Source organism: Limanda limanda, chromosome 8 (assembly GCF_963576545.1).
Source record: "Limanda limanda chromosome 8, fLimLim1.1, whole genome shotgun sequence".
Lineage (NCBI taxonomy): Eukaryota > Metazoa > Chordata > Actinopteri > Pleuronectiformes > Pleuronectidae > Limanda > Limanda limanda.
Window position 1 is genome coordinate 19683278 of NC_083643.1, and position 124961 is coordinate 19808238.

The 124961-nt window shown below is 41.6% G+C and overlaps 1 protein-coding gene and 1 long non-coding RNA gene across 2 annotated transcripts; one reads left to right on the forward strand and one right to left on the reverse strand.

The window, feature by feature from the left end:
* Positions 1–37636: 37636 nt before the first annotated feature.
* Positions 37637–89224, forward strand: LOC133009321 (PDZ domain-containing RING finger protein 4-like). The gene is made up of 8 exons (XM_061076796.1): positions 37637–37705; positions 70689–70942; positions 73142–73244; positions 80972–81070; positions 83892–83954; positions 85353–85454; positions 86262–86390; positions 87752–89224. Exons 1-8 carry the CDS (start codon positions 37637–37639, stop codon positions 89222–89224), a joined length of 2292 nt encoding a protein of 763 aa, XP_060932779.1.
* A 3483-nt stretch (positions 89225–92707) lies between these two features.
* LOC133009622 (uncharacterized) lies at positions 92708–93256 on the reverse strand. The gene is made up of 2 exons (XR_009680556.1): positions 92973–93256; positions 92708–92836 (listed from the first exon to the last, which is right to left on the reverse strand). It is a non-coding gene; the product is annotated as an uncharacterized LOC133009622 (long non-coding RNA).
* Between the last annotated feature and the right edge of the window lie 31705 nt (positions 93257–124961).

The window sequence follows — 124961 nt, forward strand, 5'->3', positions numbered from 1 at the left end:
TGTTGTACTGTGACTTCATTTTTTTTTTTAGCAGCACATCAAGTGATTAAGCTTGACAGTGTTGGGTCTGCTCCAGTTGTTCAAACATGATCGCAGGTGAAAGGCCTGGTTGATGAAATTTTTACCAAAATTGGACTGGGTCATAACAAAATAAAGATATTTTAGCTTCTTGCAATGTTGCCATATGTTAGAATCATAGACTGTGTTAAAAGATGGATGATGGTTCTCTACCTCCTCCCACTGTTTTGGAAATTAAATCAAAATATTGCGAGATGCAGCCGTGGTAGCGAGCTCCTGCCGATACACGGGCTTAACCAATCGTGAGTCAGTCTCAGCTGTCAATTAGGATGTTTCAAAGCGTTTTATAGCATCAAATAACTGACCAGAATGGCACCCAGTATAGATCAAGGCCCCAACAGTCCACTTACATTCAATCAAGCTAGGTCACAAGTGAACACACTCATAGATTACAGTTCCCTAAATGTGCCTGCTTTTTAAATTAGGAATTATTCCCTGAGTAAACGGTGGAAATGTTGAAGAATGCCCAAACAAACTAGACAGACACTACAACATGGACAGGGGGGGAAATTATATCCTCCCTGGCCGAGATAATTAAAACCAAACTAACTATTAAAATTAGCACTTGGACAAACATCAGTGTGATATGAATTACCTAAAATGACAGGCAGAATTTATGACTTCTACTTCTTGAGACGCTGGGAATAAAGGAAACATCCCACAATTCAGATGCCAGGTGTTTAAAACGGTTCAGAGACTGTTCATATTCAGACAGATGATGTATTGTACCTTAGTCACACCCACACAGGTGTTTTCATTTCTTGTGCTGAATTATATCTCTTCTGAAGACTGTGGTTATATTTACAGACTGTGTTTAACTGACCTGGTTATTACTCTGCTGCAGCTGCCAGGGTGGAGAGGCTACTCCTTTGTTGTTCTTATTGGTTCATGGAGTTCGGTGACTTCACATAATTCCCTCATGGCTCCGCCCCTGTGAGCAGAAGTCTCACTATAAAAGTAAAAAACACATCTGTGGTTTTCACCACCAGCTGTATAACACACACTCACTGGTTTAGACTGTATGAGCAATAATATGGATGCTTAATTTTAATAATTTGCCATTTTGTGTTGTCAGTCACTGTCGATTGCAGTGTAATTTACAGTAAATGCAGCTTTAATAAAAACTCATCCTGTGTCCCATGGTGGCTCTGTGTCCTAAACAAATGACACATTGAGTTTGGTCCCACTTTGTACCTGTAATATAACACAACATTAATATTACAGTGTGATTGCACTTCTTGAGAGTAATGCCAATAAACCAAGAATCGATTGTTTTTAACATTTGCGATATGACAATTATTCACTCCGAGGTTAACAGAAAAACATAAATAAAATGTTCAAAATAGAGTCATAAAGTGAGGTTGTGGATTGATTACTCAGTATAATATTGTTTGTGTAACAAAAACAATAACAGATACAACCACAGTAGAACCACATTAATCATTATTATAAGTCAAATCCCCTCAGAGGCACTGGCTCTTTGATTTATCTTCTGCTCGATCCACCACATTTTAAACGTAGCTTCCACTTCCACTGGATCCAGTGACCTAGCTGCTTTCCACAGCATCTATGTGAGAAGGAAAACAACAACTGAAACTTTTGAATGTAAAAAACAAAACAAGAGTTGTCAAGTGCAGAGTGTACACGTGTGTTTTACTGTGAGAGCACTTCCACCTCAATATGTTTGTGAGGGCACAGAGAATCTTGATGAACTCGGTTACCAAATCTGAATTTGGACGGGAGATCTCGGATAAGCTTTAGCTCCTGGAGGATCGTTACTGGTGTTGTTTATCAGTGATAAATACAAAGATATTTTCTGTTGTTGAAAGAGAGGGGGCAAAACTAGTGTGTGCCCTGTGTGGTGGGGGGTTCCCCTGCCCACATTGACCCACAGGATCCGATAAGGTCTATCTCGGATGAGGTGATACAGGATGTTGAATATACACCTTGAAGAATTCAACCATGAAGGCAATAAATTGGTTCTTCCTGTTATCGACTGGTTGCAATAAACTAACCAGACACTCCGGAAAATTAGGTATTGGTTCACTTTGATGTGTTGCTGCTGAGTTATCTGCACCTCTAACAACACCTGATCATTGCATAAACTGCTTTTACAAGTACACGGACTGAGTTTTTTTTAATTTGTATATACTTATATTGCATCAAATAAACAGAATTTATTTGTTGGAAAATATATTCCATGTTTTCAGTTGAAATGTCAGAATTCAGTGTGTCAAAAAAATATGTACACACTCAGTTTTCCATCTGAGCATTTTGAGTGCCCCCCACTGAGAGCTCTCCAACTCCAACGCCGCTTCTAAAGGCTCGAGTGGTTAACTGAGAAGAGTGATATTTAAATCTAAGCTGCCTGAGTGTAGTATGGAAATGAGTGCTTGTCATTGACATAAATTCATGAGCAGGCTGACATATCACATGCTCAGTGACATCCAGTAAATCCTGGAGCATGTGAGCATCACCATGATTAGGTGGAGTTAATCAAGTGTGACAATATAACTCCAGTACAGTCTTGTTGACATACATCTATTGGGAACAATGGGGCCTGCTTTTCTTTGTTAGGTATTTAGTCTTTGTTGATTCTGACCATAGACTTCTCCACCAGAAGTAAAGTAATGATGTCTTATCACCTTACAGTGGTGCTCACAGATAATGGACGTTTAAATACAAAAGTATTACATACAGTTTTTGGTCCAACCACCAAGGAAGGTGTTAATAGCTGTTCGTAATTACAGCATTAAAGGTGAAAAAAAAGCCGTCTTATTTCACTATTTGTATTCTAGATTTAATTTTAAATGGAAAAAACACTATGGGTTAAACCCAATAACCCATTTTACCCTTTTACAAAATTATTCTGAATCTTTAAACCTCTGGTAACAGTCGCTCCTTTGACTCTTCCTGGATACGTCTCTACAAGCTTTGCACACCTGGCAGGTCCTCTCGAGCTCCATCAGATTAGAAGTGTCCATCTGTCCACAGATGTTCAGGGGTTTGAGTCTGTTCTTTAGCTGGGACCCTCGAGGACTTGTTATACTTCAGGTCACTGTTGCACTGCATAGTTAAACATTGCATCAGTCTCAGAGCATTTGCACTCTGGAGCAGGTTGTATTCAGGGACCTCTTTGTATTGGGCTGAATTTATCCTTTTCTCCTTTGTAACCAGTCCCAGTGACGCTTAACCTCCCGCCCCCCCATGCTAAACCAGTGGTGAATATCATACCATCTGGATAATACCCCAGATGGGAGCCAGGTGAAGAGTAGTGCCTGGTGTTCAAGTGTTTGGGATTCTGCTCAGTTCTTTGGCTCTCTCCAAACCAGTTGCCGTATGCCTTTTACTCAAAGTAGCTTCATCTCTGCAGAGAACCTGCGAAGCTCTGGATGGGACTGTTGTGCTTCTGGGAACACTGAAGAAGTTGTTTTATGCCATGGTCCTGCTCGAAGCCTTGGCACAATTTTTTAGCTGAAGTCTTCAGAAAGTTCTTTGGACTTGAATCACTGCAGTTTGCCACAAATGAACATGAAATAAAGTTCTAGACACATCTCAAGGATAATTAGAGCCCACAGGATGTACCTGACAACAATGGAGGGCCACAGCAATGGATCAGAGATTTTAATCTACAGACATATTTCCACTTGAGCTATGTGAGGTCAAATCTTCTGCACAATAAAGAGAAAAATGTGGAGAAAAAGTAAAGGGCTATGACTAGTTCCCGAAGCCACACATCTGTTAACTGGAAACATCTTCAGACAATTTTCCTTGAAAGCAGTTACAGTGAAAAGGGACAATAGTAGTTCTGTGAGGGATGAAAAAAGGAAAGATTGAGTCATAAGTTCAAACCCAGTGGACGGTCTCATCTCTGCACACCTGGATATCTACTGTATGAACTGTGCATCGCTGTCATATTGTTTGTTTGGGAAAGTTCCCTAGCAGGTGGTTCAATTTCACTTGTGTCTCTCCTGCAGTGAGACCTGAAATCATGGAAGAATGTGCCACCAATTTCCCCTCCTGCAAGCTCAGTTGCTCATTCCTTTTTTTTTTCTCGATCCTGCATCCTTTGTCTTAAACGATATTTTTATGCCAAGTAGTTTCTCCCACTGTGTCAAAAGCTGTTATCAGACTTTTTATTGTCTTGATCTGTAACCTTTGAACGGCTGATTGGGCAATTTTCCTGCTGTAAGCTTTAAGGAGGGTATATATTTTCACCAAGGAAATGTCCAGCCTGTGTTTTTTATCTGTCCACTTTTGGAGCTGTCCCATTCTTGTTACACTGTTTTGTTTTGTCACCGGCTCCAGTGTTTTACCCTTGGGAGGATGTAGGCTGCTTCTGATACACTGCTCTCTGCTGTTAGTTCACTTGTGATGTTAGCAGTTGCTCTCCTATGGATCACTGCATACTGGTTCACTGTAGATGATAGAAACCTGAGCTGTGTCCCAATTTGCTACTTCCTACAAATTCTAAGTAGGTCATGACTATGTAGAATGTTTAAGATTGACAGCGAGACCCTGTTCAGACCTGCCAATAACATAGGTGCATTATATTGCATCAGATATTGCAAGTCTAAAATGGTGAAACAGAATTAAAAAAACTGTTAAATTAAAAAACTATAGTTTATTCAAACAATATTGAATTGGGATGGAGCCCCAGTGCAACCCCCTGTCCCGCAAATCTGTCCTGCAAATTCTTAAGTGTTTTGTATGTCAACAGTCAGTAGCTGTCCTCTAATTTGGATACATTCATAAGGAAATATGAAGGTTTTAATGCCTCATTTCATCATCAGTGTTCACTTGTCTAAAAATCTGAAGTAAGTGTGTCTACTCTTCATGAAGAGATGGTGCAAACTCTATCATCAGCTTTGAGCAGGACTCAAAAAAGGATTTTCTGTTGTTATTGTGAAAATGAGTCCATCACTGAAGCCTGGCACATTTAGGTTCACTTGTGGAAACCAATTGTCAGTGACGGTGTGCAGCAGACTGAAGAACAAGCATCTTAAGAGGGAAAAGAAAAGAAAAACTCTTCATCCCGGACGTGAAGAGGGAGAAAAAGATTGATCTAAAAAGAGAGTGGTATTTAGAGGATTTAGTTTGAACATTGAATCTTCAGTTTGAGAGGCGGACATCCCTCTAAGGACCCAGAGGCCAGGGTCATGCCTCACAAGATAAGAGGGCCATGTGTAGTTGAAGTTAACCCTGGGGTGAAATGGTCCAGATGGACTGGCCCCCAAATTCCTCTTTACTTTGTGTATCAATTAGGTGGCATTAACACTTGAGTGACCACCCTGAAGACAAGTCAGCTGGAGGTTTTATGGAGCTTCTGTCCTTGTTGATTGAATCCAGACGTCTGCTCACAAAATAAATGGACTTATCTTGTTTGGCTTAATAGTTGGGCTGCACCAAACGATTTCCCTTGTCAAATAATCTGTCATCATTTTTGCTTAATCGTTTAGTCTATAGTATGTCAGAAGATTGATGTCAGAATGTGGACAAGGCCTCTTACATTTCCTAGAGCCCGAGGTGTCCTCTTCAAACTTAGTTGTTTTCCAACACGGTTATTGATAAAGGACTTAACTAGTTGATCGTCAAAATTGTTGTCAATTCTGTCAGATGATCATTTAATCAGATTTTCTGTTCAAAGATCCATAACTGAGCTGATAGTGGCACTGCATCCTCCGTTGGGGCTGCATGTGAGAACTCAAATGTCCGTGCAAATTGCTCCAGACATTTCCGGGAACTTTTCCTGGTAACCCCCTAGAAAAATATTTGCCAAATATCCGAGGGAGCCCCTGTGAGAATACAGCATAGATAAGTGGGTGTATTGACTTTTTAAACATGTGACAGATGAAAAGGAAAATGCAAGAATATAAAATATACCAGGATGAAAAAGTGGTGCCATACACGTAAAACAAAACAGTCAAATATGTCAACAAGATTTGAGAGCTTTCGGTGATGGGTGCCATTGTGTTGATGTGCAAAATACAAATCACTGTGCTTTCCATAGCTGAATTTACTTGTCATGTTCTACCCCCTGCAAATGGACTGAAAATGTTCATGTTGTTAAAGGCATCTCACCCAGACTATCTCCTGCTGCATTCTTATGTGAGAGGTAAACTCAAACTCAGACACAATTTGACGGACAAATCAACATCAAAATGAGCAGTTTTTCTAGAAATGCACATGTCAGCAAACTATAAAATATGTGACAGGTGGTTTTTGACTTGTATTATTATTTTTGGTTGTCCATGGAAGACATGAGACATGGTGGCAACTCTCTAGTTGAAATAATTAATAGATGAGAGGACTGTCTCGCTGGTGAGACTTCACGTTGTGACATAAGTATTGTAAAGACACACGTTTGAAGAAAATGTAATAGAAAACCAAATAATTAGGAGAAATATTGTGAAAATGAGGAATTTAAAAAAGCCTCCCTCATGATGAAGTCCATTATGCTAAACTGGTAAAAGCAACTGAAATAAAAAAACTAAAACAAATAAGATGTTAAAATCACCCAATGTTTGCAATATTTTCTGCAAATTGAAAAAACATGTTCTGAATGTGGTGAAGCACCATCTATTCGCTTGAAATCTGTATGCATTCAGTACCAAAATTCCAAAGTGAGCACCCGAGGGTAACATTAAATTATTGGATTAGCCTAATGAGCGCAGTTTACAAGCTGTTTTCCAGTGTTCTTAATGAGAGGTTCATGTTGTCTTTAGAGAAACAACGTCTCCCTGTGGAAGAGCCAAATGTTTTTGTACGTGAAGGTCATGTCTTCATCATGTGTTTTCTCCACTTGTCTAATTATAACAAGCTGAATTAATGAAAATAAGTCAAGGTATGCATGCTTTATTGATTTTCACATCGCCGCTGATATGATTAGTAGCAATCTTTAACCCCGAGACCTATTGAGTTTGGCGTGAATGGAAAACTCTACTGGGCTTTAAAAGCTGTATACAGTTACTAAATGGTGAGAGTCAGGTCGAATGATCCTCATACTAAGTGGTTCCCTACATCATTATGAGTAAAACAAGGTGATACTTTGTCCCCCATATTTTGAACATTGATATTAATGATTTGTCAAAATAAATAGCAATCCACAAGCCACATCCATACTTGGTGCCTAATTATTTGAATGCACTTTTCGTAGTGAGGTCATATTTAAGAAACCTTACAGTATCTTTCGCATCCGAGGACTAAATGCGACAGATGCTCTGCTACACTGAGCAGTGTAAAATATGGGACCATTTATCATTTTGTATTATACAACCATAAACAGTACTTACCAGTTTGAAGCTAGATCATATAACATAACGAGGAATTATGCCGAATAGATGTAGGTTTCTAAATTAGTGAACATATGAATCTGATGAAAGGTGTATTAAGGTTCTTGCCAAATCAGAGGGAAGAATTCTGTGAGGAATCATCGGTAAAGGTAAAAGTCTGTATTAGTAGATTCCAGACGTGTTTACATGCACCAAACTGGGCTCTAGTGTGGGACATGGAATGGGAATCACTTGAGCCTTGTTGGACAAACGTGTGGATCAGTTATAGAATCGGTTACTGCAGAAAGTGTGGGTTGAATAGAGAAACGTTTATCTTAGATAAACAATCTACTGCAGGGTTTGGTGAGCATTTTTTAAGTAATGAAATAGTGGGCAAGATTCATTCAATTTGAATTGTAAAGCCCCAAATAACAGCTTACATTATCTCAAGGCACTTCACATGTAAACTATATGGTAAACATAGTATAGTATGATAAGGAACAAACTAGAACTGAGTATGTTTGTATTGATGAGCATGAAGATGCTTTTTAATCTCTCTAAAAAGCTAATTTTTCTATGAGCCCGGCTGAGACATGTGTTTATTTTTTTTTCGTGAATGCTGAACAATATGTTACAATAACCAGTTTTTTTTCTATGGGAGGTGCTAAAAGTTGTAAGTTTTGATCATAGCGATGCTCTGTAATCCCACAATGGGATGGGCTGATTGTTTTGGCATGGCGTGTATACATATGGTATGAATGTATCTTATGTGTGTATTTATAATTGGTGCAGATATTGTGTGTTGGTGAACACTGAACATCAGAATTCTGGTACAAAACACCATCACCTACAAATTTTCAGATCCAAAATAGGTCTACTGCATCTTTATTGACCTCACAATTTTTATTTACAGTGGTAATATACTGTGCTGCTCGGCGTGGTATTGATTAGCCAATGTGACAGAATGGCTGCAAAATGGTCGTCAAGAGGACCCATTCACCATGGAGGGTCACCAGGTGGAGGAAAATGACCCAGAATGGCTGCAGCCTGTAATCATTCGTATTAATTCCGTGTGAGCTGTTGCAGAGAAAACACATCTGTCCAGAGTGACTTATCGATTTCATAAGCCTGCCGGCAAAGCCAGCGGTGAAGCCCGGAGGCAACAAGCCACAGGTCGCGTGACCGAGACGAGCCGTCACCTAGAAGAAAAGGACCCGAGCAAAAGCGTGAAACCTTTCAACGATTATCAATCCTCTAATGCTCCAAGGAAATCCAATTTCACATGGCTGTAATTGAAATTTATTTTGTCACCACAACGGCAAGTCGACATCATTTATTGAGCTCTGTCTTTCCCATGCTGAGGGATGTATCTCACACTTCTGCAGAGTTGAACATGGAACTCGTGTTAATAAATGAATGATTGAAATGAGTTTGACGTCATTTCATGAATGATTCAGATTTTAACTGATAAAGAATGTAAAGCTACATCCTTACGTTTCTGTTTTAAAAATCTCTCTGTCCACATTTGCATTTAAGCTTCATATCAGTAATAATCCATGTCCATACTAACAGACCTGGAAACATACAACATGCCACCGCTCACGTACACTGGGTGTGTGTGTGTGCCAGTGTAAACAGAAAGAAGATTGTCAACTCTGCAGTTGGTTGCTTGGTTCGAGAAAGTCTTCTGAACGAGAAAAAACAATGTTGAAAATGAAGAACAGGAATTGTTGCTGACAGAAGTGTTTTCAATATTTTACCTCCGCTGCTGGCAGTGAGTCGTCACAGATGAGAACCAATCAGGGGACGAATGCAGGTGACTGCGTCATTATTTCTCAACCTCTTTTTGCCAACCCAGGAGTTTTCTAACTAAATTTGTCCGGGCAGTGTTTCCAAACTTATTTCTAAAACACATTTCATTCACAGAGGTAGATTGAAGATGCTGTTCAGGGACTCTACAAACAACAGAGACAAAATTAAAAGAAATCAATTTAAAATCCAAAAGCACCATTTAAATTTGTTTTCATAAAATAAAAGCGAGAGGTAATAAACGAGGTAGAGATTAAAAAATGTTAGAAATAAAGAGGATAAAATCTTTATATATATATATAAATTAAAAATAGGTGTACAATAAAATACACATTTTACACATGTAAAATAATAAAATAGACATAGAATAAAATACAATTATGGTAGATTTTGTAAAATAGTTTAGTTCAAAGTACGGTTTTCAGCATGGATTAAAAGAAACTTCTATGGATGGAGCATTTCTACTGTACATGCATGGTAGTGTGAACGCACCAGACTAGAGGATATCTGCAGCCATGATTCATTGAGATTGACTGTTGTATTATGTAACTTTAAGTCCAAACCTCATATTCAGCTTGTTTCAGGTTTTATTATTGTATAGGACTATATTATATATATAAAGTGGTGTATGCAGGTAGTTCCATGTCCAGTCTAATACAGCCCCACCATCACAGTCCATCTTGATAAATCAACATTAACATTTCTGCAGCGGCCTTTAGTCTCTATGGATCCTGGAGTGTGATGTAGAGTCAGCCACAGGATCGCCCTTCATCCCTCTCAACTCCACGCAATGAGCGCACAGCATGAAGAGGTCCATTACCTCCACGCCGGCCCCTCCCCCTCTGCTCGGAAACACGCCAGCAAAAAGGACAACACGGGAAAAGCAGACAAGCGTTGAGGTTCTCTGAAACCCCGGAGTCGCAGGGCTGCGTTGGAATTATCCCGCAGATTAAAAAGTGAGAGAAACACTTTTCTGAGCACACGGTGGTCGAGGGAAAGCGTTCAATCAAATTAGATAGGGGTTATTATATATTCTAATATGGCAATTTCAGTAATTGGATGACTTCGTTAGCAAGCGGAGCATAAGGGAATGGCCTCATGAGTGATTTTTATTTGTGTTTGTGCGTGTGTGTGTCTGTGGGCATGCATTTGTGTGTCTTTACGCTTATTAAAATAGTTTCGATCCTGTTAACATCACAACAGGTTTTACACGTTACTGATTTTGTTTTCACCTCGCTCTTTAATTAGTTGTCCGACAACAAAACACTCTTCTTCTTCTGACTAATTGCAAGCTACTGCTCTGATGTATAAAAAAAGGGAAAGATTGTGGGTACTTGACAGGTAGGACTCACAATGTGCGGCTCCTTGGGGAATAGAGATGTGAAGTTGTTACTGTAATTGCTTGTGCAGCTTGGGGGTCTTCCCCTTTGTCTGCACAGATCTGTGAAAGACAGCGAGGGGCCTCCGCTCTTTGTCTGTGGTGATAACTTAATGGTGAAGACATTGAGCTTTGTTTTACCACTGGTATTTCTACAACTAAAGACACACAACCTAAAGCTTTTATGGATTAAAAAATCATTTATGGTCATGTGGTGGGATTGAGATCATCATGACGTCATATAGTGCAGTAATACATTAACCTTTGCGCCCAATGAGATTAGAGTCTCAATGTGCAGCTCATTTAAATAACCAATCCCTCGTCTTTGTGTGGTGTAAATGACAACATGATGACATCATTATAATAAAGGTGATATCTTTATATTGCTTCTCAAAACAAAATGGCAAAGTGCTTAACAAATTAAAAAACACAAATTAAAAAACACAAGCAATTCAAAAACAGTAATTCTACAATAAAATAATGAAAATGCTAAACGTGTGATGTGAGACATTTAAGTGCAACCTCCCATTACATAATAAAAGTGAGAGTGAGGTAAAATCAGGAAATGTGGCACGATAATAGTATGTTTTTTTTTTCTTTGATTCAAAGAAGCCTGCGGTATTTTTCTATTGGGGAGAATGATTGAATAAATATGAATGGCATGATTACCTCGGTCAAGGAGGTTATGTTTTCACCCCTGTCCATTTGTTTGTCCATTTGTTTGTTTTGGCACCACACTTGGAGGAAGGCTGTGGTATGGGTCAGGGAAGAACCATTTAAAGTTTGGTGGGGTTCTGGATCAGGGGGCAGATCCAAGATTGAGCTTGATGGAATCTACCAAGAAGACTGTCTAGCCTAGGCGGAGGTATGGGCTCTGAGTGCCATTCTAGTTACAATATTAAAGTAACCATTATCTAATTGATAACCCCCCCCCCCCTTTTGATGCTTCTATGTGAGTTAGAGCAATCAAAAATGTCTTGTTTTCTGCAGATTATCAGCTGCTTGAATTTTTACAGATGTTCCTCTTCAAAGTCTGTGCTCTGCGTCTACGTGAGTGGAAACTGATGATGCACACATATGAGTCGTACATCTGTATTTCATTGTGAATGAGATTTGCATCTTCCTGCATGTGTTGGTGTCATGTTGTTTGTATGTGTGTGATTTATGTTTGCGTGCGTGCCCGCGTGTGCGTGTGCAGCGCTGCGGCTGTAACATCTGGCACCAGCGTGATTGGTGTGGTGAGCCCTCAGGCCTTTTCACAGGTGATAGATGATGCCTATCACAACCTGTCAGCAGAGACCCAGCGAGCCAACTAGCCGACCAACCAGCAGCCTGCCCTCCTTTATCTCTGCCGCCAGTTTTTACTGCACAGAGAGATGGAAAGATGGCGGGAGCAAAGAGAGTGACTCATTGCCTTTTATGAATACAAAGATGCGTACAGTGTTGTGTGGTACTTCGCAGCACTAGGACCCTGAAGTGATATTAAAAAATCTGATTATCCTGTGGGATGTCAGAAAATTATCGGAGTTGAATGAATGTTCATAAGTCATGGGAATAATTTGAGATATTCAGAAAGTGAAGAGTTTTCATCAGAGGACAAAGCAGTTTGCTTTCTGATGGTTCAACTTTTTAATCAACGTCACAGTGGATGTGGATGAGGGAGTCTTCCTTCTCCAGATGAGGTGTTTCAGTGGTGTCCAGGAACATGCTGGGTTTGAGCACTGACAGAAAACCTGCCAACCAGCTCCTCTGCTCATTCTGTAGACTGAGACAATTAAAACCCATCTGTTGTCTCCTTTCTTTATCTCTTTCCTCTCCTTTTTCATTTCTTCAGTCTGACGATATCAGAGGTAGGAGTCAGGCTGCCATGTGTCACGATCTCCTTGCTGCACAATAACTAAAGTCGGATTTTTATGTGTTAAGAGTTCACAGCTAACCACAGGTTGGGGCTATGGCTGCTATAAAGATTGATATCACCAGGAGACAAACCATATCTTTATTGGTCACCTGTAGCTAAAAGTTTCTTTGTGAACAGCAAAGATATCATCAAATAAGATTAAAAAAAAAACTCTGTAATATTTTCTTCTCACCTCTGCCAGAGGTTATGTTTTCATTGCAGTTTGTCTGTCTATTAGCAGCAAAAACTACTAAAGCTGTTTTATTGGAGCTTAGAGGACGGGTGGTGTATCGGCCAAGAAAAAACTAATTAGCTCTTGGAGAGAATTCGATTAAGGGAGTGGATTTAGAATTGTTTTTTACTTCCTCTAGAGAATTTTTTGACATTTTCGAGAATTTCTCAAGAAATAATGCAGAGATCCTTATTAACAAATTCAGGCTTGTGTGGGATGCTGCTACGATCTATGAAGGGGTCCAATTTCATGCGCATTTGGATAGTGATTCATATTTATGTGCTTTCATACATGATTATTCAATATGATGATAAAGTGACCAATCAGCCTTGGTGGAGGTATGTCCTTCCAATACCATTTTTTTGAAAATGCTTTCTATGGACACTAACACCTGAAAATGCAGGACGATTCGCAGACAATGGCCATGCAAGAGGCCACAGGACTTGTCACAGATAACTCATGAGCCGCTTTCCGACATGCACTGAACTCTGAGATTCTCCGCAGGAGTCGCTTGTGTGAAAGCAAATGTCTGAGTGAGAGCCTTTGGATTATTTGCGGACTTTCTCTGCCTGTATGAAATGTGCAGAAAGTCGGAAGAATTTTCTGTGTGAACACAGCAGGAGGTAATGCTGATGATGTTTCTAAAACGTGACTTACGCAAAAAGGGAAAAAAACAAAACTCAAAAATCCCGCTGACAAAGGGTGAGCTATGACGTACATGTCAAAAGAGAGTTTGTGGTGATAAGAGCCGGCACTGGTGTCTGTGTGTTGTTGAAAACATCACGTGATCTCTGCAGCAGAGTTAATATCTTTCTGCTTACTCCACCTGAATCATCACCTCTCACCTGAATAATGCAGAGGATTGGTTGCTGTTGTGAAAGCGTCTGTTCAGAGAAGCACCTGCTGCGTTGTGCATGTGTGAAAATCCTGCAGGTTAAGTCCGGACCTAATTGTCTGGACTTTATCCACAGGTCCTGTCTGAAAACAGCTGGATAAAGGCTCACCTCCTGCACATGGAGAAACTTTCATCTCACATTCACTTACATGCCAGGGAAGCATAGGTCCTGTGAGCTGGGGTTTCTGCGTCAACTTAATTTTCCATTTTTGCATGTCCACACTAAACCCTGGCATTTTCAGGAAAAAATCAGGGCCAGCAGCGTTGGCGAAATTCAGGACTAGTATGGATGCCAGGTGTACACGTAGCAGAAGTACGTAGTGTGTATGTAGCCTAAAGCTACACACTCACACATATGCAATAAGATCCAGAGCGCACAGAGAAGTGCATCCACACTGGTTAACGCTCACACATGTTAATGGATTAACCAGGGAGCCCTGGGTGAGCCTTGACAAAGTGCCGGCTCAGGGCTGCAGCGGCTTTCCTGGTGCCTGATAATAATTGATGGATGACTGTGGTGCAGGACACTGACAGCCTGGTTGCCTGGCCTTTACCCTCGGCCAGCTCAACCCTCACATGTGTGAAATAGCCAATTACTCTGACGCCTATTGAAAGTAATAGGTTGATGAGGAAATGGCTACTGTGGGATGTTGGGGAAGCTCATGGCAGGAGGGGAGAATGAGGTGAAGTTCTTCCAGGAGCAGCTGCCGCCTCCCCAGCTGGGCCTGCTGGTTATACCGTGCACGCCGGAGAGCGCCGGGTCAGTGAGGTGTTTTCACTCTTTCTCCCCCCCATCCTCTAACCACGGTATTGCTGTATTGACTTAAGGTTTATGATCCATGATACAGTCGTGTTATACAGGAGCTAATTTACAAAAATAAATTTTCCTTTTAGAGGCTGTTAAATGGAAAGTGGAAACAGCGGAGGCCGTACATTCTCAGAGAAGCATTAAACACCTTCTTTCTTTTTTTTTTTTGCTGGGGCAATGGAAAGTCATATGCTGCGTGGCGAGTTTGCCAGCCCGGGGATATTGACAGAACGATCCGTCTTTATAAAAGACAGTGAACAATTCCAATCTATTTTCCAGGATCACATTATCATAGGCAATATATGTCTGCATCCAAATATATACAGGAGACATGTATATGTGCAGAGAGGAGGGGAAATGGGACGTTCTTCTTCTTCTACAGGAAAGCATCCCAGATAGAAGGGCCAGTAGTCTCTCTTCGTAATTGGACAGGTTATTTTTACACAATGCTCGCGTCTGGTGCTGCTCGCTGACACGTGCGGCCATATCTCTCGCAAATATTCCCTCTAATTCTCTTTCACTGTCTCTCCGTGCCACCTCCATCTCCCGCCCTCGCATGCACTCTGCCCGGCCTCTGTCTCCCCCCTTTTCATCCTCACACTCTTTCATTTACTTTTACACTCTCAACCGTCTTCCCTCCAGTTCACTGTCGTCTATTGTTTTCTCCTCTGCAGCACATCTCGGCGTCCCGCTATTCAAACAAAGCGTAATTGACGGATGTTTCGCAGCGTCTTTCCCTGAAAAGGGACACTGATTGGACACGGCTTGTTCTCCGTGTAACCAAAGCCATTCGCTTTGTGCCTAATTCAATTCCAGATAGACTTCCAGCCCAATCTATTGCTGCTTCAGTGTGAGACAAAAGAAAATTGAATCCGGACACGGATATAATGCAACTTTCTCTTTTTTGTTGACTTGTCGTGCAGTTAATTCATCCAGCGAACCCATGACTGTGAATATCTCAGCATGACACATTTTCTGTTGTTTCTCTTCCTCTCATTATCTCCCAGGTCTTGACAAGGCAGACTCCGATGAGCCTTCAACAAAATAAACTTCTTAACTTCATTTCCCAGGTGCACAAACTCCTGGAGGCCTTTAAAGTGTAATCCAATCATGCCGATATGAGCTCTGTTACCTCCACTTAAGATTTCAAAGACGAACCTCGTCTGCCCTTGGCGTATGTCTGACACGTGGGTGTATCGGGGGCCCTCCCCTGCCTCATGCCAGCCAATGGTGATGGATGACTGGTAATACATCACTAGAGCTGGAGCTCGGTGGGTGGCGGAGCTTATTGTATAGGGCGGTTTCTCAAGTATTGCCCTGTCCATAAGTAAAATGGTTATTTAAAGAAATGAGCTTATCGCTAAGGCTTTGATCTTAAGAGACTGAAACGCTGCACTTTCTTCTTTCTGTGACACGATTATAACAAAAAGCTATTAGATTTTCATCTAGAGCAATAATCAGGTCAGAATTTTCAGTTTGTTAAAAAGTCATGTTTATTGGGTGGTGTGATTCTTTTGCAAAATCATCTCTCATAGAGCTAGTTTAAAAAAACATTGATCGCCTCATTCCAATCGATCTTCATTTAAATGGTTTGATATTGATCCATTAAATACCGACCTTGATCTTTTAACATGCCTTCTACTTTGCCTGTGCTTAAATCCTGTTACACCAAAAACTGCTGCCACTGAAGACACCGCCAAGCCCAAGGGCACATGGATTAAAGTTCTCTGCTGCTAGCATAAATTTCTGGGATTTGCCTTCCAGAGATCATGGTCACGTCATGTATGAGATCAGTGTAGGTGGGATACAAGCATGACAGAGGTGTGACACTGTGAGCCTTGCATGTCACTGTGGTTCAATTTGAAAGTCATTTTCAGACATGGATTTTTTTAACCTATTGAGGGTTTTTTTCTTGACAACGAATGTACTGCCTCGGCACCACATCCTCTGGACTTAAGCAAAAAGTAACTTGCACTTGCTAAACATAAAAGTTCAATGATCTAACTGCTTGAAATTCAACTCTTAATCTAAATATTCATGTGACAATACACCCAGTTCAAGGGTTCCTAAAAAACAATGCAAAGCTTCAGCACTTTCATATCTCAACAAAATGCTCTTGCAGCTGAAATGACCCAAAATGAATCGATACCCAATCCAATCAAAAAAAGAAAGAAATTTGACCTTTTAAATCGGAATGAAATCAATTCAAGAAATCTGGTGATACTCTTTCGTGTCTAGTTACGTGTGTTTGAATTTTAACATGAAGACTTGACCTGATTGGTTGGTTGAACTCCTGGTCGGGTCTGTTGCTGTCATTAGAGGTTGTAAATTGTTATGGGACTATATGTTGTATATACTATATATGCATTTATATGATACTTTTCTATAGTTATCAACCTCTAAATGTGTTTAGTGTATCTATCAGATACCAGAGCCGCCAGCGGGAATTTGGGATTCAATGACTTGCCCAAGGAATGCAGCCTGGAGGAGCTGGGGATCGAGTCATCCACCTTGGGGTCAGTGGACCTCCTGAGCCACAGCTGCCACCATTGTAGCTACTTTCAATTTATCAATATTGGATTCAAATGTTGTACTTTTTATAGATTATGTCAAGAGTTCACATGATAGTTAAATTCTAAATGCAGTGCTATTTTGTGGTACTGATCAAGTCAAGACCAGTATGTGTATCTGATTCTAAACAAACCTGATGCAATGGATCAGCGGAAGTATGATTTCACCGGGTGTACCATGTACTGTATCTTTCGATAGCTCACAGGTTTCCTGGCAGACCTGCACCACATATCTATTGCTGATGTAGTGATTGACATGGGCAATGGGGCCTGGGATTGGAGATGGCTGTGCACAGTGCTCATGTGAGTGAGAGTTGTGTTCCCTTCATTAGACAGGCAGGGGGAATGACCTGTTGACCCCACGCTGACCCCTCCAACACAATTACGAACCACAGGCCTGGCGCCGCTGGTTATTGATGTCCATCACCGACATGAGCAGCTACGGGTTACGGTCGCACTCCCTAATGTGAGCTGCAGAGCATCATACTCACTGAACAGTGGAAACAGGCACATTAAAAAGGAAAACAGGCACATACATCCTCTGTGACACATCGATTCTGATTATGTGTCCAAATGATTTTGTGAAAGGGAGACTCGTTTTGTAAATTAGAATAGTTACAAATGTTGAGCCTGACATTTACTGGAGCTGTTAAGACAATAACGACATCAGTATGTGATCATTAACAATTGATTAAAGATCTATTTGTTTTTCAACAGCAATGTGATAAAAACGTCTTTAAACCTTTAGGACTGAGACACTGCTAGTTTTAATTCTCTAATCGCAAAACACTGATGGGTATCTATTTCTTCACTGAAGTATTCATCTGGGCAGAGCACGACACAGCGCTGCACCATTCCCAGTCTTACAAAGCACTGGTCAGCTATGGAACTGCAGTGAGCCTTGTAATGCCTGACAGTAATGTCTGTCCATGTCAGTTGTAGTGTTGATGTATTCAACATCGTAGTTTCATAACACATTTATATACATACACATGTTTATATTCCTTTATATCGAGCTCGGGAGAAAAATCTTTATCAAGCAGCTCACAGCTTTAGTTAGCTCACAGGTGCTGCCGTCTAGCTTTGATGAACACTAATGCCGTGTTCCACTACACCTGAGAGGAATTTCCGCTCCCAGAGTTGAACGTTGCAGCTGGAACGCCCCCTTATGTCAGAATTTTCCACTCTGAAGGTCGGAGGAACCTCACCACCCCCGAAAAACATTTTGCTAAGTTGAACTTGACGTCTGCATATATAAAGCAGAACAAAAACCTGCAAATATCTGTATTTCTTTCATTGCTTTTGCTTGTAATTGATAATCAGAGTCTTTGTTAATATTAATGTAGATTGACTCACCAATTACTCGAATATATTTACCACATTATTTATTCTACACAACACAATAACCAACCTTTCTTGGTTAATGTGTCAACAAGTTGAACTCAAATAAAAACATTTCTTTCTCTATTGACTGACATTTGCTGTACTCCATATCTGTGAGAAGCTAAAAATAATGTTACAGGTCACATATTAAATCTGGGATCCCGAGTTGCCAGGCAGATGAAATCACCTTCAGCAAATCCTCAAATTAAAAAAGGTAAAACCGATTTTTAAAGGGTTTTTCAGTTTTCTGTTTATGACTAAATTAATCATAGCTAGCACTTGCTCTCTTTTAAATATTTACCAATGGCTGTATGAGCAACAGCAGAGTGTTTCTCTCTTGAAACTGGACACTTCCAACTCTTGAGAACGGCAGCGGAGGATATTGCGCTGCGTGATTGGAACAAACAGCAATGATATGACAGTGCAGCGGATTCTCTAAGACAAGAGAAAAATGTTATTTGTTGGATTACATTCGTATGTCTGTGTGTGTGTGTGTGTGTGTGTGTCTGTGTGTGTGTGTGTGTGTGTTGCAGCACTGTTCGGCTCTACCTTGTTGTTGTGTTTGTGATGTAATATCGCGAGCTTCCAGTGTGGTGTCAGGGAGAGAAAAAAAAGGAAAACCACAACCTGCTGCTTTTGGTTATCTTCTCATTTTTCCCCCAGCAAGCTGGCAATAAGCCAGCATTCAGCCTATTGATTTCCTCCACCTCCACTTGTGAAATGAAACCTGAAATAGTCCCCACCCCCCTTCTCTCCTCTTCCTCTCTCACTTTGCAGGTTGTTCCTCTGGACAAACTTTGCAGCTTGTGATTTATATAAAGCTTAACCCATTAGTCTATTTTTACAACACTTTCTTGTTTTTTATTTTGTTGTATCTTTGGCTCGTTGCTATTGTACCCAGTTAGATTCACGTTGGCAGCACCTCTGCATATTTTATTGCTCTCGATTTCCAAATTGACCCGTGGAATCCCTGTTTTCTACCTCTTGGGGGGTAATGGCGGGGAGGCCCTGGTAACGAGCCTTTGTCCCCCCCGCTCGCTGTTCGAGGGTACGCGGCTCCGGGAAAGTGGCTCATGTGATTAGTAAATTGTGGTTAATTAGATAGATGGAAGGGTCAGCAGCAGTGATAAGGTCATGGGATTCGCTGAATGGTGGTGGGGGGGTTAATAAATGAAGAGTGCTCAGAGTAGTGTGGTGTAGTGGCCTTTAATAGATGGTCATTAAGAGCTATTAGAGATCAGACCAGACAAAGGCAAAAGTGTGCTTAGCTCTCTGCAAAATCCCTCTCAGTCAATCTAATTCCATAACCCTCTGTCTGTCTATAGAATATACATCTTGTAAAGCGTTCATCTTATCGACTAAACACTGTCGTCTGATATCTCACAGCAGTGTTTGGGAACTGGTTCAAGCTGCAGGTCGAAATCGCTGCCACATCATTTTCATAATATCAATATTTTTATTTTACCATATTGGACTTAAACAATTTATGCGTTTCGCAGGTGCTGAGCTGCGGCATTGCAGCAATTCATTAAATCTCTTCCTCTGTAGCAAGTTGTCTTCACAGTAAAAGCATAATGTTTGTTTTGATGCTGCCATTCTTTGTATCATCAGAATTGCAGAGCTTTTATTTTGAAAAGATGCACATTTGGGTCTGAAGATTGTTTCTGAATAGTCAATATGCAATATATGAAAAAAATAAAATCAGTTCAAACTAATACATACATTACACACATGAACAAGAAAGAAGCAAATTCAGTTTCATTTCATGGAAAACATTGACTATAAAATCTTCACTTCAGATAAACCAGGTAGAATGAACACAAACTTCACTCTGCACCATGGACCGTTTGTAAAAAGCTCTACACATAATGTCCAGCACACAGAAGTGACACTATATTGTAAAACTGTTTGAGCAGGACTAAGCACAGGTTGAGAGAACAGGCCGTTGCAAACAGAACGGACGCTGTAGTAGTATAGTAAAGACTGAGAAGCAAACTCTTCAACATCAGTAACAGGAGCCACAGAGGTGGACAACTGGATCTAATAACACCTTGGTGATCTGGTGGAAAAGTTAACGTGAGAGAAGGATGAAGTGGCACCGCTGAGTGTTCACTGCAAGACAAACTGGTCGGAGCATCAGTCTAATCCGTCCAGTCAAGGGTGATTGGTCGGAGGATATCTGGGAGGACAACAGGCTGATGTTAGCGGCTGGAGGAGAATCACAAATCACAAATATGATCCAAAGCGAAGAGATTAGATCCGTATCAAGGAGAGCATGCAGTGGATCTATCTCCACTATCACACATCCGCTTCTTATCTGTCTTTGATTTATTTTCCTCACAACACGCAGCCAGTGGGGGAATGATTTGGCACTTCTTTATCGCCAAACAAAGGGCCGTCGCTGTGAGCGATTACATCTGACAGACTTTATTCGAGACGATTCAAGGAGACTCCCGGCGAGCTGGGCGCAGCGTCCTGCTGTTTGAGGAGTTTGCCCTCTGCCTGGCTTGTAGCAGGTGCACGAGCGTTTTCTACGGCCGACCTACTTGCACTAGGACGGAGCAATTAGTCCGCACAAAATGGCCGACTGTAAATCTTCCGCGGTAAGGGTTTGGCAGGGCCACTCCGAGGTGAGCTCCACAACGAGGAATTAAACACACAGGATTAGCTAACAGCAGTTTTATGATGTGAGGAGCAGAGCAGGGTGAGGATGCTTCTCTCCAGAATCATCGAGGGAGCCGTGCAGCGTGCGGCGGTATGTCACGATCAGGGTCTCTGTGTCATATGTAGGAAATTTACTGTGGCATACAATGACGTTTATTACTGAACACAGGACGAGAAGGGATTTACCGAGCCAAGGCTAGTAGCACAGGTAAACACAACATCAACTGTTAATATGAAAACTGGTCAATTGGGTCAATGGACACAAACAATAATGTAAATATTTAAATTGAAACATTCACAAACGGGATGTAGATGTTTTTTTTATTATATGTTGGCCTAATAAATGACCTTAAAGGGATAGTTCACCGAAAAATACAACGGTCATCTACTCACCACTATGCTGGTGGAGGAGTGGGTGAAGTGTTAGAGTCCAGTTAGTGCCTTTTACCTGGTTATTGTCACAAATTTGATATTAAAGAACCGTTTTTTAAGAACGTTGGAAATATGTAGAGCCAAAGACCTGCAGTAATTATATTTAACAGCTTCGGAACATAAAATCTTCAGCTATAATCTCTGACTGAGCCGACCACAGCCCCTCGAACCCAACATGTCCCTGCCCTGAATTGTAATGTTGGACCTGGTCTAATGGGAAATGTACTTTCTTTCTAATGCCACTAAACAACATACATATTCAATATACAATGATCTAACATTTGTTTGTTGTAAGAATGTATACGTTAGATCAATAGAAAAATCAGATATCAAATAAATTTTACACGGATTAATCCCACTCGCTGAGGCCCCTTGACCCCAGAAAGGAAGAAGATGAATCTTTGTCCAGTCTTTGTTGCGTTTGACCCTCTGACAATGAAACAAACCATTGACTCTTTTTTCAAAGTAAAAGATAATTTAGATCCTCCTGTGCCACTGGGAAAGACCTCAGATGGGGACTATTCAGATGTGAAAAGGCAACGTCCAACTGTTTTGTATGTGTGTGTGATGTGTTATTTATTCATTATTTAGTGCACCATGACATCCGCCTCTCACAGGAAACACTGATTCATTTGATCAATTAATCACAAAGCGTGTAATTAATTATACATTTTAAGCACTTGACAGCCCTAGCTTTTGACAGCACTATTTAACCAGGTAATGAGGCTGAATTTGATATTGTTATTTAAGGACGAGAGTGACTTACTTCACAAGTACAACCTCTGAAAATTCAGTTTCAGTTCTGCTCTTCATATATCACCATCTCAAAAAGGCTCAGTTCTGTGGGACCTGCTGAAGCTCTCACCTGAGTAATGTGGCAGCAACAAAGCTCCAGTCCTGACTCGCTCGAGTGCAGCAGATTTATCCTGGATCATTTTTAGTGGTGGTGAGAATATTTAAACAGGATGCATTGCCTGTGGCCCCATGAAGCTTTTTCTTTTGTAAAAGTTAAACTACTTCCATTGACAAATAAATGGGACCTGTGCAACTTGTAGCAGAACTGTTCAGAGGAGGTCACTAAAAATTGTCGGTCTTTTTGATGTATTCTTACATTCAGTGACACCATATTTGTTGGTCTCTTGACATATGACCCCCTGTGTGTCCTATTCTCTTTCCTTTCACTTTCTGCAGGAAGGTGTCTGCGACTCCTTCTCACTCTTTGTTTCATCTGTGGCAGCGGAGCACACACAACATGAGCCAGCAGAGAACTCCTTACTTAACTGTATGTTGACCGAGGCGACTCACGTGAAAAGATTAACGGTAAACACAACTGCAAAAGCCACAATGTGTAAAAATGCTTTTCTTCACAGTAGCTTTTGCATTCATTCTTTCCGTTAATGCACTTGTGTGACACGTCTCGGCCAATGTAGTCTAGGCCCTTTAACGTTTTAATTTGAGCAAACATATTAAAGATGCACAGACTCGACAGTTTTATGCTACAAATCAAAAAAACGACACAATACATCTAGTCTTACTCTGTACAGCTTAATTTGAATAAATAATTTGCCCTTTGTAAGACATACATTTAATAATCAATATGCTGCCTATAAACAATATGTAGGTATACTGTGTTTCCACTGGAGCACCTAAAGGAAGTGGGGACAGAATGTGTGATGTTTCCTGACAGAAGAATTAGGGCTGTCCCAGCACATCCGCCAGATGGTGGTGATCTTTGAGAACCTGAGAGTTTGCAATGGGCTTATTAAGGACGGAGAGCTCACGCTGACAAATAGTTTTTCCTCTCTCCTTATAACCGTTGGCTGATTTGCGAATATTGTTACCCTTTGGTTTAATCTTCCCTGTGCTGTGAGCTGGAAACTATTCCCAGAGGGCTTCTTGGAGGGAATTGTTAATTTATCTCCTGTGTATTAACGGTGTCAGTTGCAGGAGAGCGCGCCCCGGCCCCTCTCTTCACCGAAGTAACAAGGGGGAAAAACGTTGACCTGCGTTGACCCAAAACCTTGAGATTGTCCCCCATTAAATGACGAGTGAGGCTCTCAGGGCATGTTTGAGTTTTTTATGATTAACCCTCCCACGGTCCCTGGCCCTGACACACATTTATCCAGTGATGCACTCAGATATATCCCCATGTATGTGACTGTAGGCCCACGCTGTGTGGGGTCACCCTTGTAAGTTGGATGCAGCTATATCTATTGAAGCTGATTTCTTGAGGGCTTCCCGCTGGACAAAAACACACATGTTGGAGACTGTGATGCTTCAGACAGATGTGTCGGGGGGGGGGGGGGGGGGGGTGAGGATGCCCTGTAGCTATGTGAGGCCCATCAGGCATAACAATAAAATGAATCAATAAAACACCATGTCTGAGATGTATAATTTCATTAGATGGGAGCTACAGAGAAATATGAGCATTATGTGATCACACCATAGTGTTTCAGTCGGCAGTGAAGATTCAGAACTCGGACCTTATTGCTTGTTGACCGTGTTCTGTCCTGAGCGATGCTTTCGAGTCTGTAAAATAGCAAATGTAAAAGCATAAATCTTTTCCGAGGATTTTTATTTCATTATTTGATATGAAATGCCTTGTGGTGGCCCAAAGATGGAAGGTCCAGCTTTGTCATTCAGCAGAGTTGGACATTGAAAATCCCTCTGAAGGGCCGTTTGCTGGTGTGTTTGTGCCTCCAGCAGAAAGCGCCCAGTTTTCAGATTAATCTCCCCCGAAGATTCTTTGTCATGAGCTTTATCAAACAGCCGGGGGTTACCATGGTGACACGGGCAGGTACTGAAAGCCCCATCGTGGAGAAATGCCCGTGGAACCCCAACACTTCATCATGAGACATTCAATAATTTGGTGTTGATTATAACTGGAAAATCAATGGCCGTCCTTTGGGGATGTAAAGCGCTGCAGAGACAGACAGCGACTCAGCTGTGTTTGCTTATTTGTTTCTGCAAATCAACAGGGACAGTTCATGTTCGTGCTGTATGATGACATCCAGGATCAGGTGCAGTCGACACACAATGACGAAGCCCCAAAATCTTAACTGACACAATCTCATGTAAAGTGAATTCCATGGTGTAAACATGTGTGAATTAACTGGGTCAGGTCTCAGTTCGATACGAGATGTTGTGATTGTGAATCTTTCAAACCGTGTGACATATTTATGTCATCTGGTATCCTTTGATCAAATCCTTTGCTGTAGATTTACACACATTACTCCATGTTCTGTCAGGCATAACAGAGGAGGAAACTAACTCGTTCTTTTCCCCACTTCTCTTTTAGACATCATAGAAACATGCAACTAGAATGGTGCTCTGCGAGTCCATAATTCCCCTAAGGCCCAACCACATTTAATTCAGCTCAGTCCAGATTTATTCATTTTTTCATTTGTAACAAACTGGACACACTCATGGTTATCCATCCCTGTTAAACATCACAGATTTTGTTTATAAAGATCCATGAATTATTCTGTCCAATTGATCCACCAACTTAATCAAACCCGCCTCACAAGTAAGGGTTCTTCCCTGGCCCTTACTGAACCTTTTCCACCAAGTTTCATTAAAATGTGTTCTGTAGTTTTTGTCTTATCCTGCTAATAGACAAACAAACAAATAGCAGTAATAACATAACCTCCTTGGCAGAAAAATGCTCATTATTACTGTAGATTTGACTACCTAACAGTATTTGAAAAGAAAATGTATTCCCTGGGAAATCGATTGAATGGAAAAAAAAAGTCCTACCTTGGTATTTTAAATAAAAAGTGAAAGAATTCTTGAATCTGCCCCTTTGTATGGATCCGTCTCATTGGGTTATTTATGGACCCATGTCCCATCCATTCACTGGTCTTTGCATAATCTTGCTTACAAATAAAAAAATTACATTTTTGGTGAGGGTAAAAATGCATCATTGTCCTCCAACAGATGAACCAATGATTTCAAATCACTGAAGAATAGAATAATAATGTAACCAGCTGAAAGGGAGTGACTTAAAGTATTGTTTGAGCTCTTATCTCTTGTTTTTCTCTTCAGTTGATATTCTCACCTTCAGCTTAAGCTCATATTTTGATCTTTTGGCTCCAGACTCAGATTATCCGTGAATTTTGTATAGAAAGAGCTTTGATATAACCACACATGTAATTACAGGTGGTTTTATATCTTGCAGAATTGATGATAACATAGAAAACTATTGTGTTAAATAACGCTGCATTCGTTGCCAACACTGAAACAATTCCAGTCGGACACTATCTGATCCATTCTGCTAAATTGGAGTGCCAACAGAGCAGCGTGCGGCACACAGCATGTTAAATCACACACCTCTCCCTCCTTACCTTCGGGCCACCGTCCGCTCTTGTTTTCTTATCACAAGGGCAGAAAATAAGATTCCTTCCCCCTGGGTATCATCATAATTCCAGACTAATCTGTGTGCTGAAAATCAAGCAGCTCTGTTATTACCACCGGTTCTTATGGCGGAGCACATTCCAGTTTAGGGGAAGTTTTTTAAGCTGATCCTCAGGCCAACCGAAGACTTCCTCTTGTCCGACAAAGCAAAGAATATAGTCAAAGGCGGGAAAAAAGACATATAGGAAATGGAAGTGTGTTTGTGCAGCCACGAGGCAAGCTGAGGCGCTTGGAGGAGCACGAGCAACAAGCCCATCACAGCACAAATTATAGAGAACATGAAGGTGCCAGTGAAGGGCTGCTGCTGCTGCTGCTGCTGCATCATCGATGTGGAGCAAACACAAATTACTCTGGTGCTGCCAAAGACTGAATAGTCTCACATATATTTTTATTCCCCAACTTTCCTCAATCTTATTATTTTTGCCTTGCCTTGAAGCAATAGAGAAAATGACATAATGTGATTTGAGAAAAAATTCCATACCAAGGTTACATTATACAAGACCAGCGCAGATTGTTCCATTACTCTGAAACCACAGATTGATTTGAAACAGTTCAGCGGAAAATGTTTATCAATTTCCTGTATTAAATCTTTTCCATCAGCATGCAGCCTTTATAATTTGATCTCGCTGCCACATAGCTCAGAAAATACAGATTTATGTTTTTCCACTTAGTCACCGTGAAAATGGGTCTGAAATCAAACTGTGACAAACACAAGAGGCAAACATGTGGGAGTCGTCATTCACCTGCAGAGATAAGTTCATATTTTATAGTTATCGATGGTTATAGTAATGCAGATATTGTGGCTCATTACATACTTTTGCTGTAGATATTCAACTTTCTTAACAAGTCACTTTAATCTTTGTTTAGACTGTTGGCTGTTTGTTGCTCCACAGTAAAATTGTCAGTTGCCATTTTGTGACGATGACATTTGAATGCAGAACGTTTTTTAAATTTTATTACATTTGTTGATGTGATTGATTACTCGTGACATCTTTTGCACTTCTTTCCCTCCTGGGAGATGGATCTTTTGGATTTTTTGCAATTGCTTTTCTCATCCTAATCAAGGGATAAGGACAGAGGATGTTGCACATTGTACAAATTGTTAATCCCTGTGAGGCAGATTGTTATTTCTGAATATTCGCTAGACAAATTCAATTGGATTTTATCAGTGATCGTGCAATCGAGCCACAGTAGCGAGGCCTTGTCGCTACAGGCGAGTCAGTCTGAGCTGTTTCACCCCCTTTTTTTATATGATAAAACATATGATTATTAATTAGCATGTGATTTAAGCCTAACCAACTGAATGAACTAAAATCATCTTTGAAAATAATGTGTTGGATGCACGCTTTGACTTTTTGGTTTGGTCCATGTCCCACCACTAACATGGAGGAGGCTGGATTTAAGAACCACACTGCAGCCAGTCACCAGGGACACTTTGACCTCACTTTTGGTAGCTGACCATCTTTATGTACAGTCCATGGTCAATATGAGCAGCCACTTTCACATCACAAATATTGATGATTCTCAATAACAGTGATTAGTGCATCACTTTGGTTGGTCGCATGGTGACAATGCTCCATCTTCTGAGCAGGATGTGGTTTCTGTGACTTTGTCTCAACGCGACAAGAACTCAAACGCTGATATTGTGTGTCTGAAATGAGATGACCTCTGTGGTGACACTGCTGCAAACGGCCTTGGTTCGGACACAATGAGGAAATCGCAAGCTCTATCGTTATGCTAGAATCAGCATAGGGCTTGAATAGACGGAGCAGAACAGGAGTCTAACCCGTTTGCCCTCTGAGCTGATTGTCTCTATAGATCCACTTCTTCTCTTCAGTAGCAGAAAACTCTCACCAACAATCAAAAGTGTATTGACCGTGTATTGATGAGTACTCAGCCAGCAGTGGGCAGAGTCTTAAATCAATGACATGCCTGTTGTACATGCTCGCTGCTTGTTGTCACTGAGGTTTGCCACCTTGGGCTTCCGTGACAAATTGATGAACCCTCATTATTTGATGCTTCACATGCAAGTTTAACTATTAATGCATAAAATACGTTGATTGGTTTCTTTCAATTGGACCTTTTATTGAAATGTTTGCACCAAGAAGAGCTAATGAAAAGGCTGGTTGTGTATCACTGGACTAGTTGTCTAGTATCAGGGCCTGTAAAGGAAAAAATTATAGAATGATAGAATTAAGTTGTAATATCACGTGAAAAAGTCATAAATGTACGAGGAAAAAATTGTGAATTTACTAGAATCAAGTGAATGTCTAAAAAGCATGGGTTCTCCTTGCTCTTTATTTCCCAAAATATATATGTTTTCTTAAATGATTATATCCTGATCCTTTTTCTTATTAAATTACAACATAAATCTCATATTATATCTTTTTCTTGTTAAATAATGACTTTATTCTTGTTTTTTGAATTACAACATTATTCTCGATCATTTCAGATTTGAGTTCTTCAATATGGCCCTGTACTCCATTGTACTTGCTCACTGAAAATAGCAAAATATTTTTTTCTGGACACTAAGATGTAAAACACCTGAACCTAGAAGCACAAGATTACATTTCCTATCTCTGTAATAGTGCAGAGACAAAACTCTGAATTTATCCCCATATACAGTTTTTCCATCAGTTCAACACCTTGTTTCTCCTCAGGTTCGGTGTTATCTCAACATCAGGAGACCTTGTAGCCCTGCTTCACACACACACACACACACACCCAGTGGAGATTTATTCAGTACAACGAGGCATCTCTCTGGTCTTGTTACTATTTGTCAGATAATGTAATAAAAGGTGGAGCTCAGTACACAGAGGGGTTGTTCCTAGCCACAAATATCATTAAACACCCCAGGCAACGTGAGCAGGCGGACCTGTGGACCTCGTACTTCACATGCATACTTCACAGCGAAGCTTTATTTATGCTTGAGTGCCTCACGCATCGGAAACGATTACTATTCATCACGGGCTGGCAGAGGGAAACTTTAACAGCCATCATGGATGAATATACACCACCCGACATTTTCATCTCCGTCACCCCCCACCACCCAGAACGGCAGGGAGACCCCGGTGCAGCATTAGTGCGGGATGTCCTGAGGGCAGGCTGCTGCACGGGTGGTGCTGGGGGGGTCACTGTGTCATGTGGTAGTGAGTGTTTTCATGGCGGCAGTTAGTGCAGAGGAGGCCACACACTCTGCAGCCTGGGGTTGAGTGCACATCAGAGCAGACGGGAGCATCCAGCAGAGGGGGGGGGGTCTTGTCTTTCACCCGGCGCTCCCCTCGTCTCCTCCTCTCCTGCAGCTTAAAGTGTCAAACCCAGTGTTTTCTCAGTGAAAAGGTCACTAGTCTTACATGTGTTAAACTGATGTAGTGTTATTTCATTTTTTTTACTCATTTGTGGAAACCACCGCAGTTGAGAGACATTTCTGACATGCTGAAGAACCTGGGGGGTTGTGTACGGCTGAGATGTGTTGGTAAAGGTTATTTCAATTACATGTGAATGATATGGAAAACATCTCGGGCGCCAGTTGACTATTGATGGATCTACTGGAGATTTAAAATGGATTCATCGGGCATTAAACTGGCAGGAAGTGTCCAATGAACATAAGTTAATGTCTCATCAGGGGGCTATGAGGTGTGTGGGCAATATGTCATACAGTCTATACTATATTACTAATATTTACAAGCCACATGACTAGTTTCAGTAGTGGTTGATTTGTAATTAATTGAAAAATATTGACCTTGACTTACTTAATTTATCGGCTTAGATAAATTGAATCAAGTGAAGTCACTGTTATTGTACATAATAGATCCATATAGATGCATTTTTCCCTTGTGATTGTTGCATTATGAGATTGCTCACAGAGCTTCACCCTTAACAAATCCAAATTTAGATTTTTCTTTTTGGGCTTGTGATTGTTTGAAGTAGATTAAAGACGGATCAGATCGTCAGTTATTTTGCTAATCCTGAAAAGCCATAGACCTTAACAGTGACCGCCTACTGTTAGAACTGCTTTGGTTCTGGATGTGAATTCCCTTAATTTTCTCAGGTGACCTGTTAGAAATGTATTTCTTAAAGTCTTTTTGAGTGAATGAACCACGCAGCTCATAAACCACTGTGAATGGTCCATTTTTGTCTACTTTCCGGGCTTCTTCTCGACTTTAACCTTTTTGTTAATACTGTGTTGCAATATGGCGTTCCTGACTGCAGGCATGGGAAATCAAAATCACGATCCAACAATCAGAGACATTGCTATTACACCTGAGGATTGTGGATAGCGTACTAAATCTCCTTGACATCACAGATAAAGAGCAGTTGATGTCACATGGACTTGTGGCTTCCATTGGAACACATAATGTCGTTTCGCAGTCTTGCAGCTTGTGGAAAGATAATAAAAATCTCTATTGAGAAAATGAAAGGGATGTTTTTAATCTCGAGCCGAAACTGTTGAGCTCTGATTCTTGATAAAAAGGAGCATCACAATTTTCTTGCCTAGAACGGAGATTAAGATTTACCGAGGTTATCAGTGGAACTTGTTTCTAGATATTTTTCTTGCATTCCTCCTTAACACAAACTTCTCTGCGCTTTTCTCTCACTCATTTGACGATTTCTCTCACTTGCTGTATTTCGCTATTGCTTTTCTGCCGCTCTCCATCATGTGGGGAAACGCCAATTGTCATTGAAGCGGCGTTGTGGGGCCTTTAGATTATTTTTGGAAAAAGAGGGAGCACTTGTTTTGATGCAATTGATGTCCCAAATTAAAATGCAACAGAATCGTATGTGAGAAATGAGATTGCATATATGTATGAATCGAGTTCGAGACTTTAATGTGATTAATCGTGCAGCAGTACTTTATCACATTGGTGTAAAAATCATGTAAATGGGATGTTATCACAAAAAAGTCATGCCTTTTGATTTGTGGCATTGCAATAGCACCACAGACATTAAAGGAATAGTAATCATGGTAGGGCAGATTTTGATCATCACACGTTTTATTGTGTCATCTTGTTGCTCCACCCCTAATTTCAAACATGCATATTTTACCAAGACTAAAAAATCCCTTGTGTGGTACTGTAGATGCAGGCAGCAATTGCAGCAGCACCACTCAGACTGTAGTGTTTCACTTTGATCCCACAGACACTTTCATTCTAGTCTCCTGCTCTTTTCCCCCACACAGTTAACTGAATGCTTGGCACATGTCACTACCTCAGCAATTTCCTAGTCAGGTATAGAGAAGAGTAGTCGGAGCTGCCTCTCTGATGTGCACTTTGTTTCATCTTCATGCAGACAGCGGGTGCATCAGGGTTAACCAGGTTTCATGTAGGACGTCTGTGCAGTGTGGGGTTCATGTCTAGTGCTGTTTTTTTGTAGAGAGGCAGTGAAAGCTCCTGGAGTTGTGTGATGTCTCGGTGAAGAGGATCATTAGCAACAGAATGAAAATGAAAATTCACTCATTATCTTCTCACTATGCCGATGGAGAGGTGAGTTCAGTGTTGGAGTTTCAGGGGTAAACACTGTGCAGCCAAATCCATTTGAAGTAACTGATAACAACAGAAAAAAATCTAAAGATGCCTCAATACTGCTTGAGTAGTGTCATCCAAGTGTCCATAAGCACTGACACTCAAATTCGACTCGAAACTAGGTCATTTACACCAAGTTTTTAAGATGTTATCTTCATCCTGGAGCCGTGGTCACATTCGCACGCACACACTGCCCAAGCTCTCGCCTCTATGCTCTCGCCCCAGGAGAACTTGTGATGGCTGCAGTTACTGCAACAAATCTTGTGTCGCGATACTCAGGAGTTCTGTTTAAAACCGACCCCTTGAGTGTTTTAAACACTTCACCCACCCCTCAATCGATATAGTGGTGAGTAGATAATGAGTGAATTTTCATTTTTGGGTGAACTATCCCTTTAGGCAAAATGGAAGTACACACTTTATTGTTTCTTTCAAAGCTTTGTCAAAATTGACCTTTAAATATTTAATATGTAACAATTCTTCATTCAAATGTCTAAAAAGAATTATGTTTTGTTGACTTTTTCTACGTTATATAAAAAGAGAGTCAGATATTTTTTTCCTTCCACATTTAGTATTGGTCACTCGTAATAGATCACGATTATTACATCACTCGCTGCGCAAACCAAGTGACGCAAGAAGATGCATGATTTAATACTGCTTCATGACATCATTCACCATCAAAACCAGGTCTTTTGATGTTGTTTTGATGGAGACACAGCACATATTATTTATTATACTTACAAGAAAGAGCAAAATATGAAGTTTATTTATTCTCACTTAAAAAACACATTTGATAGGAGTGCACAGAACACTATTCATGAGCACAATTATTTGGTGCACAAAACATAAATCCGTAAATTGAGAGATTTCCTACTCCGCACGTACAACTGCGGTTACACAAGCAATGGGTCTGAGACGAGCTCAAACTCCCCTTCAATACAAGCTTTCAATGGCTCAACACCAACAGAGAGAGGCTAGGGACTGGAGTGTTCACAGTGATCAATCGAAGGAGGTGGAGCATCAGCCACTGTCCCCGCCTCCAGAATCTCAAAATTCAACTAGACAAGCAAGCGACTGTTAGGCGTTTTTAAGAAGTTGCCAGAGTGTGGGGAAGGGCCAGTTGTACACGTGGGATAAGTATGTATGGATTTGTAAAGACAGATACTGTTCTGTTCACTCATATCACGTGTGAATTTTGAGAGGTTTAGTGGTTGGTGTAGTTTAATCTCCAGTTTACTAATATCTCATCACAGATGTTGGTGACATATATACATAGCGGTCAAATTATTAACTTGTTTAAAATAAAAGCTGCTGACATATGTGGTCAGATATGAGTTTTAACATTTCGACTACTGTGTCGATTGCTTGAAAAGAGAATTTGCATATGGTATCATGTAGAGCAGTCCACAGCGTGCTACTTCTGTTGGTCATGTTCCCACATGAATTAAAGATTCAAGCCTATTTAATAATTTATCGTCATTGAGAGAGATGTTTTGCTTGGCTTCCCACAGTCTGGCCACGCTCGTTCTCCTGCACCCACCTGTGCGTTGGCGTGGGCACAACGCAGCAGCTCCCATCAAACCTGTCATCAGAGGAGCGGGCTGCGGCGATGATTCATTCATAAAAGGGCCTCATTTAATTACTCCCGAATCAGGTCACACAGATACCCAGGAGCTGCAGCTGCTTTACAGCGGCAGTGGGCCGTCAGATTTGCGAGCCACAAGCGGCACATCGCAAACCGCTCTGCGATTTCCCACGGCTCTGCGTTCACGTGAACAGGATTTCAATCGTCACAAGTTTCCAGTGCTCGCACCAAAGGGATTTCTGCCCCCCCTGGTGTGTGGGAGTTGCCCTAATAAACCTGTTTATGCAGCAAACACTGTGGGGACACTTCATATACCTGACAGACGTGGCCATGGACAAGTTATCACAGCAACTCGCCTCTTATTACATCTCAAGCACTTTTTAGACGCTCATCTTGTTGTGAAGGTCACATGAGCGGTTGGAACACAGCCATGTCAGACCTGAGCTTTGTGTCTATTCGATTTCACCCTATAGTGGTGAAGTGTGAGATATCAGCTTTTCAGATCATGGGCCGCGAAGAACGTCTTGAAAAGTTACTGCCTCAATGGAAAAGAAAAATACACACTATGTTTGACCTACTTTTTAAAGGCAGTGGAATATCTACTGGATCCAATGTTTGTGCTCTGGGGACCAATGGTTGAAGAAGTAGTTTCCAATGTGTTTTCTACTGACTTTAGACTGTTTGTTGAAGATGGCTGATGTGTCTCAACTTCCTCACACTAACGGGAAATTAAGCCGAAATATAAAAGCGCTGATGACGGCATTTGGAGACACAGTCTGCACAGTAGCCATCGGGATGGAGCCGCATTATCGAGGTCCCGACTGAAACGCATGCTAAACCATTCAGCTTAGTTTGAGCTGTCAATCAATGTCGTTTCACCCCATTTTTAAACCATCCAATTACAAATGAAACCCGAATTCACCAGGAAAATTTACATTTGGACGAAACCATGTTTGTCAAACATGGATTCGACGTGTACTTTGACTTTTTAGTTTTTTTCACTTACATGGAGGAAGCAGGTTTATTACATAAGCAGTACGCACCAGTGGGATGATCAAGACAATTTGGCTTCACTTTGTTCAGATTGTTCATCTTTATACATATTCAGTGGTACACTGGTAATGTTTTTTTTTATCTCTATTGAAGAGCAAGGGCAATTTCCTTTTTCAACCCTAAACCTGGCATTCTATTGATTGTTGAATTTTGACAGACTTGAAATCCAAGCACTAGAGAACGAGCGCAGGGTTTGTGTGAGAGCATCACAAAATCTGAACATGAAATCAGGAAGTCCGGCTCTCAAACTGAAAAACCCCGCTCTTCAAGAAAATAGGGGAACAATCATACACTGGCAGCGCAATGATCAGTTGTGCAGTTGTTACAACAGTAACATGAACATGTACTGTTCCTATATGTGACAAGACAGACAGAAACAGAGTCTGTGGCTGTGTGCGTGTCAGGCAAACAGGTCTGACAGCTCCGAGGTTTACAACCGGCTCGTACACCGGCATTACACACTCGGCTGCAGGTTATACCTCCAGTTTTAGGGTGAGCTCAAATATCAGCTTGTCAGAAATGAAATTGAAGAAACCTCAAAATACACCCATCATGCTGAGGACAAATCGCTTCTCCGTGCCACCTGATGTGAGGCCCATTAAGTGAGAGAATGACCACGGCCGAGAGCTCGTTTCTACCCGAGCAGGCAAAGGACAGAGCGAGTGATGAACGAGCGCCGGACAGTGGGAGAGGACAGCGGGGAAGTTGAAAAAGGACAAGAGGAGTGGAGAGAATCAGTGGTCGTCAATATGAAATACAGACTTAATACACTAGTAGCTAGTTTCATTTTCCTTCTGAACGTTGAACAAGTTTTTTTATATTGTTAACATTGATCATAACTTCCATGAGAACGGTCTCGGAGGGACAGGCAAAGAGACGAATGGTTTATCCAGCGAAGCTTCACCTTGTCAGAAAGTAAATGGTTTTACTAACTGTAACTATAATGTGCCAGTCTCGCCCTCGGGTCGCATCGGGGAAATGCGGGCTCAGGTATATTCATGCTGTCACAATGTAAAACCGATGGCCATAAAGCACCATGGGAGAGCTTGTATCAGTCCTAATGCACTTCTCACCGAGCATCCTTCACTCTGCATGTCCCAGGGAGAGGTGCTGCTTGACCGCAGGCAGAGGCTACTGTATCAGTCTCGCATCACCGATGATGAGAAAGACCATTTGGGTGACCGATGAGCATCTTAACCTTTAGGGGTCAGCGGCTGTAACACCAGAGAGCGATTGTCCTCCAGACCTGAACCCGGAGCGGGCTTCTTTAAAGGTGCTTTGATATCAAACACCGTCAGCAGATTTACAATTGAATATTTGTCTTTGCATGTAGGGAGGACGTTGTATTTGACCCTCCATGTTTTACATTTCACGTCTGTGCTGACTACAAACAACTAGACAGGCGAGCGTTCCTTGTGTACAAGCACTTCACAGCTTTCAGTCCTTGATATACCCTTCCAGAGGACTGCCTGACTCACATTTCTTTTTTCCACAGTCCATTTTATACGGCGAGCAAGCATAGCACCCCTGTTCATCAAATGCAATATCATATCCCCGCTCCCCAGTCTCCCAACAGGACCCTTTCATGTCAAATTGACTCTTTAGTGAACAGCACTTCATGGATTTGATATTGCCTGGCAACTGCAGAAAAAGAGCCCACTCCTCGTGGCTTCTTCAGGATGAGGAGCAGATAGCTGGGAGGACAGCGGCGGGGCGGTGGAGACGAAGAGGAAGGGTGGAGGACGTATTAACCGTAATAACGCTGTATGATTTAGGTTTGTGTCTGGCTCGCCTCCAGGCACTGAGCAAAATTAAAGCCCAGAAAATCGGATTAGGGAGTCCCCGGGGGTGGGATGCCCAGTAGCCATCTGATGAGCGCTCATCTACTTTTAGCCGTATCCTCCACAGCGAGCCCCGCTGTTGGTTTGGGGGCCAATTTATTAACAATTATTGCTCGTTAGTGTTGCTTCCTGCTCCTGAAAGGGGGCTCAGTGGCTGAGACAATAGCTAAGGTCTATTGTCTTGTAATTATCACACTTTGAGGGAAGGCTGCGGTGGATATATTGTCTCTGAAGTCTTTGCCTATTTCCAGTGTGTCCCAGTCCCAGCTCTTGAGGCCAGAGATGATGTCATCGTATTAATTATTTTGTCCAACCTGGGCTTTAAGACCACAGATGCGAGGTTGATCTTCACATAAAGCCCAGAAAAGCACAAAATCTGAAAAAGATTTGACTTAAACCTCTGATTATAAGTTATTTTTCTTTTAACCACCTAAAATAAAACATGTTTCCCTCTGCGCTGCACAAAAATGCTTATTGATGCATCTTTCCTTTCTGTGTTAGATTATGGAGACTTTGTATACATGCATTCTTTGGCTGAAACCCTGACACAGTTATTCTCTCAGCTCACAGATTCAATACTTCTGGAAACTACAGAACTTGTGAGTTATATACCAATGTTGGATGGCCCAGCCTCTCTCTGTTTACAAACACTTTTTTTTAATTTATCTATAAGGCCCTTATTGATCTTTTACCCCCTCACATCACCTCGCTTCTGACTTTTAATGTGGGCAAATTCTGTTTTTCTCATCATACACCTGCAACATGGAATAACATACAGAACAATCTTAAGCTCAACCCTTTTCTTAACCTTAAGGCAATTCAAGTTTATACATATCTCGAAATAATATTGATATTGTATATTTCGTCATAACAATGTTTTATATTTGTATACAATTATATAGAATATTTAAAAAAAAAATCTAATTCAGGAAGCAGCAAACCAGAAAATGTAAAGAATCTTTGTTATCAATATTGTAAGGTATCACATTTATGTGTATCAGCCATTGTCTTAATTGACCTGTGATTACCAACCTATTGTCTTTATGTCCTACGTAATCGTATTCACAGCTCATCTCTCCTTAGCCGATGGGATTTATTTCCATCAGAAATTAAATGAATTGCATCAGATGCTGGAAGGTCGCCCATCAGCCTTAGAAGAACCTCCTCCGGCCGCAGTGAGCCGTCTCCGCCTCGTCCTCCCTGTCCGAGCTCCTCGGCAGGAGCCGCTCACACAAGGAGCTTATTGTGTCACTGTCTCACTTTTAATGAACCAGCTCTCCCGCGCTCTCTATCGCACTCCTCCCTCTCACCCTGTCCCCTCCCCTACGTCCACCTCCCCCTCATGAATATGGCAGCGCTCCCTCTCATTATTCATGAGCTGGTATCGGTGTAGTCATGTGGCCCCGGGGCTGCTGAAGAGAAAAAGGGGGGAGTGTCTCAGTGAGCGAGAGAGTCACAACTCCGGCGTGCGAGTGTGTGCATGTGTGTGAGTCTGTGAGATAGCGGCAGCGGGGAGAGGAGAGACGAGACACACACACGCACACAGGCCGAGGCGTCCGCTGCTACTTGTGCCACCGCTGCATCCCCATCATCCTCATCCGAACCTTCATCAGTGAGACTCAGCTGGAGCTCTGCCTTCATCTGAGCCGACTGACTGAATGTGTGAATGGGATGCCTGAGAGAGATGCTCTGCTAAGGGGGTGACTGATGAGAACCGGCGCTCCGGAGTGGAGGGTGACCCCCTGTGTCCGTACACGCCACTGCTCGGGGGAAAGAACTGGACGCCTGGCGTTGCCACGACTACTATAATGGGCTGCAATCTGTGCACTTTACAGAAACGAGAGGAACACTACAAGCTGCTGTATGAGATTGCACAGGTGAGGCACGGCCAACTCTGGCATCGATTGTGCATGTTTGTGTGTGATCCATCATGTGTGTTATGCAGAGAGGATGCTGCTGTTTGTTTTGGGGGAAAGAGGAGAGAGGAGCCTTGTTGGGGGCGTTTTAGGGAGCGGATGGAAGAAGGGATGAATGAGGGATGGATACACAGGGTGAAAGTGAGGCAGCGTATTGGAGAAAGAGGGTTGTTACCCATGAGCAGATGTGTTTTGAGTAACGAGCAGTTGCGTAGAGAGCAGCTGGAGCGTGTGTGGCTCATTCATCCTGCTGAGGGAGCAAGTTTTTCATTTAGAATACAAGCACCTGAGAACATGCAGCAAATTGTACGTGGTAAATCTGTACGAACTTCTGAGGCCTCTACGTGACGGAGTTTAGAATGTGTTGTTGAACGTAATTGGTGTTTCATTCAAAGTTTTCTTTGGGTACTTCTGGAGAGAGTTCAGTGATGTGGCAGCAGAACACGTTGGTCTTAAAGGTATCGATCTCAGCGAGTAAACACACTAAACGTTTCTGCAACGGCTTCGGATCAATAATCTAATTATATTTGTATAGCCCATATTCACTATTTTGCATCACAAGGTTCAGGATTCATTCACGCTGATGCAGCTGCAGTAGTATCTTGCATTTTTGTAAGAAACCCATTCTCTGCGATTTATTCGGGCTATTTAGTGAGTTAACAGAGAGCTAAGCAGAAGACAATAGGTGTCATATACTGAGGGGAAGCAGATCAGATACGATTTCACCTACCCACCTCCAGCCCCTCTTCCTGTGACAGAACTGTGAACCTCGATGTGTCTCTTCGTAAGCGGAGTCGTGCTCGTTTCCCCCCTTCCCACTCGCGCCTGTCTTCACGCCGCCATGATCACAGCCTCATTATCCGTTTTAAACAACCATCCTGAGCATTAATTAGACGTGGGATGTCTCCCTTTACCCTTGTGAGGTGACGGCATGAGGAAGAAGCGGAGGGGGGGAGGTAAACTAGAGCACCGGTTTAACCACTGATGCTCTCAGCTCATCACGTGCAACTTTTGAGACTCTCTCTCAAACTCTGCTGACGGACAGCGCCAGTCAGATTTTGGATAGGAGGTGTCGCTGCAAGCTTCCAGATCAGCAGAGAACAAGGCTGAATTCTCTAATGGTCGGTTTAATGCCAGGAAACGGACAGGATCGTCAAGAGACCACGAAGGGTCTGCCACCGCAGCAGGGTCTGTCTCAGAAGAACCATAAAAAATAAAGTGCTGTGTTGGTGCCTGTCTTTTCTGTTTTTTTTACCTCTCTCAGCACTAGTTTTATTTTTTATTTTTTTAAGATTCGCATCGACTATTTTTTCTTTGTTTAGCGAAAAGGAGGATCAGTATATCTTCCAAGTGGGTCGGTCTCCAGGGCGCACTTTGCTGTTGACAGGAGCTCTCCGACACGTCCGTCCACCCACTTACACAGTGAGCTGGTTCAGGCAGGAGCTGCAGCATCAGCACCAACGTTCTGATCACCGCTGTGGGAGGGAAGGCGGGAAGGATGAAGAGCGTGGAGGATAAAGACCGGGATGGGAATAGAGAGGATGCCGTTAAAGATGCATTTGGCGGAAAGGAGCTATAGGGAGGGGAGGAGGGTAAAGGGGAAATTAAGGGAATGAGGAAATAAGTGAAAAAATCGTTAATACAGGGAGAGGAACAAAGAGGACGGGAAGAGGATTAAGAGGAATTGATATTGTTGGGTTTAACAGGATCCTTCATCAATTAAAACAACACAACATTAGTCCTGCACGCGCACATTCCTGTACGCACATGTTCGCTGAGCACACAGAACACAGAAGAGAAGCAACAGCGCAGCAGATATATAAAAAAAGCAACACGGCTGGTAGAAATAAAAAGGAGAGGTGGCGTTTTCCTGGCAGCTACAGAAGTGTGTCACTGTGTCTTTGTGGTCAGGAGACGTGTGTTGTGACAGCAGCACCACTCAACACCAACCAATCCCTCTCCTTTTACATGCACGCTTTCATCTGTCTAACGTGCTCAGCTTCTCCTGGCTCTGCTCTTTTTTCTGTCTTTTATACAGATATATATACACACACACACACACACGCATTCTCTACTCTGAGGCTGCATCCATTTTCAAACTAAAACGAACTGTGTCCACACAAGCGTTCTGGCTCAGTATCATTTTGAATCCCCGTCTATACTATCACTTCTGAAACACATATAACGTGACGCTTGCATACACACTGTAGCACGTGCGGATGTACAGTACACAGGAAGGCATGTTTGTCCTGCTGGACATGATTGTTGTGGATTGCTTAAATAATAGCACGTTTCCTGCACAACAGATGTTAGCAAAGACAAGAATTTATTGATTGATTATACATGTTGAAGGGGGTCCTGTGATTGGAGCCTGACAAATCAGCGAAGGCTATGACCTGCCTTTTATACAAAATTCGAACATTCATTTGAACGTGAGGGGAAAAGTTTGTATCGGATCTATAATGACCCGTTTGAACTCTAAATATACAGTCGAGAAGAGCATCAGACCGTCTGAAGTAGTTTGTCTTATGATCCAGCGGAGGGCGCTCACTGTCAGCTTGACCTATTACCTAACCTATGAGTAAAGTAAGCAAGAAATGTTATATTGCTCTTCTACGAAAATAAAGGTTGCTAGTAATCAAAGGCGTTCTCAACAGACAATCCTATCACCAGAGCTGCTGAGAAATATTTTAGGTTCTAATTCCGTGGACAGCAACAGCTCATTGTCATTTTACCATGCAATCTGTTAGCTCACCTGTTGGCAGCAGCAGAGGAGGCACAACTGAAGTGTTCAACCTTGTCTGACTGGGCGCCCATAGGTGGGGGTGTTGAATATATTCAAACAAATTGTGTGTCCAGAAACAATTTTGGCACTCTCCCCCGTCTGCCTGACCCCAGTAGCTGTGTGAGATTTATGACTGTCTCTCTCTCTCTCTGTCTCTCTCTCTGTCGCTCTACCTTCTCTCTGTTCTCACAGCTTCTGGTGTTCTGCATGGAAATGTGCTCTCACCTTTCTCAGCTGGGCTGCAAAGCTATCTCACAAGGCTGAGCTTGCTTTAGTTATTGAATCAGCTTTATTTGCTTTTCCTTAAGCCTATTTCTTTTTCTCACTTTCCAGCCTCCTACTTTCTCTGGTGGTTACATTGCCATTGGTATTTGTTTGTTTGGTATTTGTATTATTAGCAGGAATACACAAAAACTACCGGATGGATAACCACGAAACTTAGGACCTACGATATGGGTCAGGGAAGAACCCATGAAATGTTTGTGTGGATCCAGGATCTTTTCTTTCACTTTTTGAACATTCCAAGACAGGTTGTTTTTCAAAGCTTTCATGGATCTTGAGGTAAAAAATTCAGCCATGTGAGTGGGTTTGATCCGGTTGAGGTCTAAATAAAGATCTCGCTGCAGTGGTTTCATGAGGGGACTATTGGGGCTTTGCGGGGTTATGCACTCCGAGTTTATCCTTCCATCTGTTTCTCTTCCTCCTTTTTGATTCCTCTGATCGCTCATCTCCTTTGACTTCATTTGTTTCAACCTTTGCTCCAGGCTGCTCTCTGCTGAATCCCATCCATGTTAACCTTCCAATGATTCCCCTCTGTGCGGAGGAGAAGAAGTAGGAAACCTTTTTTTTCTCATGGTTGGTTAATAAAGATGAAGCCTCGTTGACCTGAGATTTAACAGCTCCTCCACTGCGCTCATTCAGACTCGTTGCTTCCTCCACCAGGCGGCAGAGGCCATTCTTGCAGACAATAACATACTGTATCTGATTTGCTCTGTGATCTGGCAGGGCCTTGAAATTCCCATTGTGTCTGTGAGCACCCCCCCTTTTCCTCGGGAGTGTCACACATTGTCCGTGCACCACTGAAACCCAGTGATGTGTGGCTTTTGGGGGCTAATTAGCAGGATGGCAGATGTTGATGAGAGGAACAACGCACCGGAGCTTAGTTATGTGGTGTAGGATGAGGTTTTTTCTATGTGTGCGTGTCTGTTGATGCATTAATTAAATGTGTTTAGACAAAAACTTTCTTTGCAAATTGCGATCACAACAAAAAGACCCAAAGAGACTGCGATGGGTGTCAAAACTCAACGGTTAGCGATGATGCTAAGTCGGCGCTGGGCTACAGTAGCAGTCAGCTTCTGTTTATGTCGTTGGCTAATGCATTTCATTCTCCACGGTGCAGCACAAAACTCCATATTTCTTTATCCTGTTTTGTAATTTTCCAATAAGCCAGGGTTTCTTTTCTGTTGCTACATTACGTTTGGAAAGTAGCACAACCAGTTTTTGAAGTTTGTATTAGACAGGAGCAGAGTCACTCTCCGCTGAATTTGAGAAATAAATGGAAAGCAGCAATTCCCGGCTCAATGAGGCACAGCAGTCCCTGATAACTTGCTGATGCATATGAATGAGAATGAAGCACCCACAGTGTGTACACACACACATACACGTCCACAGGAAACAAAAACACAGTGGAAATTCCAACTATGAAACCAGAAAGCTGTGTTCATGAATTCCAGAGAGCGCTCATGAGGTCGACGGTAATGGAATCGGAGGGTTTTAGCCGCGTCGTGTTGAGCGATGTCACCAGGTTGACTGGACAGGAGGGACAGAAGTGAAATGAAGCAGATCTGGAATTCATTTGTTCACAGGGTGGAAGGTGGTTCCCAGGGGTTCGACCCTGCTGTTGTGGGCCGTATAGTCTTTTCTTTGTAGCAGCACCAGATGTGAAACCTGTGGACCGGAGATGGTCTAAGGAGGACAAGGCCGACTTGCTCCCGCGGCTGCGACACCACTGGCCATGTGTGTAATGGATATGCATTCAATAAAAGGTTGAGCAGCTATCACAGGCTCCAGGCGTTCAGAGACATGTTGGCAGGCTTGTCTGGGCTTCATGGATCACACACAGAAAGACTACATTTGTGTGAAAAAGGGCATTATGTCTGAATGTAGTTTGTAGTGATACAAAGTGAGAACATTTTTATTTTAGTCAAACAGTGCTTTGAACATTTTCTGCACATTTGGACATTCTTGGTTGAACTTCCGTTGGAGAACTTCTCAAAGCCTGAGTGGTCAAGAAACTTTTGTTTCTTTTTGTTCTTTTGTTCTGGCAATTCACCTCAAGATGATTTAAAAAAAGTGACTACTCGACTGGCATTTGTTTATATGTCAGAATAAAATGTGTGTAACTGAAAATCTCTACAAAACTGACATCAGAGTTCATCAAGGAACCATTCTGTGGCCGGTTCTATTGTCTGTAAACATCTTTTGGGAAAATTCTGTACAGAACATTTGAGCTCTCATCGTACCAGGTTTTTTTCAACATTCTTATCAAAAGAATTCAAAATAATTACATATCACAATGTCTGTAGAAAGTTTGAAAAAAAAATGCTATCAATTAAATTAGTTATTTTGTCTATTGCGTGTTTTTGTTATGCAAATGAATTACACTCAATATATTCCAAAATACCAACCCCTACTATGTTGAGTGGGTGAAGTATTTAAGAGGACCATGATTATTAATCCTATATATTCTATATAACCTAATGTAAATATGTGATTGTTTAACTGTCATGGTTATCATAAATACCAGTATATCACATATTACACCACCTCTACTGCATAATCAATGTTTTTATTCCCATTTTAAGTGGGAACTTCTTCTCTGTAGAGTCAACCAAAAATGTTGCAGGCCCATGTGAAAAGGAAATTTACATGGGAAGAAACATAAATACAAATGCTCCCACTCATCAGTTTGCATGTGGCTGTGATGTCTTTGACGGTACATTAAGGCTGTTGAACCTTGCTATCAGCCTCCCTCCCCACCCCGTACCTCACCACTGAGGCAGAGACAGTCGGCTGCAAATGTTCTCATCCATCTTCTTGTCCCATTATGTTTTTTTTTTTTTTTTTGAAGGATGTCCCTCAGCCATTAAAATTGATAGGAGTGAAGACAGAGGGGGAGGAGAGGGAGAGACATGCTGCTTGATTGATCTTGTGTCCACCTAGGAAATATTAGCCTGATGAATAATCTAGATTTTTTTTGTTGAATTATTTTCTACAGACAGAGAAAGTCCAGATTAGATGCATACATTGACAAATTCTCTTTCTGCCTTGGCAGTGTGGTATAAAGAACCATATTTCTCAGCCTCACTCCAGTGGCCAGCTCAAGCTCTTTGAGTGTCGCTGCTTCCTGCTAACATTGGGATCTAAATATGCTGAGATGATCTTTTTCCACTGCCTGTTCACTAATAAGCAGTTTACACACCTCCTTCTTTACTCTATAGCTCCCCTCTCTTGGCATCCCAAGCTATTTCCATATTTGTGTGTTGCACAACTGTGTCACGCTGACTGTATAATTGGAGATTTCATTATCTAATTTTGTGTGAATCACACATTTGATCGCTTCACTGCTCCTAGATTGAAATGGTTTGTTTTTAAATACAATGAAAATGTAAGATGAGGGGAAATCCAGAAGGAAGTTCGATAAAAAATGGATTTTCGTCAAGATCACTCGTTTTAAATTGGAGACGTGTGGTGCTGCCGCTGCACTGCTCTGATACAGATGATGCCACGTTTGCCACAAGACATGAAGTCAATGGGTTTTTATCAGTCAGCCCACTTAATCTCAGCTATGAAGGAGCAGAGGGGATTTAAGAGGGAGCTGATGAATTGACCTTTCCCTTTTCATCTGTGTCTTATCTCACTAAGAACCCAGCTGACCTTTTCAGCCAACGCATCAACTCCAGACCTCCGCCTCTAGTCACATCTTTTCAACCCGACAGGAGCATTGCTCTTCAAAATTTGGTTCATCTCACCTATGAGCGAAGAAGGAGCTGGACACAAATAAAACCAGGAGATACCATTTTCCCTGAGGAAACAAATCTGTTTATCAGAGAATTTCTCCACATCTCCCTCCTGTGTGTTCAGTGTAGTTTGGAGTTTTTCTGCTCCGAGACAAATGTTGTGCCCAATTATAAAAGCATGAAAAGTCCCAGATGTTGTCATACTCACGCACCTATCCTTTCATCTTCTTTTAAAAAAAAGATTGACACTGTGTATACCTCTCAAGGCCCGACAGTCCCCTTATGAAACCACATTTTAACTCACTAGATCTGGTTTTTTATTTACCAAATCTCACACACTCATGAATTCCAATTCCCTTCATCAAGATCCAAGAATTATTCTCTGAGAAATTAATGAAAATGATGAAAAATGTAGAACCTCACACTGACAAAAAGAGTGAAAATCTGAATCTGCACCAAAATGTAAAGGGATCTTCCCCGACCCATAGGACAAAGAAGGCATATTTCACACCTAATTTCAGGGTAATCCATCTGGTGGTTTTTGAGCATTACAGCTAACAGACGAAAACACAACCTTCTTGCTGGAGGTAAAAAAATTCCCATCACCTCATTAACTCATGGGGATAATCTCAGTCTGGGTAAGTCTGAATTTGGCGAATGAGGATGACATCAGCGTGGTGTCATCCATGAGTAATATTGAGCCTTGTCTTAGTGCGTGTTTTACTTTCACATGCTCGTCATGATCAAAAGCCGTCAACTTCAATCAGACCGCTGCAGGGACGAAGGAAGTGAACTACATGCCTGAGTATCTCCATGCTAATCCCCAGTGAACCAGAGCATCTATTTAATGAATGAAACCCTGTGTAAGATGACTCAGTTGGCGTATGTGTATGTCTGTGTGTGTGTGTATAAATATCTGGCTCCATGTTACTGTGTGGGACTTGGGTTATACCAAAGTATTTTCCGTCCTGGTCTTTTTGTTCATCACTGTCTATTTGCCAGTAAACAAAGGACAAAGGAGGCATATTTTACTGCCCCCCTCATTATTAGCCATGACTTGTTTTCCCCAGTGTGACTCACAACATGACATTATGCATTTTAAAGCAGCCCTATTTTATCCCTTTATACACATACACACAATTCTGCTCTGTGCTTACATGACTGTCCATGGAAATATGACTGTGTGTGTACAGAATTTGTGTAGCTGTCTAAATGGGTTGGTGTCAGTGCTTAATTGCTTAAATATGTTGTGCATATGTGTGAATGTGTGATGGGATACTTTGGACTGTTTTTGCTTTCCAATTCTGTGTGTGTGTGTGTGTGTGTGTGTGTTTTTGTGTGTTTGTGCGTGTGTGTGGAGTGCAAACAGTCCTGACAGCTTGTGGGTTTCTCTACAAACACTGGTTAAAAACAAAGAACTGTGGGATAGACACAGAGGGCTGTGCAGCTGCATCCCGGGTGCCTCTTAGCTGATTATCTTTGTTTAAGCTGACAGAAGGGCCCTCATTAATTTATTGCCATTCATGAGAACGCGTCTTCCCTTCTCTTCCCAATTAGTGGGCGATTGTAATTCAGAGAAGGAAGAGGATTTCAGCTCAGAAAAATATTCTATAAATGTAACAGACATAGCAGCTATGAAAAGTTATGCACCTCTGATATTCAAAGGCCTTGAGAGAAAAATGTTCCCACCAAGCTTGTATTGAATAATGTGATCTCACGTAAACCCTCAACTTTCTACCCAAGCTCAAACTGTCGATTGGGAGATTTCTTTTTTTTGTTGTTGATCTTAGTAATTGAAGAAGTGAGGGCTCCAATGGGGGGAAACAATTAGAATTTTTCAAACCATGAAATAAAATCCGACTATCCGTTTATCCCAAAAGCATTTCCTTTTCCTTTTCTTTTCTTTTTCCTTTCTCATCTACTGACAAGCTCATATTAGATCAATTCCCTTCTTCTTAACATTCAGCAGCTTACATTTGTTTTTTCTAGAGAACTCAATAAGGGAGGGGCCAGTGTCAATCAAATCTTAACAAACCACACCCACACGGTCCACATACAGCAAAGTGTTGAGCTCTGGAAATGTATTATTTTCTGTGGAACTGTTGAAAACGTTCTCAATCTCACAATGTTAAAGAAAGGGATATCCTATATCCCCCCTTTTGTCTGGATATGTGCCAACATTTATTGGGTTATTCCTTATCCCATGTGACATCATTACTACAAATCTCATGGAAGTCTGTTTAGTAGTTTTTGCGAAATCCAGAATACAAACAAACAAAGAAAAAGACATGGAGGTGGAGGTTAATCATATCCTAGAACTCGCTGGCTTCAGCACACCAACTGGAAAGTTAAACAAAAAAAATTCACTCTTAAAAATGGTATATAATGTCTCTATTCATGAATCTGAGATCAGCATCATTGAGTGTTTCAGTGCAGCTGGTGAAATGAAAGAGAACCTGACAAAAAAGCCCTGACTTTCCCTTATCTGTACCCTCCAATGTGTTCAGCGTCCAGTCTCCTCTCATCCGTGAGATATGGGCTCCGACATCCACGCTGACATTTGGAGAAATAGGAAGGTGTCAGGGCCGGAGCTGCCTGTGTGATATATTCTCGATAAGAAACCGGTGACAAAGCCTCGAGGTCCTGCGGCGGACCCTTTCAGTGACAGCCCCCCTTTCACTGTTTGTCTGTCCTTTACCCCTCCACCCTCCTTTTCTTACCTCACTCTCACTTTAATACTCCAACCTTTGCACGATCCTGCAAGTCCTCGAGGTGATGATCGTCTGTGACAGGCGTGTGATAGAGAGAGAGAGAGGGAGACTGATGCTGGCATGGGTCAGGAGATCAGTGTGTAGGGGGTGGAGGAGAGGGAGAGGGGGGGTATCAGGGTGACACAGAGCCCCCCGGGTGAGGCAGCCATGGTGCGTGTCACTCCACAGGTCAGCCGGCACCCCCTGCTGCTCCAGTGATAAGCCCCGGCCTGACAGCCGTTTGATGGGGGGGCCGACACGCTCACACCTCCCTGCTCCTCCGCGGCTCGCACGCCCGGACCCTGGGGAGAGAAAGCGATAAGATGCTCCGTGAGTGTTGCCGCTGCAGTTACATTAGCGATCTAACAGTCACTCCTGAGGGCACGAATCCAAAACTTGGTCGCGTTAGGAAGCCTATTATTAGCCCTAAGCTTTTCCCTAATGAAGATTGTGTTTCCGTTTTCAGGTTACAATGTGGCGATGTGTTCAAGTCCAGCGTGGCGAGCGGCACTTCGGCTCTGTTGTTGCTGCCACTGTCACACTGACACAGTTTCAAAGGCCCCGGCTTTTAATGAGCTGTTTTTGCAATGAGAGCATCACAAAGGCTTTTAAAAAACCTGCAGCCTCTCTCACATGAAATCAATGCCTCATCAATGTGGCGCGACACCTCACTGTTTATGTCATTTAATTGGATTGCAGACTCTATTTGAATGTACAGTCTCATTGGAATTTGAGGTAAGCAGGTCAGCGGGTTGATTCATTTAATGGTGGAGCTTGTTAAATGTTAACGCTCCGTAGGAGAAACCCTGCAAGTTCTATTTTCATTTTTAGAACACAGACCATTGTTGTGAAGCAGCAGCTAGCAGAAGTTCACAGTAGGAAGTGGATGCATTCTTTTCTTTGTGAGGTTGGAGCGGTGGCCGCGCTCCTTCTCCCCCGCAGCACTGGAGTCAACCCAGCGCCTCCTACACAACCCAGATCCTCTCCCAGCCAGGCCTCCTTCCTCACAGCCTCAACACTCGCAGGCACACTGACACACTGGGGGGGGGGCCACCTGCCTCATTCACATACAGGCTCAGCTTGAAAATGTGTTGCTTTGGACTCATTATGAGGCATCGTAATTTAATAAAGGCTGAAAATGCACTGGTGCAAACCAAATTCACAGTTTGGGCTGAAGTCATAAAGAGTTGCCGACTGAGAAGGGAAGCTTTTACCTCCCATTAATTATTCAAGATGGGTTTGCCTCATTTCAAATAAACTGACCCCTATATCTGTTTTTTATCACTGGATTCAAACTCACCAGGGCCACTTCAGTTGATGCGTAAGTTTATACTCATCACATTAACTTAGGTATCACCATCACCATGCTGCTGCTTTGAAGCCTTAAATTTAGTAATTTGGTTAGCATCTTTTTGATCCAAAAGTAGCCATATTTGGAGGAGTGAGGGGTGAAGCCTAACTGAGAGCTTGAGGATACACACCCACCTAAACCTGTGGCCTGCACCCATTGGCCGTAATAGTCACACTGTATGCCCCAACGCATACTGTGCTATATCGCCTATGGGACTCTAAATGTGACCATAATTTAATAAATGAACATCATGCTGTGTTGAATAAAACTTGCGATGGAGATCATCAAGGTGATATGGAAATGTTAACTTGTGCCATAGGAGCAGTTTTTCATGAAACATACTTCTTTCTTCAGTGTTACCTTCCCCTGATCACTTGAGAGAATAAAGGTTTCAGGCACTTCTGCATTGGCTTCGCTTTCTGGACTCAGAATGGCTGCAAGTTAGTGAAGTGCAAGACAAAGGCTTCACATCAGACACATTCAAAGTCTTAAACAAATTTGGTCTTTTTCATTTCCTACATTTGATTTTCACATAGACACAAAATTATAAAAACATTGGATTCATGAATTAATGAATAAACTAATAAGTTTTAATCTTGGATTGCCTACTGAATACAAAATATAGATAAAGCATTTTGTAACATGCGCAAAACATTCTTTATGACTCTTAATTTGCTAAAATGTATCTGGAGATAAACTTTGAGTGCCTTAGTGCAGGTTCAGACTCCGCCTTTGTCAGTCTGCCTGTCCTGTGGTTGCAACTTGTCTGTGAGATACACACGGATCAAGAAAGACAAGACAAAGACTGCATAATGTCAGGGGCGCGCTGAGTGGTAGTCTATTAGTGTCACTGGCACGTCACTTACTCCAAGTGTCATCGGTCCGTGTCAGTTTCTCTCCGTCGCTCGTCAAATGTGAGGTGGGAGCGGCTGCTGTCATGACACAGACACACAGAGGAGCGCTCTGAATTGTTAAAGTTGCAGCCAAACACACTCATCAGTTAAATTACACTTTTATTTCCCCGTGAACAAGGTTCGTGATTCATGTAAGTTATATCCACTGCATTTGGTCACATTGAAAGGTCTGATATTGACTCAGGAGGAAAGTGAATTTGATTTAAAAACAGCGCTTTCCTCAGAGGCGTACCTCGGAACTGAAGCAGCCTGAGGGAATAGCTGAGGACTAATCAATACACAAATGTCTGTTTTTATACACCAAGTGCATTTTAGTTTGTGAATTAATCAATAGCCGAGCATGTTTTAAGAGAGAGAGGGAGAAAGGGGGTGGGACGAGGATGGGATACCTCCTTCACCTGAGGGCTGCGATTCGTCGGGGAACTGACAGAATGCTGTGTTTAGAAAAAGGACAAGGAGCAAGGAGAGAGCTCCCACTTGACACTTCTGTGTGTTTATGTGTTTGTGTAGTCTCGAGAGGCGAGCCACAGTGCGTGTCTCTCCACTAGATTTCCCAGCTCCGGGGAGACAGTTGTATTTCAGGAAACACGGCGTCTGGAAATATCCCAGTTGCTTGGGGAAAATCTATCACACTTGTTTGTTTGCTTTTGGGAATGAATTTGGTAGTTTTCCTCTCTGCCTTTGTCTGACAGGTCTGCAGCTCAGTGGCGGCCCCGGGTAAATCGAACATATTCTTCCACGTCTTCTTATGCCTGCAAAGGTCTGCAGGTGGTTGTGTTCACTGAAATGATAAGCCTACCTCAACAGAAATATATATTAACTAAAAGGAGGCTATATCATTGAGTAATATAATGTAGGAGCAAACTAAGTGGAAGCCCAATATAACCCATTGGTTTGTGAGCTGCCGTTTTGAAGCCTCAAGTTTGGCATTCTCACCATTTTCAGTTTGGCTGCTTATCTGCTGCTATAATGATACGTATGGCATTTGCTATCAGAGTGTTGATACCTGACCTGGTCTGGCTGGGTAGAGATAAAATGTTTTAAATGACATTTGGGCTCGGTTCGGGTTCGGTCATGTGGGCGGGGTTGCTTTCCACTACTCTACTACTGCTGTAATTTGGGAAAACAATGGGCTTAGTTCGGACAGAATATACTAAATGCGTTTCGGATTAGGGTTCAATTAGTTTTCTCTCAGGGTTGGTCAGGTTTGGACAGCTAAATTGCGATCCGAAAAATTACCCCAGTGCAAACCACATTTTATCGTCAATTTTACTCTAAAGGATTTAGTTAATAAAGGAACATAATGCTGTATCGAAGAAGACTTGAAACTATAGTAATTGAGACAATAAACTAAAGTCATCTTCTCATAGATTTCTATAGAAATGTCCCTCTTCTTGCAACAAGTCGCCATCTTCCGCATTGGCGTCACATTCCTGACACATTCACATTCATTGTTTATACACAGTCAACGTATAAAGCTAAAATGTATGCTTGGAATGCAGTTTACTTTGGTTATAAATAGTATGACTGGCATTCATGTTCAGCCTCTTTATGGAACAATGTTTGGATGAATTGTGAAAACCAACCATCTGTGAGATTATAACACATGGATCTTCCTCGGCAGCACTTACAGCACAGTAAGTCACAGTTTAGGTGACTTAAAATAAGAAATAAGCTGAGAGAAGAGTTCTAGCATCTCTGAAGAGACAAATCCTGACTGTAGCGCGAGTGTGTGAAATTGCCAAAGCAGCATATCTGATATCTCTATGATCTGCAGGATGCACAGGTTGGTTCATTCACAGTTCCCCGTGCTAAATATATTCTACTCATAAGTGCTAAATGTCCATTAGCCGAGGACCATAAATTGCGCTGTGCTGTTTTCCATTAGTGAACTGCATTTTAACGGATTCTGGAGAATTAAATTCCATCCACAAAACCTGCTGCTCTGTTCCTTTCATAAAATGGAGCAGTAAAGTCAAGTATAGGTCCATAACTTGTGAAATAGGTTTGATAAGAGGTTAGATGCCCATGTCTAGGTGAAATATAAAGCAAGAGCCATTAAATATTATTTTATGAGATTGTATTACTTTAATCCATATGCAGAAAGGAATGTGAAAGTGGAAACTAAAGGTCAGGAAACTGCACGTTACTCTTTGTATTAAAAAAAAAAGATACAGATAAACTGCTGAACTGACGCATGGTAACCTTAGAGCCTAAACGATTTATCGATTGATCAATATAATCTGACAATATAAGCCCCTCAAAGACCCATTGGTATCTGGGTTTATTTTGGCAGAAATACGCTGATATGAACACTTATTTTACAGGATATAAACGGAAGATATATTTACATTGTATGTGAAAAAATATTTATCATTAGTTCTTTACTCTGATTATACCCTTTTTTCTTTTAATTTATAGTTATTTATGAGTAGGTTTATGGATAAACTGGAAAAAAATATATGTTTCAATTATATTTCTTTGCCATAAGCATTTCATATAACATCTAAGGAGTCAGACAGTTGAAATCCATATCTGTCAGCCTCTAATCTCAGCCATAATTGAAGTATCGCAGCAGCAGCTTTAGATATTTTATAGACCATTTTGTGTTGCTTGTAGAACATGGAGTTGCTCGTAAAGATGCAAAACTGTTAACACTGTCTTTGTGGACATCTTTTATGCATGCTGACACTTTCCACTGATTTACTGTCTCACCTAAATTAGAGCGAGCCATTAATTAATGTAAACAGTTCAACCTGTTTTCCTGCAACTGTCAGCTGATCCTGAACTGTGACTGAAGCACTTCCACAAACCAGTGGGATGGAGGTGGGGTAGTTTGTATTGTAGTTTTTGTTGTCTAGAATAATAGGATATTCAAATGAACTCTATTTCTGCGCCCACTGAGCTTTTATCCTTTGGCAGAAAATGAAATGCGTGATACAGATTGGAAGAGGAAACCCAGAGTGCCAGATGTGAGCAGGCTTAAACAGGTTGCCCTACTGCTGCTTAGGACCAATTAGCATTTGTCATGACCAACTTTCACCCTGCCACAGGTTTGTATGTTTTGAACACAGATTTCCCTTCCCTCGCAATATGGTTCATATTTTATTAGCTTCACTAATTGTCTCTGCTTCCAGGCCTCCTCCGCCTGTTTCCAACTCATAGAATTGTTATCAGAGAATCACAGTTGAACAGACGCTTTGCTACCAAGCAGTTGCGCTCGTCTAATTATAAAACACTAGGTAAATGTTGAGCAGATGCCCTCCACCAACAGCCCCCCCTCCTCTGCCTTCCAATAGAGAGAGCCATTTGGTTTCATTCTAGTGTTACATTGGCTCCACATGGAGCAGGGATCCTTGCCAAGCGGCTGCCGTGGTATACGCTTGCCAACACCACACACCGTCCGGCAGACGAGGAACAAAAAAAACCTGTCCACTTCAGTGTGTTGTGCCGCACCCCCGCTGCTGTGGCTCACTTCTTAGGCTTCCTCTGCTCGAGGTGTCTAGTTCTGGAGCTTGTGTCTGCAGCAGGGAGTGTGATGGGGTCAGAGGATGCAGCTCTGCCTTCTTATGACTAATAGCTTCAGCGTCCTTGCGCCTTGCACTTGGCAGGACTGTGCCACAATTAGGCATCTGTCAGTGGCGGGAGAGAAATAAGGAAAATGTACAATAGGGAAGAGGAAGAGGGGGAGATGGAGAAAATGAGACTGTTACAAGTTATTGCAGTAAACAATTACCTTAATGTTGCATACCTTCGAGGAGCAAAACTGTTGGTGCTCAAAAAGAGCTTCCAGCTTATTAAATGAAGCTCAGCGCAAGTTCAGTGAGGAAGACTTAAGCTGCACACGGTCAGCTGATCTACGGAGCACCTAACCTGCAAAGTGATCAGCTGATCGTGGGCGTTTCTAAATGCCCAATCAAGTCTGGCGCGGGCTTTTCAGCCAATCATTCAGCACCTGGCAAACTTTAAAAATCCCTTCAGTTCTCTTCCGCAGTCAGGCGTCCTTCAGCGACGCGCATAACGCAAGCAGTTGCTCATCTAGCTCAATTACATTTCAACGTCGGATCCCGACAATGATTATTTACCAAGAGGTTCGGACCCAGCATTCAAATATTCGTTTAAATCTACGGATCGTCGGTGCAGGAGCTTCCGCCGAGCGAACCTGACGAGTCTACGGGGGGCCGACTTCCTCATCGCTCAGCTTCAACATCGCGGCATCACGCGGCTCCAGGCCTGCCTCCTTCTCGGCTCCGTGACCCAGCGGTTCAAGTAAACCGTCCATTGATTCAGCCGGATCGCAGCTTGGAGCACGATCCAGCGGGTCCCCAGCGGGTCCCCCGCCGGTCCCCCGCCGCACCTGTTCGCGGTCTCAAAAGTTCAACAAGCGACCTCTTCTAAAGCCCCCTCCCGAAGATAAGTATACATCGTCCTTTTAAACACTCCTGCAACCACTTTAGCTTTAGATAATATCATTCGGACCACTCTGCAGTCCCCGGTCCTCAGTGCGCAGAACATCGACACTCTTCTAAAACCCTCGCACGCCGCAGCACCGGAGCACTCAGCAGCGCGTCCCGCGTCCAGAGTCGTAGATCAGCTGTTCCTCGTGCTTCAGCACATTAAACCACAACACAATCTGTTCGTCGGGAGAGTCAACAACCCGACGCATCGGCGTATTCAGCGATCTAATCTGAGACACGGGAGTATTTTTCAGAATCATAAAAACGCGCCGTGTTAAGCATGCAATACACACCTGAACTGGCTAATTAGACTGACGTGGCCGACAAAGCAAATAAATGAGTAAGCTCGCAGGTCAAGGTGCTCTGCTTCCTAAGTAGATATAACTGCTGTTTAATGGGTAAACGCATGAATCCATGCTGCTCAGCTCATTTGTATGGTGGTATACTGAGCACAAAATGTTGAGTCTTTTCATGACGGTAATGCGACTCAAACTCTGGAGCGAATTCAATAACATTAAGTTCTTCATGTTCTGATCAGGTCCTGATAACTAGTGATGAGTGCTCATTAGTTCAAATGAGAGCAGAGTGGAGGAGGACACTTATACCTGCTAGCTACAAACCAACTACACATTTGCTGTGTCCCTGGTATTTCACTTAAATGGTCTGCTACAATGATTTTAAAAAACAAATAGATATATAGATAATATATATATTATTATAAACAAATGAAATCACATTCTTCATATGTAAATAGTTCAACTCATCGTTTCACATAAAAAAATAAATAAAATAAATAAAATATGAACGCGTTTACGTACGCATTAAAATACAAACTATCTTCAGTGGCGAGATAATAGGCACGTCGTGATCTGACCAAGGTGCCAGTGCAACAGGTGACTTAATTTAAACTGCCAGAAGCGTGTTCCTGAGAGGTCCTGCGGTTTCATCCGTGGATAATCCCCCCCTGATAGTTCCCCGGAGTCAGGTGCATCACTCTCCAACTAAACGCTTCATCACTCGACGTCCCGCAGCCCGAATTTAAATAAATAAAATCGTACAGCATATTTGTGACATCACAAAATCCTCCCTTGCTGCTAATACGTCACAAAGCAGCAGCTGCTTTCCTCAGCACTTCGCGATGCACATCATCCCTAATGAAGCCATTTAATTAAAAAAAAAAAAAAAAAAATCCATCTATGGGACTCGAAATCTCACGCAAAGGTGCCAATCCAACCTGCGTCTGGCCCCATTTTCACGATTGCAGCGACGTCACTTCTTTATATAAATAGATATATAAATAATTAAATAAATATTAAAAAAAATATATATATATATATTAAAAAAAATAAAAATAAAAAAATATAAAAAAAAAAAAATAAATATATTTATATATATATATATATATACACATATTTAAAGCAGTGCATCCTTCTGATTATATGCAGTTATTCACAAATGCACTCCATTCGCGAGTTTTTGGGGGATTTTTACGAACAATGGCTGCAAGCCCCGGCCTTCTCCATTTGTCCCGTTTTCCTCATTGCTGAAACCTCCCCTCTAAAACAAAACATGGGTCTTCACCAGCATAAACACGTTTAATTAAAGCAAACGCTGCCTGCACTCCATTCAGCGCATGCATTCATGATAGGAACTGCTACTTCTCCCACCTAACAAGGTATTTCCCTCGGTTCACTACAACAATTGGGAAGATTATCTTTCTGCCTTCATTTCCGATATCTATCCTCTCACATACACACTCCTCTTCGAATCAAAAGTTTGAAAAACCCGATGTCAGTAAATCCTGCATATAACTGGTGGTGGTTCCGTATTAGCTGCTCACTCTTGAGTCATGCTAGTTACACAGTTAAGTTCTTATTAAACACACACCTGGGCACTTGCTCTTCACATACACGGTCTTTGCACTACATCCGGTCGGAAGGACCCCATACGTGCGAGCGGCGTATGTGCACCCTGTATTTTACTTTCGGTCCAGCGCAAGCAAGAAAAGGACCTTATTTTCATTTTGTCATTTGACTTAATTTCTGTTACGGTGGTCGTGCCGATTTGCATTTCTGTTGATATTTTATTTAATTTGGTCTTGGACCTTAATTTCATTTTGGTCAAACGACCTTTTATTTAAGTTTGGTCCTTGCTGACCGTTTATTAAGTTCTACATCTTGCACTCACCATGGCTTTAACTCGGTCCAGCGGACCCTCATTTAAGTTTGCCATGCAATTTAATTTCTGTTGACGGTGTGCCGAGCCGTTTTAATTTCTGTTGACGGTGTGCCGAGCCGTTTTAATTTCTGTTACGGTGGTCGTGCCGATTTGCATTTCTGTTGATATTTTATTTCATTTGGTCTTGGACCTTAATTTCATTTTGGTCAAACGACCTTTTATTTAAGTTTGGTCCTTGCTGACCGTTTATTAAGTTCCACATTTAGACCCTGCACTCACCACGACATTCACTTCCGGTCCAGCGGACCTTTCTTTTCGTAACAAGCAACCTAAATTCCGGTTTCAGTAACTCTACTGAGATATAATTCTGTTAGCATTTTATAATCTAGCCGTGGACCTAACCCTTTGTCTGATAACCTTTAGTTATGTTCTACATTTTAGATCCCATAATATACCTGTGCACATGATCTTTTACGTTGGTCTCCAGACCTTCATCTCATATAATTATCACTCGGGTTGCAGGTGCACTCTACGAGTCATCTCTATATTTCTATTAGATAAATGTTATGATTGTCTGTTTACCAAAGCATGTATTACTTCCCAGAATACTACAACACGAGGTAAGACTCATCATTATCTCACTCCCCTGATCTACCTTCTTCGTCTTATTCTTTTGGGGGTGTTCCTGTTCGATGTCCTGCTCCGCCCCCTTCTAACCCTGACATCTCACAGGGGTCTAAATGCCACAGACCGTAAACATTCATATCTTGTGTGTTTACAAAATAAATATTGTAAAGTAAAAACCAAGTCTCTCCTCATTGAAATGAAGCTCAGCGCAAGTTCAGTGAGGAAGACTTAAGCTGCACACGGTCAGCTGATCTACGGAGCACCTAACCTGCAAAGTGATCAGCTGATCGTGGGCGTTTCTAAATGCCCAATCAAGTCTGGCGCGGGCTTTTCAGCCAATCATTCAGCACCTGGCAAACTTTAAAAATCCCTTCTGTTCTCTTCCGCAGTCAGGCGTCCTTCAGCGACGCGCATAACCCCTCCTCCACCCCAATCTCCTCCAGTCCCCAGTAGGATATTCATCGACCTCAACCGACTACATGCCTAATCTCACATCATGCTGGCAGAGATCATAGACCTTGATGACGGATCCCAAGACTGTCATCGGATCGTGATTACGGCGGCACCCGATCACGGTGGGAGCTGATCGCGGACTAAAAAGGCAACAACCTGCCGACAATATACCTAGTACTCGTGGCATCCATTGCACTTCTGTCCGTCCTGGAAGAGGGATCCCTCGCATGCGGTTCTTCCTGAGGTTTCTACGTTTTTCCTTTAAGAAGGTTTTGTAGTTTTTCCTTACTCTTGTGAGGGTTAAGGGCAGAGGATGTCACAATTGGCGAAGTCCAATAGGACAATTCTCACGGACATGGGCCATCCAAAACTATCGCTTGACTGATGAACCACCACCAGTGTCTAGACCCCGGGGGGGTGTTCCTGTTCGATGTCCTGCTCCGCCCCCTTCTAACCCTGACATCTCACAGGGGTCTAAATGCCACAGACCGTAAACATTCATATCTTGTGTGTTTACAAAATAAATATTGTAAAGTAAAAAACCAAGTCTCTCCTCATTGAAATGGCTTTGTTGTAGTAGTTTCTGTCTGCGTCACATGCAGTGGACCAACATTTTGTTTGACCAAAAGAAGTGGTCTTGGTCCAGATCAAACTGAACAATGATCCGGTTCATTTGCAGTGTGATTGGATGGATCAGACTTTCATACCACTGGAAGTTGAGACAGATTTAAACAATAGAAGAAGAAAAAGAAGCGGGTGACTTGCTCAGGCCAGTAGGATTTCAGGCAGTCTTTGTCTACATCAATATAAGGTTTGAAGGAGGACGACGTTAATTTGGCGCGTTTGAACTTGTGTCAATAACTGTGCGTGTAGTTGGTACATAGGTAGACCCAGTCCATGTAAGTGATTAGGACAGGACATATGTTAAACAAAATTCTTCAGCATGCTCCCTTAATTGCTCAGCTAACTGGATCAAATGTAAAAAACGTAACAAAGATAGAACCTCAGATTGGAACATGGTCTCTAGACTTTCACTTGTGCAAACAATATTACAATATTATAATAATATAAGTAATTTAGATCTGATTGTATCTGTAAATTGTCCATAATATGTTTGTTTATTTTGCAATTTATAAGTTTACTGGATGAGTTATCATAAATAGCAGCATATGTACGTGGATCTTGGAAAATGTATAAAGTTCAAATTAGGGCCATAATATAATGCCAGAAAACGTCTCACTAGAGTGTGCAGAGACCACCAGAGCAATGGAAATAAAACCAGAACCCATGAAGATGGCTGTTCCCCTCCTCCAGTATCATTCTCCTGGCTTCATTACCCCTCACACCGCACACTCTGTGCTGGGGAGGCCAAGCAGCTGTCATTTCTGTTTGGCAGGAGCGTCTCTCCTCGCCACCGCAGCCACAAGTGACCTGTTCCTGTCTCCGAGCCAGGAAAGATGACAGCCCCTCTGCAGCCTGTGTGGTCCAGGTGTGGGCTCTGGGTATAAGCTTCATTGGGATCCAAACCCATGCCCGGGATTGCACTTGCTAGCTGATTAAGTTTTAATCTTGTTGTACAGATACTACTGCAGTTCTTTCTACCTTTGTGTGTGTGTGTACCTCCGTGGAACATCAGTTGACACAGTTGGACTATAGATCTGTTGTGGAATGAACCGGTGTTAAGGGGCAGATTGCTGCAGCACTCCCCTCGCATTCTCAGGAATGAGAATAAATGAGCGGACTCCGGCATGAACAATCCTTTATTACACCCATTAGCCAAAGGAGCACAGGCCTTATGAAGCGGGTGACACCAAACACACACACATGGCCTACTTATGGTTTCCATGGCAGTGCGAAGACCCCCCCCCCCTTTCCCAACCACCACCATCACCACCATCTCGTTCGCATACCATTACCACATTACCAGCCTCCTGTCTATTTGCACAATCAGTGGATACAGTGCAGTCATCTGCGAACTCAAAATTTTTCTGAAGTGCCAGCTAATAAGTGCGTCTCTGGAGCTCGTCCACCACCTCAATATGTTCATCAACACAATTTTTTTCTTCCCTCATTTGGAGAAACTTCTATCGATTGCAGAGTCATTAATCAGGAACTTTGCCTGTAAATTGTTGCTCTCTGCAAACAACAGCAGCGCCAGGTGTTCTTAATCAAGATGGGTTTGTTTCCTTTTTTTTTTTTGTGTGCATACATTAAAATTGCCAGGTGGACTACTTTTTCATTAATGTATTCTCCATCAAGAGCAAAGCAATGTTACAGCTCATTTGCGCTGCAGAGCTTCAGGTCATTTAAACATGTTTTGACAGGTGTTTCATTCCATTCCGAAAACACCGGCTGACGTTGTTGTAATTTCTATGAGAGGCTACTTAATCCCTGCTGATGGACAGAAACGCAGGTGAGCCGGACAACCTTCATTTTGTATGAGGCATTCTGCTGCGTCATTAAAAACTTCTCCTGTGGTGCTCTAGTGCTATTTAATAGATCATAGATCTCACTTAGCCGTTGCTTATCGCTTGAAAGTAACTTTTCTCATCGTGTTTTATATTACTGTTCACTACTGGGAGTTAGAATGTGATGCTTGTGTCTGAGGAACTGGACAGAAAGAAATGTGGACCGGGTACAACTGAGTTTGACCAAAATAAGGCACAAAAGCCAGCACATCACATCTTGAAATCTGTGAATAAACAACCTTGGCACCATGATGAAGTAAGGCGATGTAGCTCTCAAAAAAGCATTTGGCTTTTGGGAATTTAAGTGACAGTAGCTAACCAGCCCACCAGCCAGGAGTCCAAACCTGCAAAATATGTATCATGATGTGCATGCATCTACTCTCACAGATTTTTACTCCTCAGCACACATCTGTCAGTGTTGGCAGCCACACTGCTGCTTCCTCACCGGCACTGGTGGCTCCTAAAACTGTCAAACCCACACACATGGCCCTAAAGAAGTCCCTGCTCTTCAAAACAACTATGATGAAAACTTGCCTTTAACTTACAGTTACCTACAAGTTATTTAACACTCTTACACTCTGACCCTACCACAGAAGATTCAATTCTTATTGGCTTATAGAGCTGTGCGTCATCTTGTTATGGGGAAATGGCAGCAGTAAACAACGTCATATTTCCAAAGCTTTTATTTGACTCTGTGTGATCAAGTTTAAATTGAATGAGAATCAAATTAAGAAATGGATGAAATATATCATCACAAATGCAAACGGGTCAAAGCCCACATTTGAAAATACCCATAAACTTACTGCCACATGTGATGCAATTTTGATCTCATATGAACCAAAAGAACTGAAGGGTCGGTCTTGTTTCTGTGAAGGATTAACTGGGTCAGTTTGAGTCATGAGAGTTTCATATCCTGTATCTCTGGTTGACGTGAACAGTAGCTCCTGTCTTTTCTGTTTCCCCCGTTCCAGCTGTTTAATCAGGACACAGAGGGAAGCTTTGAATTCCTTTTGTCTATTGATGTGGCAAGGAGTGCGAGTCGAGTGGCTTGACAGAAAACCACAGACATTGACTTTTCCAACCTCTTGCTGGCACTTGTTTCGCGGTGCCATGCACAAAGCAGCAGGTAGCCGTGGAGTGGATTGATTACTCTTGTGATCACTCTTCTGAGATAATGTCCCTCCTTTTAATCATGCATTGTGCCTCTGCTCTTTACAAGGATAAGATTGTCATCAGCAACTTCATCACTGTCTCATTGTAAATGCCGTCCTAATTGGACAGCTCTGCTTTCATTGGAAGTTTGACTCTTATTTACTGCTTTGTCCTTCAGCTTCGACGACTTTTCCAAGGTGTTTGTTTATGCCTTTGTGCACAGCCATAGCGCAGGAGCCTTTTGTTTTTGGGTTGTTCATCCATCATCCTGTTGTTTTGAACACATTATCTCAAGAATGCATTGAGGGAATTTCTTCAAATTTAGTACAAATGTTCTGTTGGACTCAAGGATGAACTGAATCGATTTTTGTGGTCAAATGTCAAAGATCAAGTTCACTCTGATCTAACAAAACACATTCAGGCCTTTTGAACGCAACATCTCAAGGACATATTTAGGGACTTTCTTCAAATAAAATTTTGACCAGTTGTCATTTGGACTCAAAGATAAACGGGTTAGATTTGAGTTGTCCAAGGTCCGGTGAGCTCATGAGTCTAGAAGAACACTCTATGTGGAAGCTGAACTGGTTAGCCAAGGCATACAACTGCAGTGTGGTAATTCAAGTTGTGTCTGTTTGCTGATTTCTGTAACATGTGCTGTATTCTCTGTCACAAAGAAATGTTTAATTTGTGGTCTTCACCTCTAAGAGGCACAATTACAGATTTTTACTGCTGGAGTTTGGATTGTTGTTTTCCTGGGGAACATAATTACGGTACTTCTGAAGTTGCTCTTTGTAAAAATCAAAGATTTGGCAGTGTTTGCAGTATGTTAGCTTGATCCCTGTGGTGTTGTGCTTTGCTGAGTGCTCTGAAGTCAATAACCTTGCATTTACTCATTGGGCTCACCAGAGAGGCCTTATAATCCTGTAAATCCATGGACCTGACATTTCATCTAAAAACACCAGCCATTTACCTGCCACACATCCACCCAGCTTTGTTTTCTCTCCACCTTTTTGCTTGCGTTTGAATTAGGCTTGAAGATTTGAGCAGAGGTTCGGTTCAAAGAAAGCTTTAATGAGAGTTCAGCCCTCGCAGCCTCATGCTATCATCAGTAATCCTGTTCTTTTGTTCACTTTGACATCGGCAGAATTGACAGACCCTGCTCGCTGAGGCAGTCTTGATTTTACCAGCCTTCTCTCTTGTCAAGTCCTTTGTTGGGGTTTGTGATGGGACACCAAATACTCTATTTGCCTCGGAGGAAAGTGTTACAACCATCAGCCTCATGCACAAAACACACACACACACACAATGTGCAATTGTACCTCCAGGAGCTACCGTGTTGAAGAATTTGAAATGCCTTCTAGCTATTTGTTTTATCTTTCTCCTCTTTTCCAATTTCCCTGTCTTCTTTTGTGTTCCTTTTCTACCTTCCCCGAGACCCCACGTGAACTGGCAGCCAGTTAATGGCTAACAGGCAGATCAGTGGCCAGCCGCGGGGGTCCTGACTGACCTTTCAAACCCTCCCAGTTTATTATTTGCCCTGTCAAAGCTCCACATGCCACCATCTGACCTCCACCCTCACTCTCACACCCAGCGACCGTGCAACAGCCTGGCAGACACAGCCAGTCGGAGAGGGGAGGGAAGGGGAAGTCGGACGAGACGCCTTTGTTGTGATCACGAGTCTGTCTGGCATTATGTAAATAGTGCTTATCCCGTGCTAATTGCCTCTGCTGCCAGAAATGGCGTTTATAATGTGAAGGAAACAATTTACCAAGTTCAAATCTCACTGAATAAGACTGGGCCTGGTTTTCAATGGCATCACGAGTGGAATCTGCTACTGTGCCATCCCACCTGCATTCTACATTGCATCGCATCCAATCATAGCTGTATGCACACACTGTTGGCCGGTGTAATAAAGGATTATAATGTATATGTTGGGTGCTTCCACCTTGATTACCTTTTTGGAAATATACATATGAGTGTTAGAAAAGACGATCAATACCAGTGTTTGTGTGTTTGTTTAAGCTTTACAAAAATGTTGTACACATTTTGTGATGGCCGTCTATTCCATATCTGGGCTAGGAGGAGAATGGCTGTAGCTTCATATTTAAATAGCAGAGACTAGAGTGGTTTCATTTTTCTCAAACCAAATTACCCCATTTCCCAAAACGGCTTGTTTACAACCTGTCTAATTATCCACATGGTTATATTTTTTGGTCCATCACACTTTGCTGGACTCATGTTGCCGCATCACCAGATGTTAACTATTGCTTTGGTGTGGACAATTATCATTACTGATAGAAATTATAATCAAATCTCAGACCAGAGTCGTCATAAACTGGATTGATCCTTTGACGATTTCATTGGCTCCATTTCTTGTCGACGGTAGAAAGGGACCGAAGAACGTTTGTTGTGCTTTTGAATGGTTTTGTTTGTATTTTGTGTATTTTTAAAGGAACCACCTTGTGCTTTTCCAGTTTTTCTCTCTAGCGTGTTATAGGTTCTTTTGGGGTATGTAAAGCTGGATAAAGTTAAAAAAGCCGTTGCGAAGGCAGTTCCTCTCCCCCACCGAAAACACTCTGAAGCTGGTGAAACACCTCGTCTGTACTCCAGTCGATACTTTCGCATCATTGTGCTGTCATGCGACATCACAATTCCCCACATTTGCATGATCAGGGCCTAGCAGCTAGCCTGGCACGTCACCTAACAGAGCTGCATTAAGCAAGAGCAAAGGCTGACATTTTCTACACACGCTGGAAGCAATTGACCAATCACAAGAGAGCGGGCCAGCTGGCCAATCAGAGAGGACTGAGCTTTATCTGGAGGGGGACCTTAAAGAGACAGGAGCTGAAAAGGATAGTTTGAGGAACACTGTGTACACTTTTCAAGTAATAACCCAGATTAAAATGATGAACCTGAATATGAGGATAATATGTCTCCTTAAATGTGGAAAAAATCTCTAATCTTTGCTGTTCTTGCTTTCGTGCTGAGCCTCAGTGCATGAAGAGTGTTCCATGGCAGTACCCACTTGATTTTATTCAGTCAGCATATGGATGGCACCATTACTCCTTACAACCCTCTTTTCACACCAGTCAGGCCATTTTGCTGATCTGCAAAGCACAAAGAATTATCCAGCTCCACCCCCCCCCCCCCCCAGCTCCCTCTGGTCCCCCCAAACCAATTACTAGTTATCACAGAGGAGGAGGCTGTTCATCCATTAGTTCTTCATCCACCCAAGAGACGCTTTCACTCTAATTCAATTTCTCTCTCCGTTTTACATTAAAACTCACTCCAAGATGGCAAGATCTTAAAGTTAAGCACAGAGATTAACTGTGCATTTCTAAATCTCTTTAACAAATATACTTGGCTTGTACCATTAACCTTGAACAAGCTGATTAATTTAGCACCCAGCCTCCTTCACCAGTCCCAGAATCCACCGCAGAATTTCATAATCCAGCCCAACTAGGAGATGGCAATTATCTCACAATACTACCTTACTTACCGCCCAGCACAGCAGACAAGCACAAGTGCAAAGAAGGAAGTGAGAGACATGGTGCTGGTAGTAGATGGTGACGCCACAAGTTCCATTCATCAACTTCACCTACTTCACCTCCATCACCACATCTGCTCCTCAACACATTTGACATTGAATGTTCACGAAAGATCTTTTCTGTTTTTGTCCTTTTTTGTAATAGGTGTCCTTGCACTGAGAGATTACGGCAAGAAATTGGATAATAAACGTATGTAACTAGACAGACAATGAATTCCAGGGCGCTTTAAAAGAGGTGATACACTTTGAACGAGTTGCGCAATAAAGGGAGTGCTCCACCCAAGATTGGTGCTCAGAGAAGAAAATTGGCAGAATTCATCAAATGTTCTACTACAGGCATAAAAACTCCACAGCAGAGTGCGGGGCCTTAAATGTGAAAAATAGCCCAGGGCCTTGTGCTGTGTGTTTTATGTGGTTGGAGGGGTTAAAGGAGGCGTGCCATTGGTTCACGTATAGATGTTGAGGGCATTGTAAGATTTCCCCAGTGGCATTCTCTCTCTCTCTCGCTCTCTCTCTCTCTCTCTCTCCCTCTCCCTCTCTCTCGCTCCCAGTTCCCTGCCACCGGAGTGGTGCCTGAGTTGCTCAGACAGTAGCGCTGACTGTCTGCCAGTGATTTATGCAATCATAAGGGCTGTACTTTAGCGGACCTTGGCCCATATTTTATTCTGACACTTATTATTGAAATGAGACATTTGGGTGTTAAAGTGAACTGAAGCCGTTTTTCTCACCGAGACGACGAGGTAGCAGCAACGTTCACATCCTTCCTGCTTTGGGAATCACCTCAGGAAGTATTTAATTCCATTTCCACTTGTATATAGTTCTTTTTTTTTTATTCATGAAAAGTCATATCGAGGTTCACATTCCGAGAGGCAGAATTGCATCATTTCGATGTACAGTAGTAGCTGCAGCGTAGAAGATCCAGCACTCAGTCAGCAGTGAGCAGCACCTGCCTCACTGTCCTCAGCTCTATTGTTACAGTTTGGAAAAATCAATAAAGAGTCGACTAAGTGAAGAAAGATTTATTTTTGACATTTGGGGTCCTGGAAGTCTTGTTCATTCTCTGCATAGATGATGGTAAGAGAGTAGTAGGCCATGTATTTCTGATTTCTGAAGGGCATACATACATTTTAAGTACAAAAGATGAGGTAGAAAGAAACCAGCCACAACTTTCATGTGTTGCTCTGGTGACCTAACAATTCAGAGCGTGGGCCGTGATAAAAGGGGCCAATTCAAGTCATCACTCCACTCTCTGGCATATAAAACCATAAAATGCCACCGTGAACCTACGACTTCAGAGAAGCATTTTTATATGAAACATGCAACCAGGGATGTAAAGTTGCTCTGCAGCTACCTCATCGAAAAAACCTGTGGAGGAAGAACAGTTCAACATTCTGGGAAATTTTCTTATTTGCTTTCAGTTACATGATAATATGTGCACAGCTCTCATGTACGAAATGTTACATTTTAATCACCAGCCAGTCGCTGATTAGAAAGTAGAACCTTATGTATGTATACTGTTAACAGAGACTTTCTTCTGTAATCTTTGTTGCTACAATTGTCTCATGGACCAGAATCAAACTTCAGCATGTACAGATGGATTTGAAAAGTTGCTATTTCCAATCTGTTGAGTTGTTACCTAGTTAGTTTGAGTTAATTGTTGTAAAGTTTCTACAGTTTGCTCTCAGAGCCTCCACTCTGCTAAGAGGCAGTGCTCAAAAGTGCTGCGTGTTCTGCCCCTTGGGAGGTTTCCAAGTGTTTAGTCAATCAATAAGTATTTTAAAAAGATACAGTTTCCTGTTTTAGTCAAAGGTTCAACAGAGAGGCTGCTATCGGACAGGTTGATCTACATACTGACGTTTCTAAACTGTGATACATGCAGACCTGCTGTTGTGGAGTCTGAGCATAACACATCCCTTCGCACTCAACACCCAAGGTTAGACGCACTGGTTAAACAAGAGCGTGTGATTGCTCTTTCTACCTTTTGCTGGAAAGCCTTATCTGCTTGTCTGTGCAGCTGAAGTAGAAATAACGACCTTGCTTCATTCATTTTGCCACATTTCCAGTTAAACCGCGATAGGAGGGAAGACAAACATTTTCTCCTGGTGTGCCGCGTAAACTCCATAAAATTGAATGCAAAAACATTTCATTAAGATTCAAAGGGCTACATGCAAGTCATAAAGCAATGTGTGCGGTTAATTCGAAAGCATAAAAAAGCTAATGGACTATTAGAGTGTACTGCCCGAGGCTGCCTTTTCTCCTCACAGAGGAGGTACATCAATCACTTATATCAGTAATCCCCTGCAAGCTGCCGGCGGTGTCTTTGTCTCCTGCCACAGACGTGGTCCCACAGCAGAAGCAGCATCGCATGTGGCTGAAGTTGACGTCTTAACAGATAAACTGGCCCCGCTTTACTACCACTGTCACTATATCCTGCCCTCGGTCTTCTGAGATATTGATGGGAGGCAGCAGTCAATGAGAGAAAAAAGCAGTGACAGAGGAGACGCCTGGGGAGTCCGGCTAAGCTGCCGCGTGTTTGTTCTCTCCTCCTCTTCCTCATATACCTGCAGGAACAATGATAAGATGGGACACGGAAAAGAGAATGTTCGCGGCTGAGCTTTGCTGCAGGGTTGTATTTTTTAAAAACAGCCCCTTTTGGTGAAGTTTGTTTTCCTGAAAGCGGCTCTGAACAGCTTAAAGTGACGTGAGATATTTACCAAAGTTGAGACTTAAAGCACTCGGCTGCGTCACAAGTACACAATTTTCAAATATCTTTGTCAATATGGGACCCTGCCACGGAGAGTGTGAGGGAAAAAGAGAAAGACTTTTCATCCTTTAGTTACACTCGACTAAGCTGGTTTGCTGCATTTGTTGAGAGAAAGCTTGTGGTTGTCTCGGGGGGCTTTGAATGAAAACAAATTTCTCTTCCGGGCTACAGCTGCAGCATATCCATGAGCAAACAGCCAGCAGATGTGTCTTGGTCCAGCTCCTCCATCCCTGCACCCGTTTCTACCAACTCTTCCTGATCATCTTCATGCACAATTGTCCAACACATGATCTCTTGTGAATAATCCCTATTGGTTTGCTTCAGACCAATGAGAGAATTCCTGTCTGCGGAGCTGCATATGTTGGATTCAACAAACTCTACAGCTGCTAAATTATTTGTTGCAGATATTGTTCGCAGGCAGGTGCTCGTGAATGAATATGTATTTGTGCGATTGAAGAGAATAGTTTATGCGTGTATAATTACATTACAATATGTGTGAAAGAAACTTTAAGAGGCTACAGCTTGGAGGAAGTCACTACAACCAGAAATAATGTTAAATTTTGCAAAAACTAAAACTTAAAGTTTTACTCTTTAATGTCACTTTTAGCCTTGTGGTGTATCCTATCTCACTTTTCAGAGACTTAAGCTCTAGCAGGACATTTCGAGGACTGTGCTGATGGAAGATCTTCAGTGAAAATATCTGCGATTATCTCAGAAGCTGCAGCCAGTCTCATAGAAGCCTGTCCCATCTGTCAGATGTGACTGTGGATCCACACGACCGACTGAATACGTGTGTTAAGCCGGAGAGACATCAGCCAAAGAGGACACAAAGAGGATGGAAAAATCCCTCATGCAGGAGTTAAGGCTACTTAATATTCCCCTGTTGATTGGGAATTAATTGTTCCATCTGGCTCTCATGAAAAACCAGTGATGAGAATAGAAGAACAACACTCCTTTCTCTCTTCCTTTTTTACTCTCCCCTGGTATATACTGCGAGGGGGTAGAGCTACCTGCGAGTCCATCCTTCCCTCCATCCCTGCATTCACCGGTCTGCAATAATTATGTGTCATGAAACTTCACAGTTGTGTTAATCATGTAGTGAAGTCGTAAGCCCTTTTGATATTTTGGGTTCACCAGGGGGGTATTTCCTCTCCTTGTGACTCATTTCATTGTTTCACTGTGGTCATGGAGTATGACTACAGCAAACAGCGAGGCTAGGAAGAGAAAGAGGAGGGGGAGCCGGGGCTGGGCAGGCTGTACCATAGGGAGAGCTGGGAAATTTGATCATTTTTCTCTGGGACTGTCATACGCCATAGGCAGCCTCATTTGTCTGGTCCAACTCCTTTGTTTCCACTCGGCTGCCTGTTCCAGGATTAGGCTGCGGAGCGGGAGAAAGGCAGCGAAACAAGACCAGAGAGAGACAGAGACAGCAAAAAGAACTATAGAAGCTAATTATTAAAGTGCTCCATGTTTCTTTAATACACTACTTACAGTCTAATGTACATGCAGGAGTATTAAATGTGCTGAGTGGCCAAATAAAGCGGTTTCAGAGGGAAGCAGGGATGAGGGGAACTGCATTGGTGGGTTTTATTCTCTCCTCCAAATTGCCCTGCGGTTCCTCAGGAGCTGTGTTGACCCAGTTTATCTCCCGCTCAGGTGATTAATGCAACATCGCTGCAAACAAAGGTCACGTCAGGAGGCAGGGGAGCAGGTCGGAGCACAACAAGAGCTAAGGGAGCTTGATATTGCTACTGTTATGGTAGTGAAAATAAGTTGTTTGTAGTTTTGTAGGGCATCACTCAGTCTCCAGAGGCATGTGCAGGGAAACACACACACACTAACACACACACACCCACAGGAAGGAACCAGGAATGAGAAAAACACACAACACTGTTATTGGGTTAAATAGCCATTATACCATTATAAATATCTTTTATATGTGTTCTGGTAGCAGGTAATGACGTTAGCTGTGTGGGGGACCTTAAATTGGAAGAATAAATTCGAGGAACTCCAGTGAGTGTAAAGTTAGAGAAATGTTCAGAGCTTCCAGATGTATAAGAGGTGATTATAAGAAGTGTGTAGGTTCAGTTTGGAGTCTGCTCTCCGCTTGTGGCTTTGCTTTTTTGCTGCCGTCATAGTTTTTAAATCCAAAATGCAACCTGACATCTCCCTTTAGTCTTGGCGCTGTCTTTATTAGCGCCGCCCCCCCCACCATGTTGTGGTCAGAGAGACACGCAACAGTAATGGCATCAAAGCTTAACTCGTCTATAGGGAAAGCCCATAGACTGTAAAAAGCATACATTAAAAGATCAATCAAAGGGATTTTCTTTGAATCGATATCAGATTTGCCTTTCGCAAAGATGGAGAATGAGTGGAGGAATATCTGGGGTTAAAAATATAATCTTTCTCTGAAGGATTCCCTGTTGGCCTCTGTGCCTTTAATGTTCATTTAGAGGCGGCGCACATACACAGGCAGCATAACTTGAAAGTGTCGACTGCTGAAGAATTTAGGTTATATACGGTACTATAGGCGATGTGTTTGGTTTGTATGTTTCATTCTAAAGAGAGGCTGTGATTCACTGTGTCCGCCCTGCTCCTATTTCTCCACAGCTGACACTTGTGAATATGAATGCTCTCTTTTACTCGTCTAGCTATCATTAAAACTCATTTCATTTTGCAGTGCGTGCAAAACGCTGCACTCCAAAACCACATTTAAATGCAATTACAAGTGTGATTATTCTATGTCGAACCTTTTTTTCCCCTTTTTTTTTCAGTTATCTAAATTATAATCTGTACTTTCAGCGTTTGTAGCACTGCCCATTCGGAGGTATCCCACCTCCGTGGGGTGTCCTTTACAGAAATTAATGCGGCTTAATGAAGCAATTATTTCCTTTATAAGCCAGCTGTGCAAATTGTTTTCAATCTGCCTGAAAACCCCGCTCATTCTCTGAAGATGAGGTTAAAGATAGAGCGAGAGAACAGAGGTCATCTGGGCTTTGAACTAACAGACTGATAATGTTGCATCATACTGCAATTTTGTGCGTATGACTTCTAATATTGTATCCATAAAGATTTCTTTTTGATCATCTGTCCAGAAGACATGGCAGAGCCGTGTGGAGCAGTGTGGGGAAATGGCCCTGAGGGCGCAATGATGTCTTCATATGTTATGAGAGGATTTTCTGAGGGCTGATGCAGGAGATGCAGTGAACATTTTTAACAAGTTTAACCTACAGTATATGTAGGGAGACTCAATCAGTTATATTAGACATTTTATGTATATATATATATAACATAAACATAACTAATGTCCTGTTATGTCAGTCAGCCAGACAACTGTGGTTCTTTGCTTCTGCCCATTCTAGTTTATCTAAACCAGTAAGATTGTCTGTCCCCATAGCAACTCTGCCTATTGCAAACAGGCATCACATATAGGTTTTTGATAAAAATGCTCACACAATATGTTTCCTTGTCTTCCTCAGGTGAATGGAAAGGAGCTGTCCAAGTCCAATCATGAGGAGACCTTGGAGGCCTTCTGTGGTGCCAAGGATCCCGTCGTGGTGCAGGTCATCAGGCGGACGCCCAGCGGCCGGCCCCACGGCCCCCTTCAGGAAATCCATGTGGTGGATGTGTGCACTCAGACCGACATCACCTTTGAACACATCATGGCGCTGGCAAAGCTGCGGCCTTCGACCCCTCCTGTGCCTGACGTCTGTCCCTTCCTGCTCTCTGACAGGTGAGTACAGGAGGAAATGTATGATTTTACTAAAGTGAATATCAATACAGATTACATGTGTATTTAACATCTTTGTAAATCAGCACTCCTAAATACGATTGTGACTTCTACTTTCTTGGGTCAAAAATATGAGACAAAAAAGTCATTTTCAAAAAAAGTCATTTTTACTTAAAGATTAAACTACTACCAAAAAATGTTGATCAGTGCCACAAAGAGTTTGTAGTTGTGACCTTGTTTTGACTTTGACTGTTAATTAGAAGGAAGGAAAATAAGTGAGAGGTGGCATCGAGCTATGAAGCAGAAATATCAGTGTTTACAGAATTAGCATTATGCAGAATGCCTGTAAAATATAAATGAAGTTTCTAATCCGTTGCATAGTTGATTCTCACAAATGTAGATTAGTTGGTTTCTCAATGACCTTCACAACTTTATATAGAGAACAAATTATATATTCTGTTTACACTGTGTATATTATTTATTTTCTATTTATATTTTTGTAATTCCCTGTGTTTATGTTGCATCTTTCTTATTTATTACTTTTAAAGATGTCTGTTTTTCTTTGCTGCTGCAACACAGCAAATATCCCCATGGTGGGACTAATGAAAGATTATAGTTGAGTATCAATACAGAATGTATGTGTAAAATGTGCTCAGTATTTCAATGTTTGGCATAAAGTATTCATTTTAAATGTATCCTTAAGTAGATGAATGGAAAGTAAGAAGCTGATAGTATTCTTACATGATTCATGTTCACCCAAAACCGTCACAGCCTCAAGTGACTGTGAAAAATGAAGAAGGGCTAAAAGTATTTTGAGAATCAACTGGAGGTTTTCCTGAGAAATAACAAAAGAAAAACAGGTTCATTATCTCCTCTTCTTTCATTTTCATTAATATTCTTTTCATCTCAAAGGAGAAGTACTCTGAGAACAAAAATAGTTTAGCACAAAGCAAGATCTGGGTTTCAGCTCTTGGGACTGAAACAATGAAATAATAGCGTTATAGCACAGAGCCGGGGTGTCAGGACTATCTCTGTGAACCAAGTGTGTTCAGTACAGTAGTTAATTAATTCCAACAATGGTAAACATCCTGAGTTTCCGTTGTCATCTGTCACTGGAGACTTGCTCACACGTTCTGAGACGGAGTTTCAGTCAGCTCTTCCATCTGCGTTGCTCATTATTACAAACATCATCAAACTTGTGTGTTATTGTCGAGGTTACAAGCAAGGTATAAAACACTGTAACATGACTCTATCAAAATCATTGCCATGTGTATATATCTCACAGTATCACCATACTATTCCCCACAGGGCCTTCTCGCCATAATTGGAGCTACTTGGCGTATCCATTTTGGCTCATGGAAGGTGATTAAAGCAAATGGGCTAATAAAAAACCAGGCAACACTGTGCAACGTGTGCTTGTGGGATACTTACAGCCTGAGGCCGAACCCAAGTGTAATCAATGTGTCCCATAAAACTCACAATTTCTTCTCTTCATCTGAGATCAGGTGCACAGTTCAATACACATCGGATTTTATAGATACAGCAAATGTTTGTCACTCTGACGTCTGAGGCTCGACGGTAAAAACTGTAATTGTGTTCTTTGCACTCCGAGCCAAATGTTGTTATATGTGTAATATTGAGGGATCCGAGTATAAATCATTCAGACGTTTCCCAGCCCGGTTGTGTGAGTGGTCGGTTGAGGCGAGACAGTTTTACAGGGCTGGGCAAAGAGTCAGACGGCATTTGAACGCATCACTCAACATGTTAAACACACAGCGTCTTTTTAGAAGTTTGTCTCCACGGCGATTATCATGTGTGGCACTGAGGGTGCTCGTCTTGTTAGAACCCCACAATGCGGCTTTGTTCAGTGAGTGAGGGAAGCATAATAGAATGACACTGTACAACGTGGGGGGTTTTGTCTGTCAAGAGCAGGAAGCAAATTATGTGGATATGCTGTTATTAACCCAGGGGCTGTACTTTTATCACACGCACGTCTGTGGCGGTGAAAGCTCTCGACAAATCGTTTATTCTTCAGATTCCATCGAAGACAAAGGCGAGGGAATCCTGTCACTTCCAAGTATTGACATGTTTAAAGGAAAAAATGAGGGGTAGGATCTTGCTAACGCCCACCTCTCCACCTCTTTCTCTTTCTCTTTCTCCCACCCTGTCTGTCTCTCCCTCTCTTTCTGTCTCCACTGACAGCTGTCACTCTCTCCATACAATGGAGCAGGATTTCTATGAAGGGACAGACTACCTCTCCCCTATTCCAGCTGATGGAGAGAGGACAGAGGAGTTTGAATACGAGGTAAGAATCGCCCACGACGTCGCTGCTGACTTCAGCCTGTTAGATTTTTGGCATGGCTGATATTGTTATATTGTAGCTCCTTGCAGATAAATATTAAGATAGATAGATGCTCAGAAGTTCCGAAGATAGACGGAGCAATTAGGTTGAATCGGCTTTCATTCTGGGAGGGAAATTAATATCACCCTAATATTTGTTCATGAAACATGTGGCTATAGCCAGATAACTTAGCTTAGTCTCACTCTGTCATCTACACACAAATATAAACATACAAACACTGGAATAGCACTCGGAAGAGTTCAAACCCCCAAGGACCAACAAGTTTTAACCACATATATATTAGCTAGATCCAGATTTTTATTTGAACTGCACCAAATTGCACACACTCATAAATCTCAGTGCCCTAAATATGCCTGGTATTGTCCTATTTACAGAGATCCACATTTTCACTTTGGAAATCTATGAAAATGTGAATAAAACGTTAAAAAAATGCATAAAAGAAACGTAAAATTCCTGGATCCGCCCCTTTGTATGGATCAGTGCCAAAGTTTAATGGGCTCTGTCTTAGGTCTTGACCCATCCTCCCACTAAGTTTCATGGACTCCGTTTTATCGAAGACCTTCTGCCAAACAAAGAAACCAAATATGAAAACGTAACCCTGTTAGTTTCATCATGAGTTGTGTGCTTTTGGCCAAGCACAGTGTCTTCTGGGTGTCTTGATGTCACTGTGAAATTGTAGAAAGTAGAAAACCTTCAAATATTTGTTTCAGCGTTGACCGTAAAATTGCTGAATCGGTGCAATCACTGCAAACACACAGCAAAAGCATTAATACAGAGTTACACACATGTACAAACACGACACACCTTCCTCACCCCTGCAACCAACGGACACACATTCTGTCAACACTCGATATTTTGTGATGCTTATCAATCGGTGGAAGGGTGCAAACACTAATTGACTCGACAGACAGATCCCAGGGGCCCGGTGGTAACAGATGATCAGCCAAGCTGCAGACAGCTTGAAAAATCCCTTCCTTGGTAATGACGACACACCTCCATGTGTTTTCGCTTTTATTTCCCTGCAAATTAAAAAAAGAGGGAGCAGAAAAGCTCCAGACAGCGACAGTGTTACCTGAAATTTGTTAATTGTTTCCGCAACTCCGGAAGAAAACGCCAGCGAGCAGGTCGACTCTGAGCTCAATCGAAGCCAATTAAGCGAGGTGTGTTTGTTTGGCAGGTTCTGGTAAAGTAAAAAAAAACATGGAAACACATTTCTTTGCTGCTGCATCTTTACTCGGCTGTAAGTAACAAGCAGCTGCAGGTGATCCGATGCAGATTTCCATGCAGATGCACGGGTTCCTCCACAGTGTTGTGAGGAGGTAAACAAGAGTCTGTCGCCCCTCCCTGCGTCGCTCCAATATTCTTTATTTCGGAGTCACTGAGGTGGCAGCACGAGCCCTCAGAGTGGCCTGATGTATGATGATTGCTCCCCCCTCCCTCCCCCTATTTGTTTCATTTGAATTTGTTCTGAATGCTTCCACCCACTGAGCTCGAGCTGTTTCTCCACATCTGAAGAGATTTGTGCACCCACTTGGATCGCAGAGGCCCTGGTGTCAAATCGTAATAAATATAATGTATGAAATCCTCTGTTTATGCCTCATTGCTATTAACAAATCCTATTATACTGTGTATGCTTTGTAGCTCGCGCCATTTTTTCTATTTCATGCTCTGGGGGTTAGATACCCACTAATGCAGCCCTACTTACTGTATGTCAGCTGAAAAATGCCACAAGGGGGCGGGGGGGTAGGCAAAATCTGAAAAGCTTTCAGGGTCGACCCAATCCCTAACCCCCCGCTGACAGAGACGAAGCTAGAGTGGAGGAAAGACATTTCTTAAAATTACCTTTGTTGGATGAAAATGCACAGTGGGAGTGAGCAGTTTGCTTTGACATCACAGAGAAACCATCTAAATCTCATTTCTAATACCCCCGGGGTATTGATGTTTCTGTTAGAGTAATCAACAGCCCTGGAGCACAGTGGCTGATGAGGTGGAGGATGCCAAATGCTACTGAAATACACATCCATAGTTTTATACTTGTAGGCTGTGTGGATTAATAAAAGAAGTGTGATAGTTAGATTTTCACATTGCTGGACGTTGTACTTGCACAAAGTAGCCACAGGGATCACTGTTGTCTCCATCCAGCCCAGCCAATCATCAGCTGGTCCGGACCAAAGACTGTAATCAATGGACATCAACAGACACAGCATGTAAAGTACATGCATCACTGAACCTACATCACTGACAATCTCTATATTTAAATGCACATTTTGGTCAACTTAGTCATTTATTTAACAATGGATCAAATGATGATGTTTGTATAATCTAAGAGAATTATCACCCAATTTAGCATATTTTTGCCAATTGTTTTGGTAGGTGTGGGCTTTGACACCAAAAACAGCCCAGTGTCAATGCATCAAGAGGCTGCACTGGTGCGGTTGTGTTACTTCAGGTACAGAGGAGACATGAAATACATCTGAAGAAGGCTGGTTGAGGAGGAGGTCATGCAAGATTGTTTAATTAACTATAATTACTAAATTTTTCATTTTAACGATTGCAAGGTAAAACGTACAAATGTGACGTATGCATTATGGTGCAGTAGTAATTGACTGTGTGGGCTTGCACATAGTTATTCCTTTTTCTGGAGGATGTTTGTTTTCTCCCACAGAATTAGCTCAATCTGTGGCAGTAGCTGCTTGCATGTGAGGGAGCGCGAAAGTTCGTTCTCATGTGCAACAGAGACCAAATGAGAACTCCATGAACCTCTCAGGAACATTCACACCTATAGCCGAAGCTACGATGATGGCAGCCTGTGAAGATGGTAAAAACTTTGTGGCTGTTTTGACAGATTTTTCTGGTGTTGAAGAGATAGAATACTTAGGCAGGACAAATTACACCATGATGGCTGAAACAGTCTAGTTACTAAAGCCATTTTCTGACATGACCTGTGGATAAAGTCCGGAGAATTGGGTCCAGACTTTATCCGCACCTTTTTTTTTTCACACATGCACAACGCAGCGGGAGGTTCTACCCACAGACGCGTTCACAACACCAACAAATCCTCCGCAATATTCAGGTGAGAGGTAGAGCAGCCGGGTGCAGCTGACGGAGGCACGAAGTAGTGTTTAATATTCTGCTACGAAGATGACGTTGTTTTCTTGACAACACACAGACACCAGTGTCGGCTCTAATTGCCACAAACTCTCTTGACATCTTTGCCCGTGTCTTCTGCAGACTTTACACTTTACACTAGGCAGATAATCTGGAGGCTCTCACTCTGACATTTGCATTCACACATGCGCCTCCTCTGGAGCAAGAGTTCAGTGCATGTCTGAAAGCAGCTTCATTATCAAACCGATGTTTGTATTGCATTGTGGAAAAAGTTGAGCTAGGTCTTTTAATTTATTCTTTGCTGAACTGAATGCAGTGTCTGATTCAACACTGTTATTAACTCTGTTTCCAACTAGACTCCTGTGAAAGTCAGTCACATTCTCAATTTAATGCTCTCTCCACACAAGACACAGTCTACACGTTAAACCAGCCTTGACTGACACTGTTCAAGGGTAGGGTTGAGAAATGTGACTTCAGTGTGATTCTTCCTATAGTAACCTTTCAATCTGCACTGCGCATGTACTCAATATGTACTGGCAGGGTTTTGGAGCCAGAAATCATGGCTTGATCACATACTGAAGCCAAAATCACTCCTCTAACAGGACAACATTATAAAAACTAAAGTACAATAGCATCAGTGCATCTGTTGTAAGTTTCTGGACCTAGGACAGCAACAGTTTGCCAGTTATCTTCACTTTCATGCCAAAATTAGCTTGTTCTACATATTTCAATTTCGTCAGTTAAAGTAAAATGGACATTGACATCCACTACTCACTGAATAGGTGTGTTTTTTGGTTGTGGGACATTACAATTACCAAAACTTGTTTAAGGGGTTGGGAGTGAGCATTGTGTTTTCTCACCCAATCTGTTCAGTTCAGTTGAAATTGACTCACTTGTAGTATGCTTCATGTGGGTCAGTATGAAATCTATCAATCAAGCCATGGTGCAGACCCCGAGCATTTCAGAGCAGAGAATACTGTTTAGTTATTGCATGGTTTTGAAACCAAATATTTATATTTTATTATATTTGATGATTTGTTTAATATTAAAATTTGACTGGGTGATCGAAAACACATTTTTTTCTGGTATAACAATCTCACAATTTATGACAGCTTTACATTAACTAACTAAACAAACCCTAAATGCTGTACAGGAGATTATAATGTTTCTATCATTTTTTATGTTTGAAAACAGGTCATCCCTCATAGATAGAATTCCACACACAAGAAAACAATCCGTTTCCTTGGATCCCTTGCTGCAGCATGTTCCTAATCATTCCTTTGATTAGTTTCATTGAGTTCTGACGACACAAAGGAAAAAGTACTCCAAGCTCAGAGACTCGTCCGACTCCTCCATCCAAGCATTTGTGACTGCTTTTTCTATTACTGGTAATCAAAGGCGCCATTATTACGACAGCACCCAGTGTGCTTTGATGGTAGGCGCCAATCTTCTCCCTAATCACGCCATCGCAGTCATTAATTTACTGTCAGCTCTCGTCCCTGTGCCACGCTGCAATCTCCTGCCTGAGAGGCAGAGAGCTCGCCAGGAAGATGGAGGGAAAAAAAATCAAAAGGAAAGAGGGGAGACGGAGAGTGGTGAATGTGTGTTCGATAGATAAGGAGATAGTCCTCTTTCACGGAGGCTTCCGAGCATGAGTAGGTGTTCTTTCTACACAGTATTATCGTAAAACAAGAAGAAGAATAAAAATCTAGCAATGGCAAAGGGTTACATGTTTGTGCTGCACACACACACACACACATGCAGGTTTGATGTTTCATCCCACATGCCATGATTGTAGATAACTATTTTCTCCGATCATAAGTCTGCCGCACATTTATTAGTTATAATTAACTTGATTCACAGAGCTAGAAAAGGATGATGTAGTCTCTACTCACACCTCTGCTTTGCCTCAGTCTTTGCAATTAATCTGTGTGGTTTATTTTTAGACTCACGTTTCCAAGACATTGCTCGAGATTTCAGTATTTCCCACAGATATCCCTCACATCATATTAGCATGCAAGATGTGCCCTGTCTCTGTAGCTCCCATTACCTCCATGACTGCTCCGTTGCATCAGGAGATGTGCCACTAATAATATTGCTACCAACAATAATGGAGAAGCTCATTAGTAACAATTTTTAATATAGCTAATGACTGATTTTTTGCAGCTTACTTTGTTCAGGTAGTCGGCACCAGAGCCTCCTCCGTCTTTCGCTTTGTATCTCAGCCGGGGATTTGAAGCTGTCATCGCTTCTAAGGCAGTCAATTAAAGATCTGAGCTCCTTGTCAGGTGGAAGCGGTTGAGGAAGATAAAACGACAAAGCTGAGACGATGTCGTTTTTTCCTCCGCTCTCTTTTTTTGTCGGTGCTAATGTGTGTGCCCTGCTGAGTACACTTGTTTGTATAAGCAGAGGGTTTTTTGCAGGGACTCGGGAATTGTTCTTTTGAGTATGACTGTGTATGGGGGGGGGTGTAACCTGGCAGCAGGTCCAAACAAACGTCAATCTGTCAATATGTGAGAAAGGCAGAGGTATAGAGGAAATGACTGACAGGGGAGAAGGGGGAAATGAGAATTGAGCCATAAGGTCTGTTTATATGTGTACGCGGGGAAGTGGAGTGGGTCATAAATAGGATGAAAGGGGAAACCGGGGCACCAGGTGGCAGGCGTATTGGCCCTTTTCCCTTCTTCCCCTCATCTCATCCCCCCTTTTTGTCCGCTTCCCAAAGCCCTGCCACATCTGACACGTGTAACCAGCCAACCCACACTTGTCACAGAGGATATTAATCTCTCTGTTTCCGCGTGAGACCCCTCTGAGCCCCACCAGAGCCCTTGCTACCGCCTCATTTCTCTCTGCCCCCCCTCCCCTCCCTCTACCAAGTCACTCCTGCTGCTGAGAGTTGGTGCGTTTCTGCTCTAATGAAGACCTTGGGAGGAGAGGCCATTTCACACTTGATTCCCTCCAACACCCTTGATATGTTTCAGCATTTGGAGATGGAGCACAGCTCTTTGCAGTTTGGTGTTTGGCTGCGCCTGTGCTGTGGGGAAACTGAGAGCGTGAAGTTGTTTATGTGAAAATGTGGAAATGAGAAGTTGTGTTTGGTTGATCTTGATATAATTTAAAGGGGGAATGTGGTACTCAACAAAAGTTCTGGGTGGGTTTAATCCAATCTGACTTCTTGTGCATTGGTAAGTGTGAAAATTCAGACACCAGGGTACTAAGCTATGTTCCAAGAGGCTCATGGGAAATTTTGCAACCATGGAATTGTAAGTCAACAGTTTGTTGAGCTTTCCCCACGGGAAGATGAGGAATACGTTAGCAGCAAATATGAATATCTGGTAGCATTAGCATAATTATAGTGTATTTATAGTCAAACAGTCTATAACTTGGCAACAGCTTGAAAAACACTTGAGGTCCTCTGACATTCATCAAAGCCAAACGGAGAACGGAGAACGTCTTTCATCATCAAACACTTTGAGACTCAAAAACCTCAGACGAGAGTTGGCAATTTTCAAAAAACAAGTTGAGTTTTTGTGAGAAAAACTTTGTTATTTGATCTTCAGTGAAGCAGATCCTTAGTGTTGGCGCAGCCATTGTAGCCAGTTTAGTTTCATGTAAGAATAAAGAATTTATTCTGTATCTTAGATCTGTTTTTTCTTTTTTAGTTGTAGAGTTTTTGAGTCAAGGTGAACAGAGGCAGAAATATTTTATAACTGTTACGTCATCTATTGTGAACAAAACAATACCCCAAGGTCAATTTACTTTAGTGGTATAGGATCCGTGCCACAGGTTTCAATCACATCACATCATTTGATCTTCATTTTGTCCTGGAGTTCGACAAAAGATTTCACCTTTTAGCACTCGAAGGATTTTGCTTCCTTTTTTTGCTTAGAGTGTTAAAAAGTCAAATTTGACCATCTGCAATTTAAGGACAATTGGTCAAAGTACATCTAGAGAGAGAGTCTGTGTGATGTGATCAGATTCCAGAGCAGTTACTAAATGGAAACTGTAGTGTGAGGTTTTTAGAGTGTGCCTCTATATCCTTAACGTCTAACTTGCCCTTGCTCCAGGGATGACGATGTCTTGCTGTTGGTTGGTCGGCCGACCACTTTGCTCCGCATTGAAATATGTCAAATACGACTGAATGGATTACTGACATTCATGGTCCCCAGAGGATGAAATCCAATAGCTTTGTTGATCCCCTGACTTTTCCTTAAGTGCTGCCATCGGGTTGACATTTGTTGTTTGTGAAATTTCTCGACAACAATTAAATGGACTGCCATGAACAATCACACACACACACACACACACACACACACAGAGACACACACACACACACTCAGGGACATTCAGTGCAGATTTTCAAGGCCCCTTCAAACCACATAAAACTTTGAAGTCCTCATCAGCCTTGGCTTCTCTTTGTTTAGCACTAATCAGCAAATGTTAGCATGCTATCATGCTAAAATAAGATGTTGAACATGATAAACTTCATACCTGCTAAACATCAGAATGTTAGCATGTCACTCAAAGCAGCTGTGTTTCTCTTGTTTTTATGTTGTATCAAGGAAGTGGAATTGTATCGACTCAACAGCCAAGAGAAGTTGGGATTGACTCTGTGCTACAGGACGGACGAAGAGGAAGATGTCGCTATCTATGTCAGTGAGGTGAGTTAATATCTTGCCCTTAAAGATGGAGGACTTAAATGACTTTCCATTCACACAAGACTGTGAGCGTTCCATCTGTTAACTTAGTTTGCGATGATTAAGTGCTTCATTTTCATATTTAAGTTTTTCACTCGAGAAACACTGAATCTTTTATCTTCTCCCCGTCTGCCTTGCTCCGGGAGATACTGTAAAAATGCGTCATCCCTGCTGTTAGAAACATTTAAGTATTAATCCTCTAGATGAAAAAGGTATATGCATATTCTACATATTCTTTCGATTTCATTGCTTTGAAGTCTCACATTTGCATATTACACAGTTGTAGAAACAGACAATTATCACTGCTCGATAAGACTGGCCCAGTAAAATGGGAAAGCTGTATTTTTTTAGACTAAATTAGTTCTGACATTTAATATTCATATTCCAATTCATGATTTAATTCAGTGTTTGTGAGCAAAGCAAGATTCTCTGCCGGGTATATAATAATTTTTAAATTGAACTATTTTATTAAACATAAATGACATTATTGAACAGTTTGGCAGTGTGCTGACTGCATGATTACAATTTCAGTTGCCAACATGAAATTACTGCCAAGACTGAAACAAATTAGGAACAAAAAATACTCACAGGTCTCGTGTAAATGGTAAATGGACTGTATTTAAATTGCACATCTCCAGTCTTATTGACACATTCATTCATACAGCTCTCCAGCGTTTTTCCTATCACAAAACATTCATACACTGTCAGCTAAGCCGTCGGGGGCAATTTAGGGTTCAGTGTCTTGCCCAAGGACACTTCGGAATGCAAGAGGAGCCGAGAATCAAACCACAGACCTTCTTGTTCCCCCCCCGAGACACAGGAGTTGTCCTTTCATTAGAGCAGACATTAACGAGCAGGCTGTGTGATACATGTTAGCAAATAGACTCTTGCCCTCTGATTTTCTCCCACTTGTTGGCAGCATAAAAAAAGAGACTGTTCTCCGTTCTGCTTAACTTTCTCCCCGATTCGTTTGAAGTCGCCTCTGACCCTGCAAGGTGTTCGCTTTGAGAGCCGAGTGGAATATAAATCACTGAGGTCCGTGGCTGCTGGCAGCAACATCCAGTGTTCACACTGCAAAGAAAGAAGTTGTGCTAAGAGGAGCGTGCTGCATTTAGATGAGTTGACTAAATGTCACAGTGCACAGGACGGTGTTTGAGGTGGTGGAATGTGCTTTGATCTTGCATAAATAGTGAGAGCACATCATTTCAAAGTAAAAAAAGATGCAAGGTCATTTTAAAACAGACATAATTAATCCAGTTTTGCAGCTCCCATTGAACAGTCATATTCGTTTCAGTTGTCTTGCACAGAACAGTGGTCACCAACAGCAGAAAAAATACATTTCCTTCATCCAACGCACCATCCATTTCCTACGCCTATTCATTTCTATTCAGAGGCTTGAATCTATCCCATCGTGCATAGGGCAGGGTCCATCCTTCACGTCTACAGCAGACTCAAGACAGGCATTATGATTCAAATGGGCAGTTTTCAGAGATTACACTCTACCTGCCGACTCTTTGTCAGCAGCCACGACTGCATGGCTGGATTTGTGAGTCTGCATGTGTTTGCCATCATGGAAAAATAGGGTTCTGCCTTAGTGGATTTCTGTGGCAGGAGCTGCCTCCGTGGTCTTGAGTATTTTAGCAGATCTCTGACGGATTTTGTCACCATGATGGCTGAACCATCCAGACCCCTCAGGTCATGAGGGACAAGTCTGCTCTCTGTCCCCAGAGTCAACACGAAACATGAAGCAGCAGTGTTCACATATCTGAAACAAGTTCCCAGAGAACAGCAGGTCTGCTGCAACTATTAGTTTTATTTATTAAATCAAATACTTAATCATTTCTCACACTGTTCCCTTCACTCTTTAGTTTCTTTTTCAATAATTTCTTTTTTACTCTTCTAATTTCTTTTTAAATGCACAATTTGTAAATGTCTTATGTGGCTTATACAATTTGTCATTATGCCTTTAATATTTTAATTTATGAAATATGCTTTACAAATAAACTTGCCTTGCCGTCTCCCAAGAATTCAAACACAGTGAGAGGAGCATACTCCTCAGAGAAAGGTCGTAGGCTCACTCAAGTGTTCTTGCTCTATGGGAAACTAGCCACAGCCACAGATCTTTGTATTTCAGTTTTCAGTTGTAGCTTCTTCAGGGTGTAGGTGCTCTCCTCAGAAAGCTTACCTACAGTTTCCCCTCCACTCCAACACCCAGTTCTGTGTGGTGACCTCCCCCAGTGTAATGAGTGGTCCTCTGTGTAGGAGTGGACCATCATGAAGATGGAGTGCCACAGCACCTCACCATCTCCAGAGATGCTACCTGATAGGAGAGAGTGAAACGAATGGCCCCAGACGCCGATTGATTGGCCGATGAAAGAGTGTTCTGCCCCCTTGTCCACTAACATTAGTTGTAGGAGGAGCAGGTGCATCATGTATTGGGGTTGAGTGATAGGCTGTAGTTGCTATATGCAGAGGCCCGTGCTCTGTCATCCTGTCAGCATATGGCAACTGAGGTGCATGCAATTGAGGGGTTAAATGATGAAGGTGATAACTGAGTTTGTTCCTCTGGGCTGAAAGGCCTTTGGAAACTGACCAGGCAACAACAGGAAAGCCATTGGGAACTATGGCAGCAAACCTAGTGTGTTGCTCACATTGTTAATAAAAGTCTAGACACTCTAGCTGGGTGTTGTCTTTAGAATGAGTTAAAAACAATTTTCAGCCACTCCTTGAGTCTCTTGAATAAAAGTGTTTGAGGGTCATTATTCAGTTTCCTCTACTTTTACAGATCTGTCCAAACAGCATCGCTGCAAGAGACGGACGCATCCGAGAGGGGGATCGCATTTTGCAGGTACTGTAGGCCCCCCCCACACACATTTTGTCACACACACAACCGCTGTCTTCCTGCACAAGAGTCCATTCATTATTAATGGCAGTTCATTAAAGGGGGAACTCGCCCCCGCTGTGAATGTTAGAAGGGGAGAAGTGCCACCCCCCCCCCCCCTGGCTGTTTTAGTTACCGACTCAGCATCGACACGGGTTTCTAAGAGTTCTGGTTCAGGAGGGCGCTGTGCTGCCGCTCGGCTCAGCCTCCTGTGGGATGGCTGAGAGGCTGTGACTGTTAATAGCCTCAAGCTAGGGCTTCAGGCCTGAGATCTGCAGGAGGAGTTCAGCACCTGACAATAAGCTGCAGGTCTTAGGGCTGTGGGCTGGATAACACTGCCTCTGTCGTTTAGGTGGATGATTATTGTTTTTGTCGAGGTTGCACTCTTGCTTTACTTCTGTCGCTTTAATCACTTGAAGGCAGTGAAACATGCTTAAAACTCGAAGGGCAGTCAGTGGAGCGCATACCTCCGCAAAGACCCAACAATCCACCATCATTGTCTAATTCTTATGGAAGAAAAAGAAAGTGGTCAGATCAACTAAATTATTTATTTGCCCTCAAAAAATATCCTAAACTTATGCCTGTTTACACATTCAGCAAAAAGAGCGACCTGAGTTTGGTCATCACCAACTCCTGAGGGAAATCTCTGGTTCTTACGCCTTCTAGATGTTCACTGCTTTTTTTCTCAAAACATTAAGATGCCACAAATTGGGGATGTTTGCAGGACCCAGATGATGAATGGGTGCTAGAGGATGAAATTGAATTCAGTCTCATTTTCTACAATAGAGTATTATGAGAGAGGAAACAGGAATAAAGTCAAGTAATCTCTGCAAAAAACACTGCAATTAGGAGATGGAGGGGGCAGACGCATAAGCACAGCTGGTGTAATTGTGTACCAGTGTCCACCATGTGTTGTGTGACTGATTTAGGCCAGGAGAGGGGGTGTATATTTGTGAGGCAGACCACTACTCTGGTACTATTATCCGCCAGTGACAGGGCCATTAGTCTGCCTGCAAAAAGATGGACGCCCCCTGTCAGAGGCCAGTTAATTGTACGGCTAGATGTGTGTACGCTGCCGGATACACCAGCTCCGTTGGTCCACAGCCACTGTCCCATTCATAACACCAGCTGAGTCCTGCTTCATATTCCAGAGTGTTTACACCTTCCCCGGCACTGCCACTTTTATTGTCGTAGTTGTTTTTTTCTGAAGGGCTTTTGTATTTGAGTAGATAAAGCTGGCATCCGTGCACTTGTGTTTATATGCCTGTGTTCAGATGTTTGCATCTGTGTACACAATACATGTTTGCTTGCTTGTGTTTGATTTGATAATGAGTGTGTTAATCATGTTTTGTATGTCATCTTCAGATTAATGGCCAGGATGTACAAGACCGAGAGGAAGCAATGGCTGCACTCTCCAATGACGAGTGTCGGAACATCGTGCTGCTGGTTGCCAGACCTGAGATGCAGGTCAGGATTACCCACAACCTTGCATGAATCCACTGTTAGGCTCACATGAGGAAAGGAAACACACAATTGGCAAAATACAGCCCTGAACTTTTGTCGTTCACGGGATAATCACTCAGGGCAAACCTTAGTACTCAGGGGTAGACGACTCTCTCCCCTCCCCACAACCACTCCCAAATGGAGGCCACCACGGAGACACCTCATGTTTTATTTTTATGTAGCGCCAATGTAATTGACTTCCAACACTAAGCCGTAAAAGCTAATGGCATGCTAATGTGGAGTGAGTTCAGGCCCAAGGCCGATGGCAAATAAGTGGAAGGACTCTGCCGCAGTGCAGATGAGCCAGGAGCAATCGTGGACTCTTTATAATTAAATGTGTCTAAGTACTAAATCTGAAGTTTTCAGTTATGGATCCCATTTGATTCGCATCAAACAGACAAACAGATGATGGGTGGTGTGCAGCAAATGGGTCAAAGGTGGCAGTCCCATGTCCATTAAATTGCATTGGCTTGATTTCAAGATACGAATACATGTTTTAAAGATGAGGGGAGTTGTTTTCGTTGTTTGAGAAATAGGAAAGAGCTTAACGATGCTGGAGGTTTCTTATTTCAAAACCATGCTGTGTGTTTTTGCAGAAAATCCCATTAGGGCACCCATTTGGAACACCCAACTATTTATTTTGAGAGTGTGTGGCCACAAGCTTTAGGACTTGACAAATAACACTCACCTCCCTCTCTCTCTCTCTCTCTCTCTCTCTCGCTCTATCTCTCTCTCTCTTTCCATATGCTTTCCCTCTTGGTTCACTCTTAGCTGGAGGAGGCCTGGCTGGATGATGAGCACAGCGAGTTCCTGGAGCAGCTGAAGATGGAAATGTTGGAGGAGCAGCAGCGAGAGGAGATGGAATTAGCTGCCTTACAGGAGGAGCAGGAGAATGAACAGGTCAGACAAGAACAACAACACACACACTTTGTGCAATTACAAATCAATGACATGATTTGTTATCTGGCTTTAAGAAACTTTGGGAAATTGTTCCTTTTTGTTTGCTTTTAATAAGACAAAACCCACTAAAACAAGTGAGAGCAATAGCAATAGGTCTAAGTTATCTTCCCACTTATTGACAGACCGTAGTACTCAAATTATAACGAACACCATACCATCACACTGACCATTAATTGCTTCAACAGTATTACGTCATTAATCACAGTCAATATTAACCTTTTCCTAGAAATTACTAAAGATCTAGCCGATGGCAGCGATGGAATCAAACTCTTCATTGACTTTTCTCACAAAGCTGAGTGAAAACCATGGCGTTGCCCCTTTGAAATACAAATACTAAATACTGATTATGAATATTTATGGTAGGAGACCGTTGAACCATTTAAATTCCAAACATAAGTAGCAATAATTTAAAATTCTGTTTTGTTGGATGGATAGCATACTGCAAAAATCCATATAAATTGGACTTCAAACGGCACAGCACAGAGGAAACAATCCCTGAAGTAACCAAACTGTCGAAGAGAGTTACGCACAACAGCAAACAGAATGCAATCCTTCAGGCAAATGCAGATAGGAGTTGCATTCACTGAACTCTGAAATATTTGTGTATTTTTTTATGTTGAATTTTTGTTCTCGTTCTATGAAGAAATTAAGAATGTAAACTACTCTACTACAAGGCCATGGTCACAACCCAGTATACGGCTGCAGTTGCAATCTCCCCAGTGTCAGCTGGTTTCAGCCTTCTATCCGTTTGCACATGAGCTCAATTGTACATAAGGTGAACCGGAGAGCATCAGGGTTAGTCATTTTATCGTCCAGTAGAGGCATTTGTATTCACACATACACACATTGAGGTTATTGTCTTGAAAAGTTCAGGGTAGCAGTGCATATGTGAAAGCAGCTTTTTGTCTCTCACACAGCGCACATCCTCCTTCTGGGTAACACACTGCTGCTCAGCCTCTATGCCGTTCACTGACATTTGACATGGAGAGAGTGTGCCATTTTCTCACAGGGCAGAACTGCCAAGTGTCTATTATGGAAAGTAGCTAAGGTGCACTTTTTTTAGAAAAGTTTTTGACAGTTACGAAAAATCTGTGAATCTCGCGATAAGATGCCAACACTGTAAACACCCCCTGTTTTTGACAATTCATTTGAAGAGCCAATCGGGAAACCCGGAATACTCGGCTGGTTGAAAGTGACACAAAATTATCCTCATGTGGATGTTTATAACATAACTTACATTTTTTTGTGTCACATATTTGCATATCTGAGTATTTCAGGTTGCTTTTGTTTGTTCCTTTCAGCAAGCAGAAGATGATAAGCCCACCTGCTCAACACTTCCTCATCACAAGAGCAGCGTACTGAGTATAAAGGACAGAATGGAAAGCTCGGAGCATAATGTCCTGGCTCAGATCCAGAGACGTCTGTCCCAGTGCCTGAGAGACAACCGGGACACACACTGTACCATCGGCTCCACCCGGCTAGAGGACAAAGACGACGAGGACGATGAAGAGATGGAGGGCGAACGATTCCAACAGCTGTTGGAGCTTAAGTGTCAGATCCGTAACAGCGGTGAGTACGACCTGTTCTACAGCCGCCGCAGCACCATCGAGTGCAGCGTGGGGGAGCCGGGCGGCGTCCAGCACGAGCTGCGGCTGCTCAACGAGGAGCTGCGCAGCATCGAACTTGAATGTCAGACCATCATGCAGGCCCACAAGCTTCGTCAGGGACAGCTGTCTCCCTCAACGGGCCACTCTGCACCCTCCATCAAAAACCAAAGCCTCCACCACGGCGAGCCCACAAAGGGTAAGCTGACAGACATTCATGGGAGGCTGGAGAAATCAGACAAGGACAGCTCCAGTGCCTATAACACAGCGGAGAGCTCACGCAGTACCCCTCTGGCAATGGACCGCTCCCCGGAGCATTCGCTCCAGAGGATGGTGAGTCTCACCAACCAGAGGAACCTCTGCAGCAGCCTGGCCTCTGCCCACTCTCTGAGCTCCAGCCCCATCCCTGTGTGCCGTGCTCCTGTCCAAGGCATAAGCAGCAGCCCGGACCACAGCAATCCATCTGAGTCGGAGCATACTCCTCAGGCTGAGGAGGAGGGCAAAGGGACACTAAAGACAAATGCTTGCCAGATTCCTTACTTCTCTCCATCCCACAGTTCCCAGCAGAGGCAGACCAACATCCCGGCTCATGCCCGTCACTACCAGAGCTACATGCAGCTGATCCAGCAGCGCTCAGCCGTGGAATATGCTCAGAGCCAGCTCAGCCTGCTCAGTGTGTGCAAAGAGCCTCAGCGGCCCATTAATGAGCCCAAGATGGAGTGGAAGGTCAAGATCCGCAGTGATGGAACCCGCTACATAACTAAGAGGCCGGTGAGAGACAAGATCCTGAGGGAGCGAGCCCTGAAGATTAAAGAGGAGCGTAGCGGCGGGATGACTACAGATGACGATGCAATGAGTGAAATGAAGATGGGGAGGTACTGGAGTAAAGAGGAAAGGAAGCAGCACCTGGTCAGGGCAAAAGAACAGAGAAAGAGACGAGAGTTCATGCAGCGTAGTCGACTGGAAAGCTTGAAGGAAAATCCTCAGAGCAGCAGCGAGGGTCGCAAGGAAGTCAGCATCATCGAGCTCAGCCACAAGAAGATGATGAAGAAACGCAACAAGAAGATCCTTGACAACTGGATGACCATCCAGGAGCTGATGACTCATGGTACTAAGGCCCCTGAGGGAGCCAAGGTGCACAATGCCTTCCTATCAGTCACTACTGTATAAAAAACACACACATTCTACCCCATGCGGTATAATATACTTGCCTCGTTCAATGTGGCGTTTTTATGGAGGACAATAGGAATATTTTTCACACTTTGTAACCCAAAAAAGCATTTTGTAAAGAATTTATCAGTGGTGTCATGGCATTTTCTTCATGTTTTTTCCACTATTGTTTTTCACATCACTCTGCGTGAAGGAAAAAAAAACATTTTTCTATGAAATTATGACTATATAATTATTTTATTACTTCACACTACGCATTTATCTTTTCAAACTTTTCAATTCTATTTTCATATTTATGTTGTAACCATATACCTGATAGTTGTGTGAACATCTTCTTTGTGTGTTACGTTCACATGCCAATTGCAAAACGCAGGGAATTAGTGAGTACGATCTTCCTTTCCTTTAAAACCGAAATCACAAAGTCAAGAGTTAGTTGAAATTACATTTCAAGCTATCAGTGCATTGAAGCAGCTCAGAACTCCAACCTGTCAAGACAGTCAACCACACAGGTATAACAAAATATGATGGCTTAAATGGTTTCAGTTACGCTGAGTTTAACTATGCCAGTTTGTTTAATCTGTAAAACCTACTGAATTTGCTAGACAGTTTAATTTTGAATACAGTTTCATTGGTCAAGAATTTAAGCCAATAAGCTAATAAAATACCATTATGAAATGTTTATGTATTTGAACAACTACATTTTACCCCATTGTTACTGTTATTAAATACAAAATGATGTAATAACAAATGCATTCCAGTCCCACCATCAATCTTCAGAGCTTCTCCTCTGTAACACTGGACTCACACGTATGCATTGTGTTAATGCTTGGCACAGGGAATGCCAATTGCTTGGTGCTGCTGCAATTTTCATGACGACAATAAATCACAGTTTCATAGTTGGGATACACAACCAACCATTTTCACTAGCGATGCAGTCAGTGTAATGCTGAAGAGAAGTGCACAGGAAATAAAATCCACAACCAGATGAAGACACACCAGGTTCACCAGCTGCCTCTGCCTCCTCTGTCACATTAATGTGAGTTGATTGGCTGATTCCTCACAAGCAACACATGATGACAAACTTATTCAACGTGAATGAGTTGTTCCAACGCATGCGTGCTACCCCCAGGGTTACTCTGCAGGGATATGAGAGGGGAAAATCCCCTTAAAACGTATGAAGTGTTTCACCTCACACTGCCATATCTAGAGGTTGTAGCTTGCAGAACACAAGGTTTTGGTCAACAGAAAACTTTTTTATTATGAGCATCAACAATTTTATAAAGGCATCTTTTAAAAGTTGGATACCCTACTACAGGAAACTTTTAATGTGTTCAACTTCTGTATCTTAAGCCACTTCCAACAAAGATACAAACAAGGAGACAAAACTTAGAAAGCTGCAAGACTGAGTTCAATTAAAATGTTTACTTTTGTCATTGTCAGTTTATTTCGACTCAAATATCAAAATTGTTCATATGTCCTGACTCATCGCCAGCACTTCATATTTGTTTGTCTGGTTTGCAGCTTTGGGTAAAAAAACATTTTGTATTCACTTTTATCCTGGTTTGAGTTTTTCTACGTGTTCAAAAACTGATGGACCTGCTCATATCTTTTACATGCCAGTATTTTTACATAATATTGACTCCATAGCCTTAACAGCAGAAACCGAATGATACGCTGGTGTGGCAGCCTGATTTCACACTCATTCAATAAACCTTCTCTTTATACCATTGTGCGACAGAGAGATATTACTCAGCCTTATTCATACATTGTATAATTTGAGTTTTTCGTAACTGAAATATTTTGTAGTGGTTTCTGAACTATGTTTGCTGTCACGGACTGGTGTTGGGAGGATTGCCACTGAGCAGGACTCAGAACACAGCTATTGGATAATGGACAAAGTAAAATGGTGAAAATTATGGGTTACCATTTATCAGCAGACATTATAGTTCAGTTACATGTACAGTATACTATTTCCAAATGCCTCATTTTTCACTGAAATATTGTAAATTTGAATTTAAACCAACCCCTGTATTGTTTTGAGTAAATGTCCGATGGTCTCATTACAAGTAATGCGTAGTTGGCACATTTGTAGCCAGGTAAAATGTGTGATAATGGTGAACTTTGCAAAAGAAATGATAATAAATTATTGGTTTTTGGTATAACATGGCACTGAATCATGTTTTCTTTACTATTCAGAGACTTGAAGGTACATGAAGTGTGAAGTAAGATTAATATCTGCAATACAGACCAACCTTTAATATAAAACCAACATGATGCCAAACTCAGCAAGCTCCAGCACGCTTCGTAGTTGTTTAACACATTTATTCTTATATTTCACTTTTCAGTGAAGTAGTGTGAACTGTGTGAAAGTGAGCTACAATCTGTGCTGTTCCTCCGATCTTTGAGGATGGTGCTGGGAGACAATGGATAAAGAAGCACTGGTCAGGAGATCACGAAAGAAAAAAATCCCAAGACTACTGAAAATCACTGTGTGGATAAGCCCAGTTTTGTGAAGTGAAGCAGAATTACTTGTTCACTGAACACATGCTCACCTCAGATATCTTACTTTTTTCTTCCCTTTGTGAATGTGTTCAAATATTAAACACAGGGAGATTTTAATTAAAATCAACTTCCACATGGATGACTTTGTGTTCATTAAAATGTTCCAACCCCTTCATCATCTCTATGGCCTTGTCATATGCAAAGGAATAGCTACTGGGATACTCTGTATTATCTTAAGTTGTCAGTGTGCTATAGCTGAAATTGGAGTGTTACGGATACAGCACTGCCTGAAGACTGTTCTGTACTTTCCACAAGAACTCAAAACTTGTTCATTATAAGGAAGTAGTAAAATGTAGAAGGAACCAAGTCATGCTGATAATAGAAATTGTTCTTGTTATGCATAGTATAGGCATTATGTCTTAGAATTCCAGTGGAGTGCGGTGACTTATACACGTGTGAGAGCAGAGCTGTCGATCCTCTGCACAACCACCAACACCTGAAACCCCCCCTAAGTGCAAGATTCAGCTGTTAACTACACCATGGGTAGTGTAAATTCCATATGACACATCAGGGCACTGTAATTTACCATATACACAGTTACCAACCCTAACCACAAACAGAAAAACATTGATATGTTATATCATATCTAAAAATGATATGATTGGCTGGTGTACATGTCTGTCACTTATCAATATGCCTGCCAATGTATGACCACGGTCTTCAGCCTGAGAGACAAGACGAGACAAGACAAGACGTTTTTCAAAAGTTTTAATCTGGATCAAACTGATCCAGATTTGGAAATCTCTTTTTCTGCTATCCAGGATCACGTAATCCATTTTATTTTTATGCTGGTTTTTCAAAGCAATGTGGGATTGGATTACTCTGATCCGGATTCAAACTTTTCAGGATTACCAAATCTGGATTACCTGTGGTCTAAATGGGACTATCACAATGTAGCTATGTAAAGAACAACAGGTAGAATAGTGTGGGGTCACTCCAATATGCTTTATTTGAACAGAAAATAGGACTGAACGGAACAGCAAACAAACAATATAAACATCTCCCTCCATTGTCCATTTCTTGGAAACAGGCAGTCCACTCATCTGAGACCTACAACAAATAAATAAATACATACTTTACTCACAAATACATTATGGATGTTTCGAACAGGTTTCAAACAAAGATTTATTGAATTGAACTGGATAAAAAAAGGCTTAAATGTCCAAGACTTAACAAAATAAATTACTTCTTAGTTCTTGTTTTGAGTAGTTCTTCTTATGAGTTCTCCTTCTTCTTCATCATCATCAACTGCTTCGTCGGGCAAGAATAAGCTGTTCCTCTGCTAGATGGATCTGTACTTCTGCCCTTTCAGTCTCTTTTTGCAGAAGTACCTTATAGGCGTCATCTTTCTTTGGGTGCTTTGAGCCTCTCTCTGGGGGTCCTGTGGGAACTAGGCCTTCTGGCTCCACCTGTGATTGACCTTCTCCCTCGATTACAGGGCTGAGATTAAGAATAAATGTTTCTGAAGAAGGCTCACTTTCTGCTGTCATCACAGGCTCACCATCCTCTGCAACATCTTGGATCCCATGCAGAGCTTCCGACTTTTCACCTCCAATAATATCAAGGACTATGTCTGTGTATTCAACCCTCTTATATGGGTTGTTGCCTGTTTGGCTGTTCTTGGCTTCAGCGTGGTCTTTTGTTGCCCTACATAGCCTACCTACTTTATGTACTTCCTGTTGAACAATTCAAGCGAAATTGATGAATAAATATAAATACTGTAAAATGCATGATATAAATGTTGTATTATTTAACTAACCAATTTTAGTTACCTAGTTTTATTACTGATATCCACCATGAATCCACCCTCCTGCTGGGATCAGTTTAATCCTGATTTTTGGGATCACAATGATCCCAATCCTACCAAAAAGTTTTGAAAAACCCAAACTCAAGGTTTGATCCGGATCAACAACAAGATTAGATTACGTGATCCAATCCAATTTCTGAATCCTTTTTTTCTTTTGAAATACCCATTTTCAAGATTTGATCCAATCCGATAGCCGTAATCCGATCAGATTACTTTTGAAAAACCGGCCCCTGAAGCTAACGAGCGAATCACAAACAACTTTCAGTCATTGCACCGTCATGTGTTTTGGGGGCGGGGCTTTGACGAGAGGACCAATAGGAGGGGTCAGGATGTATCAGTTGCGTTTTTAGAAACTGTAGCTGGCTCTTTTAGCTTTCCGGGATACCAACCCTAGCTTTCAACCCTAACCCTAACCCTCCAGTTCTACTGTAAGGAACCTTGACCAGAATTCTATTGACTCATATATTAAACAAGCTGTAGGAAAGGTGAGTCCTGAACAAGCCCTGAGTTATGTTACTTTAAGCTAAAGCTTCCATCAGTTTATTTTGGTGACATTGCGCGATGATCCGAGGTTATTAACAGTTCACATCCCTCTGAGATTAGAAGGAAGAGGGGTACTATATGGTGGCACCATCACTGCACTGATGCTGCACTGAGCACTTCACTCTTTCTCAATATACCACATATACCAACACACAAATGCATATACGCACACACACTATATATCACTTTACTGAATGTGATTACCTTTGTGTTTTCTCTCCCACATAGCTTTTCGTGTCTGTCCTTATTCTGAAAATACCCCTGACTCCACAGATCCAGATATGAAACTACTACTCAACTATTATTATTGTTATCATAATTATTATTATAATTATGACAATAAAAGGGATATCCCTTACTCTGAAAGGTGCCTCGAGATAATGTGTGTTGTGATTTGGTGCTATACAGATACAATTTTATTTTTAAAGTCTTTCCTTTTATTTTCATGGTTTTCTTTTGCTTATTCTTATAATTTGTTTGTCCTACTTCCAATCACTTGATGTGTGCAAACCCCATCCAAATCCTTTCAAAATAAAAGAAGCCATCGTTTTGGTCCGTGTTATCACTATGAAACCACTTCATAATCCCATACTCTACCAATTAACTTTTTTTCAGAGCCACAGTATTGCATTCAGTTCGATACAGCATTTCCTTTTCAGATCGTGGCACTTAAGTATCTCAGTTTATACAACGACCAAACATAAGGATCAAAGCTGGTGTTGAAGCTCGACTCCTGTCGTCCTCCAAGACCATTTGCTCTCCCCTCATTTGTTATTTCTCTGAGTTCATATGGACAGAGACCATTAAAATGCCAATGTAAAGCCACCGAGGAAGAAGCTGGGAGCGTTGTACCAACCAGTGCCAGAACTAGCCTGAGTGCTTTCTAGCTAATTAAGTTCATCCCCGACTTCCAGAAAAGACCCAGTCAGGTGTAATTAAAATTGAGCCTGTGACAGCCATGGCATTTGTCAGAGCTTCCCAGCAGTTCAAATACCGGTACTGACAGAAATGTCAAACAGATAGCAGTGGCTCATCTGCTCTCCAGAGCTACTCTCTCTCTCTCTCTCACACACACACACACACACACACACACACACACACACACACACACACACACACACACACACACACACACACACAGACAAGCATCGTCTCTGTTATGCTTGCGGATAACCTTTAGGATTCCCTGAACAGAAAAAACTACAAATTCTCTCTCATTATTCATCCCACGAGGCCCATATTTATCGACATACAGATCCACTTGACACATGATGGTGCAATCTACTCCACAGTGCCCCCCCTCCCTCCTAATTTCAGAGGCAAGTGAACTGTTAATTGCCTCGGATCATCTCTCAATGTCACTTTAGAAACTGATGGAAGCTTTGATGTTTGATATCATAACTGATATGTTGTCGTAATTGGTTCTATACCAGATGCGCTGGTGTGAAGTCTACACACAAACTGCTACTGCTGAGCAAGCTTCTGTAAGGCCAGATGCAACACATGTGTGCATCTCCACTTCAGACCAGGGGCAATGTCTGCACGCATCACCATTTAGAGACAGATGAGACACACACGTTATAAATTATGTCGCTTTTAAGACAAATCACCGATACTATGTTTGTTGAGTCACTTAGGAAGATAAAAGGCCTTTGTTTTATTTTTTCAGCCGTCTTAGTCCGCAAAACAGTTTTAAAGATGCGTTTCAAGCAATGGCTGAAGACCTGAGTGAGGGAGACCACATTAAAGAAAGACGGGACTTGGACGACCCGCTTGCCAAGACTTAGAGTGAGAGTTTGAGGAGGCGGAGGGGGAGGCAGAGGATTTTGGCGAGTAAGAGCCGGCAGTATCACTTCGAGGCAGAGGTGAAGAAAAAAGGAACCAACAGAGCTGAAAATGTGTGTACGCTGTTTCCAGCCCCATCCAGCTTCCAGAGTTCCAATGATTTACAATAAAACCTGTTGCTTGAAACATTGTTTAATTTCATGTTTCTTTTAGTTCAGGGGCTGAGAAGAATATGTTTTTGGGAACATCAAGTTTTCAGAAAACTCAGGTTTTTAGAACGCTCTCAGGGCGCTTTACATCTTCATGGGTTAATCAAGCAGAAGACAATAGCGGGTCCGCTGATAGGGGATAATGGTGCATGAAATCACTTAACACCTCCCCTGAAATTCTTTACATACTCAATGGGGTATTTTAAATCCAGACTTCATAAATGTTGTTTAATAAGTCATAATGCTAGTTTAACTGTGAAAGTTTTTCAAATCCTATCAATCCATACTATAACAAGCTAAACCAGTCGCTTAGGTCCCCCGGCACCTACCCACCCACCAGCCGACAAAAACCCATTTCACCACCCGTAGCTTAGTAATGTGTTGACTGGTAGCTCTAGTGTAGTGTGAATGACCTTATACTTACCAATAATTACACCCATTGACCATGGGTGTATGAATGAGAGAGAGAGAGAGACTACTCCCCATCAACTGAAGTTCTTTACGTTAACTACAGCCTTTTTTTAACGGGAAACAGGAAGTGTTGCAACATTTATGTTTGTGATGTCTGTTTTACAGATAAACATTGAAACTGTGGTGGACTATCATTAGAACAGTGTATTCTGCTGTGAACTAACTGTCGGCCCGATTTCTCCATCTCAGCTTCCTGTTGCCTCGCTCCTCGGTTTTGATCCTTCTTTGACGATGACATATCAAATCTACTAACAGGTCACTATCTCTCTGAAAGCATGCAACGCCATTCTGTGTATCTATGCAAGACTGAACCATATTAATTAGATTAACTAACTAATAATAATAATAATAGTAATAGTGTTCTCTGATGGTGCTTACCTTGCACCCTGTTATCCGTACTGCCAAGCTGCTATGCTGCAAAGAACAATGTTTAAAAGCCAAACTGCTGCTCTGTTAGTCTTAAGGAGACCTTTTAACTTAAATGTAAATCACGGTAAAACACCCAGCAGTGATATTTTGCTCAGATAATCTTTGCATATACTATGAACTTTGGAGCCTGACGCTGGACGGCAGAGCAGCTGAAAGCAGCAGTGAATGCTGATCACCTCAGACGACAGCACGTTGCCTCATAATGAAGCAAGAGAGAACATACAGTGATGTCGTGTCTGTGGCAGTGCAGAAAAACTCTAATGCTAGCTTCACGGTCGAAACAACTGCTTGTTCAGTTCTGATTAAATATACACATGTTTGTTTGTTTCACGTTCAGATCATTTCCAGCACCGCAGCACATGTACAAAACCTGATTCATAGCCAAGTGTTGACATCCCACAGTGAACATAACACAAAAGTTGCACAAGTAAATAGTTTTGAGGATGAGATGAAAAGTCTAATCTTCTGCTGTCTCACTATTTGCTTAATGTCTCGTCTTCAGACTCTCTGCTGGATGTGTGTGTGCAATCATTACTGGCAGAGATCTGTTATTTCTTCCATGGACCATTTGGACATGTTTATTTATTTCACACCCCTTGTTTTATGTGTCATTTGTTGTTTTGTTTTCACCCCAAACAAATGCATTAGGGGGCCTATTAGGCAAAAACCTGGGAATATTTCAGAGCATAATTAGCGGGCTGATTGCAATTCATTATTCACAAAATGGGCGAACCAAACTGCTGCACATACCGCTATGGTCTCAAACATGCAGTTGGATTGCACTTAAACTGTATGTATAATATTTCCTAAAACATACTGTAGTACTGCTAGAAGTAAACAACAGTACTACTCGTACATTATTCATAGACCCATATTGCAAACGGATGATCTTGAATATGGCTTACACAATATCTCTCTGCAACATTTAGCTCAAATCATTCATCAAATTATACAACTGGTTTACTTCTTGTTTTTGCAAACAACCAAACAAAACTGTAGCCAGGCTTCAGCATCATTTTACTATACGTTATCTGTTCAGCCACTGAAATCATCAAGGCTTTAATGTGGGATTAATTGAAGGTCCACGGGTACTAGACAAAATTGATACTTGATTACTTAGAGGCTATCTAGTAATTAGTAAATTAATTTTTAAATACCATGCCCGAATGATACGTCCCCAAAGTGGGGAACTGAGTGTCTCTCACACTGCTCCTTTCACCAGTCTCCAAAGTGGGAATTGATTGACATGTGCGCTCAACCATGCAAACTCTATGTTGTATACAAATAACATTTCCCTGCCGCACATTCATCGTCTCTATGAATTCCATTAACATTCAGTAAAGTTTCTGTTTACCGTATTCATGTCCTGTGGGTCAGCGGCTGTGTCCAATAGAAATGACTTGTACAATTGTGTCTGTGATTACCTCGCTGAGCTTTATTTATTAATAAATAATGTCTGGTAGCAGGGTCATAGGGTTTGTTTCACATTATAAACATACGCCACCGTGTTTCTCATAGAATTAGATCCAGTCTGTGTCAGTAGCTCAGTGGGGGGGTGGGGGGGTTGACCGAGGTCTGTCTGACTGCTGAGAAGTGCCCGTCGCGGAAAGGCCACCAGCTACAGCTGAAATCAAAAGGTATGCCCCTCTAAGAAGATGGTAAAAACTTGATGGTTGTTTTCAGCTTTTCGGTTACAGTGTGATATTCGTCCTCTCATGAAGGAATTTCATCACTGGACTTGTCTTCACATTGATTTAATTGGCTCCCAGTGTGCTTCCTAATTAAATGCTAGCATGTAGCGTATGAAGTGAACTCATATCTCTGCACTTCTGCCATATGTAGTGGTCGATACACTGCGGAATCGAGTGGCATGCGATTTTGCTTGTCCCATTGCATTGTGGGTAACGGGACACCTGCACTGTGAGTAATGAGAATCCTGCCAGGAGGCCAACAGCTGGTCAGAGCTCAGCTCTTTACAACTTCCAGGCTTCGCCACAGGCGAGTTAAGCTGGGAATGATCCACAGAGCATCTGCAGCGAGCCAGAGAGTAACGACCTCACCAGGCTGTGCCTCTTACAGCTCACTGAGAAGTAAAGTAAATAAGTTCACTTACTTAAGATGCATTGACTAACTTTGCAAATATATAATTTATCAAACATCAGGGAAAGGAAACTCAAATATTAATAATACCTCAATCGTGTAACATAGCATGATGTCAGTAAACTGCTTCTGGCCCACACAGATTTTTATTAACACAGCTAGTGGGCGATGATTTTTTACACAAAAGACGAGGGTTAATCTCACTGTCACATTTACAAGGAGTGTTATGCTCAGCTCCTCTAAATCTCCCACCCAGTGCAGCTTGGTTTTAATGCTTCTGTAATTATGAATATATTTGGTTTTTAGGAAAGGCCATTATTGTCCAACGTGACTTGCTACCTTCACAAATCTGTAAGTCATAGCTTCACTGATTCTCTAATGTGTCAGTGGTAATTGCTGCTTCACATCTGGTGCCTGTTTTGGATGAACTTGGAAAAAAGCGCACATTAAAGTTGAATAGTGCCTCTCATTTAGCAACTAAAATCACTTCTGTGACTCACAACATCCTCTCTGTTTTAGTCATTAATGCACAAACCACTCTACTCTATTATGATGTGCATGCACTATTTTATCGTTTCAATGTCAAATCCTTTTAGGTATCACTGACATCACAAGAGAAAGGTCCTATCGGTGATAACGTGCGTTGCCTTAGACACGAGTTGAACAAGATGTGGACACGAAGTTGGTGAACATCAGAAGGATTAAGTGAAGTTAAAGGGGAGGGCGATGCAGTTTACTGCACGGCAGAATCTTTCTGACCTCGAGTTTGGAGTGCATCATTATACTTTATTACAGTGGGTTACAGAACTCTGTGCAGGCTTTATGATTCATGGCCACTTATTTCATTCTACTTTGCAGACCTTTTTGACAGTGCTGAGTTTAATAATGAAAAAAATACTGTGATGGAGAAGAGTGGATGAAGCCAATGAGGGTAACTGCTTCTTTTTTCAAACGTGTCAAAAACCAAAGATAGAAGAGACTTCATTGATAAACGCCTTGCATTGGCACTCGCACGCACACACACACACACACACACACACACACACCACATATATACACACATACACCGAGAGAAAGGGCCTTCAGAATGCCATATCACAGCATGCTGCTACTACATCCCTGTCCTCTCTCTTGGCTCCTTCCATCGCCCCTGTTACATTTTGGGAAAGGTCATAATTTGAGGTAATGTGGAGCAACACATGCATCACAGATCAGTCTGCAGCGAGTAGTTTTGATATCAACCCCTACAATCACACTAACAGTGGGATAGGATTCCAAAAGTGGAGCAGTAGAATACTTAGTGAAGGCAGCACACACACACACACACACACACACACACACACGCACGCACACACCACAAAATGTACCAGTGCTCCCAACAGCAAATAGACTATACATCACTGTCATCTTCACATTTTTTTTAAATCCCATCTGCATTGGAACACGAGCAGTAAAGGTTTTGTCTCTGGTGGATTACTGATTCTTTACCTGGTACCTATAGAAGGTATGGACCCAAAAAGTTAGATGAGCTAGACTTTGCAGATAATAGTTTTTCTGTTGGTTAAACAAGGTTATAGTCATTTGTGTAATATCTCGACAATGTTTCCATTGGATTTTGAGTTGTTCTGTTCATGAACAATTTACCTATTTTCTTTCCCAGATGGCATACGGATGTGGGCCACTTCAAGCAATGATGTGACAATTCTGGCCTTCTTGTAGCTCAGAGCCTGAAGTGGTCATCTTGTAAAAGAGCAAAAGTGGCCCAAATATCCCAAAACAAACCTTGGCCTTTATTGGCAAACATGCGATGCTCTGGGCAAGGTGTAGCCTGGATGTGAACCAAAAGTGGCCCATGTGGTGAATGGTGATTATGGCCTAAATAGCACAAAACAAATTGGAGCTCCCTTAAGCACATACAGTATGGTAGACTTTCAGTATTGCAATGATTTACATTTGGCCCAGATCTGGCAAACAGGAGTGGAAGAGCCAACCTTCCACACGGCATGTGGGCCGGATGACAGAGTGTGACAGTGCGACAGTGTAGGCCAAATCTGGGCCAAAGCAATTTTGCTATGTGGGTTTAATACAATATGTAAATTTAGTAAAGGCGTTGGCTGGTGTATTCTGCTGCATGGTTCTGTTTTCATTGAGAGAATAATTACCTGGGAAACACTTGAGCTCCAAACTCCTCAGGTGTGGCCCGTGCTCTTTAGGCACCTGGGGATATGAGCACGGAGAGAACAAAGACTCTCATGAAGTAAGTATAGTTATGAAAGTGCGCTGCTGTGCTGCAGTGTCATCAATTAAATTTGCTTGTGGAGGGCAGAATTTGTCATGTTATAGGGAGCGTGGTGTACACAGCGATCACAGAGTAGGGTGTTTTAATTATCTGAAGTGCATGTGATTTTGTTTAGGCCAGCACTTTAAGGAAACTGGGCCCATTTGTTATTTGCCAATATGAAAAGATAAGGGAGGCAGTGATCAGGCATCTTTAGATAACATGGTTTGGTGTGTAACTGTGACTAATAACCTAATTTCCTCATGAAATCTGAACGCAGGCACAGATAAAAGTCAGTTGTTCTTCCTACAATGGAGAAGTCTGATATTTATATTGAGTCATTTCATTACCACTCCATTATTCAGTCTGACACTGTGTTTTGTTCTCTGCTGCTTCCTATGAGATGGTGATTTAATCTTACAAGAATCAATATTCTCAATAAACTTCCATTCTGTATTAGCCAGCATATGGTTGGTAAATGGACCAATTGATAATTTATGTTGTTCCAAAGGCAGTTTGCTTATTAACTAATAAATCACAGCACATTGATGCTCAAAGAAAAGGCTGTTTTCATTTAACTTAAAACTGCAACAGGCAGGACAAACTGATGACTTCTGGCAGGAGGTCAAACAAAAAAGCTAGCCAACTTTTGAATCCTGCTTCCATCAGACTATCTTCTCTAATGGGATTTCTCGAAATAACAAGCCATCTAACTAAATATTGTGATGTGGGAAACAGTAGAGCTCGACCAATATGGATTTTAGAAGGCCAATCCCAACACTGAATACTAACATATACATCATCCAAACTGTTTCCAACAATGTTTAAACCCAGAGAGAGAAATCTCAGATTTTATTCGAGGTAAGTGGATTTTATTTTGGTTGCCTTATATTGGGTCATATCCTTTTTACCCGTAGCTTACTCCGTCTCTGCTATTCTGGAGCAAACCATATGAGACAGGAAAAACACAACAACACAATGACCCAAGTAGATTATGGGGAAAGAAATGGAAAAACAACTACCATGATCTCATTCCTAGTGGGCGACTTTACATATTTCATTTAAATAAAAAATGCCAATGATTCCTAAGGTGTTACGACGAGGAAATGTAATTGAGGCTTGATATTTTACAGTTTGAATTTATTATGTATGAGTAAAAAGAAAAAGCTAACACAAATACAACCAAATATATAGAACGTAAAATAAATCTTTAATGTGAGATTTAAACATGAATGCACATCGTTTCTTCATTCACTCTCAAAGATCAACGTTTTCATACTGGTGCGTATCGGCAAACATAAACACACAAAACGATATGTCAGTGATATCAGTCAATATCATTAACCGAGCTATAAAGAGTTGTTGAAAGAAGAGCATCAGTATTATGAAGCAGCCAAGCTGTCTTCAAAATATTGTAGCTGCTATTACTCCATGATTTGATAAAGAACATTGTTTGTATTGAATATAAAGTGATTTAAAACATATTGACAGGCTCTGATAGGAGTTCTTACCTTTGTTTGTTTTCTCTTTTCAAACCAATGAATCCCCAGGGTTTTCATATTATTAACACAAAGGGGAATCTACTGTAGTGGATTCTAAAATTTGAGCACTTCAACCAATATAAACCCTTTTTATTAGTCCATGTTTTTTTCTGGCTGCATTAACATGGACGTAACATGCAGCTACTCAGACTAAAGACCAGCAGTTGTACCGCTGCAGGCTTTATGGCACAGACGGCCATTGTTTGCTGTTCAACATGATATCATTTGATCAAATATTGTAGTGTGCATATGAATTCTAGCCTCTTTCTCTACTGCACAGTCCTGTGTCTCTTCCTCACACATGCTCACCTCACATTATTATACAAAGGTCTTGCAGGCATATTAGATTCCATTCAACGGTGGAGGCTGAATAGCTCGGCTAATATTTCTTTTGATGATCAGACACACACAGGGGCCTGATAGCCATTCATGTGTGGTCATATTGTTGGACTAATGCACTGCATTAATTCTCCCAGGGAGCAGAATATTTCATCCTGTTCAGGTCCCCGCTTTGGCCGTTTTAGATGAGAGTCAGAAAACAATGCAAACAAAAGATTTTCAGCATATGATGGTATTGGGGAAGGTTTTGATCAGATAACATATTTGAGTTAATATATGCAATAAGACTGTTGAACCCCAGAATCTCTGCCGTGCACGTTGTTAGAAAACATGTACCTTAACAGGAAGAGATGCACAAGGCAGTTGAAACATGTTTTTAAACCAAAAGAGAGAACACTTTATTGCAAAAATTGGGAACAGCACTCCATTCTGCAACATAACATCATTAACATTGTTTCCAGCAGAGAGAGACTTTTACACAGTTCAACAGTCCGTCCTCTCCATCCCGCTGTCCTTTCCCCTGCAACTATCCCTCAGACACATTCTACCAGCATCAATGACAGTGTTGTTAAAGTCCTCTTCCCAACTCCAACATCCTAATTCATGCAAATATTAAAATAAATTTCTTCAGTTCTTCCGGACAATAGCTCCAAGCTCTGTAGCTAAGATTCACATCCAGCACATACAAAATTGCAAACAGATCTTTACTGTTTGGTTATTAAAAGTTCCTCAACACCTTCAGTTTTTTGTTGTGTAGCAATAATATGAATGCTCTCTGTAATTAAATAATAACAAATAGCATGCAGTAGTATTACTTTAATAACTGAAATACTTAGAATATATATCACTTGTCACAGTCTGCAGGCCTTTTGTTCCTAACAATTGTAACCTTTTCCCCAACAGTCTTCTTCCTTTGTATCTACAGTTAGTGCTTCTTGTGTTATATATTTAACTTCTATCCCCTATGTGTGGCTGAAGTCTAAATTGTGAAAAAATATACACTACAAACTCAATATAGATAGAGCCGTGTTGGGGAAATCCTTCAGGGTGTGGGGAAAGCATTGCAGTGATAAAAAATAAGGCCTGTGAAGATTCTACAGAGTCATCAGATACACTGTGCATTAGTAAACAACTTGATGTGTCTTCTATGAGACTGATGGACGTGGTTACAGCACATGCTCCTGTCATATATTGCGAGTATTGTAAACTGGTTTACCCCAAATTTGAAATTTCTGTATGTACACTGTAGTTTTTATGTATTTGTTAATTTGTATATACTCTGTATCAAACAAATGAAGAGAATCTTAACTTGAACTCAGCTGGTGTTGATAACAGAGGAGATGCTGTTGGGGAAAAACTACCCAAGACAAAAGCTGTGAAAGAACAGACATCCTGTTAGTTCTTAAGAGAATCTTGTTTGGTGCAGTAATACTTAACACTCTGTGCCATGCCACATCTACAGCCTGCTGCATTGCTGTATGCATTATTAGGTTCATAGTGTGGTGAGATGAAATGCATTTGACAAATAAAATGCAATGAATTCAATCTCCCGCCGTAACAACGCAAATACAGTGGATGATGAACAATGCTTGCCAGGCTGGATGACCTCCAGCTACACTGCAATGGAGCCTGACATAACCGTGTATCACCGCCAGTCATCAGTTATTTACATTTGGCCTCACGCTCAAATGCCAGAGATGCTATGCGACCGTAATGGCTTACAATTCACCAGACCCTATCATAGCGAATTGCCAGATCTGCAAAGGAGGCAATTATTTTACTGTGGAGACGCGTTTAGCTGGTGCAGTATTTCAAATGTCTTCTAAAGTGGGGAAAACAAACATGTTACCCTGTTCTGCTGTGACACCGCTCGGGCTTAACTTAAATAAAGCCTCCTCTTTGGAAGAGGGGAGATAAAACAGTTGAATGAAATGTCAATCGACAGCGATTTCCCCACCTTTTTATGGGAGTGGAATATGCAGTGTGTGTCTGTCAGAAATCAAAATCAACACTCAAAGCTAAAACTTGCAAATTAAAATCACTTGTCATCCATATCTGTTTGACTCTTTCCCCCTGTCAGTCTCCATCAAGATTCCTCATCACAACATTGTTCCAAGACTATCAACGCTGCATGCTGTCTGTGTTCAAATTAGTTTGCTTTAGCCAGTTTTAAATGATAAGAATAATATTTTAAAAGAAAGCAACTGACCATTTTTCTGATTTAGCACATCAGATATTGCGACATATTCATTATTTTTTGCTTCTGTGACTGAGAATACTGATTGTCTAAAAGCTGTTTTGTTTAGCTTTTTTAATCGAGCAGTCACCTCTGACTGATGCCCTGCCCTGGCACTGTCTCTGCAGGTCGACACATATTGTTTAAGTGTTGGTGACACAAGATCATTATTTGATTTATACATCAGGCCCCTATCTGCAAAACAAAGGAAACTGTAGGGTCTACTTTTGAATAATGACGGCTAAAGAATTTTCCCAGACTGATTGTAAACAGTGTATAATGGTTTTAGCTTTGTCACATCTGACCGAGTGCAGCTTGTAGCACAGTGAGATAAGTGCAAAAAGAGCTCCCTGAGTTTATAAAGCATTTAACAGCGGCTAGGAGCAGTTGGTATCTAATATTACTCAATTCTAATTGACTAGCTCTTAAAAACTAGAATCATCAGTTATTCAGGTTCTCAAGATTCTTTTTCACCTTTGTCGGGTTGTTAAAAGATGTCAGGTTTATGGTTTTAGGATAATGATGAGTTAACGAGTCTGCAGTGACTTTTGAATAGCCAGCTCTCTTGTTGAGCATTGGGTATAAATACCTGTGTATGTAAGGTATCAGCTGCGGACCTCTGAGCAATTAAAGGGCAAATAATCCATGTATAACTTGATTAGTCCAAGAATGGATCCTGGTGGAACTCCATGAGAACAGGCAGCAAAAGAGGAAAAAGTCTCATTAATTCCTTTTAAATTTCATTTAAAAGGAAAAACCCTTTAAAACCTTGACCCACAGTGGCCCTTCACTGTCTTTTCATATGTTGCTGCCTTGCCTTGTTTGATTACTTTGGTGACTGGTGTCCTATTTCATTCACAAAACATGAGCTTGAAGAAGTGAGACTTACAAAAACACCACAGCATTATGTGTCCTTCACAAATGATATAACTCACTCTACTGGCCCTTTACAGTAAAATCTCTCTAATACGATGACAGAACTGATAGCCACAACATACGTTTGATATAGAAAAACTGCGATTTTGTTAATAGAAAGTTAACCACGTAGCGAGTACCATGATATTTCCTTGCAGTCTTTGATGAAAGGCCATAAAATATTAATTTCACAACAGCTGTTTGGAGCTCTCTGTTATTTGACATGGCATGTCAGCCTTCTAATAATTTTCCTGGGTTTTGTCTCATTTGTGTGTCCCCATCGAGGTGCCGGTAATCTCCTTCATTATTAATCTCCCGGAGCAGAAATGTCATGCCGGCAGCCTCAGTGCACACCCATCATTTAATTCTTGTTTACTAGTCTTCCTCTTTCGCCCCAGTGAAGCCGCCCGGCACCGCCGCAGCTGCAGCAGGCTTTCCCCTAACGAATAGTCTTTTCATTCTGTCAGGAGACACAGAATTTGCATTGAGATCTATAGTGTTCTCCGTGCCACACACCCTTCTTATCATTCCTCTAATGGATCACAAAAGCCATTGTGCCTTGCATCCCTGTGTGTAAGCGTGTGTGTGGGCTAGTGTGTGGCAACTGCCTGTGTGAAGATACCTTCAGAGCCCCAAGAGGGAATTCTCTAAGCTGATTCTACCCTCTTGTTGCGTGTCCTACTTCCTGCTCCCCCATCTCTTTTCCAGATCCCCAGACTCTGGCAGCTTTAATGTGGTATCACAGGATTGTGTACCTGGCTGGGACCGGCAGTTGGAGTGAATACAGAGGGATTTTGACAGTTCGATTTTGGCTGAGAAAAACTGGAGCAGAAGGTGACTGATGGAGATATACAGTTTAAACAAGCACTGAAATACTGTAAGAGCTGCTCAATTTGAGCCTCAATTTGTAATTGATTGTGATTTCCACTTATTTTGTCAGGTACTTATTACCAGATATCAGTCACTTCTACTGTCTACAGTCATATTTAGAGCTGCACTCATCAACAAACAGTAGCTCGGTGTTTATGTCTAACATCAAAGGTCTAGAAAGTTGATAAAAGCAGAGAGAATTCACCCTGAAGGACCCATCAGCAAATTTAGTATCAAAAACAAGGAGGAGGCGAGGATTATGACCTATACTAAAGCCAGCAAACAGGCGGCTATCAAAATGCTTTGGCTTCACTTTTGTTGAGCACTTTTGTCACTGCCAGTTAGAGAATTATTCATTGTATAGCATGTTTGTCCTAAAATCAGGGTAAATCCGCTCACATTGACCACAGTCACTCACACATATTTGTCACAAGACACTATTCCCTGAAGTTAACCATCAACATCCAATAATGTGCTAGCTATTGCTGTATGTTTTGCTTGAATTGCCCTTTGAATGAAAGTCAACACAGGTGGTGGTGATATGAACCCAGATTTAGGATTAAGACAGGAAGGCAGCCTGAAGGTCCTGTGGGGGCTGATATCTGAGGTTGAGCGTGTCCATGTGAGTACATATGTGTACCACAGAGGCTTTGGCAAATCAGCAGGCCGGTATATGGGCACTCACCAGCTGTTCTTTCTTATATGCCAACTCCTCCTTTGTTTGCTGACGGGCTCATTGGCAGCTGCATGTGGGACGGGGAAATGTACCTGTCAGAATTATACATGGGGCCTCAGAAGCTCCACAAGCAACCTCACGACAGATGGAGAATGCTGGAAAATGTGGCCTGTGTGTATCTAATCTCGTACTTTGAAATGTATTCTGCACACACAGCATTGGCACATGCCAAGTGGATTCGGGTAATGAAGTCTGCACAATGGTTCAAAAGTATTGTTGGGCACTGAAATCCTGCACAGTCCCAAATTAGCAGGTACCCACCGCACAGAATTACAACACAGATTTCAGTGCCTCATTGCCCTGCTGACAGGAATCATAAATTGTCAATACACTTGCCTATTTAAAGGTTCAGAGTGTAGAATTTAGTGACCTCTAGTGGGGCAGTTGCATGTTGCAAAAGAATACCCCTCACCTGACTCTCCCCTTCCAAAATCAAAAGGTGTTTAGTTTTGGCCTTAAATATTATTTAACCTGTATTTTACGTATACTTTAAACAGTTAATTAAAGAAAAATGTATTGGTTCCGGCACCATTGAGGGACGATACCTTTTAAGAAGTATTTTTAGGATATAGCTCCGGTATCAGAAAAAAACAAACAACATCCAACATTGTCCAAATGAATCATCAACCTGAGGCTGATCTTCTTTTCTGCTGCCTTCATTACTGATATTGATGACATTGTTTTGTTTCAGAAGCATGTCAGCAGTACTGGAGATGTTCAACCAAAAACAACTTTACTGTCTAGGTGTGAGCCTAAAGGTCGATGTCACTCTTTCCCCAATGAGTTTACTCTTCTCATCACCGAAATATATAAAACAAAATCAGAATTATTTTTTTTTACATGAAAATGATATGATGAGAAAACAGCATGCCTCGAGGGACTGTGAGAAGATTTGAAAAGCAGGCTTCATTTCCTGTATAACAAACACATTCAATGAAGCTGGCATCTTCTAGCTCATCATTTAACCGCAACTGGTTGTAAGTTAGTCATTACATTAGAGTTGCACATTAACTCACCCAAACAAACAATCTCCTGTCATGTTTTACGCCTCAACATTTCACTTGAGAATATTAAATTCTTCTTCTGCCTATACTGCCTCATGCTGTTGCTCCTTTCCCTCACAGCTCCACGCTGCTGTTATTGTTTATGCTGCGTACACCTACTCTCATATACATCTGTTCCTGGCTGTGTTCATTACTCTCCCTCTGCCACCAGCCTCCAGTCTGCTCCTGTCTGCTTTCTTATTAATCATAGTATCGCAGCATCTCTTCTGCAGTATGTATATTCTATATCTCAGTGACGTGTGACTGGAGGATTCGGGTGTGGAAATCTCCAGGGGGAGGGCAGTCACTGAATCTTTGAACACTGCTGGGATTTATATTGGGAGCAATGCAGAGAACAGAATCTGTACCATGAAAAATCAACTGGATTAGCATTCACTCGTTGTGATTTTATTCTGACCGCTGTGGTCCTGACTGACAGTTTCCTGTAATTTGGTTCAGCATTGTGAAATCTGTCAAGTATGAAGATCAGACCTGAATTTGGAATCAAGTTAAATTGGCGTTTCATTCTAATTTGTTGAATATGGTTTAATACATACCCACAATTTGATGAAGTCAATTTTTTGAAGCATGTGTCACGATTAATACGACACTTTCAAAAATAATTAGTCAATAGTTGAATTTCCTGCATTACATTAACTAATTCTGTTTATAATTATCCTGCTATTTTGTTAAATTAATGCATAATTAATCAGGCTGTGGGAAAGGTATAATGAAAGGAGATTCGTTAATCAAGCTTTGCTTCAGGTAAAAAGCTCAGGGGAGGAGTTATTAGAGTGTCGCCTGCTGACAAGGATTGTGATGTGAAGAGCTGCTGTGAGTACAAAACAGAACACAAGGATAATCAGCGCTTGCTTCAATATGCAGATTTGAGCGATGTTACAGACTTTAAAGAGCTCTCCAACATCACATCTCAGAGAGATGAGGTTTAACAATTTCCTCTTGTATTTCAGCATTTTATGTTCACATGAGTGTAACTGGCAAGTTTTATATGTGTATGTGAACAGTGACACGGTATGTTTGATGCGCAGTTAACATAAATGTTTCTCAAACTGTCATGACGAGTTATACCTTGAGGCTGTATTTAAAGATATACGACATGATAGCTCCCAAAAGTGAAGCCTATGTGTCTCGATCGCCCCCTGGCTGCAGTATGGGTCATAAACCCTGCCTCCTCCATGTTAGGGAATGGGACATGGGCCAAGCAAAAATGTCACAGTAAACATCAAATACATTTTTGTAATATATGATTTCTGTCATTTTAGTTTCTCATCACACTGATATATGATTGTGATTCACAACTGCAACTAACTTGCAATTGCTCAAGAGTGTGTATTGACGGGACCTTGGTACCATGGCTCAATTGCCTGATCGCCATCAGCAGACTCTGGCTCCAAATGATGTCACAAGATGGCAGCGTTCGTAGTTGTGATATTTTGGCTTCATTTCTGGATAGTGGGAGGAAGCAGAAACTTTGTAATTTGTAACCTGTATTTAGAACTATAGCAAATACTCTTATCTTACGACTTATATATGACAAATATGTAAACAGTTGAGTGGTGTATGGTTTTGACTACAGATAAAATGAAATGAGTTTCCAGTTATCCATCCCTGTATCACTAAGGCATGTTTTTATAAAATAACATAATATTTACTCTATTTTACATCATTTCTCAAGACTTGCATGCATGTGTAATTAAATCCTATTTTGCAGCTCTTCCACGTGGACCTCACAGCTCAGCGTTTATACAAAGTTGGACTTCTTTAGATTTTAACAGATAAATATGCTTTTCATCGAGAATTAACAATGTACTTTTCACAGTTACCATTACTTCACACGTCGTTATTCAAACTCTGAGAATCACACAGAGTCACTACTGTGTGGGAAGGTGTTATTACACCACCATTATCCCATTAGCAAGTCTCTGAACTGTGGATGAAAGAGAAATTTTAAAGGCCCTCAGGAATTGATCTGCCACTATTTTAACTGAGCGCAAGACAGCCCAAAGATATCATTTGCACGAGGGATGAGCAGGGGAATGAGGAAACACTGCAAATAATGAATTTACTGAAATTGTCTGGAATAATGAGCCTTTTGATGGGGGGGGGGGTTGCTATCATTTGTTGTCAGCCCGAGCCCTCAGACACATGCACTGTTTACTATTCACAGATATCATCATTTCATTCAACCTGTCTATTCATATTCAGAAGACCCGGGAGGCAAAAAGAGCACGGAACATGTGTATAAAGCAGAATATGCAGGAGTGACATTCTCTGAAAAAAAAGCAAATATTTTCCATTGCATTGTCTGTCAAATGACTGTGATATCAGGATGTAATGAGAGAGATAGGCAGTGCAATAAAGCTCGGACAATAAAAAAGTCACATCTGACATCCAGGAAGGTGTGCTTGAGTAAATATGGTAATACGAAGGCTTTGATCATCTGAGATCATCTCGCATAACGAAAGAACTCACATTGCTTTGATATTGGTGTGTATTGGACGAGCCAGACAGCAGATAAAATAAGCAGCGCACAGCTTCGGCCTATGAAACGAGTGGTGAGCCTTCCAAAGGTGGAGCTGAGGATTCCACTGTGAGCCTCGCAGATGGTCGGCTCCTCTCCATCCCAGTGAAGCCACAAGAAATATGAGCTGCTAACGAGAATGAATGGCTCGAGCCACTGGACTTGAATGCCAGAGCTGCTTTCATCAATTGATTTAATAAAGGAGTAGCACCTCTAGGTGCGTCAGAATGGACCCATGATGTAGAATTAATGAAAGCGTTTTGATCTCATCTGCGGCATCATATCGTCTGAGGCAGTTCATGTAGAAGAAGAAAAGCTCAACATGAAATAAAGAGTTGGTGAGTCAAAGTTTCAAAATGCTTCAAATTTCACCATTGTGTCATTAAAGCTTCCTGCTTGTAAAAACATAGAAATTATGGAAACAATGTTAAACCTATTCAGTAGAGGTAATGCGATTTGAATACACTTTCTGCTAATATCTCCCCATGGTCTGCGAACTGTGTGCGCTGAAAAGAAAAGTGGTTCAAATACATTGCCCTGGATTTGTATTTGGGAAACAAGAAAGCTGGACTGCGTAAACTACCCAACACTATTCCAGCCAATCAGCAACAAGGGTATTCTTGGTCGTGCATAGGACAGGCCAGGGTGAAGGGGCAGTGTTAGAGCTAAAGAGGTCTCTGAACCGGACACAGTGATATCCATGGCAACGGTCATTAACAGTATAATCTAATGGTACGCTAATCCTCTTTTTTAGGAGTGATTTAAATAAATATAAAATGTGCAAACATCATCTGTTACATCTCAAACGAGACAATGGCTTCATTCCTCTGTCCTTTACTGTCGAGGGATGATGGCGGACGACTTGAAAAAATGCCGCTATTGTTTTGAAACCTTAAAACTGCTGTTAGCCACTGTAAAGGCTGTCTGCTACTTCTGCTATCTCCCAGGACGTTTTCCCCACAATCACTTTCACAGTAGTGCTACTAATGCTAATTGTTGAAGCACCACAGACTAAAGCTAACCCACCGAAGTTAACAAAATAACTTCAGGGAGAAGACCCGTGTGAATGTCGGTGGAGAGACCACTGATTGTTGAGAGGGATGAAAGGGAATAAGGAGGTTTTCTGTGTTTCTGCTTCTACAGGTGGCTAATATAATTTGTTTCTCTTATTTGTTCAGTGTTGTGTCGTCCTATCAGCTTATGTTTGTCTGTTATCTATAATCTATTATCCCATTGGCAAAATATTTTAATCATTTCAGGTCTTGGATCTGCTGAACTTTAGCTCTTGTGGAGGATTTGCCGGCAGAGAGATCTTACTTGGGCTGAAACAAATGGGTTGGATTGTCTCATTCCTTCCATTCACGTGGTTTAGTACGGAAGCACAATCTAAATGCAAATTGCTGGCTGATTTTGTTGTAGCTCTGTCCTCAGGCACTATGAGGTGAATTTAATAGGTTAAAGGCTGTTTTATTGCTGTGGAGTAATTGGAGTCCTACCTGTTGTTCCGATGTGTCAGCCAAGTCAGAGACAGACTATTAAAATGATCATGGATCCCTTCTGCCATGATGCACTAAACACCAGGTGGACTAAATAACCTGTTCTGTGTTTCGCACAATGCTTGCTGATTGAATTCTTAGCCCTTAAGTCTTTTCTGGCTCAATGTGAGAGGATATTTTTATCAACCATTTTAACGTCATTAAAGGCATTCACTATGAACAGTCTTGTCACAGGATGCTGTTTAATGGTGGCATAGTCCATGTTTGGATATATTACCTATTCTGTTAGGATATACAGGATAATTGTAGCAAGACTGGATTTCAAATTAAGGCAAATAATACGACTACTACTACTAACGACACACAGGCGCTCACTACGTTAAATACCGACACAATCTTCAAACTGTCAACAAACAACGGCTTGTTTGGGATAAAGCATGGGAATAATGGCGACTTCACATCATTATTTCTACATTCAATGAAAAAATGCAGAAAAGGTCAGTATTTTTAAATGAAGACACCTTGTGATGGTGAATGAAATGTGTAAAATACCATAAATTTTAATAGTTTCTCATTACAGCACAGCACCTGGAGCAAGCAGAGGGATAAAAAACTAATTAGTTTGTGATTGGCCAACGAGCCACATGCACACAGAGAGGGCAGGTGTTGTGCAGAGTTGTGTTTGCCTACTGAGGACTAAATGCCCGTCATGGGAAGGAGCACAGCTAAAGAAGAAACTACCAGTGTTACTCTGAGTTCTGCCAAGGACAGTTAAAACTTTATAGATTTTTTGATGGGCCACGACCCACCAATGTTGCTCCTGATGGCCGGCCCCATCTATGACGAAGAGACAGAGTGAGGGGAGGAGGGGCTGAGCAAATCGATGAGCTGCACACAGGTCTGCAATGAAGCAGTGGCCCAAAACACAACGTTAGAAATCTTTTATGTTCTTAAGAGGAGTGTAAACTTTTTTAGGTTTCATAATAAAACACTGGCAGGCCAATACATTATAGGTAATAACTGAGAAGCACTGCTTTGGGTTTTAACAGGAAATGCAGAGGTAGAAATGACTAACTGGGTTAAATTACTAAAACTTAACATCTGAAATTAGCATCTAGATCATCATTAGAGCTTCTGTCCATAAATGGTGGACAACACAGGTTTTCCAAACACTGTTTACTTCTCTGAGCCACATTACATCAAACCATCAGGGAAGTTTTTCTCTGAGAGAGTCCTGCGTAAAATCTGCAATGAGTTTAAGTCCAAAATAATAGAATCGTTGAGCAGAGTTGAAGAAGTTGCTCTTACCTGCAACATTTGTGCTCATGAGCTACAGAGTCTTGCATCACCTAAGAGCTCATCACATTGCAGATGACTGGTCCGTCTCCCGAGGTGAGAAAGAGAGAATAAGATATCCGCAGCCTTACATATCCAATGCAGAGGAGTTCACATCCAGGCCTTCAGGCCAGTGAAGGAGGCTACATGTGATGAGGCAATTCACACTCTATCATATGGGATCCTCTATCTGTCAGAAAACTCAAACTAGCTGAAGAACTGGAGGCCACACTTAATCTATCTTCAGTGTCTGATCCAAGATTTAAATTAGGGAGCTTCATAACAACTAATTTCCCTGTCAATTAAACGGAGTACTAGGAGGAGAGCAACAGCATAAAATATTACATTAGACATATTTTAATAAATCAAAAACCTTTTTGGGTTCATTATAACACAACATGTGGTGGGACAAATTAGACATCTACTGTGATGGGTCGCCACAGTCAAGATAATGAATGGTAAACACTGGGCTGAGTGATGGCAGCCGAGTGGCTAATGCTAGCACTGCCTTCTCTCATGCATATAAACTGTGCGGAAATGATCATGCACTGCTCCAGTCTTTGGTGGCCTGGAAACACAAGAATGAATCTATGATTTAAAAAAAAATTTTTTGAGTTGATTTCACTACCTACGTAGATCAAAGAGTCAACTCTCTCTGCAAGTGTTTCCCTTTTCTTCTCTTTAGTTAAAACTAAATATGGAAGCGCTCACTCCCACGCTGCTGCTCGTATCAGAAACAAAATGCCAGAAGATCTTTGAGTAGAAACACTGCTGAGCACCTTTAAGCCTGAACTCAAAATTGCTTTTTACAGGCGAATTTCACTAATAATTATTATAATTGTTATTTCATTTCAAGTTTGTTTTCTCTCATTTTATTCTGTGCACTTTGATTTTCTTCATTCTGCCTGCATGCTTTTTCTTACAGGCTTTTTGCCTTTGGTATGAAATGTGCTATATAAAGCAACGTGCCCTCCTTTGCATTGCCTTGGGGAGTTGCCAGGGACAGGATCCATTGGGTAAGTGTTACACCTGGGTAATAGAAACAGGCGACTTACTGCTGAGATGAGCTGCTGTGTGAGGAGGTTGTAGTGAAGCTCATCAATTCAAAGAAGTAACTATATAAAGGGAACACCCCGAACCAGTTTGTATCACTGGATATTCATGTTTCACCATCTGTCCATCTATCTTCTGCTAAAGTGATTCGTCTAAAATCAGTTCCCTGAGCACATCTGCTGTTGGTTAAAGTACTGGAGTCAATCAAGTTAATTACCTTTCTAATCAATATGAGGCTTTAACCTTCTGTGACCTCTTTGTTGTTGTGAATCTGTTTAAGGTAAACTGTGGGGAATATAAACTTATCTAAGCAAGAGGGTAATTACTGTTCACAATATGGACAAAATTGATTTCCTCTTACACTGAAGTGTTTCTCTAATTAATCTACAGCACAGGCAAAAGGCTAAATGTTCAACCATACTCAAGGAAAGTGTATTAAACATTTTCATTTGTCTCCACAGAAACCGCAGCAAAACATAAACATAACTCAGGCATTTTCCTAATTAATCTAAATCATGTAAGTTTATCAACACTGGAAGTGTCTTGACTGAAATGTGTGTTTTCTTGTCTTCTGAGTTTTCCAATTTTCTGATATGACAAAAATTAATATTGATTCCAGTTAATCTCAACAGATTGAACGACATTGTTTGAGCTACTGAGTGGCTCAGGTATTCAAATATAAGCATCTACAGCATCTCAGATCAGGCTTAGTTTAGAAAGTTTGGTGAAACAGCTTCTGAATAAATCTTCTTCCCCACATTCACTTGGAATATGTATTCTGACTTCATGTGCAAATAATGAGAGGAGAATTATGATGGTGGAGAGGAGACGTGTTTATATATCCAGTTTGAAGAGGTTTTTCATGAAATGACCAGCTGAAGACTGTGCCCAAAGCAAATCATAGCAGACTGAATGTATAAAGACGCAATTTTGGATTAGATGGTAGCTTTTAGAGTCCAGAAATGGATATTAATAGTGTTTGAATAAAACAAATTCATTGAATAGACTTTGCTATAACCACAGACAGTAGATATAAATGAAAGACATGTCTCTACAGCGTCCGAATATCACAGCATCATGAAGTGGAGGGTCTGAGGTCGTAAGTCAGTCTCAGCTGTAAATCGACATATAAACTATAGCTCAGATGGGAAAGAGGAGGGAGTTGTTCTTCTTCTACTACTGCCTCAAGATGTGATGTTTGGCATAAGAGAATTTGAGTCTAGTCCTTTTCTGGTCTGAAACAGAATGTGAAACATAAATGATTACAAAATGAAGTTTACAAATGCAATGCTTTAATGTTAATTTGTTCCTCATGAAGAGTTTACAAAATCTAACAAATGTCTTACTATTGTTTACTGTGATCATTAAGCTAGCAGTGATACCATATCAGAAATTATTATTGATCAGATTGAATCCTGGTAATAAAAGCATAATTCATTCAGAAGCTTCTTTTGTCTCCCTTAACTCCGTCGGCTGTTGTATTGATCGTCACTTTTGTCTGGTAAATGTTGCAGAGACAAGTTTTGTACACACAGAGGTGTCACTTCTAATATTATCCTCAAGCTCAGTTTGCTGTATCCTTTTTCAGGAGGGTCATTTGCTCTCAGCGGCATTGTTTTATGCACATTCTCCCCAGATATTGCAACATCCATTAAAAGGTTCAGTTTTTAATATGTCAGTTTTGCCTCCTGTGTAGATTCTTTTTAATTCATTCCTCACGCTTCTATCCCCATTGGAGCATGACTGAGAGAGATCATCGCTGAGAGTACAAAAGGTTTTCTGGCTTGGAGGTATTTGTATAGAGATAACTGTTTCCCCATCTCTATGTTGACTGTTTGTAGCTCTCGCTGAATACATTTACAAGGGGGAAAAGCATTTTCAAGTTTAGGGCTTGACTTTGCTTACTGCTTTATTTACTCAACAGTAGTCAAGTGGGTTTGATTCAAAAGTATAAATCTCATACAGTATCAAAGATGGGCAAAATGACGGCTCCGTAAAAGTGAAGCCAAAGAGTCTTGATTGCCACCAGGTGGTCAGTTGCAGTAAAGGACATAAACCGTGTGAGACGTCCTAACTTTGTGCTCCATTTTCATCACCACCACCAGTGTCTACGGCTCCAGGGGTTAGTCTCCTTCGTGTCCACATACGTAATTCAGAGGACTGCTTCCATGGAGTTGTATTTCACATTCAGGTCTAAGCGAGTAAATATCTATTCCTGTAAAATAAACAAAATGTCATTCTAGTGTTGGTTTTAATTTGTTTCTCTGCAAGACTTCGGACTGATAAGACTTTAAATATCAGGCAAACCCCTGACCCTAGTCCTCGATCCGATCCGATTGCTTGCACTCTGACCACAATGACGACCAGGAAAAGATTTTCTGTGCTACCCAGGGCTCTGTTGTCCTTCTGCGTGTTGTAGTCACAGGCCGCTGCAGTGGTCATAAAGAAAACAGACAGATATAATGTTTTCCTACTTCACTGTATAATGGAGGAGTGTGTGGGGGAAAACAGTGGATGCATTCTCTGATGGGAGGATTTCTCCTGGGACAGCAACAGCTGAATAATAATGACACAGCCTGACAGGGGAGAAGAAAGGAGTGGTGTCTGTAAACCAACCCTGTCACAACAGAGACAAAAGCAACCGTCTATAAATATAAAAAGGGATGAGAGCTGTAAGTCATTGTGGCAAGACTGGTGAATCCCCACGAGACAACATAGACGTCTGAGGATTTGTGGATGATCTTCTTCACCGCGCACAGCGACATTTAACAGAATGAGTGGACAAAGTGGCAAAGAGAAACCACCTATTATCATTTTCGGTTCATTTTAACCTCAACATTTCAATCAAAATCCTCATTTGCTGCAGATAATACATGTGTCCGTAAAGCCTGTCATTTGAGCTTTCATGAATAATGCAAGTGTGAGAGATTAAAATGCAATGCAAGAAAGAAATATGACTAATATATGTCACATAACGATTTAACATAATAATAAACCCGCCCTGTTGATTGTCATTCAGTTAAGCTCTATCGCGGGCTTCACTGCAGCTGTGAGCTCTCTGAATTTCACACCTTTAGTCTACAGCTGATGGAAAGAAAAATCATATCCTATCAGCCGAGTGATTGCTCTTTACTTGTGTGGAGCTCCATTAATGCAGCTATCACTCGGAGGCAGGGAACTACTGTCACGACAATGTGCTGCGGCAGATTAAATGGGACAGTGCTCTTTGTGGACAAGCCATAAAAGCTAGATCCTATAATTATGATTAGGAGAATGCATGTAATATAACGTTAATTGAATTAGGAACTCACATATCACAGAAGAGCTGGAGACGAGTGTGCATCCGTCGCTGAGGAGGGCACGTGTTGATTTTAATTTGATCAAAAGCCCGAGGATGTAAAGTAGATCGTCCTGCTGAGTTGTAGATAAACATTTTCTAATGAAATTTAAGGAAAGTGTTCAAAGTTGTTCAAAGCGAAATGTTACTTTGATGACTTTCTGTCCTGGTGCTGCACAAACACAGGGAAGACTGCAGAAGACAGTGTTACAGTAGGAACACTGCTGTATTATAATACATAATCAGGAGAGTGCCATCATTTCATAATACATGACAAGCCCATCCAGGCTGACACCTTCAGCTAGAGTCCTCATCTTTAATCTGAATTTCCACGAATGTGCATTTCATTTATAAAAGCCCACTCAGGTTTCCTCCCATAATTGAGAAAAAAATGTCACACGCCACCCTGATCATTTCAATTACTGGCTTTTAATATTAATGATCATGTGGCCAAACAACACATCACATCTTCCTATAGTTTCTACTGGACAAACATGACACAGCTGTGCACAGAAAGCATCATATTAACATTTGTTCTTCTCAGCAAAGTTTTCCAGAAAACATTTAAAAAAAGGATTTCTATTCTAGCGAAGCAAAATTCAGTATGAGCCTTCACCCTGTAAGGATTTCAACACTGTCATGATGAGACTCTCACCCAAAATGAGGGAGATATAAAATAAGGCCATGATGTAATTTCAGCCTTTCTGCACACTGCTCAGGAGAATAATTGGATAAGGAGGATCATGAGGAAGGTCAGGCCAATAGAAATGTTTTTTTGCTGCCACAGAGCCGGTGGTGTTACCACTATAGGAAACTAGCTGTCAGCAGGTGATCCTTCCTTTATCCTGACTCCTACTATTGCAATGAAAGTTTCTTCAAAAGCTCTTCATTTTCCTCATTATCTATTTACTCTTATTCTCCGGTCTTTACACTCTCCTCCAGTTACCTTAACATTGATTTCAAAGTCCCTGTGATTTTAAATGGTCAGTGGGTTATCTATATTATGGTGTAATAAGTTGAAAAGGTGATATGTTGTGTTTTTATTTAAACAGATCAGCTCAGCTCTGGCGTGAGGAAGACATTAACTCTGCTCTTCTCTCAATTGATCCACATAAAACCTTTATTTTATATTGGCTACAAAGTGCTACCTGGCCTGTGTAATCCTGCTGGTCCAAGTCTGCTGCCGGTAACAATATATTGACTATAGGCCTGATAGGTCATCTGGATCTGCTTGAGCTGGTCAGCTCTTGGTGCCTATGTTGAAATTTAACAAGGTGAGATGACATGATGCTGGAACCAGCTGCAACGATGGATATCAAATCTGTCCTGGTTTTAAAACGAGGTTTTAAAAAAGCTGCAGTTTTATCAGACATTATCTATTCTATAATACTTTAAATTGTTTGTTTAATGTTCTTACTCTTTTTAACGTTTTGTATGCATCTAGTATGTACTTTTAAACTGTTTTAATTTCATAAAGCACAATAACCTGTGTGTATGATAATGAACTATCCAAATCGGTTTGCTTTGCTTTATTAAGTCTTATTAATGAAACACTAGTCTGACTCAGTGATGTTGTGTCTTCACAGATCATTGAATTGGTCGTCAGATTGCTGAGCTACTTTTACCATATACAGGCCTCCCATGTTTCACGTATGAAATGCACAATGAAGATAAACCAATAGATAAATACTTTAGTCAAAGAGATCAATCATATATATAACTCTCATATTTATATATCTCCTAAATCAATACTGTGATCCTCAGTGTCTGATTTGATCCAGGATGTGAATTCACAGCTGAAAAAGTTAAGTCTAAAAGTTTTGTTCCTGTTATTTTGATGCCCTCAAGTCCTCGAGAGGTGAGGACTAAAAAACACTGGAAACTTCTTCCAGGAGCTGAAAACTATGGTGGTGAAGTTTTTCTTGTCCAAGTCAAACCTGTCTGCATGGGTAACCTTTCATATTCTAATGTGACCTTATAACATCTTGGATTCCACTGCCAGGAGGCCAGTATGTACCAGACACAATTTTTTATATTTCTCAGAAGTTTCAAGCCCAGCTCACACTCACTCATTCATGTCCAGAAGCTGCCAAGTACAACCAGAATAATCTGTGTAACCACTGAGCAGCTCAATCAGAGCAGCTGCCTTGCTCAAGAGTACCTGGGCAGTAAGGATGAGGGAGGTTCAAGAGCTACTCTTTCATTTTCCTCACCCAGATTGAATTTACCTGCCGTGTTCATGGGTATATTTACTTACCGAACAAGGTTGTTTTTACAGAATGACGCAGTTGCTATTTAGCTTCTATCAGCCTATGTGAGTGTTTATATATTTGTACAATACAATGGAGTATAAGGGCCACTTCAAGGGAAAGAAATCTGAAATGTTGAGAATGATTGTGTCATTTTACAGGCGAAATCAGACAATCAGCCGGTCGTCTGTATTCAAATGAGAAATGTGGATCATCTTGTGAAGTAATGCTTGAGTATTTTGTTTCACACATAACAAAATACTTAATCTTATGGCTCATCAGCACCACACTATCATAAGTATCGAGACTTTGAAAAGATTGTGCATGAAACTGTGTCTATTCCAAAGAAAGAACCCCACAGACTTGGAGAAAATTGCCTCTATTGTGGCAGAGGAGATGTTTGGTAGTGGTTGACTGCAATCTGTGTGCTATTCAAAGTGGTTTCATGGTTTCTCAAAGATCCGGTGAGAACTGTGGCAAACACAGGTTCTCTTTGCTTCTTATTTCCTTACATTTTCCCTTTCTTAACATATTTTGACTTGTTTCTAATAAATGTTCAATTTCTGACCTTATTCTCGTAATCTCCCTTTTTTGAATATTTAATATGGCCCTACTTCATTCAAACAGACACTAATGGCACAAAGAATTATCATGTCATTTTTTTTGGTTGGCAAGTCGTTAGTGATACTTCCTGGATTATCCTTCAATGTAACAGAGTCGAACTCAGTGATCTGCAAACAGGATTAGAACATAATCTTCTTATTAAATCGTCATTCACATGTCATATAAAGTTCCAACCCTTCATAAAATAATGATTTCAATCTTTATTCGAAATGTCAAATGGTATTTGCAGTCTGCATACATTTGTTCATGGACTGTATCGGGCCATGTGCAAATAGTCTGTCATAATTTTATGATTTTGTATTTGGAATTAGGTCATCAGGTTGTTCCATGTTCTATCTTTAGCAATTTATCAGCTGATATTTTCATTTCAAGCAACATTGTGAGACTTCTCATTTGAGATGATATACTTACAGTATATGAACAGCAACTAAATGTATCTATTTATCTATTCTTAAAAAGGAGAGTGCACAAAGTGTAAATGTTTCACTCAATATAACAATCAAGAGTGACTCCACATCACAGCACTGAATGGATTTTTCCTGAACACCTCTGTAGGTGCGATATCGAGTGAAGGGAACATTGAATGCCTAACGGGCAAAGGTAAAAGGAAATCCATGAGTGCAGGAGAGAGATAATGAAACAGTGTAGTCGGACCCTGAAGGCACATACCAGTGACTCGTTCTGGGTCCCATGACAATAAGGATTGTCCCCTTTAATTGAAATCTGGTTATTCTCTGGTCATGGACAACTTTTTAAATAAAGGCAGTGTCTCATCTCCTGCTTTTAATTTCCTCCAGACAATAATGTCTCCTTTTGCTTTTCTTTAATGTCTACTACTCTGTGAAACAAATGTTTCCCCCCTAATAATTAGTGATCACACTATGTTGTATGGAATAACAGCCTTTTCTATTATCAAGCTGCAGTTTACTGAGCCCAGCTAAATAAATCTGGCCTGGCTATAACACTATAACAAAGGATTAAGGTGCCTCTGGGAGAATAAACACAGTTCAGAACAATATGCTGGACAGAAGAATGTACATGTTTGTAGTTAAGAGTCCTTTAGGGGAAGGAAGTTGGCTTGGCCGATTGTTGTGCTCATGTTGACTTATGATTATGGTAGTGGACCATTTTCTCAAGTACACATTGGTGGTTCTTCCTTCTCCAGATTATGCTACTTTGCAATTAATTACTAGGGGAAATATTTTACTCTCTTCACTTATTTATTGAGATTTTTTATTAATTTGGATTAAAATTTTTGATATAGATTTTTAATAATAAAACCTATGATAACCTAATAAAATACACTTTGTAATTATTTTTGCTACAGATTACCAGTAGCTCTCAACATTTAAAAGCCTCAGGTGTATTTTGTGACCCTCTGTAGGGGCCTGACCTCTGACCTTCTGATACACATCTAATGCTTCAAGGGACCCCTAGGCGGTCCACGCCTCCTCCACCACTGTGATCCCCTCACTCACCACTGATGTTCACAAACAGGTCTCTAGTTTCCACCAGCCTTTTGTTAGCAACCGTCTGGACCAGGTTCACTGTCTTGAAATTAGTAACTTTTTAAATGTGAATTAATTTGGAATGATTATTGTTTTTAATGGTTCTTTGACTTGACTTTCAATTGAAGTCTTCTATACATTTCTTTCTGTGAGGAATGGCACCTGACAAAATGAGGCCTCCTTGAGAAATATTCTATCGAAGCTTCACGTAACCTACACTCAACTATTATCAGTCACATCAATGAAAAATTAGGCCCTTCACTCCTCTGAGCATGCATAAATAATGATAATGACTTGTAGGAGCTTTGATGAGGAACCATTTCTGTGTTGTGGTGGTCAAAGTGCCCTTGAAATATAATAGGGGAATCTGAAAAATGGCTTTCATGGAGCAATTTGTGGTATACTGCTTAGTTGACTCCTACAGCTCATTATGCATTTTGCAGATAGGTAACCTTAAATTGCATCGTTGAAGGGAGTGTCTGATTAATCTATTTTAGTGTTACAAATTCCTCAGAGTGAAAGCTAAAATATAGTTTAAGATTGGGTTTTATGTAATAGGTTTTACATGAGGGACATGTGTCGATGTTCTCACAGAAAGCCCAGCTCATTTAATTCTTCCATCACAGCCAACTGCTCACGAGGTGGAGAGAGATTTGTGGTAAATTGTGGAGTTTTATGGAACAGCCCATTTAGCCTTTGGGACTTCTTCTGAATGTACTTTGAACTCCAAATGAGAGACACTTCTCTGGGTCTAAAACACAAGCTTGGAAATCCGGCCATTAAAATGTTTTGGTTTCGTCTGACTGTGCAGCATTTTGCAAAAGTTCCCGTTTGACCGTGAATGTACCCGCAGATTGTCCTTTTTCCGTGTCAGAGATAAGTGTTCCAGGCAAATCCATCATGTGTCATCCGCTGTCAGAATCCGGTAAAAACAATTAGAGGTTCCTCACGCAGGTCGAGCTGCTCCAATAGTCAATGAGACAACCTCTGTGTGTGGGCCTATAGGAACGGTAAAGTCATTAGGAAATGCCAGGCGAGGAGGGATGCATGGGGAAGACAAATGACCTACTGTATATGAGGTTGGGGACAGATTGGAAAGACAACTTGTGAAAAAAATCATGTGCACAGAAGAACATTTGCTCCGTGTAGTGTAATTATTAAGCAATTAAAGCAACAAAAAAAGACGAAAGGACACACACTGTAATTGAAGTCACTGTGGGAAGAGGACAGCATACAGGCCACAGGGGGTCCAGCAGAACTCCTGTAAATAAAACCTGCTGTCTTTGAAATGCCTCCCAAAAGTCAACAATTACACAAAGACATGACCACACACTCATTTGCATGCAGGCAGACGCAAACACGTTCCCGGCATTTGGCCAAGTCACAGGCGATTTATGTCCACTGATGCTACCGCCATGCTGGTGCATGAAAGCGGACGCCCCCTAATAGCAGTCAGTCATTCAGTTACCATGAATCACCTGCTCAGTCCATTAATGCCGCTTGTCACTGGTGTGTACAATGCAATCAAGAAAGTGTGGAGTATTGAATCATGGGCATGTTGTCCACTAACAATACTTGGCACTGCATTGATTTCGACCAATAGCCCTTCAGCCCTCAGGCACTGGGATGTAGCTCATTGATGAGACACTTTATCAGGAGAAAAAAGGTCAGCAGGAGTGATTGATATCGTCTTTTATGAGTGGTAATACAGATGGTATTACTCCAATCT

Coding starts and splice junctions, on each gene's coding strand:
- LOC133009321 (XM_061076796.1), top strand. CDS start 37,637: ATGGGCTGCAATCTGTGCACTTTACAGAAACGAGAGGAACACTACAAG. Junction 37,706..70,688: donor TGCTGTATGAGATTGCACAG/GTGAGGCACGGC, acceptor TGTCTTCCTCAG/GTGAATGGAAAGGAGCTGTC. Junction 73,245..80,971: donor CAGAGGAGTTTGAATACGAG/GTAAGAATCGCC, acceptor TGTTGTATCAAG/GAAGTGGAATTGTATCGACT.